The following is a 141,278-nucleotide window of genomic DNA, read 5'->3' as shown; positions in this document are numbered from 1 at the left end:
TTATACAGGCCCCCGAGCAAATCGGTGAGAAATTCAGCTGCTTTACTTTAAAAATGGCCCATTTGGAAAATAACTACAATTTCTACAAGTAGCTCATCAAAACCCTTCAGAAAACTGCGTCTTTTAGTAACAGATATTTACATTCAGCAAAAAATGGGGCCTTGCTTCTCATCCGCTTCACTATGGTGTCTTTGGCTTTATCGTAGTCAGCCACTGTGTTGAGTTAAAACACTCTCACTGTTGATTTTCTGATTTCCCAAACTTTTTCTCTGAAAGTCTGAAGGAAGAGTTCCATAGACGAGGTCTGAAATGTGCCACTTAACTGATTTACAGAAGTCACAAAGTAATTATTATTTTCACTTCTGCATTTGAACTCCAGTCATTCCGACTCTTCCCTTCAGACCCGGCGTGCGCTCCGAACTCTTCTGCACTCAGTAGTCGTGCACGGCTCTCTTCACACTCTCCACTCGGTCTGGATCTTAGCGGGTGAAGTGACTGCCGACCGTCTTTGGCAGCACTGAGCTCCGTTTGTGCGTCCACTGAAAGAGAGTTTGTTTTCATAATCGCTGCCAAATCACTGATGTCACGGGTTACTTTTAAGAGGCCGTTTCACGCTCCGCTCCGCCGGGCTCGGGCAGTTACTGCAGAAATCACGACTTTCCTGTCTTTATTGTCCTCGGCAGGGATGTTAAGATCATGAGCTGTGAGCTGTGTCATCTATTGCTCACGGCGAGTAATTCCCAAACTCTGCCTCTGCCAGGTTTGGCGAGTGGTGATTTATTACAAAAGCGTTGGGGGTGGCGGCTCAACACGCCCGCCCCGCTTGTGTCCAAAATCCTTACGTTTCACCCCCCCCCCCCGAGAAATTTACGTAACCTGACCGTTGATGCTGGATCAGTACTTTTTATTTTTAGAATGTTGAATGAAAATGAGCCCGAGGCCAAGCTTAGACCCACACACACACACACACACACACACACACACACACACACACACACACACACACACACACACACACACACACTACGATTTCTCAAGTAACACATTCTGAACCCAGACTATTCATTTAATGTTAATTCAATAAACTGGGTCTGTGACAATACACTGCAGTAATGAGTCATATCTGGTCCTGTTGTGGAGGGTCGCTGAGAAGAGCGCAGCCCCGCTGAGAGGGGAAAATATTAATCGCTGTTTCTTTAAGACCGCGCTCGCTCGCTCACTCGCTCGCCCCGGCTGCACGCTGATGGAAAAAGAAGAAAAACAAAACCGGAATTCTGGAGCTGCAACGCCGGGCCCACTCTCTTCCTTCCTGTCTGGGGCCCGTGGACGCACACACACACACACACACACACACACACACACACACAGAAACAGCTCCCTTTACTATGGGCCTCAACCAGACGGTCTGCCAGGAGCACTAGCGGAGGAGAGGAGGGGCTTAAAGAGTGTGTGTATGTGTATGTGTATGTGTATGTGTGTGTGTGTGTGTGTGTGTGTGTGCGCACGTTTTAGTTACATTGTGGGTACCTACGACATTATGAAATCGCTCTTTTAAAACTGAAAGCAAGTTTTAAGTTCAAGACTCACAACAGTAGTTTGTGTTTGAATGTCTCCAGGAAATCAAAGAAACATCCTCTGAAGTTCCGAGGATCAGATTTAGTTTCTTAGTTTCTTTGTTCGTGTGTGGCTGAACCTCGTCCGAGGCTGTGTGAAGGCGACAGCCTGGGTTGGATTCATTGTTTTAATAGTTCTTTCAAGTGTCTTCACTGTTACACCATTTTTAAGAAAGATATTTCCCTTGACGCTTAAAAAATTCTGAAATCCTCATGCTCAAATTGTTAAATTCAGGAAATAACACTGAGATAAATCCGCTATGGAAGTGATTTCCAGCTTCCATCTTTGTTGGTTTTAGGGTAAGACCACATTAATTCTGTCCTTTGTTTGGCTGAGGCTCCTCTGTTGACACAGCCCAGCATCTGGCACAAAGCTGGACCTGGTTCTTCTTTTGTCGCAGCGCTCCGTAACATTGTCTGCCGGGGTCTTACGTTGGACAATCAGGTCTGCGAGTGCATTCCTGTCAGCTGACTTCATTTCTATAAGCCGAGCTTCTGCCTGACAGATCCCGCTGCGAAGGCAGCCAAATCTTTTATCTTCCAGCTCACGGATCAGGTTTGATCGCACCTGAAGTCACAAACGTTCCCCAAACAGGCCGTTCATTCTGAGGTCTGGGACCGCATTGTGATGCTGGAGGGAACGTAGGAGGAGGTGCTCACAAGTGTGTGTGTGTGTTTGTAAAAAACGGGGAGAATAAATGGACGAGTGTGTCTCTGTAATATGTAGCCCATGTGTGGTCATGAGTGTGTGTAGGAGGGGGTTGGGAATCCTATGAGGAGAACATCTGGAGATATTTTTCCTGGTGTTCTGTGGTTGCCGCCGCTGTTTGCCTGTGTGTGTGTGTGTGTGTGTGTGTGTGTGTGTGTGTGTGTGTGTGTGTGTGTGTTTTAGTGCTTTATTGGTTCAGTGTGTCAGGTCCATGCAGTCTCCTTCTCCTCTTGTTCTGTTCATTTCCTTCGACATTTTGTTTTACTCGATACCTTGCGCCCTCTCTGCTGCCCGCCACTTTTCCAGACTGTCTTTAGTGTCTTGTTGACGTTCAGTCGGTCCTCGATTTGGGCCAAAACTCTCAAATAGTCGTTTCATCGACGTGGTGGTCACTGCCTAATGAGCTGTCAGGGAACTGGAGGTTTGGTGGTTGTAGGAAATAAATGAGAGGCGTCGTGAGGATCCGGGTTGTGCAGGAGAGTCGTGAGAAGTGAAATGAGCCAGCTCGCTGGAAACTGTAGGATGTGATGTACAGAAGTTTCCAGTGAGTCACGGTGAAGTCAGGTGCAGTCTGAAGTTTTAACAGGCCCGGCGAGAGGCTCATAAACCCAGACGGAGCGGCACGCAGAGCGGCCGACCAAGCAACGGCCACGCTGTGTGTGAACGGTAATAAACACAGGAGAAGAGAGATAATGTCATTTTGGCTTAAAAACAAGAGCTAATCAGCGTTTGACATTTTCAAAGAGTCTGAGGTGGGTTTGAAAAGCTCATGCGCTTCTGTCCAACCTCGATTGTTCAGATGAAAAATTAATGAAGCTAATGTGCCGGGCCAGTTTTGTAGTCAGTCAGCGACCAACAAATGCATGTAAATTGATTTGAAGCTAATTATTCCCCACTTTGAAGAAGTGATTGAATCAGTGGTCAGTCATGGTTTCCAGCTGAGGCAGATAACCTGATTTACAGATCGCTTTCACAGATATCGCAGTCAACAGTCATCTTTAGGAACAAAGACATTAACACACCGAATCCACCAGACATTACTCACTTCTGACCGTTTCTTTGTTCTGCTGTACATAGACGCTGCTAATGACCCTCTTTGTTACAGAAAGCAGCCTCTACATTTAAAAAGTTTGCCCTGTCTGACAAGCTCTGAGAAGAGAACCCAGCCTTTTCCTTACGTTTTAATAATAATCTGATCAAATCCTTCCATGCAGGGTGATCCGCGGATGGCCTTGTACTTTGGATGTTTTGTTTGCACTGGGATTGTGCCTCCGTCTCGTGCTGATGCTGTGTTGTTGTTGACTTGTTTGTCTTGGCGAAGCTGGATGGACCGCTGGACTGAAGTGCCCTGATTGGAATCAATAATGCTGGGTGAGTTCAGACTTATTCCTCCATTGGTTTTTGGATTGTTGCAGGAAGTAAACTCAGAGAAGTTTGTGATATTTCGGCACATTGTAAAATCTTTCAAATGGCAGATTTTGATTGTGATTTGAAAATACAGCTTCTGGCTGGAAACACATGACCACAGACTCATGATTCCCTCGTCCTCTCTGCTCAGCCTCCAATGAGTCCAAACTTTAGGCTGGGTCACTTAGAACAATCCACAAGTGTTTGAGTAAAAACCCACACATGCATAATGTACTTATGTTACGCAATTGTTGGTAAATGTCTTTTTAACACAGAATAGGCCTCAAAAACCACAAGTGTATTTCCCCTGCTGTATATTGTTGTGTAGAATAAAATGAAAATCCCCTGTGACCCTAAGCTGAATAAAGACACGTACAATACAGCCTTGAACACAAAGTTTATGGGATATCTCATCAAAAGCTGAAACATTTTTGAATTTGTATTCCTAATGCGAAAAAAGTAACTTCTCTTTGGGTTTTAGAGCTTCTTCCTTGAAAATGTTTCATTTTCTATATGAATTTACAATGAATTGTGGTCTGATCTACAGCAAGAGGAGTTGCCAAATAGTGATCTGATCACGTATTGGCAATTAAAGGGATTAACAATATTGTTTTTTTCTTTTCAATCCGCTGTGGAAAATCCACCGTTGTGAGAGGAAGAAAGAGCAGAAAGAAAGAGGGAGTGTGTCTGTCTGTGGTTTTAATTAACTAACATGAATGAATGAATGAAGCATGGATGTAAACCCTTTTGAGGCTAAATGCAGCTCAGAGAGCAACGCGTGGCTTTTCCATGTGAGACGCCTGACGCCACGACCACCACCACGTTTTCACGAAAATACTTCATACTATCAATATATTGAAAAATCTCTGTCCTAATGATGAGTCCGAGGCACAGAGTTGAGGCTCAGTGAGCAGTTTACTGCAATATTTAAATCAAAGCTCAAAGTAAAATTCAGATTTTTCAAATCTCTATTTTTGGGGTGAAGTAATGTCAGCGATGGCAGCAGAAGGACAGATTCACCTGCAACCTGTTGCTGTGGCGAAACACGCCTTTCACAAAAGGAAAAACTGAAATCTCACGAAGAATCCAGTCCAAACCGCAGTAAACAAAAATAGCCTCAGTTCAGTCTCTTTCAGCAGCAATGTGCTGCTGATCAGACGTAGAATAACTCAGGAGAAGCTTTGGCTCGTGACTCTGACAGCACTCTGTGATTGTAGAAGTGGATAAGATCACATTTATGAGCAGTGATTTCACAAATCTTGAAAATTCTAAAAGTTTCACTCATGATGTAGATTTTAGAGGCAAAAATTATCCATGTTTTCATTTTAAAAAAAAATACAAAAAAGAGCAGCAGCACTTATCGTGTGTGTATTGTGGTGATTTGTTCCCCTCTATGCTGATGAGCTGTTTTAATATGAAGCTGATATATTTGACGTCTCCTGGATATTGGAGTCGGTAAAAAGGAAATGACACAGCTCTGATCTGGTCAATAGATCTGGGAAGCTCCGGTTTCAACCATCACCCAGAGCAGGGTTTGATCCTGGGACGGGAAACGTTCACATGTGGTTGCTCTTCACCTGGTGAACAGTTTCCTGGGAGGAACATGATCAAGTGTCCAGACTGCAGCGAGCGATCGTCAAACATCTGCTGAAGCCATGAAGCTCTCCCTCTGCCCACATCAGCCTGACGTCAGGATGGGCCGGCTGCTCGTCGTTTTTACACGCAACGCTTTACTGTTGCTTTGCGGCGCGTTTAACGTGCGTATAACTCTATAAATGTCCTCCAGTAGCTGTGTGAAAATGGCGCTGTTGGCTTTTTGGGTGTTTTTCCCCCGAACAGACTCTGTTCACCCGTTAATGCTGAAACCTGGTGAAGTCAGTACAGGTGTTCAGGTTTGACAGAAACCCTTCACAGCGGCGAGCCTCAGTCCTGCCAGCTCTTCTCTGACCGCCGCTGAATTTTGGCAAAACTCCCGTGTGCCTCATTTCCTGCTTCACCTCGCCTCCCCGTCTCCCTCACCCCCGCGCTGCCTCCCACTTCTTTCCCGCTCTGAGACTGAGCCGCGCTTGACGGCAGCGGCTGAGGTTTTGGCGCGTTGCTCCTCCGGCCCACGCCTCGGCTCCCGCTCCAAAACCATCTTTTTCCATTCGATCCCGGTGGGAGCGAGTGGATGCAGGGAGAGACGCTCGGCTTTCTTCTGCTGTACGACCAAAGGCTTTTAATTTCGTGGGTTGAACGAGGGGAGAAAAAAAAAAAGGAGTTTCTGTTCATCTAGAAGGCATCTAGAAAGCTGGTCTGCTATCGTCAGTCTAAATCCGGGCTTGTGTCAGCAAACACATACTGAACATCTGCTGCTCTGCAAAGATTTTTGATCTCCTCTCGTCTATATTTGGACTCCCAGTGTGGGACGCCTGCTTCTTCAGTATGCTTTACATCCTGGCTATTTGGTATCTGTACCCAAACCTACACGAGTTGCTGCGATGTCAAGAATGATTTTCTCATTTTTTTAAAAAGGCGTAAAATAATACAGACATATTTCCCATCTTTTGTGTCGTATTGATGGCAAAAATAGCTAAAAATCATAAATTGCATGACTATGACTAATTTTAGGCTAAGTTCTAGTTTATGCAGCTTCAGTAGGATAAAAATATTCTTACACGAGGTTTCGGTTTGAGTAGTGTGGCTTTAAAATGTTGAAGGTAAATCACACTTGACCTGCCGTGCTATACCACACCACTAACACAAATGACTTTTTTTTTAAAAAAAAAAAGCACTAACTCTCACATGCTTCAGGCTGTGTAAACGTGTTCTGAAAGTTTCAAATTGATGACCTACTTATGCAGCAGGCCAACCCATAAAACAAACCAGGCGATAAGAGAGAGAAGACCCAGCCCCTCCTCAAAGCCTCGTCTCGCCTTGACCTCACCTGAAACCCCGGAGCCCAGTGCGTAGCGCCGCTCCGGATTCATGCGGCCCCAGGTGAACGTATGAGCTCGGTTATTCTACGATTCTGCAGCTGCAGTTCGACGCCCATAAACGTCTCATTCAGGTATTCGAGTTCCGCCCTGATATTGTTCACCGATCAGAACGCTGTGGCAAATGCAACGTTTAAACGTCGTATAGGAAACACACCAGAGAAAACAGAAGACCTGGGCAAACCTTTCCACTTGTTTTAGAATTCAGAAGAATGAATGTTGTATTTATGTTAATGGCAGCTGTCCCTGTTCAAATCCACAGCTCAGCTTTAGTGCAATGTGGGCGGATGTATTAAACATTTTTTTGTCAATCAATTTTTCATAGACGCTGCAAAACCCGCCATAAAACTTTCATTTTATTTTTAAGATTTTCTGCTGTTTCTTTCAGCATTTCCTGCTTTCACATGCTAGGGGATTAATTTCTTTCCATCTCCTCAAATAAAAAAACGCCATGTTTATGGAACATGAAATATGGAAAACTTCGGTTGCGTTTTGGGTGTTCGTTTACACGAGAACTAGAGAAACAACTTCCACTTCTGAAAAAATGAACTTGGTCAAATTTGGTTCATGAGGGACAAAAAAAAAGCCTTTTCAGAGTTTTTATTGCAGAACTTTTCTTTACAGTTCGGATGAAACATGGTGGACAGTGCACTGAGAACACGTCTAACAAAAACCTGATCATTTTTCTGTTTTTATGACTGAGGAGGGGAAAAAACCAGCTGCTGTTCGTATCAGTTCAAAGGGTTCATCTGTTCACATCAAAATAACGTTACAGCTGATGTGAAGCTGATTTTCGCCTCAGGTCTTTGGAGGAGTGAGACCTCCTTTAACCTCTGCAGCCACGCAGACTGGAGCCTCGCTCGGTTCCGCCCCTCCTCCCACACCGCGGTGTCCGCGTTACACAAACCCAAATGAATACACACTTCTTTACGTGCAGATCCAGACTTCTGTTTTGTTTACTTGTAGTTGAAAAACACTCGTAAGACTTTTCAGGCTTCACTTTTCGATTTTAGGCCATCAGTAATGGTGGCAAAGTGTTCGTCACGCAACGTGTGCCAGCTCAGACTCAGACTTGCTGACCGGCGACTTTTCACACCAACAAACGAGCGTTGACCTAAATCTTTTATTCTGTTTACTTAACGGGGAACAATTACGCGTCATTTATGTTTTCTTTGCTGTAATTTACGATGCTGCTGGTGGACCGGTGTTGTGTTTCTCGCTGGTCTGGAGCACGGCGAGCTGAATCGCAGCAGGGGGAAAGTGAGACTCTGAAGGAGATAGCTTGTTATCCCGGCGTTTAGCCACCTTTGACCGCTGGCACCGTTTCCCTTTATGGCCCTGTCTCTTAGCTGTCATAGTGATATAATGGGGTGAGGCTGAAGGTGTGTGTGTGTAAGATGGGAGTTGAGGACTGGGTTAATACACGATGACTCACCGCGGTGCGTTTACAGTCCCGACTGTGTGTCGGTCCCCTGTGTTTGCTGTGCAGCTTCATTAGATAAAGTCGGCCTACAGACGCTGAGAAAAGCATAAATGTTCATGTAAAACGAACCACTGCTGCTCCGGTGCTGTGAAGAAACACGTACTGAAACTGGGAACTACACCAGTGTGTTTGGTGGAGCCGGTCCAAACCTGGAGAGAGCAGAGGGATGTTCATGACTCACACTGAGAGGAAACTTCTTCTGCTCGCTTTTTACCTTTTACTCATCAGCGAGGAGGCTTTTCATACACTGAGGAGGGCCTGAAGAGCCATGTGTAGCAAAAAGAGTTTTTAAATTCATTTTACACTCATGGGTTTTTCGTTTTACAACAACAAGATTTTTAAGTTTACATGTTCTCCCTGTGCCAAAAACAAGTGTGTTTGTGTCTGTGAAAGACTGAGCGCCTCTCCGGGTTGTGACCAGGATCACCTTCAGCCCAGCGCAGCCCTGACGTCGTGATGGACAGGACAGGACGAGTGTGTGTGTGAGCCCAACACGCCGCTATAGATCTGCACCCAGCCAACACACACACACACACACACACACACCTTATATAATAAAAGCCTGTATTTATTTTGGTCTCTCACATCCCCTCTGCTCCTCGCTCGAGAATCTAGAAGCACTTTAACGCCTAAACAGTGGCGACTTTCTCAATAAAACTGTTTTTTTTTTAACTGAAATTTGAATTAATAGGAAGTTTTGGATGGTAGATCAAGGGGTCATTAGCAGTCATAAACACTCAAGGGGAAGTCATTCATTGTTTCCTGTTTCTCCCATAATCTAACTGCCACTTTAGGAGTTATCGCTCAGTCCGTTCATCTTTAAAAAAGCCTTCAGTCATCTTTGTCTCCAGATGTTCTGCATTTTTCATGTGTGGCAGGCAGCCTCTTCGTGGTCTTCTCTTTCTAGTTTGGTCATTAATAATGAAAGGAACTGAGCTTTTTCTCTGTGGGTCAGAGTTCGCAGTGTAAGCACGTGTCTGCAGCTCTTTGATAGCCCGGCTCAGATGGTATAGAAAATGTTCTCTTGAAGACACACACACACTTGAATACACTTGTTTTCTTGAAAAATTCATTGCACCCATAACTCTCACACATCAGCCAAGCATATCAGCTGAACAGCGGTCTTTCTTTTGCGTGTGTCAACACCGAACTGTCCAATCCCACACATGGTTTTGGCTCTGCTGACAGAATCGGTTATATGAAGATGTTTTGTCCCAAAAAAAAAAAAAGAGACTTTTCCAGTATGTGAGCCATCTCAGGTTGTCTTGTTGTGCGGCTCACTCACAAGCTTCACACTTCATCAGAACCTGTAAAAATGTTCAGCTGTGACGACGACTCCCTCCACCGCACGGCAAAAAAATGAGAAAAGCGCCCATCACATGTTTCAGGGTCACCCTGTCCCAGAAACGGTAAAATCACTGATAGGTTTGACATCCAAATGTATTTTATTAATATTATTTAACTGTAAAAAGAGTCAAAACTGATGCAAACTTCAACTGGAACCAAAATGAATCAAGCATCAGTTCTGACACTGGTTTCCTGTGCATTACACAGTAGTTTAAAGGTCACTTTTAAGGCATGCAGTGTGGGATTGTCTCTATTTCTGACCTTCTGACCCTGAAAGAGTGGAGTATGTGCTCCGTTGGGAGGTTTTTATTAATAATTCCAGTGGAGAGTGCTCTTTTGCAGTTTGCTCTCCAACCTCACAACCTATTTTTTAACGATACGGTTAGTGACTCCCTCCGTGTTGGATAGATCTCGGTAAAACATACGTCCGATGTCAAATTTTTATGCGTATGGCATATCTGAGTGTTTTCATGGCAAATTGATACAGTGAGGGGTCGGCATAGTGGTTTAGTGGTGAACACACACTCGCCTGACAATGATCTGGGCTTGCAAGGCTCTTTCTCCGTGGACTGGATGAATGAAAGGATAAAACAGCTTACAAAAACCTTCACTGTTGAAAAATGTCAACTTTGGATTAAAAATATTGACTGTAAATAATAAAAGTAAATTATCTAGTTTAGGATGTAAATAATAATTCACACAGTAATTTATACTGGTTTAAAAGACAATTTAGCAAATCTAAGGAAAAAAAGATCCAGTTCTCCTGAAAGCTAACTGGAAGCTTCAACAGTATTTCCAAAGCCTTCTGTTGTCTTGTTGATTCAGATACTTCTCCCGATCGGATGAGGAGTTTTCCGGAGTGTTTTCATGTGTACGGCACACACAGAGAAGCTTTGCTGCATTCACATGCACGGTTTCTTAAAGTTTACAGGACCGAACCACATTGTACCGCCTGAACCCTCCTGCGAGGCTGGACTCACGCCAAGCGGGACTTTATGGCTGGAAGCGGCGTATCGCAGTGTTTATCACACTTTGTGTCGTAATGCTTAACGGCTGTAGATCCACAGGCAATAAAAACTTTTTTAAAAAATGACCGGTCCACGTCTGAGTCCGACGGGGAGTTCACAGATATTTGAGAGGTTTTTTTTTAAAAAAAAAAAAAAGAAAACACATGAAGCTGGTTGTCTGTAAATCAGACATGATATCTTGATTCATTTTCCAGCTGCCAGTTTTCCTCCTGTGTTTGACACGCGGTGAGTTCAGGGGCAAAGGAAGCAGCGGAGGAAATGCCAGCGTCGGCGTGGGAGAGGGGAGGCCTCCTCGCTCGCTCACTGAGGTGAGTGGGTTTAAACCGCAGTCTGACTCCGAGAAACCTCAGACACACACCGGAGGCAGCGCTCAGCGCCAAGGCGGTCCCGAAGATCCCCGGTTTACAACATCATCATCATCATCCTCATCATCATCGTGTTTCTGCATCACAGGTCAAGAGATAAAAAAATGTTATTTAGTGGAAGATTTTATCACTTTTATCACAGTTCCTATCAGGACGAGGCGCTGCAGTGAAGATGATCGATATCTACAAACGTTTTTTTATGACCGAGCACCAGTTAGACTGTAAACATGATTATTTTATTTAAGAACATATGACTCACGTCGACTCTTGTATTTAGGATCTGTTGCTTCAATTAGGAGGGAGAGAAGATGCGTTGTTACTATACAGCGTTTTATAATGTTGAAGATGGATGTGTGAAATTGTCTTTTTTTCTTGAGCTTCACTCGTATTGATCATGATCCTTCCTTCGTTTGTGTGCCTGTCTGTCTCTGTCTCGTGATTTATTATGTCGGTATTCTCTCTATCTGGCTGTTTCCACATGTAAACCCACCTCATCAGTGAGGACAGATGTTAGCTCACCTCTGGGGACAAGCGAGGCTTTTACTGTCGCTTGTTTCCACAGGTGGTGAAGGAAGCCAAATTCTTTACATAAACAGATGCAAAAATTGTGAAAGGTCAAACTGAGTCAAGGTCAGGTTCTGAAGTCAGTCCAGTACATCGTTATTCATAAAACACTTTCAAAGAGCCAAACGTTTGAACACAGAAGTGAACTCAAGTACAAAAGTCTTGTTTTTTTTAGGGAATCTCCAGCTTTTGATACGTTGAGCATAGATCTGACCTGAGTTAGGCAGCTTGACTTTGAGGTTCTTATTCAGGGTGAGCCCCCCCCCCCCCGCGGCAGTAGGAATCGAACAGGTGAACTTCCTGTCATGGGCTCACGTCCCCAACCTTGAAGTGTCCAATCAAAAAGCCAAAGTTAATTTTTAACTGTACCGATACACACAATAAAACTTTGACTCGTTGCTATTGACGCTGGAGGACAGGTAATAACCAAGCTGGACAACTCCCAGACTGTAATAAATGTCACGAGGAAAACAGAGTGATACATCAGGTGAGCAGCTGCCAATAAATACAGGATTACCAACGATTACCGACTACAGAAAGTCAACAAGTATCTAAGAATGCAAGTTTTTGAACGGTGGAAAACCAGACGGGCTGGATAATACCCATCCAGGCTCAGGGTGAACATGCAGACTCCGGACCAAAACAAGCCCCACCCCAACCTGAACCTGAACCCATGACTCCATTGCTAAGTTGGATGAATCAGCATAGAAGAAGGAGGATGGACGGACTTCTGTCGATGATACGATAAACTCTGCTTCTCCTTAACGTTCCGCTGAGTTCAGGCGTTTTCTCAGTTGTAAATGACCCTGACGCGGTTCTCATACAGTGTGAAATGCTTTCAGACTAACCAGTAGACCAAATGCAGGAAGTTAACTCTCTTACCACAGAAGCACGTCGCAATCTTTGGCTCTCCACTGCCTTGCTGCTGTGTTGTTTTTTTGTATGTGGTTTTGTTTTGTTTTGGTGATGTGAGGTGAATAAGGCCCAGCTGACCCCGTTCACCACCCAATCGAACCAAGTCCTGGTGGAAAAACTCCCCAAACGACCAGAACCAACAGGGCACTGATCTAAAAGGGAGCAAAGACGATTCTTTCATTTCCAAACACTGCAGCCCTAATGTCAGATGCAAGGGAAGAGTGATGCAGCAGCAGTTTCTCCAGACAGATTTACGCTCCTCTTGAATTGTGGAAGGTGCATCCCTTTCTTCCTGTTCTTCAGCCGTTTTGTTCCTCTAAGTCCCAGCTAAGACAACACTTCGCCCTCCAAACATCATCACCTAATGCGATTTATCTTTGTCCCTGTGTTTCAGCTGTTGTGTGAATTTCTTTGGTGCGTGTTTTCTCCATTTAGAGAAAAGCTCTTCGCACAAGAGGAAGTTCGAGTCCAGCGCTGGATTTGCAGAAGGAACTGAGCGCTCATCTCAACGCTGCTCTTTGGAAAATTACATTACCATACAAGAATATAGACTTAAAATGGAATTAAGGGCTCTCCAGTCTGGCACAGAAAGTGAGCGACGGATTCCTCTGTGTCAACGGAGAATAGATTTATACTGCATACGGTGCTGGTTTGCTTTTAAACCGGTTACTTGATCATCGCTCTCCTTTGTGTGCCTCCTCTTCTCAGTTCATGTCAATGTTTCCAGAAAAAAAAATTAATCTGATTAAATCCTTTAAGAACAGCGGTGTGACGAGCGCAATCTTCTCCAAATCTTGGCATGTTGACACAGACCGGAGGTATTGTGAAACAGGAAGTGTGTGTGCATCGACTGTGAAAACGCTCCCGTGCTTTTCAGAGCGGCAGATGAAAGGGCTGTCGATACATGCATGAGCAAGACGTTTCCCAACGCAGAGCAGAGCAGAGCAGAGCTTCCACCCTGCGAGACGACCAGATCCTCGACTGAACTTATCAGTCCTAATGCGGAACTTACTCTGTTCGGTACTTTTACTTGAAAAAAAAAGTACAAAGACCTGTAATCGTCTCTGTCAGCTTCTCACCAAGAACTCTGAGTCACTCGTGGCTGTCATTTAAATACATTGGGAAAAACAAAACAAAATGAGAGAGATATCTTGAATTTCTCATCACAAATCACAATCTGATGACAGCTGTTTGGATTTGCTGCGATGGCGTCATGTCAGTTCGGTTTTATTTAGATTATTTGGATTGTTCCATCCTGGATTTCCACGTAGGCGTGGAGGAGAGAGAGCCCGGACCGCAGCACACACTTCATGTTCACAGCATTTACTGATCACATAGAAGCAGAGATCGGCGTGAACGTTTTCTAAACGGGCTGCTCTAAGTTTAGACCTGCTGTCTCAAAGGTGACGAGTCCTGCAGTTAAACTGAAACTGACATTTATTATTTTCCCAGCCTTGGAAATGAGGGTGGAGAAAGCTTGTCGGAGGGTCCAAACTGTGTTTTTATTTATTTATTGATACTGTTTTGTTTTGTTCATTCTTACTCTTCCTCAAAATGCGACATTTGACTTCTTCTTTTTCTGCTGTCAACAATCACATTAGTTTGGAAATGCCCCTTTGGTTCCCTTTAACATCGACTTCTTCATTGCGTTCACGGTATTGAGCCATTCCGCAGAATCCAAGCTGTTCAAAATAGGAACAACACTAATTTACACACGTTTTTGAAAGAGAATTTTTAGTCATCATTCATGTATTTTTTTTTTTTTTAAGAGAAAATCGAACAGAAACCTCCTCAAAGTGAAACTCCATAAGTCCGTCCTCTTGCTCACATTACTGTCAGGTTTGAGTTGTACTTCCTTTTTCTAATACAATGATGGGTGGCCACTTTATCCTGTCTGTAAATATCTTGTGTTTTCCTCTGAGATAAAAACGCTGAAACCAGATTCTTTCTGTTTGCTGATCCAGTCTTTACTTTTTTTTGTATCACTATTGACTGTAAAATCACATCCTCCAAATAATTCAATGATGTAAAGGTAAATATTTATGCAGCTCAGTAACATTTTCTTGATTTTAAGATTATGAACTAAGATTTTTTTAAACAGCTTTTTGCCTATTTTAGGTGAGTAAACCTAAAAAGTACATTTTAACATACTGTAGTATCAAGAAGCGAAGTGTTTCCATGTGTAAGTTTCATTAGGAAGATTTCAGTGATTGGTGAGGATTTCTTATTTGAAGGGAGATGTTTAGATTTTTGTGTCTTCACTGATACGTTCCAGATGTTTCCCAGGAATATGAAAGCAGATTATTGATGGGTGTGTCTGTGTGTCAGTGGAGGCTTTTCACTCTTTCAGTCTTCTTGTTGTTATAGATATGTTGACTTTTTAGTGACTGATAAAAGTGGAAATTAGTGAAAGAAACCGGCTGGAAAGTTTGAAGAGACTGAATTGTCACTGTGATCAGATGTCGTTTGGATTCACAGAGCGGGGACGAACTTTTCCGGTCAAATCTTTCAGGCTGGGAAAAGATCAGCAGCTCGGAAACGGACCATGTGATAGAAATGCAGAACAACTGAGTGATTATAGTCATGATAAAGGAGGCGAGTTTCAGGTTGTTCGGAAGGAAACTGAAAGTGTTCAGGTGAGTTTTGATGATATGAGGAAGAGTCTTCTCTCTCCTCACACACACTTGTGTTGAATTCCTCACTCAAACTTCAAACTCTGAGAGTAATGTTCACATTTATTAAAAATAAATAGATAAACGGCAATATGTTTGTTTACTATTGGCAAGCAGCAGTTTCCAGACCAACACACACACACAGAGTTACACAGTGTGGCTACACACTCGGTCAGAGAGCCTGTTGTTGTCCATGAAGGGAGTGGAAACACAAGAGCCCTAAAGTTTGTGCGAGTGTGTGTGTGTGTGTGTGTGTGTGTACTAGTGTGTGAGTGTGTGTTTGTGTTTTGCTGGTGAGTGAGTGTTTGTGTGTAAGTCACTGGGGGGGATAGAGAGCCATTGTCTGCAGCTGGTGCATCCCCCACCCCTCCTCTCTGCAGCTGTGAGGAAATCAAACGCTCCTCTTTTCCCCTCTGTCACAACCTGCTGACGCCTTATTAGGTCATTCATGGTGAGACGTGGAGATGGTGTGTTCGGTGCAGCAGGTACAGCCGCCGAGAGGGTCCAGACGGACCAGCATCCCCCCCCGTGAACCCGCCTCACACTGTCACACACACACACACACACACACACACACACACACACACACACACACAGCAGAGGCGTGTGAGGTGTCCTGTGTCCTGCCCGACACGGCACCCACCGTCGAGGCAAGGCGGCGGGGGATCGAACCGCTTTCTCACTTCACGGTGATACGATCGAGAAAGAGTTCAAAAAACTGGCAGAAGTCACAACTGTGGGCCCCTGAGCATGACCTTTGACCCCTCAGAGCCCTGTGATGCAGCTGCCTGCCACATCCGAGATGTAGGATGGGTTAAGGTGGAAAATTAGATTAGTTTGCAGTGTAAATCAATCAATAGATTTACTTCATTCAAATAAATGCATCTTGGTTCACATATCAAAGTGACACATAGTTACATGGATGTCCAGTTCAGAACATTCAATGCTTATTGTGCACCACCACTAAACCATGCCACCCTTAAATTAAAAAAAAAAATCACAAAAATAGATTTTTGCATGCAAACTTTTAAATAACATTTAAAGAAAGTTTCTGTATCTTTTAAAGGGCACAATCTAAAAGTCGTGCCCTTGTTCCTTTAACTGGACTTAATAGTTTTGAATCTTTGGCTCCTTATTTTCATTTTTTTTTTTTTGCATATAAATGGTATTTATATAGAATATGTAGACTATACTACTATCATTTAACAAAGATCGTCAGTAGGGATGCACAGATACCAATTTTTAAAAGTATATGAGTACTTACATTCCAATGCTGAGTATCAAAACTTATTAAATGCCACAAAATAGAATTTATACTCTATGCAAATTATACATAACTGCTATGTATCCTGTGTTAACTTCAGAGGGACTCTGCTTGCTTTGAGCAGCACACCTGCTCCAGCTCGCTCTTAATAAGTGTATCAGTCGGACTTTAATCATATTTAGCATGTAGCATCACTGGTGTGTGAGCTATGAGACTCTAGCATGTAGCAAGCCTTGGCATATCCCTATCTTCAGCCATTTGCACGTGTTAACTGTTCTTCCTGCTGCTTCTTTCAGTGACGCAATACACCACCTTGTGGTACAAACTGGTATTGCTAAGACTGAACAGGCAGGGGTAAGTTGGAAAACTTCCTGAGTTCAGTCAGTTAGCATGTTGTGAATATTATTTGGGGTTACAATTAGTGTGTATTTTATATAGTATGTGGTTTCGGAAACATGTCTTATGAGTTTAATTGATTCAGTCAATTAAAATATGTTACATCATTAAAAGTTTTATGAAAGCATTTAATATTTTACCTTCTGGTACTTACTCTTTAAAAAAAATCTGACTTTCTTAGCAGAAATGTATGAAGCAATCCCTTTAAAAAAATCAGACTTTTCTTAGCAGAAATGAAAATGAAACAATCCCAAAGGAAAAAGCTCTGAAAATCTAAAAAAATCCTCTATTTTTCAAAAATATTTTTGTGCAAAGATGTTGAAAAATGCCCTGGCTGTTTGTCAAATCCAATAAAATGTCTTAAGTGAGACATTCATATGTATATTTTCTTTCTTAAATCCATTTCTATATTCTCGTGCAGCAGCGCGCAGTATCTATGAATGGACGTCGTGCGGCTCGTGCGCGCGCTCTGCGCTCTGCGCCTTTAAATCCGCGCTCCTCCCTCTCCTCGGTGACGACCCGCAGAGCCTCTTTAACGCGTCCAGTGGAAATGACAAACCAGAGGCGCTCCGCGGGCCAGCATGTCCAATAAACACAGCAGCCGTGGGGCCGGAGCATCCGCGGCGCGTCCCTGAACCCGCACCCTCCCGAGACCCCCCCCGGGGCCCGCGTCGCCGCGCGCCTCAAAACTTGGAGCGCGTCTCCCCGAGCGGACGTCGATGGACTGTAGGGAAAGCCGCACTTCTGCTGTGGGGCTGCGGGAAGGAGGGGAAGAGGGCTCTGCATGTTCAAGTTTCCTGCTCCGGGCACAGGGGATCCGCTGCGCGCGCGTTGGATGTGTGGAAGTGTGCGTCGGGTGCGCAGGAACAGCAGCAGCAGCAGGAGCAGCGGCGGCGGCGGAGGTGCTGGTGGAGGAGGAGGAGGAGGAGGTGATGGTGGAGGAGGAGGTGGTGGTGGCCGCAGGAAGGGAAGTTTAGCGCTGTGATTTTTTTTTTTTTCTTTTTTTCTTTTTGGGCTCTATTTTGCTGTTTTCATGTCACAGCAGGGGACAGGTGGATTAAAAGGTTTCCCCGATGAGAATTAATCATCCGTGGGGAGGCTCCGTGATCGTGACTATGATGATGATGTCGAGTAAGAGCGTGGAGTGGCTGCAGGAGGAGCTGGAGTCCGGGGCCAGCTCCCTGCTCCTGCTGGACTGCAGACCGCACGAGCTGTACGAGTCCTCGCACATCGAGTCGGCCATCAACCTGGCCATCCCGGGCCTCATGCTCCGGAGGCTGAAGAAGGGAAACCTCCCCATCCGCTCCATCATCCCCAACAACGAGGACAAGGAGAAATTCGTCAAGCGCTGCAAGACGGACGTGGTGGTCCTGTACGACGAGGCGACCCCCGAGAGGCAGGAGTCCGGGATGGGGAGCTCCGTGCTGGGGCTGCTCCTGCAGAAGCTCCGGGACGACGGCTGCAAGGCTTTTTATCTGGAGGGTGAGACCCGCGTCCGGCTTTCTACGTTCTCATCATGCGCCTTTTTTTTTTTTTTGTTCCAAATCCCACAACAGTTTGAATGTGATCCGCCACATTCACTGCATGTTTTTTAATCCCTGCTCACGATTCCGGTAGTTTTAATAAATAATGCATCTTTACTGGAGTCACAAATGTCACACCTCTCCTGTTAGAAGCCCATGAAACATTAATACATCAATAAAGTGCGCGCGGGGGTAATTAGGGGTCACCGAGTGGCGCCACCTCAAATAAATCCAGCTGTTATCATCTGTCCACTAAACTTTGTTATTTATCATCGGAAATCACAACAGTTTGGGCTGTAACATCAGACAGAGTGTAGTCAATAAGTAACTAATGTCCGGAGGTGAGAGATTAGAGTCTTTTAGCGCATAAATCAGAATGAAGCCACGTGAGCCCGCTTTGCTTCAGACTCACTGGAGCTGGGTTTATATTGAATGTTTTCAATTAAAATGCTGCAAAAATGGCCCCGCCATGTTGTGTTCCTTCAAGAAAAGACTGGCTTTTTTTTCTTCCTTTTTTTTCATGAATGAACCGGAGAAGCGAGGAGCCGACGACGCGCGCGCAATAATCCCCCAGCTCGTTAATAAAAGCGCAGTTTCTCTTCAAAGCTGGCGCAAATGTACATAAGCTGGATTCCAGTGATGGGCTGATGCTGGTTTGTTTAGTATTTCCGTGATTAGAGCCGCTTGACGGGAGAAGCGGAGCTGCCATTCACAAAAAGTCCGCTGCGCCGCGCGCTGTTGTGGCGGAGCGCGGCGCGGCGCCTGTCCGGATCCTCCGCAGGGCGCAGCTTTTCTCAATGGACCACATCTGTCCAGCCCGCGTGCAGGCTCAGGCCTGCGTGAATATCACAGCACTGTGCTCATATCTGGCTCATCGGCATGTCATGATGGCTCCCATTGAGAAAAATATCACAGTTCTCTATACTTTTTTTTTTTCATTTTTCCGCAATTTTCAATTGTGAATAATCTAGTCGTTCTGTTAATTCATCACTGCATCAAGTTAATGTATTGCAGAGGATGATTTTATTTGCACGTACCTGGTAAAAAATAAATAGGTCAAACATGAAAACAAACAATAAATCATTTGCGGGGATACTTAGAGGTCACAGTGTGGTCACCTCAAATAAATCCAGCTGCTTTCATCTGTATGTAACTGTTTTTCTTCCTTCAGCAACTAAAAAAAACCTTAAATTGAAATATTAATGACACCCATTGTGTAGTCATGTAAAATCACTCATTGGGTGTTTTTTCATCCCTCACATGGAAAAAGTACACACAAAGTGAACGTATTTAATGACTTTTATCTGCTAATTCTTCCCTAATAATCAACTTATATGTGCTAAAAAAAAAAAAGAAGCATCATTATTGTAATGGATTTATAGAGATAAATATACTAGGTCTGTGCGTGTTTGTTGTGAACAGGTTTGCACCATTTTTGCACCATTTCCAACTGTAAACCGTTGCATAATGATCTAATAATACTCATTATGGATTCATACATCAAGATAAATGTGCTATAGAGTGTTTCAAAAGTGATTCTACGTCTCTCTGGTGAATAATTTTGCCTAAAATGTAAAATCTTGACCTAAATCATCCACTGTAACATTGTCCAACACTTGAATTGCTGTTTTTCAAAAATACTGAGCAACTGTATGAATGACACAATCCTGAAGGTTATTTTCTTGGCGTTTATGTTTTTTAATCAGGCAGTGTTGACATTTAGCTGCCATTTTGTAGATGTCACAGAATTACACCCCTCGCCACAAGTCTCGTTTCTGTTTCAAACTCTGTAATAATCCTCATCCAGACACAGGCGGCACGGTGGCGCAGTGGTTTGTGCCGTCGACACACAGTGAGAATATCTGAGTCTCGGTTTAAAAGCTCCTTTTGGGGATTCTTCTTGTTTTCCAGGGGGCTTTAACAAGTTCCAGTCTGAGTACCCCGAGCACTGCGAGACCAATCTGGACTGCTCGTGTCCCAGCAGCTCGCCGCCGACCTCCGTCCTCGGCCTCGGGGGACTCCGCATCAGCTCCGACTGCTCGGACGGGGAGTCGGACCGCGAGCCGGGCAGCGCCACCGAGTCGGAGGGCAGCCCGCTGCCCAGCAACCAGCCGGCGTTCCCCGTGCAGATCCTGCCGTACCTCTACCTGGGCTGTGCCAAAGACTCCGCCAACCTGGACGTGCTCAGCAAGTACAACATCAAGTACATCCTCAACGTGACGCCCAACCTGCCCAACATGTTCGAGCACGAGGGGGACTTCAAGTACAAACAGATTCCCATCTCCGACCACTGGAGCCAGAACCTCTCGCAGTTTTTCCCCGAGGCCATCTCATTCATCGGTGAGTGTGAGCGGAGATCGCTACCCCAGACCTCGCTCTTCAAAAGGCTAGTTTCTGTTCGAACAAAGATTTTGGTAGAGAGCTGGCTTTTCTCTCCAGTTGTTTCCATATCCTCCTGGACTGGGTCGTTTTTAGAGTTGCAGTCGCCTGATCCCTCATATGAATGAGCTGTTTGTTTCATTACAAAAGCAAACAGCTCCCACTAGTGGTTCAGCACCAAAACTACACTGTTTCTGTGTAAACAGACATCATTTTCAGAAAGTTGCCGTGTAAACGTGAAACTTTTCTGTAAGAAAACAAAAAAAACCAAAAGCGTTATCACTTGAAACGTCGTCGTGTCGACTGATCCTGAAGAGGAAGAAAAAGAAAATCAGCTCTTGTTGACTTTTGTTCTTCTGCTTGTCAGTTTTGTTCTCGCATTCATGTGAAGTTTGCAGCGAATGCAGTGAAAGTCGGTTCTTCTGTGTGTGTGTGTGTGTGTGTGTGTGTGTGTGTGTGTGTGTGTGTGTGTGTGTTTCACACACAGTCAGTGACGATGTGAGGCCTTTAAATCTCAGTTTTTCACTCTGACTGATGAAGCAGGAATTCGGAGCCTTGTTTTGTGTTTAGCCACGAGGAGAGACCCTTTGAGACACTCAGGATGTAAGAATTCCAGCCCTCGTCTCGCCTCTCGTCCGCTCCGAGTGTTTCCCGTCCTTCCTCCCGACTTCATTCCTGGAGAATGAGTGAATTCCCTCTCCGACGACTCTCTGCCAGAGTCTTCATGTAAACTGCTCAGACGGCCGATGTTTCGATAGTAGTGCTCCTGCCTAGGTGGGAGGAAGCGTGACACATGCCAGAGCCAGAGGTCGTGGCAGATTTGGGTCAGGCCGATGTTAAATGGCGCTGCCTGGCTGGCTGGAGCGTGTGGGGGGGGGATTACATCACTTCTTTTGGGGTAATTACGGGTAAAGGAGATGCAGATGTGCTGCTGAAAGTTGCAATTCCTTAAATAGCTGAAAGTCAGTGCTGGAGCATGCGGCGAGAGGCCGTGATTTGATTTTCTCTGGCACTTTAACGACTTGATAAATGGAGGGCTGTTGCAGTACGATGTGTTGAAGTGATGTAACGCCGCTCGGATCTGCTCACCGCCGGTTACTCCTCCGACTCCTGAGTCTGATCCGGGTCTCCGGCTCGTCTTTTTTTTTTTACCGTGGAAAGTCAGCACACATCACATATAAATTTAATTTGGCAGCCTGAGCTCGTGAGCCAACTGACCCCAATCCTACAACAAGAGAGGGAAGGAGCGAGAGGGAGGAGGGGATGAAAGAGAGGGAGACAAGAAAGGAAGGAAAGAAGCACTTAACTCTGGCTCTAATGGCCTGCAGAGATGCAAGTGCAAAGGCTGGAAACCGATAGGTGGATGGATGGAGCTGCTTAATAATGTAACATGTTTTTTTTTCTTCTTCCTATTGAGGCTTTTTCTGCAGATGCAGAGCTAGAAAGCAGAATGACACTCAACCTTCTCCTGTCATTGACAAAAATGTCACTGCAGTTTGAAAATGTCATTGAATTCCTGGAAGAAAACGTCTTGTTCTTTCTTTAAATTAACATTTGGAGCTGATTCATCTCAGTGTGATTGATCTGTGAAGAAGGCAGGCAGCATTTAATGAATCTAATTATCCACACTGATCAAATATGTGCGTGCTTCATCATAATTCAGGAACAATTCAGACAAGAAAGACTCTGAATGCATAAAATAAAAGTTTAATGCATGAAATTATATCACAGAAGTTCTGAAAATTGAGCACATTATGATCATATCTTGGATGAGAAAATGAAATAGAATAAAATAAACCCATTCTAAAATAGCTGCAGAGCAAACTGACTAAAATACAACATTTCAACTCCTTCATTTAACCAGATGTGATTATACTTCAAATTATTGACGGTTAAAGTCTTTAAAATGTTAGGTTTTTTTCAGCTTTAAATTTAAAATTTTCAGAAAAAAGTCCTCCGTGGTCACTGTTTCACTAAGCTTGTGTCTCCCGATGGGGAAACACCTCATGAATCCTGAACCGAGACCCAAGCAGCTCACACGGCGCTCCACTGTGAGAAACATTAGCTCGGTAGCGCCGCTCCGCTCCCTGATATGAGTGGTTTTCTGCGTCACTTGACATTCTCCTCCATTACTGCGACTTTCAATGATACTCCAAATACGCCGCGATTGATTTCCTAACAGTACGTTTGAGGATTCCAGTCATTTGAAATCTATTATCCTTGGAAATGGCAGCTTTAGCAGCACCTCAGGAACTGGCTTCTGGAGCCAATTAGCAGTGGCAGCGGATCACCTGCAGTTAAATTGGATTTTAAATTAATCTCACTCCAGAGATTCAATTTACACATTTGCATATAAATGTTGGTCAAAACGCCGATTGGAACTGAACTTCTTTTATTATTTTCTCCCTCTGGTTCATTCATAATATGAAGCTAAATAGTACCAGGCATTAAAAAAAAACAATTAATGATAAAATACAGCCTTCCTGAATGACTGCCATGTGTTTCCTTCCGCCCCAGACGAGGCCCGCTCCCAGAAGTGCGGCATCCTGGTGCACTGCCTGGCCGGCATCAGCCGCTCCGTCACCGTCACCGTGGCCTACCTGATGCAGAAGCTCAACCTGTCGCTCAACGACGCCTACGACTTCGTCAAGCGGAAAAAGTCCAACATCTCCCCGAACTTCAACTTCATGGGCCAGCTGCTGGACTTCGAGCGGACGCTGGGCCTCAACAGCCCCTGCGACAACCACTCCGCCTCGCCCACGCACGACCAGCTCTTCTTCACCACGCCCACCAATCACAACGTGTTCCAGCTGGACACGCTGGAGTCCACATGAGGGCGGGGCGGCGGGAACCAACGGCCGCGCCGGTGGAGAGCGGCCGCTTTTTAGTGAATGTTTGGGCCTCTTGGGGCTCGACGCCGGAGAGCCCGGCCGCGGAGCAGCCGCCGTGCGGCGGCGAGGCTCAGAGAAGCCACGGTTAAAGAGGACAGGGAGATTTTTTTTTTTTTTTCTTTTTTTGTTTTTTCGACCCAGAGAGGCGTGACTGTGTGTTTACAAAGGCTTCCTCCTCAGCGTTGATTTGAACTGAGGACGGGATAAACCCTGATCGCTTGTCTGGTTAGGCGAGAACAAGGGAGGCTGGAGTGAGGGACTGACGGCTCGCAGCGGGACGCGCCGCTTCGTACGAAGAGAGGAAGACGCAACGCGGCGGCTGGAGGAGGCGACAGCTTCCTCTCTGTCTTTCTGCCTCGGCTCTCCAGCTGAGCGGACTGGTGCCAAGTGGAGAATCTGGGATTTACTCGTAGGAAATCTCGCTCTACTGAATGTAGAGTTTTTCAAAACCAAGGAATTTACACACACACACACACACACACACACACACACACATAAACAAAGTATGTATGTTTGTACCGTATGTATGTTAACGTACATTGCAGAAAATGTATGGGCAGTCCTTAAGGAATTCAGTATGTCTTTATGCATTTTTGTATATTTTTATGTACATTTACGCACAGATCTATACCTTATATGAATATAAACACATAGAAAATCTTATCTTTGTCCAAAACAACAGAGTAATTCAATCCAATAATGGCTTAAGAGATTGTAAACCTAAAGAAGGGGAATGGGTGTGGAGAGCGTTGTCTTTTTCTTTTCCTCTTCGGTTCTGTTTTCCTGTGGGTCCGTAGTGACCTAATGCGGTTTGCACAGTGGTGGAGCCATCGACTTGTTGGCACTTGGAGCCTGTCGCTGGAAGCAGGCGGATAAAGAGACATTGAGAGCGGAGGAGGCCAGTCCCAGGCTGCGACGAGTCCTGACAGCTGCACGGCGCGGTGGGGAGGGAGCAGGAACTGGTTACCCCCCCCCCCCAACCCACCCCACCCACCCCATCCCTCCCTCCACAACCCCCATCCAGAGCACCGGTTCAGGGTTCAGCCAGCCGGGGGGTGGGTGGGAGGGGACCGAGGAGTCAGTCGACCTGTGACCGAGCGGTTCTCGGTTCCCGGTTCCGTCTTCTCTCCCGTTATGACTGTTGATCCAGTTACTGTTTCCACCAGCTCCTCTCGCCCGTTTCATTTCAGTTAGGAACTGAGCGCCGCCAGTACTCTGTGCTTGAACCGGTTCCCTAACAGGTTTGGCGGCAGGTTCACACCGGTTAGTGCGAAGGCAGCGTCACCACATGTGAGTGTGCATGGATGAACGAATGAACGAGTGAATGACTCATACAAGGAGAGACAGTGAGCGCGACTCTTCAGGCAGCTTATCTTAGTAGCCACGGGCTCATAGGAACCTCAGCCTTCTGAAAACCGGCACTGCAGGCTCGTCTCAAAGCCCTCCTGAGTCCATTTCTCTCAGCGTTTCTGAGAAAGACGCCTGGAAGCAGAAGGGCCGAGTGGCCGAGCTACCCGGACCCAGTGCCGGGAGCCTGACGGCGTCACTCAGATCCCCTCCTGCATCAGAACGCTGACAGAAATGGTTTCCCGGGGTCTCGGCGGGACTTCTCCGTGCGATTGTGGCGTTGTGCGCTGGGACTGGCCTCAGCTTCAGACTGCTCTTACCGATCTGCAGCGGTGGAAACAGACGGTCTCCAAATCACCCATTTCATCAAAGAAAGCTTTGTAGGAGTCCATTCACCCTTAAGCCTTGGGTATATTATATGAAAGTTATATTAAATACAAATGAATATATATAGATATTTATATGATAGAGTGACTAGTAAAACAGATCTATATTATTTTGTATACCTGAGCATGCTGTGGTGCTGTATGCTCTCTAACAGTAGACGTAACCACGGGTTGGATGTTGCTTTAACCGGAGGAACGACAAAACAAACGAGGACCGTTTTTTTAACTGCTGTTGCCGCCGTCACGGCGCACAGCGTGTGGCCGAGGCGTTTTCTGAGACAGCGTCCACATCTGTAGCACTTATACCAAAAAGAGATTCAATGCGCTTTGAAAAAAAAAAAAAATATAAAAGAATCATCTGGAAGACAAATGAGAAAACCCCCCCACGGCGGTTTGAAGAGTTTTTCCTCCCAATTAGAGAAGTGGAGCTGGGTCCACGAACGCATCGGGCCTCATGGGAAAAAAAACAAAAAAGAGACATTTTCATTTTCTTCCTCTTTGCGCGAACATACTGAAAATGACTGATGAATACAAACCATCTGTTCTCCGGGTCGTATAATCCTGAAATCCACACCTCGGAGTCGTCACACCAAGCCACTTCCAGGTTTCAGACACGAAAAAAGAAAAGGAAGAGAGAAAAAAGTGAACATCAAACTGCAGAATTAAGGAGACAAAACACAGAAGCAGACTTTCTGCTGCAGCATCAGATGCCAGGAAACGTGTTTTCAAGGTGAGGCGGAGACAAACGAGCCGGCAGCGCTGTGCTACAGGTGGTGTTTTCTCAGTGCCAGGTGTGAGGGAGGATATATTTAACTCCGCGGTGACCCCGGCGCCAAGACGCTGAGGCAGCTGCTGGGAGGAAACCGAAGTCCTGCCGTCAGACGTTTCACAAACCTGGAGGTCGAGGCGTCCGTTACGCCGGTGTGGGGACTCCGATGACACAGCCGGACTGCAATCACACGGATAATCTCCAGATTTATGGAGGATTATGACTGTTTTTTGGAGAGAAAAAAATATTTCTATTAAGTTTTAAATAAACTGAAGTTTCTTAATTTCAACTAAATTAAAGTAAATTTTAGGTTTCTCATTCTAATTGTTCAGATGCACCTGATATATTTGTGGCTCTCTTAAATTCCTGCAGTGCACATCTGTTAGTTTATTTTCTACATTCATCATTACAACTCTGGACCAAACCTTTTAAAAAAAACCCTTTCGAGTTTAACCAAATCCTTTTTTTTTTTTTTTTTTGCACGAGGCTCGATGTTCCCAGCCAGATATTTAGGCCTTTGAAGCAGAGATCTGGACGAGGTCTGCACAGAAACAAAGAAGCGGGTTTCAGAGGGCACAGCAGTAGGATCTGATGAGCGTTGGTTTTTAGCTGGCCTTATATAATCTTTCTAACTTGTTTCTAATGCTGACTGTTCAATACTCTTTGTATCTCACTTTAGGGAAGAAAAAAAAAACAACATTGTGTGGGGAAAATAAATGTTTGTTATCTGTTATTTGAATAAGAAGACGGCGAGGACGGACAGCGAGCTGTCGGTCCACCGTCAACGGGTCAACATGAGGTCGTCTTTGTTACTCTGCAATATATCAAAACACCTTTTCTGCAGTATTTGTAGATGGAAGACCTCAGAGTTTTAAATTCTTCTTCTTTTGTACTATATCTACTCTGTATGATTATACAAGATCCAGCTCGGTTATGGCTTAAGGACTGAAGTAACGTTTCACCTGGGTGTCCCAAAAACGTAGGGCTGGAGAGCCCAGAACCAACTGAGAACACACACACACACACACACACACACAGCCAGGGCTGTGGTTCAGCATGCCAGTTATATCTCACAATAGACAATTCCACCACCCCGGCTTAAATAATTACAAAAGTATTTTTCCGTCTTGTTTTGATATAATGTGCTCTATGCTATTCCTGTGGCCTTTAAATATGAATATATATCTCAGTATATATATATATAGATGTGATGAATTTATATGCAAAAGTTCCTCTCCTTTTACAGCATCAAAGATAAAAACAATACCGCCGTGCTTGAACGGATTTTTCCTAGTCTGGAGTCAAATCCCACTTCACAATAAGAACCGCCCATCGGGGGACTCGGCCGTCACTCAGCACCCTAGGATTGAAATATATTTCAGTACGGAGCTTTTCTATTGAAAACAAACAAACGGAAAGAACGAATACGGTTGATTTCAAGCTGCTTTCTCGTGTTTTTTTTTTTTTCTTTCTTTTTTTTGTGTCTTTGTAACAATGAAAGAGAAATCAAGTGGTTTTCTCTGTTTGTAAATTTGCCAGATCACGGGAACGGCCGTTTCTGTGTCCTTAAACTTGTAGCTACATCTCGGTAAGAATGTGCTCGGTGGGGGAAGGACGACGGAGCAGAGAGGCGAGGGGGGGAGGGGGGGGGGGAAGGTTTTCAGCCTGAACACACAAAGTGAAAGGAAAAAAAAAAAGTGAATGATTTTAAAAATGTTACCTCAGTGAGGAATTTTTCAGGGATTTTTTTGACAATGCATCTCGCATCGTGTTACAGCTTCAAAGTCACGTTAAATAGCTGTTTTGTATCGTGCTGTAAACAGTTTTTAAAAAAAAGACAAAAAAAGATGCAATCTGTCTGTGTATAGAAGCAAAAGGGGGGCATGTTAACGGGGCAGTTTCACCTTTCTGTCTACTGAAGGAAATATGATCCACCCTGTGTATTGTACAGTATCTGGAAACAACACAAGACATGTTTATACCGCAAATAAATATTGAGATATTTTTTTCTTTAACATGTTTCCTCTCTTTTTTTTTTCACTCCAGAAACACCGTGAGTAGAATGCCTTGATGTGGATTTGTAGTTCCTACAGTGAGAGCAGCACTGTGGAGTTTGCATGTTCTGCCAGTGCCTTTCTTCGGGAAAAGAAGTTCGTGTGATATTTTCAAGAGAAAGTCTAAAAATGTTTCTTGCATTTTTGGTGATCTGTTTACACGGCAACGGTGGTCAAAGTCACAGAAAACTTTTTTGAAAACGCTCAGGCTCCATCTGAGTGTCGACTGCTGCACACGTTTGTTCAGGTTTTGTAAAAGATTTTTTTAAACTTTTCTTTTTAAAAGAGCTTGAGTCTGATCCTAAATTCTCTTCTGGGGGATTGAGACATTGGCTTTGCTTCATGTTTTTTTGTGTGATTCCGACTCTGCCTCTTGTTCCAGGCTGCTTGACCCCCCCCCCCCCCCCCCCCCCCCCCCCAGGCCATTCAAACACCAGACTGAGGTCTAGATAAAGTGTAGAATTCTCACCAAAATCTTTGCACAAGACAGTAGGAATTGAAAACATAATTATATAAGCTTCATAATTTCCTGCATTTTTTTCTCTATGAACAGCTACATCGGTTTACGCCTCCATGTCCCTATAAATAACTGAATTGTGTGGTTTTCTTAACTGTCAAATATTTTTTTCTGTTAAAGATTCATAAGAATGATTTTAGTATCATGGCGTTTCTACAAAAATCAATATTTAGCCTGTGGGTGACTTCCGTGATTGCATAAATGTCTTTTAAACGGTGTAAAACAGATCATATCAGAGTTTTCAGTGGATGAAAGTTGCCGTTAGTTTCTCTTTCTGTATTTCTGAATCAGACGAAAGTCTCTGACAAACACACTGATAAACATCTGAAGCAGGGCTGCGGTTCAAGATCACACTGCGTCAACTGCCCTTGTTTTTTTTTTTTTTTGGTTTTCGCCTTGCTTATGATTTCATTACACACACAGACACACACACACAGACACACGTCTGATCAGTGTTGCTTTCTGGGGCCTCATAATTCTTTATTCTATCTTTCACAAACTTCAGCTTTCCTCCCAACGCGACATATTGACCCTCCACTGCTCAAAGTGTCATTCTGAGACGCCCTCGGCGCGGAGCATCTCAGAGGCAGCAGAACGACTCGCAGGGCCGTTCTTGTTTTCCCTTTGCTGTGGTTTCCACGGTTTTTTTCAGAAGCAGCGCGCCTCATTGCTCAATGTGAAACTTCACCACTTCCCCTCTCGGATGCTCCTGAAGTGTGTTGAAAACAAAACGCCTGTGTTCAACACGGGAGCTGAGACGCACACGGCCCACCGCAGCCGCTTTGATCGCCGTCCGGGGTCGAGAAGAAACCCACACCTTCAGATCCATTCAGAAACTGCTCGTTTCAGGCGCCATGTGAAGCCAGCCGTTGCGTGACATTTCTGAGCGTGTCAACGTTTCTCATGCTAAATGATAACTTATTTCCCTGCGTCACCTCTCCCGGCCGTTCAGTGTTGCCATATTAAAGATGGCCGTGCGTGGAGGAGAAGACGGGGAGGAAGTGAGGTCTTTCAAAACAGCACAGTGAGCCAGATACTATAAATATCTCCGTCTTCTTCTCTGGCTCCGTCCACGCCGCTTCGCCTTTGTTTTCACGACGGTTTCCTCCGACGCCGCCTCGTCCACCTCGTGGTGTAATTCACACAGGATATTGCAGCAGCGGTGGAGGTGAGACCAAGGAAATGAAGGCCCCGCCCCGCTCGGGGATCGAGGCTGCCCGATGATCACTGTCTGGTATCCTGGCAACGCCGTGGCGGGATTTCCCATCATCATCATCATCATCATCATCATCATCATCATCATCATCATCATCACCACTGTGACAGTTCATGTAACAGGAAATGATTCCAGCTCGAGGGTGAAGTAATCAAGGTCCCGATTACACAACTTGAAACAAACGTTTTCTGTTCACACAACGTTTTGAAAACGGCGCCAGCTCACACGGCGACGGCTGAAACGCTGGAGAAGAAGATGTAGTCATAGCGTGCGTGGCCATGAGGCTGCTGACTACGCAGAAAGTTGAGTTTTCGTTGATTCCGAGCACCATCGTCATGGAAACAGACGTCCAAAATGCTACAAAACTTTTGAGTTTTCAACTGGAATCTAGAATTGGACATGGCAATCTAGAAAAAAAGACAAAGTTTCCTCATGAGAAATCTTAAGGCAACTCTTTGGACATCAGTGTGAAAGTTTGTGAGTATGATCGTTTGCATTTGTTGTTTTTAATCCTTTTTGTCTAAATGAACTGTAAAAGGAAATTAATAAGAAAAAACACCATGTAACACATTTAACCTGTAAATATCATTTCATCTTTTCATCCTTTCATACCAGTGAATACAGTATAGGAGTGGAAGGATCCAGGATGCATCACACCTTAAGCCTGCAGCAGCTACATGTCTCCAGCTTATAAAGCTGTGGTGCAGAAAATGACTTTTTGAAATGTCTGTATATGTGGCTGCAAACTGGATCCCTGCTGGCAGGAGGATGTAGGAACTGGAGTTTTACAGGTAGCAGAATGCATGAGGGAGAGAGAGAGAGAGAGAGAGAGAGAGAGAGAGAGAGAGAGAGAGAGAGAGAGAGAGAGAGAGAGAGAGGCATTCAGACACCAAACGGTATCAAAGAGGTGTTTTTCTTAAAGATATGTCTGACTTCGGGTTACAGTACATTGTGCGACCTGATTCAGAAAGCTTGAGCCAAGGGCATAAATAGAAAGCACTGACATTTAAAAAAAAAAAAAAAAAAAAATCTCAATCCTCTTTATCTGTTCATGGATCTCCAGCTGAGAAGCAGCTTGTTTGCGGCACACCGGAGGTAAACAGCAGGAGCAGCGACTGATAGTGAAACTGGCTGACTCGTGTCTGGGCGAATGAAGGGTCGCGGCAGGAAGATTCAAGATTAGAACAGGAACATATCAGCTGCTACAACGGTCTGCTAAAAACCTTAATTTTCCAAATGAAAGCAAAATAAAGAGGAAATGCGACACTGGAGCTGCGGCTGCTCTGACTTATTCCTGATCTGACTCCTCCATCTTCTTTTAACGAGGCTCTCGGCGTCTCCTCCGTCTGACTGACGTGGAAATAAATTACATCTGCCACCGTGGTGACAGTGACATATGAGGAGATACAGGTCCTGAGACTTCACCGCCATCCCACGGCTGCTCCCCCCTTTAATGGGCTCCAGTAATTACAGTAAATAGCTGCTATGGCGGCTGCTGCTGCTGCGGTACTTAAGCCGGTATACTGTCCTCCCACTGTTAGTGGAGCTGTACTGATGCACTGGACGCTCTCAGCTGCCTTTCACTGTTACATAAAACACACACACACACAGAGCAGCTCTCTTTACTGTAACGCACCGCTTCAAGAGCACAATGAGAGGGGGTTTTTGGAGGGGAGGCTTGGATGAGAGGAGCGACGTTCATGTTTCATCATGTCGAAGCAGCTGTGAAATGGAAAGTTGGAAGCAGAAGCAGGAAAAAGTCTAGACTGACATACTCCTGAAAACGTTCCTCCACATATTGTGAAAGGTAACGATGCTGCTGAACTGGACAAGCGCAGCAGAGGAACCGTCTCCAGCAGGACAGTTTCAGCTGAGAGAGACATAATCAGTTTCCTAATCAACATTTATGTGACTGAACTTTACCTGAGCAGTGCCTGAAAAAAAAAAATCCATCTTTTATTTTGAAACGGCAAAATAATTTGTAACTAATGGCAACACAAAATACAGTTGCACTAAGAGCCTTTATTGAATCCTGTTTTAGAGTCTGCTACGCGGCAAAACTTCCATTTGATTTCACGGTCAGTTTACATGACGAAGATGCTAAAAGAGCCACTGAAAATGGACAATTCTGAGAATGGTTCTCAAGGTGTAACTGCTCAAAAACACGTTGGGCTCTGTCGTCGTGTAAACAACTGAAAACGACACTTTCTGGAAACTTTCCGACACACAACACATGAGAACCATGGCTGTAGTAAAAAAGCTCTTCTGCACATGCTCAGTAGGTGGATCATGTTTGCCTCCCATGTTTGATTCACTTGAGTGAGAGAGATGAGGGAGAGAACCAGTTTTGAGGAGTTTCGTCTCGGCTGCTGTGGATCTGCCTCCTGTGTGCAGAAACACCGTGACCGGTCTTAAACATCAGACATACTGAACACGCTCAGAAGGATCCTCCTGTAGCTCAGCACTGCTGTGAAGGACTGAAATTGAGTTTAATCCTGCTCAGGAGCAACATGTTCCATGGTTTAAGTTCCTGTTCCTGCATCAGTTGAATGTTTGTATTTCTCAACATGTTTTTCCTGGTGATGGTGATGCAGCGTGTGTTGTCCCTTAACTCCGTCTGTTCTCCACACACGACTCCACCTTCGATGTCAGGGAATTAATCGAGAGATCGTCTTCTTCATAACTGCACAATGTACCTTTACCTTTCCCATGAATGCCAACTGCTACTTCAAAAATAAACATTTCAGAGTTAATTAATCAGGTCTGCAATAGTAATAACCTTTAAAAATCAAACTTTTTTCTTTGTTGTGGTGCAGAGTATATAGTATGTGATCAAAATGGGTCGATTTTTGCAAAGCCAAATAGTTTTACTACAGAAAATGAATACAGTCTCAATGTAAAGCCAATTTTAATGAAATCTTCTGTTGCAAAATACAATGAAATGTCCAAAAATCTCCTCCTACAATGTTACATTATGCATATTTTTCCAAACTCACCCTGAAAGCATGACTTTGAGCAATGAGTTAGCTAGCTTTCACACATATGAAATGATAAAAATACATATAAAACAATGCTTGCTTCTTCAACGGGGCTTTCCGTGCACCACCTAAATGCATGATGGGACAGTATGTATATATAGATATGAATTTTAAATTCTCCATAACGAAGCTTTTGAAGAAAAGCGTCTGTGAGCTTGATAAGGTGTCCTCTTTCCTCAGTGGGTCTCGCCCAACAGCTGGTGAATACACACCTCTCCAGGTCACCTGAAGCCGAACACACACCTGAGCAAAGTCTGCTCGCCGCTGACGTCACCTGGTTCGAGCCCGAACCCCGACGCCACGTGGAACGTTTTAACCGAGGCCAGCGAGCGGTTTGAGACGCCAGACCAGCTGTGTTTGTCCTCTTTATCACCCGGACTGAGGGCGTCCGATGTGTGAATGTGTGAATTAATGTGTGAACGTGTGCATGGGCGGCCGCATGTGCCCGAGCGAATGTTTGACTTTGACCCTGTCCTGACTGAGCAAACACACTCAGAGCCGGTCTTATCAGCCTGACCCCGGTGGCATTGCCCAAGAGGCCGCGGAGTGTGTTTGTTCAGTCACCGTAATGTTACATTTATTCTGATCAGTGTCTGAAATGTTCATCAAACGGAGCTTTGACAGATGTTCTTCTCGGTGTGGTTGGTTGTTTAAGCCTTTTCCGATGTATTTGCTGAATATCTGGAGCCAGAAACTCCTTCCTGAGTTCAGCTGTGAGTCAGAGTGAAGTTTGGTGATGAAGATGAAAGACGTCTTATCCTCTCCGTCTCTCGTCTCTTCGGTCTCAGTGAATTATCTCCTAATCCTCTTCCATTCCAGTTTCTTTGTTTCTTTCTCAGGTTCTGTCACCTCCGCCTCTCGTCCTGTTCTCCCCTCTCGCCTCCGCCTCTCCTCCACCCTCCTCCTCCTCCTCCTCCTGCTGTAACATGACTTATGAGGGTCAGGCGCTCGGCAGACTGACAGGGAACGACACACATCCGCTCGTAAGTTAAAGAGTAACAGCAGCAGGTGATTACAGCTCGACGTGACCACAGTCCAGACTGCACACACACACACACACACGCACACACGCACACAAGCACAGAGTATTTTAGGAGGGAGATAAGCATCGGGCGTATAGTGTGTTAGTTTGTTCCGGTGAAGAAATCTAAATCACATGTTATCTCGTGTCTCTTAAAGGCTGTAATTTGTCCCATTTCACTTTATGTGAATCAATAAAACCTGGAACAGAAAGCTGAATGAGACAAATCGACCCTGATGTCCTGTCCAAGACAGTTTGTCTGAGCGTTTCTTCAAACATTCAACACAGGATATCGGTGTCTTTCACTAGTTTTTCACAACGAGTTGGACGTTTGCCAAACTAATGATGCTTTTTGTCTCATTTTCACAAACTTTTGTGAAACTAGTTGGAACAAACGCCTCAGTACTTATTCCAAACACTGCAGCAGTTGAAAAAAAAAAAAGATTTTTCAGGTTTCTGTCCGTGGCACTGCATTCAGCATCATGATGAGTTTTTAGGCATCAGTTAACACCACATTTAATTTTTGCCTCATTTAAATCCTGTAATTTTGTTTCTTCGGAGGGACTGAAATGTGGTTTAAAATCATCTTGAATTTGATCAGCATGTCGTGCAGGTTTGTGCTCCAGGCCTCGTCTTCTCTGCTGCAGTGATTCTTCCAGGACTCTGTGACTCCCTCCTTGATTGCACCCATTTAAAACATCTTTTCAGAAGATTGACCAGAAGAAACAAAACACAGATTCACACATCTGAATGGTTCTAGAACACCCAGTGTCTTCCACTTACAACTCAATGAAATCTGAGATGTAAAATAAGAGTTGAAGTCAGAAAGGGTTTGACTAAGTTAAATGAAACAAACTTCTAGTTAAATATATAAATTATCGATCATTTTTGTTGCACAGTGATCTTAACCGTCTGTAAACGTCCACAGTGCTACTAAAGTCTCACTTTATGTTTTCATGTGTAATTGGAGTTGAGTTGAACTGATAACATGCAGATTTTTGAACATAACCCTCGTGGAAGGAGTTTGCATGTTCTCCCTTTACGTGCGTATGATTGCTTGATTCCCTGGACTGGTGATCTGTACACTGCCTTCCTCCAGTCAGGAGGACTGCCTCCTGAAAATCCTGAACTGGATCATGACAAATTAAACATGCATGTGACCCAACTCACCGCTGGACATTCATACTTGTCCTCTGCATCAGTCACATCTAAGATATCCAGTCATTTTTCAGCGCACAGGTAATATGCACCCATAAAATAATCAGCGATCAGACATGATCTGCTCTCTGGCATTCATGAAAGATGAATGAAGCGCCGCGGAGCGCTCCCCAGGGTCGGGTTAGCAGGGCATTAGCAGGTCGACTCCTCCGAATGGGCCAAACGTCAGAGGAGCGCCGTACCGGCTGCTCCGGTCGGATGAGACGGGCACCGGACTCACATCTGCCTCATACAATGGGTTTAATTCTCATGACTTCCTTTGTTTCAGATCACGGTTTTGACTCGCAGCACTTATTGCTGCGTCAATGTATTCATATGCTGAATATAGTTTGAAAATGTTCTGGCATTATTCTCTGAAGTTGATATTTTGTAACTGTAGTGACACGACGGGAGTCTGTCAGTGCGACACTTCCCGCTGAGTGGCGTCTTCGGCGGCGCCTGCTGCCCTCCGCGTTGTGTCGTCTGGTGAAGACCTGGGCTCTGAATTATTGATACATGCTGCTGTTGCTGGCACCAGTAAGAGGAGTCGCTTCTACACTTCTGCAACAGATTGGTACTTTTGCACTTGTGGTTCCCTCGTCCTGGATCGGATGGCTGTTCTGATTGAAATTCTTGGGCGGATTCCCGGATCACAGTCGAACAGGAAAAAACTAAACGCGTTATTTTACAGTTTTATAAAAAGGATCTGTAAAACAGCTAGTCTTGATTTTTAAGTCTGAATTTGTGAGAAAAAGGATGAGTTTTGTGTCCTGCTCACGGCCTCAATGAAGTGCATAATGTGCACACACACACACACACACACACACACACACACTGTGTGGGATTGACTGCAGTGCTGCTCATGTTCAGAGAAATAATAGCAAATACAACTTCACAGTTTGCTTGTTTTTTTTTTATAATTCTTGAAAACCCAGCTGAGTTTTGATGAGTTGAGACTTTAACACATTGATGTTCTTCTGATAACGATTAATTTAACTTCCGCTCCCACATGATTAGTGCACAAAACCTGTGAGGACACTCGGCCCCCCGGGTCGAGAGAAAGGGAAGTGGAGATAAAAAAATTTTTTTCCTTTTTTTTTTTTTTTTTTTAGGGCTGATCCATTTGATGATAACAGAGATCTCCTTGACTGTTACCATGGCAACCACGAACAGGAAGGAAGTGGAAATGTTGCCGAGCTCAGCGGGACCGCCGACAGAAACCAGAAGGAGTAATTACCGCTTGTGCAAGACTCGGCGTGCGCGTGCATGCACGTGCGTGTGCGTGCACGTGCATGTGCGTGCACTCCCATACTGAGAACACACTGTTGAACATGAGGTTTATTCTCATGTCCTCAGAGTCTCAGTTCAGTTGACATTATGGAGTTGTGAGTTTGCCGCTCAGCCTCCGGTGCAGACGGCAGCGTCTTGACCCAGATAAAGAGCCAGTGGAGTCGAGCGGGACTGACTCTTTGTGTTGAAAAGCTATATTGACTTTTAAAGGAGATGAAACCGACCTGATTGGCTCCAGAGAGAGAGAGAGAGAGAGAGAGAGAGAGATAGGGACGAGTTACGACAGGATAGACGGTCGTGAAGGGAGGAGCAGCAGGAAAATGCATAATCTCATAAAGACGGCCAGGACATCATGTGCACTCACATCCTTCCAACCTCTTTACTGCTCGATACAAGTCGTCAGGGTCTGCAGGGGACTGGAGCCGAAAGCAGGACAAACAGACGTGATTCAAGGTTTCTAAATTTCAAGTTCAGTCGATAAAAATCTTCTTTAATGAACCTTCGTGTTGCGAGGTAACAAATGTTGGCTCTGCTAGCAAAAATGGACAATCACAAACAGATTTTGACCATTTTAATTGTTTTATATTGTTCATGAATGTAAAATACACTATTAAATTTGGCTGAACCCATATTGTTATTGTAGTGTATTGTTGTTATTATTATTATTATTATTTGAATTCTGGGAGTTGTCCTTTCAGCTCAGATCGGTGTGTGAGCTCAGGAAAGACACCGGGTTCACATCTCGTCTCCAGAAGAATCGGAACACACGTGGAGCAGTAAAACATGAAAGCTTCATGAGAATTATAGAACTATTAGCAGCAGCAGCAGGTTGTGGTCTTTCCACCGTGCTCTGGACCGGAGCCAGAGTCTTATCTGACCCCGTCAGATTATCCATCAGCTTGTGCAAACCCCCGCTGGCCGAGCCGCACTGTGATCAGCCCGAATCAAACCAAATGAGACGCTGCGCACCAAACCGTGCCTTGATTACAAAACGGACCAGCGAGGTGCTGGAGTGATTCGGGCTCCTTTTGAAGTGAAAATCCTGCCGGATGAGTGTTGAGGAAGAAAATAAACCCCTGCTTGGTCCAGAGGAAGGATCTGTGATCGGTGACTGTAGACAATGTGTCTTTCAGTCTTAAGGCGCCATTCGATGTCTCTTTACTGTATTTCAGGGAGGCTGCAGAGTGGTGTACTGTCCTGAAATATCCACAAAATATTCTCTCTCACTTCCGCCATGAGTCCACGAGCTTAATAAATGTACCTTTTTATGGAGCACTTGGTCGGATCCATTGAGTCTTGGCAGTAAGAATCACCCAGAGTTCAGCTGGCTCCGCCGCTGTAAGTTCACTGGGTTAAACAGAGTTCACGCCACGAACCGGAGGATCGCTCTCTGTGCGAGTAAAGCTGGAAGAAACTGCTCTTTAATCCTCTAATAAGTACTCCTCTCTGGTGTGCTGAATCCAGGAAAGCATCTCTCTCCTGGTCTAAATTTACTGCTTCCTCCCTCTGTTCCTCCTGTTAAAGCTCGATCTACACTGACTTGCGTTACATAATGCAAAAGGATTCCCTGCAGATGGGATTTTAATCACACACACGAATGTAAAGAATGCATATCAGTCCGACGCCGACTAATTATTCTGATCTTTCATATCACTGAGCTCCTGTGACTCTGTCTACTTAAGCTGAAGTCGCTTCCAGGGAGCCTAACTTTCACATCAGTGGAATTAATTTGCATCCCTAAAGTTTAGATCACGTCTTTTCTTTAAAATCTGCTTTGGCGAGAAACAAACTGTTCCACAGGAGTGAGGAAAACCTGGTTCCTGTGGCTGGAGCGTGATTCAGATGCCTTCGGATGAGGCTTTAACTGGCACAGACGCTGACAGAAAGCCTGACCTCCGGAGCTGCACCCTTCAGAAAACACTCACTGAAGGCTGTTTATTCATAGAGCCGTTTTAAAATAGCAGCTCCCATGAAAAGAAAGAAAGTATTGCATAACGCCGCTCTTTCAGTTCCACTCTCTAGAATATGTAGATCGCTGATGAAAACACAACCAGCGACGCTTTCTAATCCTGCCCGGCGACATGCGCTCCATGTGCACGTACGTATGTTTCTGTGTTTCTGATGATGTGAAGCTTCTAATACATTCAATGAGAAACTACACTGAGGATGAGAAGCTTTATTACGCTCGATGAAGAAGTTAAAGTCCCCATCCATAAGGCAGTGCTCTGAATAAAAATGCTTTGTTTTTACATTTTCATCTCAGAAATGTTTTGAGTTTACACGATGTTTATGAAAAGTTGTATTCCCAGCGGCTCCGAGCTGTGTCGCATGCGGGAGATACTCATCCAACTGGGCCGCGCTGTGTCAATTAAAATTATGTCCAAAACGAGAAACATTAAAACTACTTGGAAGTGTGAATCTCAAAACCACAAAGGCATGGAGCTCATAGCAGTGTTTGGTTCTTTGCTGCAAGTCAAATCAGAATCATAATACTCAACAACATTACTGCTTGTTGCATATTTATTTAATATCCTGCACTCGGTACTTGGAGGGGTCAAGTTACCATACAGGACCACATACAGTTTGTTTTTCTTTTTTCCCTGCAAACAAACCATCATGAGATTGCAACAGTGAAAGAAGACTTCACCTTAGGGATAGAAACAGATTTTACACTGGGATGAGCTGAATTATGAACATTTTTCAAAGAGATCTTTAGATAATTTGTTCTTATATAAGTTGTGAAATACATATATTGGTGTGTTTTTGCTCCTTCCAATAGTTTTTTTTAATCACGTATAGATAAGGTTTTGTTGACTTCAAATAATCAAAATGTTTAAAAAAAAAAAGAAATGAAATGAAGAGTAGCTCTTGAAATGTTCCTGAATAACAGAAATGTATCAAAATTCTCCATTTCCTAAAATTCCACCGAGTGTCCTGTAAAGAGTTAAAGATCCCTTTGTGACGTAGATCCTCTGATTCTCCTTTTTCTTGTTTCATTAAAACCTGGGCCCCGGACCGGACCGTACCGGACCGTACCGGACCGGACCGGAGCGCAGTCAGACCGGCGCTCCAGACGTGTCGGCGTCTGCAGCTGCGGCCACTGGAGCGGGCTTCAGCGGTGAACCTGGCTGTGACGGGAAGTCGTAGGCGTCCAGAGCCCGGAGACAGCTGGCGTTGTTGCCGTCCCGTTCTTTAACTGTTAATCCACATCTGCGCAAACAGCGCTCCGTTTTTCTGGATGCAGAGAACTGAACGGCTCAGATGCTTTGGAGCCGCCGATTTCATTAATGAGCGGCGATCATTTCGAATTCCCTTCCTGTCTTATCAAACTCTGCCTTTGTTGTTGCGACCAGGCAAACGTGCGCCGGCTGCATGTCAAGTGCTTTATTATTGAGGCGCACACGCCTTTCTGAATCGACGGGGATAAGAGCTCTCTGGTGGCTGCAAAATAATCATGAATGTTCTTTCCACATTGTAATCTCATTATGTGCTCACAGGGTGTTCTCGTTTCATTCAAACACCCCTAATTGTCTCTGCGGCTAATTCATCCCATGTCTCTTTTCGTTACACAGCTTCTTCTTTTTTTTTTTAAATGTTCGTTTCTCTTTCTTTTTTTTCCCTCCGCCTCGTCTCAGCCTCGTCTTTTCTTCCATCCGTCTCAGCTCATTAGTGTCCATTATCTGTAGGGAGAGCGGAGGATGCAGCGGATGTCAACGAGTCATTTCCTGCAGGAGACACAGGACACCCTATGCATGTGCGTGTGCATGCATGTATGTGTGTGTGTGTGTTTGTTTGTGTGTGTGTGTGAGAGCCAGTTTGTGTGTTTGTGTGTCTGTCGGGGCCGCTAATGAGCTACAAATCCTCCGGTCATGTTGCGGCCCGAGCTCGGTGTCAGTGCTGCTTATTGGCGAACATGAATCTGGACTTTACGAGTGCGGCAGCCGAGACATGAACACACACACACACACACACACACACACACACACACACACACACACACACACACACACACACTCGCCCGTGCACTCACTCACAGATTAGTTTCTATCATCACACTAAGTGGAATCCCTTTAAGCAGAAGAGGGATTCCTGCGCTATAAGTAATAGCTCAGTAAATCAGGCCTGCTAAATATAGCCGGACACAGATACGGACAGTGGAAGCCTGTTTTTACATCATAATGGAGTGAAATGATGATTAGATGAAGTCAAACCATCCGGATCAAACATCCCTGAGTCTTAAAGGTTGGAAAGTGATGGTGTTGTAATGAGGAGGAGGGCTGTGCTCCCTGTTCTCTCCCAGCAGGCAGCACGTCCCTGCTAATGAAGCACTCCTTCATCTGGCCTCTCACAGTCGTTTACAGGATCAAAAAATAATTAAAGTCATCAAAACGTGACACTCAATGATCTTTTGCTGCTGTAATTTGGTCTTTTTTGGTGGAAAATCACTGAAACTTTCCTCTCTGCTGACCTCCGGACACCCATTGAACTGAAAGGCATCGATTCATCCCTAATGGGGGAAAAGACTAAATAGGAAACTTTGCAGTAATCATTAGCTCTGGTGATCGCATTAAGATCGAGATCCAACTGTCAACCCGCTCCTTTACATTTCCCTCCTGCTTCTCATCCACCGAACTGACACTTTGCTAGCCTGCTTGCTCACAATCACAACATCATGCAGATAAAGTCTGAGCGAGGCTCAGACTGAGATGGACACTCATGCATGTGTGTGTGTGTGTGTGTGTGTATGTGTGTGTGGTTTCATTCAAAAACAGACAGCAGCTAACACCAGTGGCCTGGCATGCTAACTGCATCATTTTCACTTGAAACATTGTTGTATAAATAGGCTTAAATTTTTATTTTTCATGCTCTTTTTCAAGTGTTTCAGGAAGCAGTGAGAGACTGAAACATCTGTCATCATTACAGGAAACGCAGGTCAGTTAAACTGATACGAGAGTGATTCACTGAGCTCCGGGGCGTTCGGATCCAGTGAGGTTTGTCAGTACATTCATCAAGAAAACCAATAAACATGCCGCATGTAGTCTGTGTCAGGAAAGAAACAAAATCATTGATCAGTGTTTGATAACAGTTCATCCGTTCTTTGTAACTTGAGACGTACAGTGGCGGCGTTACACACTCAGGCTAGTTTGGTATCGTATATTGGCTCTTTATATTCACAATTTGTTTTACTAAGCAATGTTCAGAGTATCCTATAATATATCAACTACGTATATACTATCAATCCTAATTGAAACCAAATTAAATCAACAATGTAACATTTCTTATTTTTTCCCCCACAGCAAATGAGCTTATTTCACAGGAAGCTGAACATGTAAGTAAATAAGAGGAAACATAGCATGTAGCTGTGAATGTGCAAAGCTGCTACTTTTCTCACATATTTAAACACCTGTTAAATGAATAAGATTTCATTTAGAAAAAAAAAGTTAAACCCCGCAAAGCCATGAGACTGAGGCGGCGTCTCGGCGCTACCCGCTCGCTCTCTCAGCTAACAAGCTGCACACACAGTCACACATGAGCTCCCTCAACTGGAAATTGATCATTATGGGAAGGTTTTCCAACAGAAGGCAGCAGATGAAGAGGGGAGGATGCGCACAAGAAAAAACCATATCATATTTATGATTCCCTAGTTTCTCGTTGCCTCCTGAATCCTGACACTTCTGTTTTCAAATTCAAAATCTATTACTTTGAATTCAATTTCCAGCTTGACATTTCTGTGCAAATGTTTGCAAAGCTGAGCATAGCAGGATTTCAACCGAATTATGAAGTTTATCTTGAATTGTTTTGTTCTAAAGAACATTGCGTGAGAAAAAAAAAGGAGTTTGATTTTCTTTCAGACTCTAAAAGCGTATTTATGGCTTATTTCATTTTTTTTGGCCATTGGAGGCCTTTAGCATTGATTTTGCTCTTGGTTTGTGCCTCCATGTGTGCAGCAGCGTGTGGCCTCTGCGCTCCTCGTGTTGTTTACCGAGCTGACAGTGCTGACTGTGTCCGTCCGTCTCGCTCTGACTAATTCTGACTGTGGGAAAGTCTCGGCCCGTCCTTGGCCCAGCGCGACGGATTCCGCCATGTGATCGGAGGCGACAGATTCTCCGCATATCAGACGACTCGGGTGTCCACGTCCACTTCCTGCCCTCCGGGGCGCACACACAACATGCGTGCACAAACACATGCGCCGACACCCACACCCCGGCGAGCGTCCAGGCTGCCTTCCCGTGTCCCTGAGCCCGGGGCGGGCGCCGGCGGCGGGCGGCCCGCTGCAGCTCCACGCAGCTGCCGGCCGGCTCAGGTTGCAGGAATCAGCCTGAAAATAGATGCCTTGACCGTTAACATGCTAACCACAGAGCTTCCTGTCAAAGAAACGAAAGAGGCATTGGGTTGCAGACAGGGCAGAGGGCAGGATGCGTCACACACTTCATGGCCAAACATGAAGCAAAACCTTTCAAGAGGTTCATTAAACAAGACTTCACATGTTTACACATATCTTATGACAATCACTATTCAATCAATATCAGTTATAAATATTTGATAGCTTCTGCATTCTGAGCCATCCAGTCCTCTTCCGCAGCGTTTGACCCTGTTTAGAGTCAGCAGGTACGCCCTGGACAGGTGGGACAGTCATATAACTCATGGTTATCGATGTTAAACTGAACTGCTGCCGGTGCGTTTGACCTCCTTAACCTGGAAAAACATTGTTTAACTCCTGTCAGTTCAACAATTTGATGCTTTTAAATATGAAAAGCTGTGAAAAAAATTTGTACGGGTAAAGTATTCTATATAGACGGAGAGACATAGATAGATTTAGTTTTTATAAATACATCTGTTACTGTAAATATTTAATATTACATGTCTATTAATGTACGGTATGTTGGCGTCTGCAGGGATGTAATGCTGTTTCGACCTGCTGAAACAAAGCAATTACCTGTAAAGGATCAATAAAGTTCGATTTGATTTATGCCCAATAGCATAGAGCGAACTCAGCGAGACATGTATGTGATTTAAAATAAAAACAAGAAGCTGGAAATGGTGAAATATACGTTATTTTGGAGAAACGACATATCCTCAGATAACACTGGAGTGTGGTATTTCCATAAGTGTCCTATAAAATCCCATAGAAGTGGAAAGAAGAACTTCCTATAGCGATGCCTGTGTCCTATATTTCTATATGAAAACCTGAAAGAACGACTCTTCTTCATCCTGTTCATCCACTTGGTCGAGCAGATTTTGAGTCATTGTTTGTCCCTTCAGAAAAAATGGTGGCATTTCACTCAGCCTCTCTGAGCCATCTGTACCTCTCAGTTGGTATGACGAGAAAAAAAATCTGGTGGTTTATTTCTTCATTGTTGCAACGACAAACAGAAATCATTTGCTGTCATTTCATTTGCTTTCGTCGCTCTGAGCTGCTTTTTTCCCGTCGAGGGGGACAAAAGATGAAGGGACGAGTTAAACGGGAAGCAGGATGGCACAATTATCCTGCAACTGCGGCAGAAAAAAAGCTCTCTGTGTGACCTCGAGGTGAATCATTGTCTCTATTTCAGCATCTTCGGTGCTTATCTGACGCCAGCTGATCTCACCTGACTGTGAGTAAAGTCACAAGTCCATCACAGGGCAAACGCAGAGAGCCAGAACCTCACTCTCACATCTGCAGCTCGCCCTCCAAGTCCCTGGATGAAATCCACTTTAAGCATATCTTTTTGTACGGTAGGAGAAAACTGGTTAAAAAAAAAATTATAAAAAATAAAGATCTAAGGTGTACAGGATGCAAATTCAATGAGACTACTGGACAGAAAACCCGGACTTGAACTGTGAATGTTCTCACAATCAGGTGAGAAAAGCGAAAGGTGACAGCATGATTAAAGAGTTCGAGCGAAAACTTGGAAACATGAAGTCAAACCTCTGTGTCTGGGATCATTTAATGCACAGAAGGAGTTCAAAGTGATACATTCTGACCTTTGACCTCTGGGTGTGTGACTCTTTCACGGCGGAGTCGATCATGTGAACGTTCGGAGTCGCTTCGCCGAGACTCTGCAGTCACACATATGGCTCAAACACGAGGTCGCAGTGACGTTGAACTTTGACCTTTGCCTTTTAAAACCCAATTCAGTCATTCCTGATTGAGGGCAAAGCCAGTGGGAAAAGGGTAAACATTCACTGAAGTGTTTTCAGTGCAGAAAGAGTAAAGAAGGTGTTCAGGATGTGGATGTACTCAGAGATATTCCACCTCCAGCGTTCACAGAAAACAGAATAACGTTGATCTTTTGAATCATTTTGGAACTTCCTGGGTAGTCCTAAGAAAGAAACGAAAAGTCTATTTACCATTTAAAGTTGACTAATTGAATTCAACCAGCTAAATGATTTCACTGTTTAACTAACATATTGTGCCAAAGTATCTCCAACAGCTCTTTGGATATCTGAAATAACTTTTCTTCTTCTTCTTCTTCTTCTTCTTCTTTTTTTTTGTGTATTTCCTCCAATGGAAAGAAAAATGTGTTCTGTCCTGAGCATATTTCTACAAGTACACCAAAAAATTAGAAGCGAAAAGCGAATTGTCACTCTAATTGAATTGAAAGGAAGTTCCACGTGTTTTAGGTTTATTCCCAGCAGACTGACATTTACACAAGACCCCAAACAGTTATGACATGCGATTATTGAATATTGGAGACTGGAAAGGATTAATAAGTTTTTCTTTTTTCTTCTCCTTTAAAGATATTTTAAAAAACAGATAGATAGATAGATAGATAGATAGATAGATAGATAGATAGCACGCACACACACACAGGTACACACAGACATTCTGGGTTTTCTTTTTTTGCAGTGGAGACAACATGTGTGACTGTGTTTCACATTTCACAATTAACTGCTTCAGCATTTTTCTTTAAACGTTCCCGCAAGTCACAAAGCAGGGCGTAAGTTGCAGAAGTCAGCTGTGAGTCGGTTGATTCAGAGACGAACATGAGTAACGTTTGAGTCAGTGTGACCGGAGTGATTAGAAGTCTGGGGCTCAATGGAAAAGAGGCTGTTATCTGGTGAGTAGGTGTTCATCAGGCCTATTTCTGGTTGGAGTGTCGACAGACGAGCTCAAGTGTTTCCTCTGTTTTGTCATGCACACGCACGCACACACACACACACACACACACACACACGCACACACAGAGATGAGCGTGTGTGGTCACACGGGTGTGTGAAGGCCCTCGATGAGATTGACCCAGACGTGCACACATGCAGAAGTACACACACAAAAACACAAATGAAATCTTCACGAATCAGCACTCAGTCTGGGTGAAGTGGCACAGCGCGCACACATACACACACACACACACACACACACACACACACACACACAAATATAGCGCTCAATATTCTGTCGCCCTGTATCTATGGCAACTGGTTCCCGGCAATTACCGGCGTGGCGAAGTGTGAGTGTGTTTATGTGACTCGGAGTGCCTCTCTGCGCGTACACACACGTGTTTGTGTACATAAACATGTGCTTGTGTGTTTTGGGGTCTGCACACGTGCGGATGTGTGGCGTCTGTCGTCTCACTGATCTTCTCTCTCTGAGTGGATCCAAAAGGATGTTTCACCGGATTCTCCTTTGAACTGGTGTTGATGTGAGCAGAGGAGGATTTGCAGGATCGACTTTCTCCTCACAGCTCATGTCGTTATTCAAGCCTCTGCTCGGCTTCTGAACCCCGGAAACCTTTTGACTTTTTGCTTCTTATTCTAGTACCTGAGAAGATTTTTCTTCTTCTTTATTTTTTTTTTACTTGAATCACAGTGAGATGATCTGATGAATACGCCTCAGCTGAGGGTCAACATTATGCTCCCCAGGACTCCTTCGATAAATTACTTATTTTTGAGAAGAAATTGTGATTGAGAAGTGATAAGCCGAGGGAAGGAATGAAGTTACTCACAGTAAAAACCTCTACCCAGCTGGATCCTTCGAGCTGTTGGCCACAGTATCCTTTGAACCTGCTGCTGGAATGTTTCCAGCTGTGTGCTTCGCAGTGATTGGTTGATGCGCCACAGAATCTACGAAGTTTTCTCACTTTTCAGATGCTTACAAGAGCTTCGAGATGGCCAGCCTGGACGTCGCAGGATGAGCCCCTTGGCTCGGTGTCTCTGGATGTAAAGAAATCCGCCTTCATTAGGTCCGTTTCAAAAGGGGAGAGAGAAACGGAGACAGCAGGGAACATGAAGTCCTGTTGCTATGGTTACCATAATGACATCCCATCATCCTCAGTCGTGTCTCTCCTTTTGTGCTAATTAACAGCTGCGCAAAGTATAACATTTACTGAAATACTTTATTTTCCATAAAACTTTTGCACACATGAGAGGAGGGAGAAGCTATAGCAGAAGTAAACATCAACATCCCATGAATTACAAATATATGAAGAAGATTATTATAGCGGTTCATCTGGGATTATTTCTAAACTTCTCAAATTGTTTTAATTCATGATTAAAAAAAAGTTTCAACATATCCAGTACTGACATAAAAATTATTTTTACTTGTCTAAAAACCATCAACAGAAATCTGCTTTTCCTCTTTTTAGCTTCTCATTGGAGCTGGAAAAAAAGCATTATTTATATTATTTATACATGTTATGACAGATTCATTTATCCTGTGAGAGCAGATGTGCAGTGTCATAACAGAAACTACGTTTCTGCCCCAACATCTGGCCTTACGCTCAGCAGCACCTCCTATCTGTGAGCTGCTTATTTGTGTTGAACTGTCGCCATTCTGGAGATTTGTTAAACAAAATACTCAGATTTGACAAAAAAAAATCCGCTTCTTCTTTTCAGTTGAAGTACAGATAGTTTTGTGAACTTTCGTGATGCACAATGCCTCTTTGAGAGCATGGAAGTAACTTTATGTGGTGGGTTGGACGATCTGCTTTGTTCTTTGGTTGGCTGGTTGAAAACACATTTTTACGTCATGTGACAAACTCATTTTTCCATATATTTTTATCACTAGTGTCGAATACTGTGATATCGGTTTCCATGTTGTGACCTGAATGAGTCTTTGTGACAAGTCATAGAAAATCAGAAGTTAAAAAATGTTTTATAAGTTAGTTTATCTATTCATTTATATTTTGGTGGAATCGACCTGTTTTCTTCGTAAACCTCGTCTCGACCAATCTGAATGCTTTCAGGTGAGACAGACTTTTGTTGTGTCGGCATAAGTTTTGCTGAGTCTGCGTTTCTCTGTCTGAACCTCTCATCTCACTCTCGGGGTAAACAGCAGTTCGGATGTGCCTGGATCATTAAAGTTAATAAAGGTGAGCGTGTCGGGTGACCACGGGTTCTCCCCGCCTCATTAATTGTTCATGGGAGACTAATTCACCTCCAGACAGCAGGAACACTAACTAACCTCAGCCGTCTTCCTCTCCCCGCTCACACACACACTCTCCCTTTCTCTCTCTGCGGCTGTGCGTCCGTCTCGCATGTCGACAGGAGGCTGTGTGTGTGAGGCTTCTGCACGGTGTGTGTTATCTTCTCGCGAAGTGACCTCTAGACGTGACCGGATGTTTTGGTCTGGAGGTCGGCTGCCTGAGGAGGAGGACGTCTCCTGTTTGTCACCTGAGAGGTCGGCTTTAACTGAGCAGGGGCCCGGCGCTGTGTTCATCCCCGACATGTTTCCATTTGGAAAAGATTCAACAAAATATCTTTTAAAACTCTCAAACTGGAAAAAAAAGTTGGTGACAAAATTAACAAGAAACGATGACAATTTGTTTCAGCTCTTGAAATTTTTTCAATTTATATGTGAGAAATTAAAGTTCCTTTAAGTGGAAATCTCAACTGAAATGTAGGGAAATGAACTTCCATATTCTTTCCAGTCTATATGTACACAAAGTATTCTTTGCTATTACTTTGTGTGCGTGTGTGTGTAATAAATCATATAGAAATCCTCAAACTATTCAATTCACCGATCAACCAGGAGAAACACAGGTAGACACACACACACACACAACACAGAATTCCTTCCTGACACAGCTGTGACCTGCAGTCTGTATCTTGAGTTTTGCACAGCTGCAGCATTTGAAAAGTCGCTGTTTGTTTCAGATTTTAAAAGCTGTTCTTTAGGCTACGACCGCCAGTATCATGCAGTGTTGAGGCGGCAGGTGTGTGTGTGAATGGGTGAGTGTGACTCACAGCGTGAAGTGCGTGTTAGCGATGCCAAACCTTAGCAGGGGGAATCTTGACCAGCAGCAAGCGGAACACAGGCTGGAGAGCGCTGCGTAGCCAGTACAGAGAGGAGACGGTTTTTTTGCTTGTTTCCCGGGCCACAGCCAGTTCGTTCTGAGGTGGAGCATTCCCGGTGCTCACCGACGCCTCTCTGCTTTGAGTGCCATCTACTGGTACAGAGTTGTATACTCAGAAAAGATTAATTAGATGTTAATAAAGTTCACTAACCTGGCAAAAGCCATATTGACTTGTGCAGCAACGAATTGCTTCTCATGTCAATCTGGGATTTCACTCAGCAAATCCGTTCGGGGAAGGATGGACTTGCTGTGGAACTCTTTGCGTTCATTCTCGCTGTATTTGTTCACACACACCACAAGAATCCATCATGCACCGCTCGCATTCATGCGCTTGTACTCGAATTTTTGTCCTGCGGTCCTATCGTGCGTCGTTTAGGGTTGTTTACGTCCACTGTTTTCGCTAGTCATGCTAATATTATTAGCAGTCCGTCACTTCCTGCTTTCGTCAAAGCTTCATGTCCCGCCCTAAACGACGCGTGATTGGTCCGAAGGAAAACAAACCGAGCCTGAGCGCATTAGCGCGAGCGGTGCACAATGGATTCTCGTGGTGTGTGTGTGAACAAATACCGCGAGAATTCAGCTTGCCGGCAAGGTTCAAAGTTCACAGTAATATCTAAAAAATGAAGAAATAAGGGGGATGTTATTTCAGAAAACTGAATGTAGTTTTTTTTTCCAACTCACTACACAGAACACACAGTATCAGTGAAGGCCATTTACATAAGAACTCATTCAGATGAAGCTCAACAATGCTGTGGTCGCATTTTTCAGAGCTGCAGTGTTTGAAATCTATTTCTGCTGCTGCAGGTTTTATAACGGGGAAACATAACTGCCTCCTCTGCTACTGTACACATAATACATTATTAGAAAAACAAGGTTGTTTGACTTCATGGGTTTTGCAGAGCTGTAGCATTTTGAAAGTATAGTATGACTTCCACAACTACACACACACTGCAGGTAACACATGAGGAGTGTGTGAACGGCTGAATGTGACAAACAACGAAAAGTGATTTTAGGCCCCTTTTCAAGTCAAAATAGATTGTTTCAACAATTTTTACTGTACAAAAGTTTCACTTCTCCATGGCGACGCTTTCAAGACAGGAAGGTAGAACCGCTGAAAATGATGAAGTGAGCAGGTAGAGCCACTAGTAGGTTCTGTTGGTTGGTTTTCTAATGAAACCACACACACACACACACACACACACACACACACACACACACACACACACACACACACACACACACACACACACGTATGCAGAGAACATTAACAATGGCAGTCATAGGAGAGTTCTTTTTTTTTTTTTTAAGTTGTTGTTTCCATAAATCTACATTTTCAGCGTCTCCTTCCACGGTTGTCAGATAAACAGACACCTAAGGAACTGCAAAAGTTTTGCATTTTTACTTGAAAACATGTAAACTGGGTCTCAGACAGCCCAAGCAGTGAAAATGAGAAGTATTTAAGTGAACCATTCCATTTACGGGACAGGCCATTTAGAAGCAGTTCAAAGCTCAGTGTGTTGACCTACAGAGTTTGGCTCCTCGACTTCTGCACAGCAGCGGCGTTTCAAACGGTTTGCTGTTGTTGACAAACACCTCGCCCGGCTTCAAGGTGCCCCGGCCAGTAACATCAGAGCAGAGCGAAGCCTGGCAGAGGGACGGATGAGCGGGCGACATTAATGATTCATGGCCGGGGTCTGGTTCTCATCGGTTCCTGGCAGAGCGCCTGACGTCCCTCCAGACGGGCTGAGAGCTGATGTCATGCTTTAGCGTATCGATTAAACTCTTCACTCTAACGCATCGGTCCGGTCTGACTCTCTCCTCCTCCTTTGTTCCCTGGGCTTTCACCTCCCTCTGCTCCACTCCGGCTCCCCCAGGCTGACCTCATCTGCTCCATAATCAGAAACCAGATGTGGCCGCTAAAACAATAAAGCTCCCATCGGCGGAGTCATAAAGCACATCATAATCAGATGCTCCGAGCCAGGATCAATAGTTTCCAGTTAGACCCACTACCCTAGAAGGCTGTTTTGGATGCTGCAGTGAGATGCAGAGGAGGGGGGGGCCGCGCTGATTGATGGGGGGGGCGGGAGTTGGGTTACAGCTAAAGTGCACCGGAGAATCGATGGTTTGTGGAGGCCTCGGCACGCTGCCGTCCCGCGGGATGTGAAGCACACGGGCCTCGCTGGAAAACAGCCCCGGCAAAACCGACGGCTCATGTTTCACTTTCAAAAAGCATCGAATGCCTCATTTGACGTACGGCAGCGTCGGATGAAGGCGATCACATCATGATCTGAGCACAAAGCTCTCAAAGGTGTGAGAAAGTGTCAAAAATAAATTCTGTCAAAATGAAACAAACTTAAAACTTGTGTCTTTTTGGATGTGGTTTTTAAATTATTTTATATTTTACTTACTGAAGCTATTTCTGTACCATTGATTGAAAGAGAAATTATCTCAGCCATAAAATAATGTGTCCTTGGTTAAAGATGAATATTGCTTTGTTATAGAGACTAAGCTGAATTTATTTTGCATGCAGAGAAGTCACGCTTTCAATATATTTACATAAAGGTATCTTAAATAGAAACTTTGAGTATCCTTCAAGTATCTTGAAGCCAGGTCAATAAGATCATGGCTGGTTAAATATACCTAAAAATAAATGTGAAATGACAAATAAAAGCCTTGGAAAGTTGAAAAAAGTGCAGTCAAAAATAAAATATATTAATCACACAGGTTCTTCTACAAATATGTTACTTTATATTTAGTCCGTTCCATTTTTTTCCTCATTATCTCATAGAGACAAAAACAAATGAAACACACTTATATTCTTAACTGTAGGTATTTTAGAGGCTTTCAGAAAGACCTTTTGCTCCTCATCCTCTTTCTTACTGCTGCTGCTGCAGTCTGAACAACCATCACACACACTCCACAGACCGCCGTGTTTCATTTGGGATTTGGACACAGCCGGCAATTCTGCAACACCACTACTGCCTGCTCGGGTACACACACACACACACACACACACACACACACACACACACACACACACACACACACACACACACACACACACACATACACATAGTGATTGCCCCGTATTTGGCTTGCTGAACTGCAGTGTCGAGCTCCATTCATAGTTAATCAATGAAGAGGAAATGTTGATCCTGGATTCTAATTATCCTTTGCATTGGCCCCTCTCCTGCTTCCATGTAACATCAACCCTGTTTCCTGACTGCTTTGCGTGCTTCGCTCATATTTTTGTCTTCCAAATATCTTTCACACCTCCTCTCTTCATCTCTGCCAACTCGGCTTTTCTGCCTCTTTTTCCTGTCCCGTTCTGTTCTCTCCATCCCAGACGTGGTTTTAGCTGAATGACAACAGTAGCGAGCTGCTGAATGAAAGAGATTTGCTAAAACACCATCATATCTGCTCTCTCTCTCTCTCTCTCTCTCTCTCTCTCTCTCTCTCTCTCTCCCTCTCTCAGACACACACAAAACACACACCCATATATCCATACAGCCCTCAGTAATCTGCAAGGCTGGATCAAAGCAGGCTTTAATTCCGCTGCACTCAAGACGTGCGCACACATATGTGAGCACTCTCACTCAGTGTGCTGAGAGCTGTTCATTCATTAATGGAGTCACATGCTGCACATCTCAGCCTCACACACCACTAGCCTTTAGTCATGGGGAGAGAGGAAGGGCAGGCTCGCGTGCACGCTCGTCTTTGTGCACTCTCAATATGTTGCTTTTTTTTCTGGTACATGCACATGATCTTGTTTGTTTGTGTGGCTGCAGTGTTTGATGCGTGTTTACACTCATGCACACAGAGGTGCATCACCGAATGCATGACTGCGTGTGTAAATGTGCGTGCATGCTGCTGTGCATTCGTGGTCCATGCAGTTGCTCTGTGCTGCCTGCCTGCCTGCTCAGATCTGCCGTCACATGGCCTCTGCTGAGGATGGCACGAGGCAGAGGCAGCGCAGAGGCAAAGCATCGCGTCTCCCATTTTCAGGGATTTCTTCAGTTCCCTGCTTACATTCTGCAGGTGAGAGAAGCGTCCGTGTGAGGAATAGCCTCTCATTCATTACATCATTTCCTGCTGAAGTGAGATTTTGGTATTATTGTATTAATTAAAACAGAGCCCAAAAAAATCCAAAAGGCTTTTTTTTTTGTGTTTCTTCGCAGGATTTCTGATCATCCCCATAAACCCCTGATGATGAAATGACTCCCGCCTGCATCACCCCCGTTTGCTGCCGTTCCCTGCAGGACAGTCAGACACATGCAGCCCTCATGCTGTGGCGAGCTGCCTCATGTTGGATGAAAACGTTATGGATCGGGTCCCTGTTTTCCCACATAGTTTGTGTTGTCTCCCGTAGCAGCAGATACAAACCAGATGCTGGAATGTCTCGATTTCCCAGAAACGGTGACAGATTTGGATCAGATGCAGCCAGTGTTGTAAGGGGAAGTTATTTATGTTTGAAATTACATTTCTATAGCTGGGGATTATTAGGGTATATAAATGCTTTAGTGTAAACAACTCCTGCTGTTTGGCCTGTTTAATGGGGGGCTGTGTGTGTGCACTGCAGCACATGGGAAATCCAGTTATCACAGTTTAATGGGGAGAAATGATTAAATTATTGAAAGACAATCCTGGAGATAAGAGCGCCAGAGCCCTTTTCTTCAGATGACTTCATAGAAAGCAGAGGACCCCCTCACTCATATCTGATTTGCCAATTACAGTTAAACCACCTGTTATAATGTGGTTTTTTCGATGCTTATTTAATTTTGACCACCTCAGAGCAGACAAGTCCTTGTTAGTGCCCATCCTCTGGTTCTTACTGTATATCAAATGCAGTTCTTTTATTACCATGGGTTTTTTAATGTATCAGGGGCAAATTTTGACAGTAATTTGGATAAATGTATTTGAAGCATTACATTTAAGGAGTTGTTGTCATTTGTTAGTTACTGAAAATGGGATTATGGGTGCAATTATCTAAACAATTAAAGATATTATTTTGTGAATGAAATAATGCACAGGGTTGCACAGCAGTCATACAGCAACCTGCCGCTAGTTGGAGCTACAAAGACACCAGACAACGAGTTGATCAGCAGCAAACAGTCGGTCAAAAGTTTGGCAACTCTTATCTGATGTTACTGCCTCTAAGAGAAGGATGCCCACAAATAATCTAGTTAATCTAGTGAGTTTATACCTATTCTGACCCCGTTCTGCTGATCACTTCCTGCTCAGTAGTGTGGGGTGGCCATGTTTTCTCTGTGGGTTCCAGGATAACACTTGTCTTGTCACACAGTCCTTTGGTTTCCTGAGCGTGTATCCGATCCACCTCTGCTTCCTTCCTCTGTGGATTAGGTGTGCCATTCCTTCCAGGGTTGATAAGCTCTCATAGATCTTCATGACGGATTACCAAAGGCCATCAGATGCCAAGGATGGAAAGCAGCCATGGGTTCACAAACGCCTGGAGCCGGTCTGATGTTCCAGGTCTCAGCATCAGAGAGTGAGACAGCACTGATTGATCTTCAGTAATATATATAACTTTTGCACTGCAGCGATGCACTGCTGTGTAAATGCTGCTTTGCTGGGGGTGCCAGCCACTCAGGCCAGTTTGATATCATTTACCCAGAGACACTGAGATCCCACAGTCTGCATGTTCTCCCTGTGTGTGCACTGGTTTTCTGGTTTTCTGTCTCTCTGTGGTGTCGTTCACACATCAACATTTCAAGTGAAAATACAGAATTCTTGCATTATTGTTTCAGAAACAATTTGCATTTAGGCAGCACAACATATTTAACAGGACATGGAATGCAGATATGTTGAGTTTGCAGAACAGGCATGGGGGCAATTTGTTTGACTGACATTTCATCCATCTTTTGCAATATGGATAAAATTAGGATATATTGAGGAAATTCAGAAAGATCCAAGTTCTTTCACATGCATTTAAACAAGCGCATTCATCCTCAAAGATGATAATTATGCTACAAGCTGTTTAGCATATTATTTCGTGTTCTTGTTGGATTATCAAGTGTAATTTTGCATGTATGACGGCATCAATGTTAATTAAAAGCTTGCAGAAAAACGAAGCTGCTGATGAAGAGGGAAGATTTCCCGGCTGAACCGAGCGCCGCCTCAGCGCTGAAAATCTCCGAGCAGTTCGTGCAGCTCCCTCTACCAACGTGTTTAATCAACACCTTCAACTCGCAGTGAACTGTGTATGTGTGATTAAGATGAGAGACCTACTTTTTCCCCATCAAGCAGACAGCAGCGGGGCTCCAGCTGTAAGCACCACTCTCGCTCTGCATCGAGTGTGTGCGTCTGTGTGTGTGTGTGTGTGCGCGTCGGCATGTACCAAGAGCCGCCGAAGAGCCTCCACTGTAATTACACACACACTGACAGCAGATTAATTCCTGGTATGAAATGGAACAGAGAGACGAATGGGGAGAAACGGGTGGAAAATGAAGAGACCGGCCGGAAAGGAGCGTCACAACAAGGCAGGGCGCTGCAGGGGGTTTATAAAACAAACGATTAAACACAGGTCATCCACATATAGGGAGCATCGACACCATGTGGCTTCCACAACAATGAGCAGTTAGCAAAACCTTCCCTTCACAGACATCCTGCGGCTTTCCTTTTGTCTACAAATAGTTTTTTTCAAGGATGTTTTTCATCAGCGCTTTGCCATTTTGTTTGTGCCAGCATGAGCTGCAATGACAGAACTGATCACAGGACACATTTCTGTCTGTGAAAGAAGAAGAAGAAGAAGAAGAAGAAGAAGAAGAAGAAGAAGAAGAAGAAGAAGAAGAAGAAGGAGAAAACAAGTCGATGGAAATTCAGATTTCAAACCAATAACAAAAAAAAAAAAAAGAGGTTTTTTTCATTTGTTATTTCCAAAACATAAATAATGGTTCTTAATATTATTCCAGCTGCTTCATAATGATCCTCTTGGTCAGTTCTCTAAAGAGAAAAGAATGCCTCATTAGGACTGTTATGATAAACTTTAATTCTGGATCTTTGGCCATGTGATGGTTGTTAATGATGAGTTTACTGCTCTCAGTTTATTTTTTGAGACTCCAAAGGAAAATAGAAGACGTGTCTTATTGTTCCCTGAGGTGAAGTTATGCTGAGGAGGACCAGCAGGTTACAGGTTTAAAGTCCATAAAGACCGCGGTTTTCAGGCTTTCCAGAGTTAAACTCCTTGATTAACAGAATATTTAAACAGAGTTTCAAGTGAGGAGCAGACTTGTCCGATCCTACTGACTGATTTACAATTTGGTTTTTGAGAACAAATATCTTTTGTTGGTTTGATTTTGGCTGAAATGAAAAGATAACTTAGTGTGTGTGTTTGTGGTGGGCTGCTGGCTCCACTTTCAGACCATAAAGATCTTAAATCCTCACTGTAACAGAATAACTTCTTATTTCTCAGTTTTGTTTTCATCTTTATTTTTTTAACATGAATAATGTCTTTTGGACATTGATCATTTTACAGGTAATGAAGCAATCTGGATAAATTCTGAGTGTGTTTGAACAAATTAATAAGAGCACGCTTTAATCTGCAGGTCGTCTGAGAAAACATCTTAAAACAGCAAATGCACAGTAAAACCGAGAAGTGAGACCAGCGTGTGATTATATTCAAGCTTCAAAGAAAAAGAGTTGGATGATAATTAGCTCAAACCTGGACAAAACAACACTGTGGAAAGAAATGACTCAATCTTCTGAGAAGCCGGTTCGGCTCAGAGATGTTCCTTTTTTCTTTTACGACACTGTATCTATACACTGCAGATCAAAAATACCCGTGACGCATCACATCAGTCCTGTTAATGTCCTCACTTAATCCAGGAAGACGCTAATATCAAGTTGGGCATTCAAAGTAACAGCAGAGTGTCATTTTGTTCTTAAGGCTGCATTCAGCCCATTTTGATCCTGATCGGGCCGAACCAGCGAAGACGTCACAGAATATAACCCCAAAATGCTCACAGCTCATAATGTTTTCCCTTGTTTTTGTAATAGTTCAAGTTTCGTCTGTTGTGTTTGTTTTGAGATGCGATCTCTGTCTCGCTTCATCTTCAGTTCACCTATGGCAGAGTCTGGCCTTATGAGTTCTCTCCTGAGTCAAACCCAACAGTTTTAATGCAAAGAATGAAAAGTACAAGCTTAACAAAGTCAGATCTAATGCACATTTTATCAAAGCTATAAGATAAGTTTAAGTTCAGCTGGTTCATTTGAATATATTGCAACATGCAGAGTAGATCTGACGAGTATTTAATTTTCTTCCTTCCAGATCATGAATCTGAACCCTGCCTCCTCTAGGTTAAGACTTCACCTGATCTATCATCATGGAAGATTACACCAAACCTAATGATAGATAACATTCATTCATCCATCCATCCATCTTCCACCGATTATCTGGGACCCCTAACTAGACGATAACAGAAGTGACTGATGGCACAAGACTGAACGTGTCTTCTCTGACCCACCGACTGACACCAGGCAACACCTGAAAGACCTGGACAGAGACCCTGAGGAGGACGGGCAAGCCTCACAGGAGGTTGGATAAGCCGTTGTGTAGATTGGGTTGTAATATCCAGTGAGGCCTGATCACCCTGCTGGTTATCACAATCCTGGCCATCACACTAACTTTGGGGTGGGAGGTGCAGAGGCATGAGAGGAGAATACCAAACAAATAAAATGTGACATTATAGCGTTTGGAGCCTGAATAATCTAAGTGGAGACTAGTTTGAACACTGGATCCTGTATTGGCTGAGAAAGGTGGTGGAGCAGCATGTTTTGAACAGTCTGCTGCTCATGTTTCCCAAACAACTCGGCTCCTGATGAGTTTCTCCCAAAGGCCTTCGAAGGTCTGAGCTCAGAGTCAGAGGCATTGGCTGAACACTCTGGTGTTAATAATTCTCCAACGGAAGGAGCAGAAAACCTTTGGGAAGTAGAAATCATATATTCTCCCTCTGTTGGAGCCGCTCACTGCAGTCACAGTGGTGGAGACTCCCTGCAGGTGGCGCTGCATCCCTCATGTCAGAGCACTCTGCAATGAGCAATGATGACAAGGATTTATAGATTGATCAGAAAGAATGGAATGATTGCCACAAATAATGATAACATTAAAATCAGTTATTTTGGATACTTGTAATGAGTGGAAAGATGGCCATCATGAACATTAATATAAGTTGTCTTTTAGATTTTCATAGTTACATTAGAAGAATGCTCGCTGGTTGTTTTGTTTTCTTTTACACACACACACTGATACAAGCACACTGCAATGAAGAACGCTTGCTATTGTTGTTTGATTTCCGTTTTCCCCACCCAGATTTACACACGCGACTGGCAATGAAGAACGCCTACTGCTATTACTTGCATTTTCAACATGCTTACACATAGTGGCCTATGCCGTGGGACCGGTGAAGGATCCTGTCTGAGATCGGAATGTACCGAGAGGGGGCCGTACTACGTCACTGAGGATTGATAACTGGCTAGTTTATCTACCTTCGCTGGCTCTCGGAGGAGGCGGACACTTTTTTCTATCACTCCCTGTTTGCTTCTCCCTCCCTGTTGTCTTTGCCTGCTGCACTCTTGTCTCGTCTGTTTGACTGGAGCAATCACTTGCCTTGGTTTTTCGAACAAACCAAAATAGCAACCATGAAATTGATCGGCTGGTCTCTCGACGCAATTGATACGCACAGGAGCGGGGGATCCTGCCTGGCCGGACGGGACTCGGCATGCTGGGTATGTGATGGACGCCCGGGAGAAGTGGAGGAGTGTCACATGCCTGGCACCCCTGTCCGTTATGGACATTGTGGATGTGTACATTGTCGAATTTCTGATGATCGGCCTGCTGCTGATTGGCTTGTGCTGCGGCCTGATCCTCTGGAGGATTAAGAAGACCGCCACCACAACAGACGTCCAAGGGAGGACGGTCTTTTCAAATCAACAGGCAAAAGCTGACGCTGACCGTTGGTGCAAACTCTTTCGAAAGGTGGACAATTTGGGTTATGGACGATTGAGACGCAAGTCAGATGTTACCATCACTGAGAGGGTTAAACTTCAGCTTCTGTCTGAAAAGTGGCGATCCGAGCAAAGGAAGGTCAAACGGCTCTTTCCACACCAAAACAAGATACCTTCTGATTGTGTCTGGCACCCCTGGGAGACTAAACATCCCCCTGAAGATTCAAGGATGGATTGATTGCTATCTATTTTCCCTTCTCTCACTCCCAGCAAACCAAGATCACCTTTGGACTGCTTCGTTCATGGCCGTCCTGGCATCTACCATCTGAATTGGAGCGCAAAGGGGAGACGGGCCAAACCACACACACGTACATGGACTGATGAACTGAAATGCCACATACACAACACACACGGCCGACTCCACCCGGTTCTTTGATTCTATGCTTGGTATAAAAAAATGCCAAAACTGACTTTGTGCATGCACAACTGCAAAACTGAGAAAAAGAAAAGTGTGATTGTAGGAACCCTGCGGACCTGGAAACCCTGTGTTGTTATATCATGGATCAAAACCCAGTATTCTGGAACCAGAGTTCTGCTGCTGGAGTGATTCTCCTCCTTCCTCTCAGCTCAGTGCTCCACTGTGCACAGTGTGCATGCACAACGCACATCCCAGAGCAGGCTGAGGGGGACTGTGGAGCTTAAAAAAGAAGACAAAACTGCAAGATAAAGGAACTTTTCCTCAAGTGAAGAAAGTCCCTAATAACCTTCAGATTCTAAAGAAACTGGTTGAGTGTAGATTCTAATTTCTGATTAGAAGCTAGTAAATGATCATACATTTTTCTTTTTTAACTATTTTATTGTTCCAGCACATCAAAAATCAAAGAGGGACACACGCACACACACACACACACACACACACACACACACACACACACAGACAACACACACACACACACTCTGTTAAATGTTAAAACTTTCCCATCAAACTGACCTGCTCCATTGTGATTTCTTGACATGACAACATATTGCTGCCACCATTCATCTTGTCAAATCTCCAGAGACCATTTAGAAAGTGTGAAGCAGCGGCGGACGTGATTAGCCACAGCGAGAAGTGTCTGGAGCTCTGAGCAGAAAGACCCAGAGGATGAGGCTGTTTAGCAGCTTCTTCTTTACACGGAAGAGTTCGGGGAGCCTGCCAGGCCGTGAATTGCTGCTAAAGCTACTTCCACGGTGATGGATCAGTTGCTGCGTTTATTTTTATCTCATCACCGTTGCGTAATTGTACGTAAGCAGGCAACCTCTCCCATCGAATATTTGCAAGCACACGTTATTAACAGTGTGGAAATGCGATGCTACGTGTATTTTAATCACAGTAAAGTGTCAGGAGGATAAGTTAGAAATAACTCCAGACCTACAGTACAGGTGACAAAAGGAAGTCATTACGTAGGAAAAGTAGCAAGTGATTGACTGAATCAGTGCAGCAAGTGGGTGAAAAAAGATTACATTTACAGAAAGTTATACGCAAATTATATATCTAAAGCACAGACTCAGTTCAACTAAACACTGCTACTATATGGAATGTGTGCTTTAATTTTTTATTCTTTTATCCTTATTATGAAGAATGTTGTTTTCATGGAGAAAAGGTGCTAAAACATTCAACTGCTCTGTTTGTGACGAATAAAAAAACTTGACTATTGTTTCAATTGGGAAATCTGAAATATAGTAATTTTAGATGCACCAAAGTTCATAAACAGTAGAAGACAGATGATGGATTGTTGAATGTTTTGGATCTTTTCAAAGGAATGGACTATGTCAATATGTCGCTGTGTTTCTTAAACTTCCCTCCCAGGCTTTACTTTAAATATCGTAAATCGATACTTCATCTCAAGCCTTAGTTTAATTTCTGCAACACTGCTATTCATAGCAGTTTCTCTTCTGTAGCAATACTGCACATAATTTAAATATAAAACACGTTTATTGAATTCCCATCTCTTTGGTATCAGATCTAAGTGAATGGAATGAAAGTTTCTGCAGGATTTTTTGGGATTTAACATCCAACCAGCGTCTCCTGCCACCACCTCTACCTCCACTGCTCCGTCCCTCCATTCCTCTGCAGTAAAAAGACGATGACGGGAACTATGAGAGGACGGTAGAGCAGACCCTGAGGCAGCACCAGAAAAAGAGGAAGAAGAGAGGAATTAAAGGAGAATCGGCTGCAGGAAACACAGATTGAAACCCATCTTGGTGCTTTGGGTTCCTCTGTCCATCAGAAGCCTCGGGGTTATGTTTGATCAGGCCATGCCTGTGGAAGCTCTCTCTCTTCAGCTGACCAAGAACTGCTTCTAATCACCTGAGAAAAATCTCTAAAGTCAGAAAAATGTTGTCAAAATCTGACCTTGAACTGATCATTCATGCTTTTATTTCATCCTAGTTGGACTACTGTAACTGTCTTTTCACTTGTTTTAACATGACTGTTCTTAAAAACCTCTGAACGGTTCAAATCTCTGCAGCAAGACTATCACCTGGGAACATGAAGGACACACATTACCCCACTCTGTCCAGTCTTCACTGGCTTCTTTTTATGTCTGCGACTGACTTTAAAATCTTCGTTATGACTTTCCGAGCATTGCATGGCGAGCCCCCCCAGTACATTACGGTCTTTTTGTGCCTGACCCCCTTCAGTCTTCAAGCCAGAAACTCCTGAAGGTCCCAAAGACATGGTTTAAAACCCGGGGAGACCGATTCAGGCTGTTGCCCTCAGACTCTGGAACCACTTTCCCCTGTCGCTCCGTATGGCCGAGTCTGTGGACTCTTTCAAAAAGGACTTTTAAGTCCTTTTCAGGTAGGCTTTTAGCTGAATTTTTCACCGGATAAATCTGTGATATGTTTAACTATATGTATTGTATTTTACCTTGCTCTGTACAGCACTTTGTGATTTAAAGTGCTGTATAAATAAACTTTACTTTCTCACTTGAGTCCATTTCCTCCAGGCATTTTGGGTCACATGCTCACATGTGCCACGCCCTAAGCACAAGTGTGAACAGGCACCAAAGCACTTTCACGCAGACTGCTTCCTGAGGTGGTCTGGGACCCATCTGACCACGGAGGATTTGTAAGTGTGAACAGGCCCTGTTTGTTAGAGACAGCAGAGCTCAACAACACAGCCGGAAGATCTCCACACGTCGAGGTGTTGCAGTGTTCATCATTTAAACTCAGCTTGTCAACTTACATTTTAAACGGCTGCAGACGGCACAGGATGTGCTCCTCTGTTGTGACTAATCTCTTCAATATGAATGTGCAGCGCGATCAGTCAATCACTGTCGTCCGCGGGGCTCAACCAGACAGATCAGACACGTCTTCACTCACGACGCTGTGTGTTTACGAGTCACATGAAGTACAGCGGTTAATGTTTGATTCAAATCCTGAGTTTTCTCAGCACATTTACAAATTGTCGTGTCAAATGGACTGAAACGATCCAAACACACCCCCTCAGTGTTTTCTTTCCACAGTGGCTCATTTTCACATCTCAGATCTCCTCAGTGTAATTCAGTAGAAAAGCCTAATGGCAGAGATACAAAACTTTCTTCCCTCTCTCCCTCTCTCTCTCTCTCACTCTCTCTCGAAGGACAATCGTGAGTCGTGCCTCTTTGTGAGGCTCTTCTCTTCACGCTGAGACAGAAAGCAGGTCAGAGTGAGACTGACTGTCCCTGAGACACATATTGTATAACAGGCTACCCAACAACACTGTGTTCAAAAATACCCATTGCCGTGCTGCAGTTCGTCCAAGTGAGTGTGTGTGCGTAGGTGTGTTGTGAAAACACATATATGTGTGTGTGTTTTCATATGTGTGTGTGTGTGTGTGTGTGTGTGTACAGTGTGCTGCAATGAATGTGTGCAGTGTGCAAACAGGAACGAGTGTTGCAGTGAGTCACCAGGAGGAGATTAATAGTTAAGGTTGGCTCAGGTTTTTCGCTGTTATTTAACCATTTTACTACTTTACATTTATCTGCTTATCTGAAAAAATCATCAAGCATCACTTAAAAATGGGAGCCTATTGACTCACTGCTGTGACTGAACCAGTCACTTCAGGTTCCTCGAGTTCGTCCTGAATGTGAAACTTGACGGGGTCAACAGGTCGGTTTCCTGTGTCTTAAATCAGCTGTGAGTTCCACTAAAATCAATTATCTATCATCTAATTGGTTCGTCATGTCTTGGTTACCTTGTTAGGCTTCATTATCTATGAAAACATTGGTTTTAATATTTTTGATGTGGACCTCTGGGCCTTTCTTTGTCGTGAAATGAATCTCAGAAGAGTCATCAATACATGAAAGGTGTCATCTGAGTATTGCTGACAGGGTATTAGAACACATTTCTCCAATAAATTGAAGCAATCAAGCAAATCTAACTAGTGCAACAACATGAATGTGTCTGTGTGATGAGACGCATGTGTAGCAAAAGTCACACTTAGTGTGTTCTTTGCAGATATATTTCTTGCAGTTGAAACACATTTGTCAGTCTGTCTTTACTGCTTTGTTCAGACCTGACATCTTTTAGTTCAGAATCAGATGGTTTGACTCATCAATATGACTTTTTCTTTTTCTCCCCTCAGAAACCTGCTCGTCGATACTGTCATGTCCTCTTTCTCATTTTTACCAAAATTACTACCCAGAACTGGGCCCACTGTGAACCTTCTCATTTCTCCAGGCTGAAAACTGAACTCAAGTGACCAACTTTTTACTGAATTGACCTCACATATCTGGACATGGAAAGTGTTTTGTTTGTTTTTGTGCAGGGCAAAACAAGACGAAATGAGAATCCCCTAAATCCCACATGATTTGGAGAGGAGCTTTTTTTCTTTTCAAGTCAAACATCACATCTTCACATCAGTGAAAGCAGGGGAATATAATGTTTGAGTTGCACCTATACTACTGTAACTGTATATACAAGATATTTTTATGAACTGAATGTGTGAACTTACGGAACTATTCAGACAAATCATGTCTTTCAATACACAACATATAAACATATATGGTTGGCTTTCAAAATAATGAGGTTTTTTTTTTTAATTCTGACATATTAAGCAATGTAGATATTACAGGTGATCACTGACAATGTTTTACATTCCATTTATTTGTTCAGTCTTGAAGAAAAAAATCCTAATACGTACACTTTCCTTCAACAAAATGTCATTTTAACAATTGTCTATGTGTTTGAACGTACAGCTGACAGAAAGCTTTGGCCCTTCAGCCTTTGAAGTCTTTTTAGTAACGAGTGCCAGAGGAAATAATACAAACACCTCGCCGAAGCAGTGGAAAAAGTGTGGGACCGGCGGATCCAGCAGGGCGCTCCTTGATGTCTCGGCTGGCTCGCCAAGATGAGGGTGTCTATTGATGTGAGGACCCGAAACACCTCGTGACCTTCAGCTCATCACTGATGAAGTTGTACCACCTGGTGTTTCAAGTCCCGGCCAGAAATAGCAGGTAGTAAAGTGAAATCCTTCAGGTGAAGAAGAAAGACGAGGGGAAAGAGCTGCTGCTAGGCAGAGGGCTCATATCACCTTAAACTGCCAAAAATAAATTGGTTTCGAGCCTCCGCTGAGTTTCCAATAATGAGACAGTGTCTGATAGCCTGACATTGACAAGAAGCTCCAGCAGAAAAGCCTCTGCCCTGAGCTGTCTCCATCAAAATAACAGTGAACATGATTCCCAGGAGCAGGGTTGCGAATGAATTAGTGCTGTTTTGTGTGCTGTAACGGTGTAATGGAGTTCAGGGTGAACCAAGGAACAGACACTGAATCCAATGTAACCACATTTACTGGCTCTCGTAATTTTCCAGAAGAGGACTTTTGATTTGGTTTGAGTGCAGAACATGGACTCCTGAGACTGGTACCTTATAGAAATTAATACAAGGAGGAAATAAAAATACACGTCACATTTTCCAAAGTTCATCATTGATTCTCAATGTGTCTGAGTGCAAATGATTAATTTGAAAATATCAAAAATCATCAAAACAGTACAAACCCATTAAGCAATTTGTGAAACATGAAATTTATATTCAAAATATTTTCTGATGGCATAAGTGGGAGATGAAGAGACACTTCACCTTGGTATGATGAGTCTGAGGTCCTGTTATCATTAAAAATTTCATAAATAATCCTCATATTTGGGATAAACTTCTCTTTTTAGAACAATTCATGGTTGACCAGGTAATCCTAAACTACTGTATGTTCATGTTGGTCAAATTCATGATACTATTTGGAAATTTCTCACATGGTCTTACACACAAAGTTTTTCATTTATGCATATTTCCCAATGAAATTATCAACTAACATGTCTGCTAAGACTTGACAGGTATTTTGTTTTGAATATTTTATTTCTAATAATATATATGCAAGCAAAATTGAGAAATTTACTTGAAAATATTAATTAAGCATGAAGATAGCTTAATGACAGATTAAATATTTTCAAGATTTTGCATGTTTTTATGTTTCCTTTCATGTCATTTTCACCTTGTACCTGTCCTTACTGTTAGATTTCTGTCAGGTTTGTGTGTTGTACATCATCTGTCACACATTATTGGACTATCATAATGTCGTAACTAACGTCTGTATCAGTCAGATACCCAGATACACGGTTTAATATAGACTGATGTATGATAATGAATTATTTTTTGGAAATAATATTCAGCATTCAAATCGATGGGAAGATGTAAGGAGAAAGTGAATGACTCATGCTTTCTCCTTGGTGCCTCTGTTCTCTCGCTCCTGTCATCCCAGCAGTGCTTCTCTCACTGATGCTTAGTGACATCTGGCCCTCATTCAAGTCACCATACATTCATTCATCCCCCTCCCACGGACCAATGGCAAAGCTTGATCCCTGCAAGGACCGCCCACCCCGCGTCTCCGTCTCCGCACACACCAATGCCCTGGCCCCGATTCCCCTCCTCCGCCTTCTCATTCGTTCATCTTGCCTTTCATTCTCATATACATATCTCCGTCCTTCAGCCACAATGAATGAAGTCGGTGCAGAAAACCAAAGGAGCATTCAGAGGCAGCATGAGGAGAACCATGAATAAACAGAGAGTGGAAAGGAGGCGAGCACGTGTGAGGAATAACCCATCAGGGGAATGGGGAAAGTCCAGCAGCATGTCTGCATCGTAGCATGATATTGATGGATATTCAGAATTTAACAGAAATGCTCACATATGTGAGGATATAGAGCATGAGAAGCCAGTTTTAAGAAGCAAAACTGACAGTGAAAAAAATTAGTATTTGATGAAAATGAATTTAAAAAATGATATGTGGAGATTATTATTCATGTAACTCAATCTAAAAAACATCTGAGTAGCTTGTTTATGGACACTGATTTAGTGTTGAACCAACGAGATGAAGAGACGTCATTCGTCAAAGTCACAGATGTCAGGGTCAACAGACGCATGTACTGATCTATACCGCTGAACTAACTGAACACGGTGAATATCGGCTGGGATGTCCCGATGACCCAGTGAGTAAAGACCCGTCTCATTAAATCACAGCATTACCAGCTGGCTCCAGCTCATGTGCTGCTGTTTGTTTCCACCAGACATCACAAATTTAAAATTCTAAACTTCACTAAAGAGTTGTGCGCGTTATAAAAGAAAAAAAAGGGGGATTAAACATGAATATTTCCAGCACACTTGTGGAAGTTGATAAGCTTCCTTTATTGTCATAGTTAAAGGCATATTCGAGAATTCTCCGCCTGTTTCGAACAACATGGCCGATGTGCCATTTTTGGAGCACTGCGCAGCTCCCTCCGCATGAGGACTGTGGGGAGCGCGCATGTCAGTTTGTTTACATCCGCGCAGCTGGAGCATCGTCTTTCCGCATAGGATTAAAACACATTTGTAATCATGTCGGACTCTTCTTCCAATCATACATAAGAGTACGATCCGTAAAGTAGTGTCTTACGTGTTTATGCAACAGACACATTAGAATGGGATAATCAGTGTGTTACCTGTCCAGCAGAAACTTCCCCACGTCGTGATCAGTCCTAAATCCCTTTTGTGCTTTGAAAGTCCGCCACCTCGTTAAGCAATCGCCAAGTAAAACACCCGTTTTGCCCTTCTTTTCTATGGCTTTTCTTCTATCCTCTGCGATCTCAAACAATGTTCTTTTTTTGTGGCTAGCCATCTTCGGAGGCGTTCGCGGGAGGAGCAAGCCGCTTCTGCAATGGTCGCTCCCGCTGCATGTCACTTCCTAAACAATGCTCTACGCATGCGCGGCTCAAAACCAGAGCGCGCACAGAGGCAGCGACTCGACATGATATGTCATCACGTAACCACGTTCCCACCTTGACTGGCATTATGACTGCCCAATTAGGATTTGGAACCATACAATTCTGATTGGTTCTAAGGATCCTCCAGTATACATTTAAAAACAATGAAATTGCAAGTTCAGTCCATTTATGTGCTACAAATAAATATATAAAGAGGCAGGAAATGTAAAAGAGAATGATATAATTCATGAAAACTGTACATATGTCACAGTATAAATATATAAAATGAGGTATAGAACGTGTAAAAGAGAACCATGAAATGCCTAAAAAACACACTCAGAATATAAAATACACACTCAAACATCATGCAGCAGTCAGTTACTTCACTTTTCAATTCTGTCTTTAATGAGTTGTTTAATCTTCTTATGACCCTGAGTTAAAAACTTATATATAAAAATAATAATCACCAGTTACAGGCCATTAGAAGCCTGCTATATCGGCTTTTGTTGGCCTTATTTCACATTATAAATATTATTTCTTTATTCTATTCATTTCCACTGACACATGTGACACTTAACGGATCTTCTGCTCTGTTTGGATTATCCTGTCTATAAAAACCTCTAAATTCCAGAGACGTAATAAGCAGCTTCTTTCATGTGTTGAGGTGAAGTGGGTCCCGGGGGGGGGGGGGGGGGGGGGGGGGGACTTTGTACTGCTCATAGAAGAGATTTCCTCTTACAGATGAAAAGGAAATGAAAGTGGGTGGAGAGCATTGCAAAGAGAGAGAGAGAGAGAGAGAGAGAGAGAGAGAGAGAGAGAGAGAGAGAGAGAGAGAGAGAGAGAGTTAGAGACAAACGGAAAGAGAGAAAATTAAAGTAAGATGAAAAAGAAAAGCTGTCGAGGTTTTGAATGACAGAGAAGCTAAGAACAGAGAGCCAAACTAAGGGCAAAAAAACAGCAGGATGGAGTTTGGACAGCGATATTGGTGAGGAAAATATCCAGACATTCCCACTCATCAATATTGAGGTTACCCTGAAGATGAACTTGTAGTCTGGTTTACACACTCCACTTATTATTTCTCAGTCATCCAACCTCTCAAAGACATTCTGGGCGAATACATTAATGAAATAAAAGATCCAGCTGATCGTCCTGATGAAATGGAATTTGCATGTTCTCCCTGTCCATCTTTGTGTTCACTCCAGATATTGCAGTTACCTCCTACGATCATTAAACATGGGTTTGAGCACAGGAGAGCAGAGTTTCAACATGGAGGATATACAAGCACGTTTGTGACTCAGGTTTGTTACAATTTATTGAGACAAGCGATGGTCTTACTATCCAATCGGCTTGGCCTAATATTGAGCTCATTCTGGTCCTGCTGCCTTCACCTGTCCTAAACTCACCAGGGAACGACTGCAGCACTCTGCAAACATTCAGTTTGAAGAATCAGATCAACATGATTTAATTTCTAGCATCAGCTTGTTTCTTATTCAGTTTTCAGCCCATTCACAGCCTGACAACTGTACTTTGAATCCAGTGGACTAAATACATCTTCAACTTCTAACAGCTTAATTAACTTTAATTCATCAATTAATTCGTGGTGTATTACTGATAAATTATGGTGACTGTGAACTAGGTTAAGTTGCCTCTGCTGTTTTAACATGATGAACTACATGCATCTTATTAGATAAAACCTGTTTCATATTGCATAAGATCGGTGTAAAATCATCCAGTTTGAAAGCACTTGTGATTAGTGCTGTCACATAATTGTGATTAACAGACTAAGAGTCACAGCTACACTGACAGGTACAGTGAAAGAGCTTAGCAGCAGCATGTAATATCTGCTGCTCTCGGACTGAAAACGATTAAGTAACTGCAGACCTGGTGGCCCTGCAGGCTCATGTTAGGAGGGATTTATTGGACAGCTCCTCTGAAGATGCCATCTATCTGCAAAACCGTAATTGGACTGCATAGACTGTAGCAAAGCGATGCTAAACGGTCCTTCTCCTTTCCTCTCCACTCATCCATCAGCCCTGAGAGATTAGCGTGTGGAGATCCTGCATCTAAAACACAAGAATCCACAACAAGAACATGCAAACTCCTCAAGAGAAAGCCTGAAAGCACGGGAGAATACGACACATCTCCAAGCCCCATTGAACGGATCAGATTTTACAGGGCTGCGAATTTGTGAAAGGAATCAGGGAAACGCTACAGCACACTGCTTAATAAACAATCATAGATCGACCTGCGTCGCATTTATTGTCTTCATATTTGAACCTCAGCTGGTTTCAATAAGAATCTCAGTTAAGGTTTAATATCTCATATTACTTCACATAGCAGGAAGGCCTTCTTCTGTAGGCACATTAGTGGTGGGTGTATTGAAATGATGTGTATGCATATGCAGTCTGTGTGGGTACACAGCTGAGAACCACACTGCTCCAGAGGGCTATATGTATTAGAAATACATCAGAAATATTACTCCATTTAAACCAGTTCTTTGTTTGTTTTCATTATTATCAATGTCGCCACTGTTTTTTTTAAACCACTTACAGGGAAATAATTTTTTTTTTGCTATAAAACTATAAAACATGCAAAGAAACCCCACACCTGCACGCCAAAAACAGCATGCTATAAACATTAAAAATTCGTAAGGACAGACCAACAAGTTGGATTCCAGGAGAATCTGGACACTCTGGAAGCAGCCGTTTTTGTTCTTATCCATCTATTAGTATATGTGCAAAGAAATGTCTCCTGATATGCATTCACAGTCGCAGCGTTCTCGTCGTCTACTCAGAGAGGAAGCCAGAGCCTCATTGCAATGTTGCGTTTTCCTCCATTTACTTAATTACAGAGTATTTCCAAAAAGTTCCACCTTAGCAGCTGTTGTCGTGTAAGGAAAAAATATCGGGATCATACATGTGGTAATAAGATTACGTTCATCGACGTGTTACTCTGATTTAATCCATTTTTTAAGTCCCCTCAAATAATTCAGTGTGCAATGAAGAAATGTGGAATTTATTTAGATTCTCAGTGAAGCACGTGGAAGTATCTCTCCTCTTTAATACAGATTTCAAAATGATAATACAGAGGAAGATACTCATGGAAATGTGCTCATTTCACAGCAGTAACTCGCCGCGGCGCCGAAATTACCATGTGTGAGAGATATCAGAGGAAATGGAAACCGGTACACTCGTGACCACCAACAGATCAAGGAGAAAATATTAAAATAACACATGTACCCGGAGCCGCCATCGACTGAGCCGAGCTGAGTGCTGCAGAGCGGAGCGCAGAGACTCGTATGATCAAACAGGGGTCTAAATATAGGATGCTGCTGCATGATTTCTTCTGCTTGAGCAGGGATTCACCCAACCTCAGCTGAGACAGCGAGAGGAGTGGAGAAGGAAGAGGAGAGGAAGAAGTTACCACCCTCTCAGAAAAAGCCTTTGATTGTGCGAGTGTGTGATTAATTGTGTGTGTTTGTGTGTATCTGGGGGAGATGTGAGCTCAGTCACATGGCTGTGCATCCATCAGAGCACCGGGGAGAGGGGCCTGCAGCTCCATAATCTCTGTAGATCTGTCTATAAAACACGCTCAATGCTTTACAATCTGTCCATCATCGAACCCCGCTGTGGGTTGTAGTAATCAGTTTCTGCTGCAGGTCTGTCAGGCTGACATCTCACACACCCTCCAGCTCACTTCATTCAGATTCAGACTCTTTGTGTGGTTTTGAATCTGTTTCTCTTGGTTCCTTCTATTACAGTGTTATAAATCAGTGCCGTCAAACGATCCCTTTTCCATTTAAACATTAGCATAAATGAGATTTCATAGCTTTAACCCTTCATGAGGAAACATTTCTGCATTTTGCCGTTTATGTCAGCGTTCAAACCTACAGCCGTTACACCGAGTAAGTCACTTTCCGTCTCCTTTATTGAAACCAGCACGTGATATCGAAGGATGACAGCTCTGAGGAGAAATCCACTGAATGTTTTAGGAAGCATTAGCATTAGGTTTGATCAGTTTTAGGAGTGGTGTATGTGTATATAAACAGCCTAAGATGTTTTTTGAAGTCTGAAAAGCAAAAATATAAGTATTGCCATGAATGGCATAAAAAGTGTTCATACCTATGAAATAGCACATTGCACTCTGAGGGCACTTTTATAAGACTCTTAGATATATCAGTTGAACAAATTAATAGACTTTAATCCATGTTCTATTATTTCATTGTATCTTATTACATTTGTCTGTCACCTAGTTAAAACATGTTGTATAAAGAAAGGTTGTTTATTTCAGTTACACCAGAAATTATTAACACTTTGCAAAAAATTATGATTGAAAGTGTTTGAGATTTAGGACTTTCAGTTGAGTTGGAACGTGATAAATCAAAGGTCTAAAGGTGTAATAAGTAAAAGATTTTTCTCGCAGTACCTGTTTTTTGCTCTTTAGGCTGTGGTATTGAGACATCAAAGTTTTTGGTCTGCACTGTTTCAGAAAAGTTCCACCTTGCGTTTTCAGTGACTTTGAGCACTGTTGTCATCTAAACGTTCTAAAACTCAACAAATGTTTTCCATTTTCACATTGTTGAACAAACAGCCTAACTTCGACAGCACACTGTCAGTTTTCACTGAATGAATTCAGCAATAGTAACGACCTGTACAGCATTTATGTACAGTGCTACTGACTTCAGGTAATCAATAAAGAAAATCAAGTCTGTTCCAACAGCAGTTATGTGCATTAAGAAAGCTCAGTATTGGCAAATGTTGTCACACATTTTACATCCTTGGGAATCAGTTATTGCTGGTGTCACTTCATTCATTGCGTGCAATAATATTTCTATAGGTTGTAGCAGCATTCAAGCTGAGAGTTTACTCCATTAAAAATATTTATTGCACTGTGATTGTTTGAATTCAGTGTGAAACCTCTCAGTCTACAGACAACCTGCTTCTTCTCTCATCAGTTCAAGACAGAAACGATGAATAGAAAGTCGACGCACAGCAGCTCTAGTGGTCAGAAAGTAAATTCACACATTCCGGAGTTGCAATTGCTGTTTTCCCACATTCCAGCAATTTTTTTTTTTTTTTTTTTTTACTTTATTTGACATTTCTACAATTTGCATTCTGTATCTTTGATGCCATACATGATGGTAATTGTTTTACTCATCTAGATTATTTAGATTATGAAAACTTAATAAAGTAGTTAATAGTTTATTTTAATAAAGTCAATTTATGCACATGTATGATTTTTTTAATCCCTCTGTTGTAGAATTTTGTGAGGCAGAGCCAAAGATGAGATGTCAAGGTTGCTACGCTGTACAAGGTTTTTTTTTAGGATTACAATACAGACAAGTCAGCTGACTGAGAGTAAGACTAACATTCTCGCACATCTCCAACTTTATCTGCCACTGAATTAGTCAGCCCAGTTTAAATCGTTAGAAAAATTGTCTCTTCATCACATTTTGCTCCAGAGAGACGAAGTAGTCATCTTCACCGGTTCATGGAGACGCCACAGTGAGAACGATGGCATCAAACCCGATTTATAAAGGCTGCAGTAACATGAATATTCAACCTGCTTGTTTTCCTGAATGGATTCAGAGAAAAATAGAACTCTGAAACAGTCACGACTCAATGTTTTTCATTTCAAAGATTTTTTTTTTTTTTCCCCCCCAATCTCTGTCCAAACAACTGAAGTTAAGAGGCTAACACCACCACCCTGCTGAGGTATTAAGAGGACATAATATGGAATATAACAACACAAGAACCCTTTTCAGGCTACTGAAAAACCACAAACCTCGTTCAATAATTAGAAGAGGTTGCTGGTAATAAGCTGGTTAAATGGATTGTGGTTTTGTTTGGTCTTTTGTGCGTGGGGAGCACAGAGAGGCACAACAAGCGAGAGGTAAAGGGTACTCGAAAAACAAAAATAATTGCTTGTATTCACAAAGCCTCATTGTGTGGCTGAAATGAATAGCGATGGTAGTTTATAGACTTTCAGTGAATCACAGCCTCTTTTAAGTCAATGTGCAGCGCCTCATCACACACTGTATGTCATTTCTCTGTCATGTTTTTAGACAGCATGAAAAAAACATGAGTACATCGTTATGTAGAAAGTGTTGTCTAATCCAAAGCAACAAGAAAGTATAAAAGAGCCTTGTAAAATCTTCTAAAATTCAATGCTGTCGTTATTATTTCATGCTAAATTTTTGTGCATACTGAATGTGTTTCCCAGCCAACATTAGAGCGTTCGGCCATTGCGGGTTTAACATCTACTGAGAAATAGATCCTTTGTCGGTTTGTCCTCTCGTCCCATAATGGCCACATACCAAATACCCGTGTGGGCTTCATGCATGTACTACACCTGGTGTTTGTTTGTTGGGCCCTACCAGAGTTACATGCACAAGGCCCACCTCAAACCTATCTCTAAGTTTTATGCAGGCACCACATGGGGGCAATTTGGCCAGAAATATCATCTGCATGTGGGTTTGTCCTTGATTTTCATAATGGCTCCATACCAAATACCCATGTGCTCTCAATACAGTATTTATTTACTCAACCCGTGTGGGTTTTCCTGTCTGAGCCCTTGCAAAAATGTTCCAATATTGACCTACCGGTAACTATGAGGAGGTCCACACAGGTGGAACTACATGGAGCCCTCTCTGTTTGCCCATTAAGGACCCATGTGGGTTGGTCATTTTTAGAATAAAATAGAAATCCTTTATCAATCTCACAGTCATATTCTTTCAAAGCACTGCGCCACACAGAATGGAATAAGCTGAATAAATTGAAAAGAAAGTAAAACATCAAATTAAAAAGGATGACAATTAAATAAGACATAATATTAAATATTAATGGTACAGGATTTACAGTGACTCGTATAAGCACAGAAAGGATGAAGCTAACAGATAAAAAGAACAAACACTATTTACAAAGAGTCTTTGACTCTGTGTTGCATTTTGTTGGTACGAGTCTGTTGCTGAAGTTGGTCTTCCTACTCACCAGGAAATCATGGAGGGGTTAGAGACAATATTCAGGATGGACTTCGGGCTCTTTGTTCCTCCTCAGATGATGGTCCACCAACACCTCCTTGGTCTTCGTGACACTGAGCTGCAGACAGACCTGCTCACGCCAAGTGACAACGCTATCCACTGTCGTCCAATACTCATTTTCAGCCCATACCCAATTGGTACTCAAGTAATCCAACTATAAACCATGTGGAGTCCACAGATGTGTGTTGGCTGGTTTATGGTGCACATTATTGCAATTTAATACTCTTTGTTTATACTTATAGTTATGATAGAGAAGGAATATCAACTCAGTCCATCAGTCAGCACACAGGCTCATCTAACTTGTCTTTAATGACTGAAGTTTGGTGAAAAAGCTGGGTCTTATTATTGGGAAAATAAATAAGGAAAATGAGTTTAGGGGCGGAAAAAAAATTGGCCGCTTGAGAAAAGTCAGAATTTTGTTGTGGTTTAGAGCGACACCATGTGGCCGCTTCTCATGGTTGTACCAGAATCCACCAGCAGGGCGGCAGTGTCGGCGAATAATCCCTTTATTCTTCTTCTACGCTACGCAGCTTATTCTTCCTCTTCCGGTTGTCGTCTGTTCGTGTGGCAGGTATCCCTTCTCCCCATGTTTACTAGCTGTTTTAATCTTCATCAATCCGCTTGTGTTTCACATGCAATCACATAAACCTAGACTGGCTTTGATACGGACGCTTGTTGACTGTATATTTTTGTCATTATGGCTTAGATGAGGCTCTTAATAAAGAAGATGAGACACAATTGAGCAGGGCTAACACTAATGCTAATGTAGCTTCACTCGTCCGCTTCACACCAGACGGCATGTCTTGATTCCCGTTAATTTAGTTATAATTCTCTTGCAGTCTAGTGTTTTGAATTATATGACTGCCAACACTGAAACGTGGTAGTACTTTTAGAAAATCCATTTGTTTACGTTTTCCAGCCGGCTAGCAGCTCAGACCTTGCTTCTCTTTACGAACCGCTTCTGTCCTGTCTTTTCTCAGATTAACCTCCTTAAAGATGGCAAAGTCAAAGAACCACACAACTCACAACCAATGTAAGTACAAGTCCTGAATTCTAAGAAACGTGAACAGTATAAACGGTGGGAGTGCTATTAGCATTAGACTCATAAACTCGTAAAAAGTTATTGAAAACTGTTAAGGTTGCAGAAGCCTTCTGCCAAAATTAATGCTATGCTGTTTGTTCTTATCCTAAAAATGTTAAAATGAAACTGTGCCTAAGTTCTTAATTACTGATATAAAGTCATGTTTAATCCACCTCACCTGATCAGTGACACTGGATTAAACACTGGCCTTTACTAGTATTTGACACAGTCCTGAAACCCACACACTGCTTGTGTTCTGTGGTTTAGGGGCTTTGCAGCCTGCAAATATTTTGAGGGTGTAAGTATAAAATAAACTTGACTGGGTAAGGAGCAATGAAGCTGCTTCAAAGACCAAAGCTGTTTTTATATTTAAAGTGGCCAAGATCTGTCACACAATACTGAAGGTGTTCAGTGAGTCTGTGGCGATGAGTGCTTTCATTCTTCTATGCTTAAACTGGTCATCGCTTAACCCTGTGCATATCAATATCTAGTATTTATTTTGCCTGTTGCAACACTGCAAAGAAATTCCCTCCGGTGTTTCTATTTTATCTTTCAAGAACAAGGTTATTGGCGATGTTTTAACTGTGTCTTCTTTTAACAGCTCGCAAAGCCCACAGAAACGGCATCAAAAAGCCCAGGACTTATCGCTGCGAGTCACTGAAAGGGGTGAGTAAAGTTAAAATCATGGTTATCTTGCATTAAAGATGTGCGTTTCTTAATATGAAGCAGCTTGGAGATAGAGCTCTGAGATAATGTGGTGTTGGCATTCGTGTTAAAACCCCTTTATGTTCATTTTCTTGTAATTCATCCTTCCTGCCTCTGAAATGGTTACTTGTTGGAGTTGTTGTCTCAGCATCTTGTTTTTCAAAATGAAAGACTTTATAATGTAACGCATGTGTTTTTGAAGGAGAAATCTTGAATCTAAGTTGTGTCTTGTCAAGATTGAAAGTAATGCCTCAAGCAAATTAACATTCCTGCAGCAGTACAGTGGTGAGAGACAGTGATAGCACACGGTTAAATGTTTGCTTACTAAGTAAATCATAATGCAGAAGATGTAGGTAGCTGAACTTATTAAAGTTATGCTGTGCAGTATTTGAAAGTGTGATGTATTGCAGAGCCCCAGTCAAGGAGAGTGTTCTGCAGCGCCAGACAAGAAACTGAACAGTGTTAATTTATTGGAGCTTCATGATATGTTTGGATACACCTGAACCCCTTGATCCCTTGTTTGTGGGTCGTCCTGTTTGTTGCTCTATAGTGAGAAATTTTAGTCACTTTTAAATCTTAACTGTAGTTGAAATGGCTGTACAAGATGTTTTTGACCAAACAGTTCTCTTCACAAGTCGATACTATTATAATGCAAATGTTGCCTTGTTAACGGGTTAAATTTAACAATTGATTTTTATGTAAGGTATAAAGACTACAAAGATGGCTACTTCTGTTTTCTGGTGAACATTTGAAGAGCTAAGACTAATTGTGGAGTGAACTGGTTTGTCAAGATGTCGTATTTGTTGCCTAAGTTTAGACCACTGTCAAGGTTTTATCGTTGATGTACTCTCTTCATCAGATGGAGCTGTCTGGAGCTTAGTTACATCACATGAAATGAAATCATTGTTGCTCCAACATGTTTGCCTTGAAACACTGTTTTCCTCTGTCTGCTCACTCAGTTCATTTCTTCTCTCTTTGCAGGTTGACCCCAAGTTCCTGAGGAACATGCGTTTCGCTAAGAAACACAACAAGAGGGGCATGAAGGCAGCAGCGAAGGCAAAGGCGGCGGCGGCGGCCGCAGCACCGGCACCAGCGCCCGCGGAGAAATAAGCCACTCTCCTGTCACCTTTGTAATGTCAACGTTCCAGACTGCCACCATCATCACAATAAAGCAATGCTTTATTAACAAATCAACATCAGTTTGTACTGTTTTTATATCTGCTTCTCTCTGTTTTGTTCATTTGAAATTAGCATTACTGTTTATGAATCTGAATGAACACAAGTAAAAAATTAAAGTCAGGTAAGTTTGACTAATTTCCTCTCAGGAGCTGAGAAGAAATGTGTTGATGCAAAGTCTTAGCATTGTTATAAAATGAAAAAGGAAACAAGTACAAATTGGAATATGCTTCGAACTGATGCCATACTCCAGTCTACAAGAACAAGGTTTACTTGATTTCTTGTGGATTTTTTTTCCAGTGTCTTAGTTTTGATTGATTTCTTTTTCTCCATGACTGCTTGAAGTGCTGTGACAGAATTTCAAAAATCAGTTTTTTTTTGTTTTTTTTTTGTGTGTTTGGTGCAGCACATTTAAGATTTAATGAATGGGCATGAAAACAAAAGCAATAGGATGCCGCAATCAAAACACGACAGTATAAAAGCATGTATTGATGTTTTTTGTAAGTGATGTTGCATCACAGCCCCTGTACAATAAACTCCTTACATTTGTCAAAATTTACATTTGTTGATTAGCCTGCTGGAGGAAGGAGGCAAATGTAAAAATTATTGATATTCCTGCTTGAAAAAATGTCCTAAGGCCTTAGTAGCAGTCTGTAAGAAGAAGAATCAAAATAATAGCTTCAGAAAAACATTTTGGAACCTCTACTTTGTATTGTATAATACTGAACTATACTGAACAGATATAATAAAAACACATTTGCTTAGAGACAACAGTAGACCTCAAAATTTAAATTCTTTTTCATCAGCCCCCAGAGACTTAAAAATTAGTAAGAGAATATTTTTTTTTTTTTTTTTTTTTTTTAATGGTACTTTGATTTAGATGCAATAACATTTGAAAGATAAGTGATAAATTTCCACATACAAAATAGTTAACTCATAATGAATAGATATCTTTGGTGGCTTCATATTCCGAAGCTTCATCTTTCTGGGACTTCTCATAATTTCTGGCTCCTTCTGTCAAACCCTTCATCCAAAATGCTTTCTGAACTGCAACATTAACTCAGCCATATTTGTGATCCGCTGCAAGTGCTCATCCATTAGTTAAAACTTTCACAATTTTTTTAACATAGTTTTGCTTGAAATCATTGTGAAATTTTTAGTGCTGGGCAACGATTAAATTTCTTAATTGCGATTAATCTCATAGTTTTTCTGCGATTAATTGCATTATGCACATAAAACAATAATGAATTCAAAAGTACTCTGTAATGATCATCCTGCCCCCAGTCAGGGACAGGGACTTTGTTTTTTTGCAAGAATTTTGCAAATAGCAAAATTTAACAATAATAATTTTACAATTTATCAAATATGATTTATAGTAACTTAAAAACGTAAAATGCCAAGTCTTTACCAAGATTGCCACCCCTGACCCCCCCAACACACACCCACACACACCAGCAAGGGCAGAGCAGAGGAAAAACGAAGTTTGTTATGAGCACACACTTCCTCAAACTTCATTCTATTTCTGACCTTCAGACAGAGAAGGCAGAATAAATTCAGTCAAGCTGAATTGTGCCTCGTTAAGACAGATTGTGTGTTGACGGGAAATTTACTTTATTTTGAGTGTTTTCAGCTCCTGAAGACTGCCCAGCGGGCGGAAACGATCTGCCGGCAAAAAGCGCGATTTAAGTTTCACTATTGTTTTTGTCATATTTGCGCCCCTCATTTCAGTTTGTGCCTTACACCAGCCTTATCCTTGTGATTTTTCTGATAATTCGGCTGAGTTCAATATGGCAAATAATGAGGAATGGACCGTGTTTCACCGCAGAAAGCGCAGCAGATGTGTGTGCGTTTTTGACGCTCAGCTGGAGCACAATGTGTGTGTGTGTGGGGAGCGTTAACGCCTAATGAAAATATTTGTCAGCGTTAAGGAAGCAGTGCGTTTAACGTGCCCAGCCCTAGAATTTTTTTTAATTTCATTACAATTTGTGTACAGATGAACTGTTTGTTTTTGTAGGATTTGGTCATTTGTTTCAGTTTCTCCGCAATTTCGAGCCTCTCATCCTACTATATTTTTAAATACATATCCATATATCTCAGGATTGGATCTCCACCGTCTCCTTCACGTGTGCTTTATGTTGAAGCTGCAGATGAGCTGTGCGTCATGACGTCACGTCCGCTGACGCCGTGACACACGCTTGCATCATTCCTGCGTGCCGCCGGGTGCAGACAGCCATGTGAGTATCTCCACTTAAACTCTATATTTTTTCGTAAAAAACAAAACATTTCAATACGACCACGCTTTTCTTCACAGCTTTTATTGTGCGAATGTCTGAACCTTTTAATAGACTATACTGTGAGTTAACTCACAGAAGCAGCTAGCTTAGCTTACCTAGCTAACAACAAGGAGGCGTCATTCATGTTAGAAAAGTGATTTTGTAAATCTTCCGTATGACTTCAGATAAAGTTTCTCATTGTTCTCGGTTGTTGTCACAACACGTAAGATTTGTTTTAATTCGCTTTTCTTTCACTCTGTTGACTAACTCCCAACAGGCTTTTTGTTTTAATTTGACAGGCCAACTAATAACACGTGAATCGATTAATTCAAGACAAATACCTTCACTTGATCATAGCTTTGTTTCAATGGTGCCAAACATAATGCCCGTGGACCAAAACTGGCCAGTAAGAATCTCCAGTCCGGCTCGAAAAATGACCAGCAGATTGTTAAACAAATTCAAGGAAAGCATTGACGGTTAAGGTTAAGGATGTGAGCAGAGATGTCAATGGTTCTTCAAGGAAACACCGCATTAAATATGCGCATGACATACCAGCCATCATATGGAATGGGAGCCAATTTCAGTCATTAAAAATGAAGTCTAACAAATAAAATTGAGTTGATATGAATCTATCTAACCTCGAACCATGCTGCCAGGGTGTTTATTAGAAGATTCATAATTTTTAGAGATATTTCACTGTGTTTTGAATCAGCAGGTTTCTGTAAAATTGACTTTATGTTGAAATTGCAGTCATTTTCCACAATAATTGTTTGGTTTTATGAAAATATAGACATTTTCATTACATACACTCTATGTCACAGCAAATAAAAGCTTGAAAGTTTAAGTTTAAAGGTTATAATGGCACTATTTTACCGGTCTGGTCCACTCAATATGAAATTGGACTGTATGTCATGTGTTTGACACTCATGCTTTACCCTAACATTACAAAGGTATTGTTCTTTAAAGCTAGGGTAGACGATGTTGTCCAAAAGCAATTTTTGTCATACTGAGTGAAATGCTCCTTCCCCCCTGGGAGAAGTCAATACATTATGTGGACGGAAAAAATCTGACAACTGTAGCGGCCAGAGGACAGTAAAAACTCCGACCAATCGTAAGGCGCGGACCGCTCTTAAGGAACCAATCAAATCCCTTCGCCATTCTACCAGCCTCCTGCGCGTGCATTTCAATGGCGTGTACTGGCCCTGGTTCAGTGCGCGCGCGCGTTGCCAAGGTGCTCGCGGCTCGCGTGAAAAATAGAACGGAGCGGGCGCTGCGCTCCTATGCGCGTTGTGTGTGGTCAGTCAGAAAGGTTAATAACACTGGAGGTGATCACAAACTCCGTGCGCGTGGCGCTTCCGCGTCCAGTGTGTTCTGTCCCAACGGGAGCTCCTCCAATGGGGTGGGAGCTGGGCGGAGCCTTGGGGAGATGCTACATTCGTGCTACATGCTAGTTTTCCAAGATCGCCGACCCTAGCTTTAAGTTCATCCTGACATAATACACTATAACAACAACTTCAACTGTTTTTCTTTTGTTTAATTTAAAATAAGTAGAATAACATTCTGAAAATGTTCACATTTATTGAACCATGTTCTTGCAAAGAACAGCATGATGTTTTTTAAGCTAAAAAAGTGCAATTTCAGTGATGCTCGGCATCTTTTACCCATCTGCATTACAGCTTTCAATGAATCTTCAAAGGCACAAAACATCTCCTCAGGTGTCTGGAACTGAACAATTTAATGTTTTGTTATGTACTTAGGTTGTGATTGAGTGTGACTTCTCTCTTCTGGAGTGTTTTGGGTTCAACTTTTGTTTCATGTCCTCACAGTCAAAATGGTGGAGCCGGTTCCAGAGTCTGTCAACTTTCCTTTGGAGGAGGAGAAGATCCTGAACCTGTGGGACGTGAAGGACTGCTTCCAGGAGTGCCTCAAACAGTCCAAGAACAGACCCAGGTAAATCCACTTGTGCTATTATATGCATGCATTGGTTCAAAGCAGAAAGTAATCATCTGAATGCTGGGAGTGGATAAAGATAATTGGAATTCATTCCATCAGTCAATTGCCAAGGAAAATATCTGCATTTCCTGGTTAGCCAGTGTTACTTTAGCCTCAGGTGACTATCTGTCTGTGAATGATGCCCTGTGATGGTGAAATGTTGAAACCTGTTCTCTGTGCAACGTTGTTCTGATCAGTTAATAATGCATCTATTGAAGGCCAAGGTGTGGTGTAAAGTTTCCCAAATCTGCTTGTGGTTTTGGTTGAGTGAGCAGTGAGCACATCAGTTGTTCCTTCAAAATCCAGGAATGAGTGAGGATGTTCACTGTTCTCAACACTTGAAATGATGCCACATGCATTTGCGGAAATATGTGAGACGTGTACGAGTTTTCAAACAGCTTTGTTGTGATTTTTGTTTTGTGGATTAGATAATTGAAATCAGACTAAATGAGAAATTTTGACAATCTATGTATTAAATAAACAGGACCAGGTCACATGAAGCTTTTTGGCATTGACAGAAAAAAATTTGGGCAAATTTTTCATGAGTGCAACCCACACTCCGCTGCTCATCCCACAAATACATGTTCCTTTCAAACCACTGTGGAACCAATCAAGAGGACATCAGCAGGCTGTTCCGTGGTATAATAATTATCACCAAGAAACATTATTGCAACAAATAGAGAATCTACACACTTACCACAGGGTTTTATCCACAAAGCTCCCATGCAAGGTGACTGCAACCTCTTCATCTTCAATTGTCCCACCAGGTACACCTTCTACGATGGCCCTCCCTTTGCCACCGGTTTACCTCATTACGGTCACATCCTGGCCGGGACCATCAAGGATATTGTGACTCGCTTTGCCCACCAGAGCGGCTTCCACGTGGACCGCCGCTTCGGCTGGGATTGCCACGGCCTGCCTGTGGTAATGATTTCTCTCACTATTAACCACAAGATCTGCTCAAATCTGTAAAATCTGTGGCTTAGCTTTGTGTCCCATGTCCGCGGTGCTTTTGTAGGAGTACGAGATCGATAAGACTTTGGGGATCAAAGGACCTGAAGACGTGGCTAAGATGGGCATTGCTGAGTACAACAAGCAGTGCAGGAACATCGTCATGAGATACTCCAATGAGTGGGAGGTGAGCACGGATTAGTTTGGATGATAAACAAGAAAGATGTAACACAAAGTGGCTTCTGACTATTTCAAGACAGACTATTATTACTCAATTGGTCGTACATTGATTCAGCATAATAAAATATGTTTATACTGTGTTGGGAAACATCACGGAAAGTCTTAAAAATTCAGTGCTTGTGTTGATTCTGTTAGGTGTGGATGTCTGACACTTTCGAGTTGTGAAAAAGACATACCTGAAATGATAATGAAACTCTGTGACTGCAGAGATTGTTTATGCCTTTTAAGAATGGTATTTGTTCTCTGTTCAATTCAGACTTCAGTGAAACGAATGGGCCGCTGGATTGACTTCAAAAATGACTACAAGACTCTTTACCCGTGGTTCATGGAGACCGTCTGGTATGGACTTCTTTCACTGACAGGATTAAAATGTCCACTTTGTAAAGTAGTAATGTCATTTTAAACCAAAATTATCTTCACACTTCTGGTGAAAGCACCTTTTGACCCAAATGATTCCCTCCTTTCCTCTGGCCCTGCACACACCCACTATAATAGATTGTAAAAGTCTTCTGGCTAAAAGTATCTGTCTCTCTTGTCCAGTTCACTTCGCCTCTGTTACACACAGTGATGTTGTCAGCTGTATTTGACAGACAACTGGAGTGCAGAAGTTACTGCTGGTGATTAAAATTCATCTAACTTTTCTCCTCCAGAGAACAAGGCAAAGTTAATGTTTGAGCTTAATTTTATACAGGAAAGGTTGACTTATAATTCTGGTTTGATGAACTCCAGCATATTTTTGTCAATTGAAATTCAGCTACATTATCCAGACATAGCTGTAGTTTGAAGCTTTTTGTGTATTTGAACACACTTACCCTGAGGTGTGCATTTCTTTTTGAGGAAAAAATGATTTTTTTTTTGCTTTTTGTCGTGGTTAATATAGAGTTGTAATCATGCACATGGCTGTTCTTGCACTGTTAATGTGGAACAGGCATCATAACCTCTGCTTGTCGGTGAAGAATCTGCCTTGTCTTAAAAGGAAGCTGCACTTCTTGCAGCTTTTTAAGACTTTTAAACTCAAAACTGAATAAGAGGTTATGAAGTCTCTCTATTTAAAAAGAATTGATGAATTCTTTCAGTGGTGACCTGAAGCATCTTAAAAACTTCCATCACATCACACACCTCAAGAAAAGAGGATATGTGGAAAACACCCATGCGTAGACTTTGAGTAGAGATACATGAATAATGTTGTACTTTTCTTAATGGGAATTTCCTTCTGGTCACTGCAGCAGATGCTCTTTTTCCTGTAACTCACTGTATAAATGAATCTCCTTCCTCCTATGTACCTTTTATCTTCTCTTCACACACGATCAAACCATCCCAACCTCGTCTTTGCCCCCTCTCTAATGTACTCATTCTCAATCTTGTCCCTTCTGGTCTCTTCCATCAAATTCTGATTCTCACTTTAGTGGCTAAGTGATTTGCCAACAGCAGAAAATCAAGAAATCCTGCTGCTTTTTCCTCACTTTAGTGTTTCTTAAACTCCTTTCTGACTGTTATCCTCAAGAAGAAATGACTGGCAGCCAGATTTTAAAATGCCATTTGCATGATTATTAAGTGTGCACTGCCATAATCTGTTGCCCCTTTCAGCAAATTGCCCGTTCATTTTGACCCGATGGCAAAGTAATTATGTCTATCTTTGACATAAATTAGCAGCCTGGACAGTTTTTGAGAAAAACCTGCCAGCAGTCTTGTAAGGTTGGAGCAGGGAACATTTAACATGCACAAATGTCAGAATTGAAGAGGACCGAATTAAGTCAAAGGCTGCAGCAGGGTAGAACATAAGATTAAATGCTGATAGAAATGCACGTCTGTGCGTGCCACTCTTCTGCTCTGATAGACCTCATCAACCTGATAAACCGGAAAACACAATGACAGAAACAACTCGAGGTTCCTTATCTGTACGGCGTTGATTCCATTTATTCAAGATGTGATTTATGGTCATTCAGACACGTTGAATGCAAACTGAATTCTTAATCCATCATCCAGCAGTGTGTGCATTTTCATGAAGAACTTTCATGTATGTATGTATTGACAGTAATTTAAATTTCATGTAACAATACTATTTGATATATATTGATCTACAAGTGAGCTGGATTCCTGGTCCTCCATGCTTCACTGTATCCACATATGAATTGTCACGTTGTGTAGTTTTTCAGATTGGCAGTCAAGAGCAGCAGACAGCAGGATCTTTGAGCTCTTTAGGAAGAATGTGCTAAAAGTTTTTTTGGCTTTCTGTCCACATACAGAAGCATATCAAGTGCTAATATGGTAAGATGGATGAAACCTGTTTGGACTGTGGAAGGAAGCCATAGTGTTGAGTGACATGAGACACACTCACGGGATTCGAGAGTCACCATTTGATCTGAATCGCATGTTTCTTTTGTAGTGTGGGAGGAAACCAGACCACTCACAGAAGACTCATGCAGGGAGAAGTACGCCTTACTGACATGTTTTCTTTTCCAGGTGGGTGTTTAAACAACTGTACGACAAGGGTTTGGTGTACCGAGGTGTTAAAGTCATGCCCTACTCCACCGCCTGCAACACCCCCCTCTCCAACTTTGAGTCCAACCAGAACTACAAGGTTAGTGGCATCACGCAGCAGCATCAGTGGCTGTGTCACATGTGGATGAAGTTTTAAAGCGACGTTAACCGAGACGGTGCATTTGGTGTTGTGTCTGCAGGACGTTCAGGATCCCTCCGTGATCGTCAACTTCCCCCTGATTGAGAACGAGCAGATCTCGTTGATTGCCTGGACGACCACGCCGTGGACGCTGCCGAGCAACCTGGCCCTCTGTGTCAACCCCGAGTTACTGTATGTCAAGGTCAAAGGTGAGGAGAAACAGAGCAAACTGCTCATGTGAAGGACCTCTGATGTGTTCCTCGTGTTCTTCTAGTCGGCATAATTTGAGGTCATTATCAAAAACACTCTTGTTGCCGTCCTCGGTACTTTTTTACTTAACAGCAACATAAAGGAAGTAACTAAACCAACACACATCCTGCTGACGGGCTTTTTTCCTGTGGTGGATTACGTGAATTACCAGCACAGGTAGTTTTGTTGAACAACGCTGCTTAAATGCTGAAGCCCGAGGCAAAAGGTTTGTGATGGGAGCTCTCCTGTCTCTGATGGGTTCAGTGTTTTGGACCGTGGTATCAGCTGATGGATGTTTTTGTTTTTCCTCGAATCAGAAAGTACAAACAAGAAGATATTAGCAGAGATGGAGTGCTCTCTGGGTAAATTTCACCAAGAGAAAAGGATTTTTTTTCACCATAATATGTTGGTGGGCTTTTTATTTTTTGACTCTAAATGAGATTGTTTTCTGTTGTTTGCACATCATAAGGGAAAAGGAAAGGATTTTTCTATAACCAAGCAGATGCTGGACAGCAAGATGTTCATTGAATGGAGGAATCCTGTCAGGTTAAATTAGCTTTGCTCACGTATTCATGTTCATACATTTCCCAGAAAACTACACAGCGAAGTCAAACATTTGGTGCTGACCAAAATGTTTATAGTGAGTTCGTCCATCCAACTTTTTCCACTCATGTTGCCATGGCAACAGGTTAGGTGTGTAAACATCATGATGGTTCAGGAGTCGAATACAGAACAAGCTGAACTCATTTCTCACCCAGTCGGATGAAAGGATATTAACCTGTCAATAGCAGCAACTCTAAATGTTTTACCTTAAGAAAATACATCCATCCTGAATACAGTTTTTAAACCTGAAAAATGTCAGTTTGTATTATCATCTGTGAAAGTATTACTCTTCAAACCGATGCTTGCAAACGCCTGTTGTTTCTTAGAACACAGGATGTCTGCAGGCTTGGAGATTCATGTAATTCCAGACTCAGCATCACGTTGTGGCTGTGATGCTAACGCTGATGTATCTGGATTTCTCTGCTGTATCACTGATATCTTGTCAGGTGTAAGGATTGCATGTTTGTTCCAGTGAATTTACTGTCTGACTGCTGTAGTCATAGCTGCAGTGTTTACCTACAGCATATGTAATCGGATTCTGAGTGAAAGTATTCAGAATTTTAATGATACCAAAAGTTCTTGTTGTCACTTTTTAGAGTTTTTTTCTCGAGTGTCTCCAATCATCGATTATCCAGCTTTATCCAGACTGAGATCCTGGTGTTGTTACCTCTTCTAACACAAAGTGAACGTCAACATAGCGCCTGCTCTAGTTGCTCGTCTATTGCAGGACCAACAAAACACACATTAATAAAAAATCTGAAAATATTTACAGAATGAAATAATGATGTAACTCTTAGCTACAGCTCTTGGGTGATTAGACTGCATTAGCTTCAGCAAAGTGTGCATGCTGAAGTGACACGTGTATTACTAAATTAGAGTGATGAGATGCCCTGGTGAGATAAACCATCTTTATTAATAATCCGTATCGAACTTGAGGGGTGACATACAGCTGCAGTCCCAGCTGAGCCAGACCAGTAAACTAACCTCACACAACCTTCAGTTACTCAAAGTTTAGTGCATGAAAAGGTTCAGGATGTACAGTACATCCTGAAATTATTCACATTTAAAACACTTTCAATGAAATATCAGGTTTTTCGCATTGTGCTGCGGTTTGGATGCTAAATGCACCAGTCTGGTCACTGATCGTCCTCCAGAAGCACTGCAGCCATCTGCCGCTCAGTAAGTCATGTGTCGTGACCTCCACTCTCACTGAAACAATGTGACCCCCCCTCAGTAGACAGATTAGGAAGAGGAGTTATGGAGATAGAGCACTTGATGTCTTTTTTTATTAGCTTTACATTTTGCAGAGTCATCTTACGGTCTGGACTGAACCCTCTTGTGAGTATTTTTGACTCTCACGATATTAATAAGCAATTAAATGTGTCTTTTTGTAGGTTTGACTTTTTCAAACATTTATAGATTTTCATAGAGTGAAAAATATCTAAACTTTGTCCTGTAATGGGCAGATTTACATACTTGAGGCCGTACAAACAAGCAGCAATGTTGAATTCTTACTCTGTCTTAATTTTGTCTTGTATTGCTTGTGGCTTTCATTACATCTGCAAGTTAATGAACCTTCTTGCATATAATTTCTACATATTTTTCAATGATAATGCCTGTTTTTGCTATAACTGGCAGTGTTACACAGCTCTGTGCGCCTGTTTCAGAACATCGGTGTGAGGATCAAGCCTAAAAATGTGCACAGACCTCAAAATCAGGTCGCTTAAAAAAAGCATTGTCCTTGTTCAAATATAAAAAAGTAATACTCCAGAGAGGTGGCTACTGTTTTTCTGTTGCCCTCCTGCTGTAGTTTTTGGTTCCCTTTGAGAGGAACTGGTGGGCTTTTAAAAGGATGACCTAGATTTTTTTGCAGGCTGTTGTACTGCGGCTCATCCAGCAGGGGGCACTGTGGAAGCACTGTCCTTCATCCTGACTGCACCGCCTGTGCTGTGCTGCATGGGAGACCGCCTCAGAATACCAATGAACGCTCTCTTTCTTTTTTTTTTTCTGTGTCAGCTCTCTCTCGCTCTCTCTCTCTCTCATTCCATCTTCCCAATTTTTCCCCTTCATTTCCTTATCGCTCCCTCCGTCTTCACGTCCACCTGTTTTCGTCCTTCATTGTTCTTATGTTCTCCGGCTCTGCCTCTCCTGACGTCTGGATCTTTTCCTCTCTGTTTTTTGAGTTGAGGGCTGTCAGGAGCGCCGGGTCTGAACTGTGCAGTCATTTGTCACACCACTGAGGGGAAGAAACATCTTTTATTGATGCTGCTGCCCCCCTTCCTCCTCCTCCCCCTCCTCCTCCTCTTCTTCGCTCTTTTTGTGTCTCACCGTCTCGGGCCATTTGGTTTTTGCCCTCTTTACAACTGTTGTCCCTGCTGTTCTCGCTGTTTCCTCTTTTTGTTTTTCCTAAAATCTCCCTTTGGCCTTATTTTTTTTTCTTCTCCCCCATGTGGGCTCAGTTTCCTGAAATGTCAGGCAGCCGCATGCACGAAGTGGCAAACGCTGAGCGTGTTCTGCTCAGCTGCTGGTTAAGTAGTTACAATAGCTGCATCATGATAGGAGGACGCCGTCCTCGCTCTGAATATACGGCTGCTGACAGTATTAACGCGAAGCATCGTGGCTTTAAGGTGCTTGAATTCGACCCACGTGTAACGAGCAGTTGTTTATCAAACATGAAATTCAGGTCAATAAACATAAATCATCCTGCAGGGGCTATTAGGATGACAGACTTTGAAAAATAACCACAGACCCCCCCCTTGTTTAAAAAAAGAACCAAATCATATCAGTCATTTTGGTTTCATTACATCAACCACCAGGTTGAAGCGGTATGTGGAAAACATTAAAGATAAAAACAGAAGCAACCACTACATGTTTTTACTTTGTCTTCACCCTTTTCAGTGTCATTTTTCTGTTTTCCAACCATGGGATTGTTCTTGCTTCAGTTATATCAGAGAAGTGTCTCATGCGTGAAGCTTTTGAGTATTTTTTTCATTCTGCTTGTTGTCATGGAGACAACAACAATCAGCGTAATAAATTATTTCTGTCTGCCTCTTGTTGGACTGCAGTGAAGTATTTTTTTTTTTTTAAAGCTCTTTTCATTTGATCAAATAATTGCGGTGTCTATTAAATAGCCTGGGAAACAGGCCAATGTTTTCAGATCTTGAATTTAGTCCCGTATCACATTTTTACTCGGGGGATCAAAAACGCTCATCTTTATGTTCCAATATAATGTTACGGATATATTTATAATTAAGACTCTAAACTTATGTTGTATCTGTTCATATGGTTGTCTGCATCACACACTGATGCTTCTGAAAATGCGGTGAGGCTTGTGTCAAACTACAAGGTCTTGATGCTGGATGCAAGGGATCCCAGAGATGTCAGAAAAAAAAAAAATGCTTCTCTAACAGTTTTACCGAGCAGGATCAACTGCGGGGATTCAGTTCAACCCAGAATATGATTGTTTAATTTTTTTATTCTTTTAAACTGCGGCTTATATAAAGATGCCCTCATTTCAGAACAGTTCCGTCAAAGATGAAGACGCAGCCTGCAGCCAGACTTGTTCTCCAAGGGTTTTCAGTTTGACCCACAGCAAGACCTTGCAAGCTGTAAAAATGATTACAAAAAAAAAAAAAAAAAGTAAAGGGACATTAAGCGCTGTTTTATTAAAGAAATGAACTGCTGTTCCAAATTTGTCCACTGTGGGTTTTAAATCAGAGGTCATAATGTAACACTGAGACTCGGAGCCGGACAGCAGATGGCAACACTGCTCGTAGCCTGGAGGTGTGTAATACTGCAGTGGAAAGTGTCTCACTCACTGCTGGAAAGATCAAATTAGCACCAAAACAAAGCCACGAGGGCCAGTTTATGAAGACATGCAGAAATCCTGTGTTCTGAAGGAGTGGCAGACTTTTTACCCCCCATCACCCTGAACAAACCCCTACTGAAATATCAGGCTCTTAGATTTTGTATTTAAGTGAGATTCTAAATCTGAAACGGTTGCAGAAATACTTAATTCCTAACATTTTTGGTCGCACTTATGTCCCCATATTACAGGATTTACCTATCTCAGCCATCCTCCAGTTACTTATTATCTTCATCATAAACTGGACATGAAAATGTAAATAAGTTGATAAATAACTTGCTTTTCTCTGTCCTTCTCTCAGATAACAGCACAGACAAGATGTACATCATGATGGAGGCCAGACTGGGAGCTCTGTTCAAGTCCGAGAGCGAATACACCGTCCTGGACAAGTGAGTACAGAATAATATATCATTGAATGAAGAGGCTGCCAAGGCACTGAGGCACTCCAGCTCTCCTCCGGACTACAATAGGATGGATTGTCTGAAAATATATGGACTATTTAACACAGTGAGGCAACATCACAGACCTGCTTCATTATGGTGAACTCATCAGAATCCTGACAGAGGAAGCACAAAATCCTGCACACACTTGACAGCAGGAGATTTCCAGAACTTTTTTTATGATTATTTGGGCAACATGACCATGCATTGTTTTAGTGGCCACGTTTATTCTGACAAACTGGACTTCAAGTACAGTATATTTTCATTAGAGCTCTAATTTCCTCTAAGATTTAAAAGTCAAAAGCGCGGATTGCCAGGTTTTGCTTGTAAACCATAGTTAAATCAAGGCTGACATAATCTTTGAGAAACTCCTATTTCCCTTTTGAATCCCATATTCCCAAATTGTTGGGCAATATGTCAAAGGAGACAGGATGCTGATATTTGCAAAATTCCATTATCCATATTATATGTTGAAAATGAAACGCATCATTCGAAGAGAAATTTTCGGATTTTTAATTGGACAGCGACACTGCTAATGCTCCAAAGTTAATACTATAACAGTGACTTACCAAAATGATAGGAGGAGCTTTATGCTTCCAATTGGCTCAGTTCTCAATCATGCAGTAACATGACTGTCTAGAACAGGGTTGTGAAACATAAGACCTGTGGACCAAAACTGGCCCACAAGGGGCTCCAGTCTGGCCAACAAACCCACCAAGCAAATTGGAAAATATACATACTATGAAAGAAAGAAAATAGCATTTGCCTCAAAGACATGCTTTCAGGGTGAGTTTTTGTGCAAACACTAAAAACAATGCAATTTTTTTGGGATGTTTGACTTTTTTTTTTGCATTATAAATTTGACTTAATGTTGACACCGCAGTAATTTTTGGAACTGATTGTTCAAACTTGGGGGAAAAAATATACACTTTTTAAAAAAAAAACCCTATTCGGCGCTACAACAAGGAGAAACCTGAGAAACCTTACAGTTTAAATTCAAAAGGTCATTATGGAACTATTTTACCGATGCGGCCCTCTCAAGGGGAAATTGAGCTGTTTGTGGCTCCTGGAGCAATATGAGTTTCACCCCTGGTTTAGCAGTATTGTAGAGAAGCCGGGATTCTTCACATCCTCAGGTGGCACTGAATTCAAAACAGGCTTCATTTTGTAATGGAAACTACCGGAGGGACTTCTGGGAATCTCTGTTGACCTGTAACAATTCTTTTGAGACCAATGGCTGCCAAGAAATTCAAAATGAGCTAGTTTAATGAATTGTTTAAGTCTCCTTTCAGCATCCTTTATGTTGTCTACTGGGAATAAAATCAGTTCCTGTGAGCATTCCAGTTCGCTACATCATGTGTTTATTTGCGTTTCACACACTGTCCCAGCCTTTATGGATCTCGGCCTGTAACTGTAGGTGTGATTTAACACAATGATAGATGCTCTCAATAAATTGTATTTGCATTTGGAACGTTGCAACTTAAAAGCTGCGCGTGCCAAACTCCCATTTTACATTTACCGTGAGAGGTTCTCTCATGGATCACATCACTGACAGCAGAATTAGCTGAGATTTATTTTACCCACCGAGTGTTTTTCTATGCAGTGGCGAGGAAATTTAATGTATCAGCTCAGTGGATGATGCTGGAGCGATGGAGAGAGTGTGGCAGGAAAATGACTCGAGGTGAGATGAGAAAAACAGCCGAGTGAACAGTGGCTACGGCACCTGACGGAGCACACCTCCAGGAGTGATTTATCCCCGCTCATCCCACATATTGGACAAATTAACTGGCAGAGAGGAAGCCCTGGTGAAAAATGTTGCAGCCCGGAAAGAGCCTCTCCTTCTCCCACAAGGACACGGCCGCCGAACAGCGGCAGGCTGCAGACGTCTTCATTTCAAAACCGCTGAATCACGATGGACTCGGCTGTCAGAACATACATGACACCTGAGATCAGAGACGCCGTTTTTGACCTTCCTGAGCTAAAGCATGTTTAATGGAGGCTGTTTGAAGAGAAGTTACATAGAAGTTGCGGTCAAAAGTTTACATATGCTTGTGAAGAACAGAATGTCATGGCTTAAGTGTGCTGGCTTTCTGTTGTTTCTTCAGAATTGGTCACATGTTCTCAGTGGGGTTTAAATCAGGACTAAATGCTTCATACGTACAGATGATTGTTTGTGCTGTTACTCTTGGGACCTGCAGCTGCTTTGAAATGGCTCCAAGTGACCTGACTGACTTCTCCAAGTCAATGATTGGGTTTTTCAGATCCGTGCTGAGCTTCTTTGACTTTCCCATTGTAGCGCTTATGGGCGATTTCTAGGTAATGTGCTGTATTAAGCTGGCCTTAAGGAAGTCACCATCTGTAGTCACTCATAATCACTCACAGGAAGTTAACAGGCAATAGTATGACGCTTGATACAACTTTCTAAGTCACCAAAATTGCTAATTCATGTTGCTGTATGTATAGTTTTGACCCAGCAGATAATAAAGTCATAAAAGAACCAAACTTCATTAATCTTTTTTTTTAATTGTGTGTGTGACAGAGAAGTATCTGATCCAATCATCAGAGAAAAATCTGAGTTGTCGAAATAACTGGAAACTCAAGAGAGCCATGACATTCTGTTCTTTACAAGTGTGTGTTAGCTTTTGACCACAACAGTACATTGGAGCAGCTTTGCTGACTTTCTAAATGAGAAGAGAATTTACACATCTGTAGAAATAGAATTAAATGTTTTATATGAAATATTTACAGTTTGCTTGGTGGAGCTTCTTTTGGCCAGTGTGACGCCTGTATGTTATACATATAAGCTCATAAGATTATCCAACTTATAGTTTTTGAAGGAAGCGTTGTTCATTTGTCCTTTACGGCCTCGTCTTCCTTTATTTTATTTGCTGTCAGAAAGTGTCCGATATATTTTGTTCTTATTTTGCCTCTGAATAAAAGTAGAATGAAACTTTTGTTCTTTTTATTTTGACAACCAGTGAAAGTCAGGACAGAGAAAGTCTTCAAATCACTGTTGACTTCAGAGTGTCGTTACATAAAGCTGAAGCTCACTTTAGAAAAGAAAAAGTGGCTTCATTGAGCAAATCGGTGCTGTTGTCTCGTTCAGCTTCTTTCTTCCCTCATTTGGATTTTTTTTGGGGTAAAAGTAAAACGAAGTTTCAGGAAGAAACTAATTAAGGCTTTGGTATTAAAGAGTGACAGTGCACAGTATTTTTTATTTTTTTTTTTGCACAGTATTGATGAAGTACCTCTGCCTTCATATCGCAACAGACTGAACTGGGATAAATGATGCTTCCATCCTTTGTGCTTTTATGCTCTGCACATTCAATATGTACAAAAACTGCAGTTAATCATGATTTTTTTCCAAAAACCTGTGTAATTTACAAGATAACTTTTGTTGTTAAGCTTATTAACATCATTATGGATTGACAACATTAAGAAAAAAACGAAGCTTTGTTGAAGCGTGTGTAAATTATGGACAAGAGAAAGAACACTTTTATTTGGAAGAACCAATTTCAAAGAATTGAAATCCTCTATGAAGTTTTTGTACTTGTATGGTATTTCATAATATTGAATGTAAAAGATTTTTCAATTGAAGGTGAATCAGTCACTGAAACAACGCTCTTTTTTTTTTTCTTTTTTTTTTTTTTTTTTAAGATTTCCTGGCAAGGTCCTGAAAGGGAAGAAGTACAAGCCTCTCTTCCAGTACTTTGTCAAGGTTCGTTCACTCTATTTTTGTTCTTTATTCTGTTCTATTTGTTCACATATTGTCACAGAGTAAAGAAGAGACATACATCTGATTTTAACTACCTGTCTGGACACTGTGTTAACATTTCAGTGTCTCTGACTCTGCTTTACTGTCTGGCCGTACTTCTGATTCTTCTGTTTCCTTCAGTTGGGGGAGAAAGGAGCCTTCCAGGTGGTGGTGGATAACTACGTCAAGGAGGAGGAGGGCACAGGAGTCGTCCACCAGGCACCGTACTTTGGAGCTGTAAGTGTGATCGTTCCTGATTCTCACTCCTCGTTCCGTCTAATATTTTGACTTCTGGTGTAAAGTTCATAATCTACATGATGAGAAACATAAAGCAAGACGCCACAAATACAAACTTGTTTTTGGAGTTGATTGAATGCACAGCCTCATCGATTACTCCACATGCTTTAATGCTCAGTTACCATGAAAACAGCTGTCTGGTTGACACGTTATTTAACCAATTGCATAACTCTTCAGTCTGTCCTGAACCAATAATATCCATCAAATAGAAATGACACACACACACACACACACACACACACACACACACACTTCTCCAAACCGAACCGGCCTCAGCCTGAGCTCAGACACTGATAGTGATGTCGCAGATAAGTAGCCAATCAAATCAGTTGTCACGGCAACATGAGGCCGAAGTGGATAGCATCTAAATTGACTTCATTGAATGGATGCTTCAGATATTGCCAGTGTCTTCTCTTTCTTCTGATAGAAATGTGGCGTAGCGTTGCTGGAAGGAGAAACTATAGTTTTGAGGAGACGGTGGAAGTAATAACAAGAAGAGATCGTTTATGAAAAACATGCACATTTTCATTTTTTTAATATCAAATTTAAAGTGTTACTCGCTAAGACTTTATTGTACAGCAGCATTTGATTTCCCAGTCCATCCCTCCATGCACAGCAATATGATGAAATTTTACATTCTCAGAGCGGATTAAAAAAGGAAAGTTAGATTTGTTTGTGCTCCAACTTTCAGAACTACAGATTTATTGGTTACAATAAATAACCTCAGATTAAAAATTCATAAAAGCGATACTGGGTTTGTTGTTGGTGCTGCTGCTGCTGTTTGTCCTGATCTACTCCGTGTCTTTTATGTGGCTCCACCTGCTCCCTATCATCCTGCTCACTTCACACACTCACCCACTGTAATGACAGTGTTTATAATGAACTGTCGTCTCTATGGAGTACATTCAGAATAAAACAGGGTCAAGTTTAGGCGCTCTGAATTCATCACTCATCCATCGGCTGTTTTCTTTGCCTCGGCGTTGTGTAGAAGCTAACTGAGGAATGAAGCCGATCCCAGCTGACACTGCGTAGAAAGACAGGGGCATGACAGGGAACAGGGATACGTCGCCAGTTTATCTCAGGACTCAAAATACAACCATTAAACTTTACACATTAAAAAAACAAAACCAAAAAAAACTTATTATATTTGGGAAAACTGCAATGTTTGCCCAGTTTTCCTCTTGACAGCCTGTTGTTGATCTGTGCAGTGAACTCCCTGAACAATCACCATTATACTATTTCCACTTCAGATTTTCAGATGTTGGTTCAAACCGATGAGGATGTCGTTTGCATTTCACTTCATTGGCTACTGACAATATTCAAATTGTGAATACATAAGTTTGATAAGTTTCTGACAGCATTATGCATCAAACATCTGTCTTCTATTCCGATTTATCCATCGGAGGTCAATGGCTGGATCGGTTCCAGCTGACTGTGATTGCAGGATACACTGTGATGTGGAGAGCACCAGTCCAATCACAGAGCAATCACACACACACACACACACTCACAAAAAAAAACAATTACTCTTAACCTCCAGTGCATGTTTTAGGACTATAGATTATTTTGTGGAAGCTTGTCTTTCTTGCGTTTGCAGATGGATGTTATTGTTATTGCCACATTCAACACGTTTTGCATACTTATGTTTTCTTTGACTTACTTCCTGTCCTGTGTAATATCTTTTGCAGACAAATAGATTAATGCTGTGAGATTGTTTAAATAATGATAATAAATCACTCATTTAAATCCTGAATGACAGAAACTTACATTAAAGCTTCAATTTTCTTTGGTAAGTTGCAAAGGAATTTGTTGTCTGGAAAACCAGGAGCCTTTAAATTTTAAACTGGATTTGTCTTTTCTCTTATTTAGTCTTCACTTTTGTGTCTCATGTCTTCTCCCCTCATTGTTCTGTGTGTATTCTTAGTGAACTTCTTGTTATGAAGTATTTGCACTTCAAAGGCCAGTGGCCGGTGCAGTGCTGCTGCTATCAGAGCTACTGGGTCAGTGCTAATAAGTGAGAGGCCCTGGTGCAGGGCAGATGGATGCCCCTGTGGCCGTGTCCAGCTGTGAATGCACACAGTCTTTCTCTGTCTGGGCTTCTTCCTCTTCAGCCCTCTCTGCTGATTTCCCAGCCCTTCAGTCCCCGCAGGGTTCTGAACTCAACTCCTCACAACAGTATTGTTATGACATTTAAATTTAAATGTTTTTTAATTTGTTTATTTTAATTAAACATATCTCATGTTTAGTAGTCGCATTGATCGGGTCAGTGCTGAAGTCTGAAATATGGCTGTTTGTGTTCTGGGATATACAGTGAGAGGAAAAGGATTGCCAAATGACATTTTTCAAATTTTATTTTGTTGCGACCAGACGTGAAATGACCTCCTGAGTCATCCATCTTCCATCCCGACAGGCTGTTTGAATACAAATTACACGTACAGTTGGACGGTGCTCAGGTCTTTCATGCACAGCTGCCACATGCCAGTAGTGCTTGTTTCCACGCTGCAAAAAGTGTCCTGCTCAACGAGGAATTTAATATGGAGTCATAACATATCTTTAACCGGTGGAGCTCCCAATCAGAGGGAGCCGGTTTCAGATATAGTTCACGGGTCACTGGAAATACACAAGTCTGAAATAAAGTCTTCCATGTTATCATCAGGAAAAAAGAGTCTCTTAATGGACATTTTAAGTATATTCCTTTGTTGCTGTGGACACGTTCAAGAAAATAAGGCAGCTCTCGGGTGGATGATCAGAAGGATTGTGGATCAGACAGACTGTAAACAGTTCTCCTCTCTCTCCGCAGGATGATTACAGGGTGTGCGCTGAATACAACATCATCCAGAGGGACCAGGCTCCTATCTGCCCTGTGGACGCCTCGGGCTGCTTCACTTCAGAGGTCACTGACTTTGCGGGACAGTATGTCAAAGTGAGTGACACATCATGCATTTACATGTAGATTGGGTTAGCAGACGTTCCAGGCCTTCCACCCCCGGTAAGAGCCACTGGTATGATCCACAGGATAAATGCATCAAAAATATTGATAGCTGGTTTAATTTGGAATTCCATTTTATGCCTTCTGGGGATTCATCCCATGGCTGCTCTACATTTCCCCTGTTTGTGTCGTGAGATTGATCTTTCCATATGTATATTGGATGAGAAAGGGCCTCCATTCTTTGCTGGGCGGATGATTTATTTAAGTTGGGTTAAATCTTTTTATGCTAACAGTTCAAAATAGTAATTTGGGTTCATGAAATCTGCATCACAAAGCCGTGTATGAAAATCTGCTGCCAAAGCAGATTGTAATTGTTTGCACTGGATACCTTCCGCTCATCCGTCACACCCAATTTCATAAGCATCCTAAGTGGATGGTGAGCTAAATATAGCAGCCATACATGATTTGATCACTATTTCACGTCATAGTGCGAAGGCCAGGGAGTGGACGTGACCTGCCTGGCCGCTAACAGTACAGCGTTAGCTAATAAAGAGCATGCAGCCACAGTTCTCTGAAAGTCTGTCATAATCCACTTTTGAATTGTGTCAAAGCCTGGTGCGAGTTTCAAGGCTGTCTGAGACATTCTTTATAGCCGTATAAAACCGCAGAGTTGATCACATGAAGCGTCAGTTGCAGAGTGGGCTACACGAGAGGCCGAGCGAGCGAGCGAGCGAGCAGTCGTTTCTCTTCCCCCCCGTGAACTGAAAAACAAACCCAGTATTTCACACAACATGAGGGCTTCATCTTATAACCAGAAGAGCCTGCAAGTCAGCGGCCGGGTGAGAGTGCAGAGCCCGTCGCCCTCCCGGTGCCGCGGATCCTCCTACGACAGCCGAGGGCGCGCCGGCTTCCGCGGGACGGCCATCGAGTTGGGCACGGAGATACACCAGCACCATGCCAACGAGAAGGAGGAGATGCAGGAGCTCAACGTCAAGTTCGCCGGATACATCGAGAAGGTCCAGACGCTGGAGCAGAGGAACGCCGCTCTTCGGGCTCAGCTGGCCGAGCTGCAGGGTCGCTACAAGGGCGGCCCCACCGGCATCGGAGAAGAATACGAGCTCAAGTTCAAAGAGATCCGGGATCTGATTGAAGCCCTGACAAACGAGAAGGGAGCGGCCGACATCGAGCGTGGCTACATCGAAGAGGAGGTGGAAGTGTGGAGGCTAAAGCTGGAGGAGGAGATGGCGCTCAAAGAGGAGGCAGAGATGATCCTGAGGGAGTTTCGTCAGGACGTCGACAACGCCACGCTGCAGAAGGCTGAGCTGGAGAAGCGCATCGAGCAGCTGGTGGCCGAGATCGAGTTCCTCAAGAAACTGCACGACGAAGAGGTGGCCGACCTCGTGAAGCAAATCGAGGATTCAAAGATTACCGCCGAGCTGGATGGAGATCGTCCCGACTTGGCGGCGTACCTGCGCAACATGCGCGCGGAGATCGAGTCTGTGGCGGCGCGCAACGTCCAGGAAGCCGAGAAGTGGTACAAGACCAAGTTCGACACGCTGAAAGAGCACGCCGGTAAACACGAAGAAGCAATGAAGACCATGAAAGGGGAGATCACCACCTTCCAAACCCAGGTCACGGAGCTGCAGAACCAGATCGACGGCATGAGGGCTCGCAACGCCGGCCTGGAGCAGCAGCTGGACGACATGGAGACGGCCCACATGGAGAAAGTGGCCAACCTCGAGGGCATCATCGCTCAGCTGGAGACCCAGCTCTGTGACACCAAACTGGAGATGACCAAGTATCTCCAAGACTACCAGGAACTGCTGCACATTAAGCTCAAGCTGGATGCAGAGATTGCGACCTACAGGAAGCTGCTGGAGGGGGAGGAGAGCCGGCTTGGAATTGCCAAAGAGGCCTAAATTTCTTGGAAGAAATGGCCACAAAGAAGACCTGCAGAGCACGGAGGACTGGAGAGGATTGGCTCACTCCAGCTGAAAGTGTTTCCTTGTTCCTTATTCCCACCAGCTGGTACTGTTTGAGAGCTTTTACTACCATTGTCAGCCTGACACTAATGTTTTCAGTGCAGATAATCAATATTTTAATTGATATATTTTCTTGTCAAACAACAAATGAGACCAAAACTGTGAAAAGTAAACATTTGTTTGCAGATTTCAGTTTTTTCTTAAAAAAAAAAAAGGCCCATAATTGACTTCTTGCTAGGTGTTACATTCTACTGTTAATATACATTTTTTTCCTAATTTGTATTCGGATTTTACATGACGATTAAAGAATTGAGATTTAACAACTGAACCATTTGAGGCCAGCCTTCTCTAAGGTTTTGGATACTCAGTGCTGCAGACAAATTTCTCTTGCTATCAAAGATTTATTAAGGTTTCATGCCCAGCTTTCCTCACCCCAATCATTCATCTTGCCACATCTGACCCCATTATCCTTTTGCATGTGGTCGCTTGCCAGCCCTCTCCAGTCATCCTTCCTGCATATTTTGACATTACTCGCTAAAACAACCTTCTCTCCTTCCTTTTCATTACCTCTCCCTACCTCCGGTACCCCTCCCACCCTTGTTGTTTTGGCAGGCCTCATTTCTCCTTGTTCCTTCTCTTCCCTTTACTCTTTCTCCTGCAGTGCACCTGCTAAATTTACCCTCCCTCTTTTCCTGCCAAGTCAGCCTCACCATTATACCTCTGTCACTTCCCTTTGCCATGGTTTCTCCATTTTTCGGCATTACTCCCGTCCTTCATCCCGCTGCTTTAACAACGAAACACTCGACGCAAATGAAGCAGAACATATAGCCTTAGTGTGACCACTGGTCGTTACGGTTCTCCCACTTTATTCAAGACGTTTTGACAAGATGCAACTGTGGACCGTTTACACTAATGTCGACCAACTGTTGAATAAAGATTCAAGTGAGTGCAAATAAAATATTGAAGTGGTTATTTTTTTCTTTCATCAGAAAACAATTTCAGTATTTTTTCCCTTGTCTGACTGCATTGTGGAATAAAAAGGATTGGTGAACTTGCTGTATTGTAACTTGCAGGCTGAGTTTGATAGTTTAGCTGGGAAAACTTCAGATGGTTAAACATGTTTTGGAACTCTAACTCTGTTGATTAGCTTAAACCTCGCTGCAAAGAGAGAGCACACAAGTGTGAATAATTTTGCAGCATATCAAGTGACCCTCATTCATACTCAATTGGCCAGCTGGTGAAACGGTCTCGTTCAGGCAGATCTCCCAATGAGTCTTCATATCACAGGTGTATCTCCATGTTTTAATGAGCCTGGGTCAGGGCAAAACAAAATGTACTCCCGCATGAAAAAGTCAAAAGAAAACAATTCCTATCTCCACAAAGAGGTCACGACCAACCGCCTGCCACGCACTTCGCTGCAGACTCATATTTATGAGCTTCCTGTGAATTGCACAGTGGGATTGGTTTGAGGCAGATGAAAGAGTGTGTGTGATAAGGCGCAGGGCTGATTGTGTATTAGATTGTTCGCAATAAACAATGAGCTGCATGACAAGACACACAATTTTCTGTTTGGTGATATTTATCTCCGCTGTATGAGCCCTCTTTGACCTTGACAGCAAATCGACCCCTATTTCCCCTTCATGGGAGCAGAGCACCAGGGTTTTGGACTCTTCTTTAATACAGGGGTGCCAAACCTGCAACAAAACCGGCCGTCGAGTTTAGGAGATCACCTTTTAAAATAAGCTCATTATTGAGTTAATACCCAGTCAAAATTTCTGATATGAGCAACGACGACTCCCAATTTTTGAAGTTACTATTGCACAGTCTTAGGCCCAGTTTGCACCATTTTCATGTGAAATGAGGAAAATTTTGTAGCGTTTTTTGGATCTTGTTTATGCATCAATGTGGTAACCTGGCAAAAGCCATACTGACATGTGCAACAACGAATTGCTTCACATGTCTGTCTGGGATTTCACTCGGCAAATCCGTTCGGGGAAGGAGGGACTTGCTGTAGAACTCTTTGCGTTCATTGGACGGAAGGAGACAGTGCGCCCGCCTAACCATGTTTGGTTTCAGCTAATCACCGCAAAGAAAAAAATGACGTCGACAGCATGCACCCAGCAAGTGAATATCAACAATCAAGCCCACAGTGGATAGAAAGTGAGATTCGTGACAAGATGTCGAGTGATTTTTGCCGTTGATGTAGTGAAAATCTGCGCTAGTCATGCTAATGTTATTAGCTGTCCGTCGTCCAACGCATCACAACTCAACACTGAGACCCGGCAGGTCAGGGATGCAGGAGGTAAAGTGAGCTGAGTGGACTCAACATCAAGCTTATTCTGAAGGATTGATGAAATCAGTGACTTCTATGTTCACTGAAATTGCATTTTTTTCCCCTATTGAACTTATTTTTTTTAAGTTCTCAACTTGTTCAGCTTCTTTTAAGATGTTTAATTAATTTAATGTGATTATTGTTTTAGCATACACTTTGCACTAAAGCTGAGGAAACATTTGGATTCATCCTTTTCTAAAGGTTATTCAGTCGTAATTTCACTATTCTGACCCATGGAATACCCTCTGAAATAAAATGGGTTTGAGGCGCGCTCTAGTAGAAGTTTATTTTACCTCATGTTGAAAATATGTCGAGATCATTTTTTGGCTGCAGCCATGTCTGAGAAAAACAACCAAGAAATGACTAAAGTCGACTTGCTGTGTAAACAACCTGTAATAATTAGCCGAATGACTGTACACATAAACAAGGGTGTTATGTAACTAATGAAAGCCACAGTTTTGTGTTGGAATAAAAAACATAGTTCAACTCGATGCATCTTAATGATATCCCTGTCGACTGTGCTGCAATTAAACTGTTTCATTCTGAAGAAACATTGGGTGGAGTGAGATAAAGTTTCTCATTAAGGCGTTAAATACTGCTGACATTTTATGGAACAAGGTTTTGTTCTCATTACTGTTTAAAACAAAGTATTGAAAGTGAGAATTGTTAAAACAGGTTAGTCCCCCAGTATGTGGCTCTCATTGAAATATCACTCGATTGAGACTTTATAAAAACGTTATTTTTGCTGTTTACTGACATTTTAAAGTGAGTCTGTGTAAACCTCTGTTTGGATTGAACCTTCCCCTGGCCTACTTTTGGCACCAATGCCTTATTTTTGACACCTCTGTTTTAAAGCATCTGAAAACGGTATTGTTCAGGTCTTATCTCACATGGAGACATTGTGGTGTTGTTCAGCTGACACTTGTTGGTTTTCGATGCATTTGTGTGAACCTTTTTCTTTCTTCAGTATCGTCTCTACATGATCCTGAGGTTTAATCCATAATTTCACTGGTTTACATTTTTTTTTTTTTTTGGGCATTGACTTATACACCAGCGTTTCTTCCTGTTGTGTGACTGCCATTGCTGCCACAGCAAGTTTCCTCATGCAGGATCAACTCTTTGTGTGATTTTACAGGACGCTGACAAGAACATCATCAAGTGGCTGAAGGAAAACGGTCGTCTAATCAATGCCAGCACCTTCAAACACAACTACCCCTTCTGCTGGAGGTGAGACTCCTTCACAGTTCATGCTGCTGTTGCCTTTGTGCTATGTGGAGATCTGGATATGAACCGACGTTTTAAAGTCTTTGCAAGGAATCCCGCATCTCACTGTAACTGTCAGCCTCATGCAAACACACAAAGCAAAAATGTTTCAGTAGACTAAATCCCTCTCTGACTTGGATCGTCTCCAGTCTGACCCGAGTAGGATTAATTAACCTCTGTGAATATACAGAGACGTTCTCTCTCAGCCTCTGATGGGCACAGACTGGTAAGGTCGAAAAATAAATCTGCATCATCAACCAATGCAATGATGGATCAAGCATTTTATATTGATTTAAATGTATATGTTAAGGTAGATATCAGGGCGGTGCCCTGCCTACGGTGTTCACACCTTCCTTTGGTCAGGTTTGCGTTCACACTGCATTGACTCTGCTTTTAAAAGCAGGCCAAACTGCCCGGACAACGTCACGCATTACAACAGCTGCTCGTTTTGGCTCGCCATTGCCAAAAACAAACGCTGACCAGAGAGGACGAAAAGAAACATTTAGACAATTTTCTCCAAATTGAATCACTGTTTAGTTGTTTTTGGTTTTGTTTACCATTAAGATATGGTGACTCTGAACTCCCTCCCACATTAATTTTGGAAATAGGCTCTCAGGCCACAAACAGATACAGGCGTGTCCAGAAGTGGGCCGCAGACCAACAGTTTCCCAGGTTACCTGGAGTGGGTCCAAGCACAGTACATTCAGCAGAATGCCAGAAAATCTTGTGGAAAATGTTCATTTCATCAACACTTTGTTTCAACATCTTGTGTCTCGGGTATTTTTTGTTAAATAAAAGAATATTGTTGTATACACCAAAAATTCCAATTTGCCGTTTCTGTGTTTTCTTTCAAATCAGTGAATTGCATCCTGATGAATGGTTTAATGTGCGCCCGTATTTCCAGGTCTGACACTCCTCTGATCTACAAAGCCGTCCCCAGCTGGTTTGTCCGAGTGGAGCACATGGTGCAGAAACTGCTGGACAACAACGGGAAGTGCTACTGGTGAGCCGCCGTCCGAACCGCGCCATGCATTCCCAGCTCCAGGTCGCCACCAGCGCATTTCAGTCTTAAATACACGGAGCAGGGACAGGCAGCAGATGCAGTCCCAAAACAATTACCGCCGTGGGTCTGCGCTACTACATCAAGTTGTTGGCCCGTCTCTGTTGGTCAGCTTTCATTTTAAACGGCGGGGTGGTGGAATTTAACTGCATGTTGGCCACAGTGACTTCTTTATGTTTCATTACGCGGGGTTAAAATCCTCATCAAGGCCTTTTGTTATTACGCCAGTGGGAGCGGCGTTTTATGGAAAACATTAGCATGATGCTAATTGTAAAGGCGGAACATGGAAGGGAAAAAGTAAGCGTCAGCATGATGGCCTTGCTAAGTGGTATTACCCCTGGTGCTCCCACTGCTCTTTTCCGAGCCACAGTAGCTGCCTCTGGTAATGGGACTGTCAAACGGAGATGAATGACTCGCCGCTAGGAAGGTGAAGACACACAGACACGCTCCGCTCGTACAGTGAGACCAACACAATGCACACACTGCAATCCCTATCTGAGACACAATATTACAGTGGTGGAGACACTCTGTGGCTTATTAGGTACACCGAGGTAAAATTCATGAGGTTATTCATCCCTTTGCTATTACAATCAGTGGACAACACTGTAGATGTGATCACTGTGATTTATCGCAGGTTTTCTTATTTAGATTTCATCTGAATGTGCCTTAAAGGGAAGGGAAGCTCTGAAAAGTCAAACATTGTGTTTAGATACTTTACAGCTCATTAAAATTCAATTTGCATGATTGACAGTGTATACAAGTGTTTAAGCTAATGTGTATTTCAGTAATGAATGATGCTTTATATATTATAAGGCAACTTCTTTATACAAGGTTAATTGTTGGAAAAGGCTTATTTGGCACAACAACCTTGCTTTTATTAGAATTAGAATCTTATAAAAATAAGAGAAGACAATACATGAAATTAAGAGGGTGACATTTTTCAATATTCATAAGCACACATGAAAGGCAATAACACATCAACAGCTCAACTTTGCAGAATATTTCTGGTGTTTCCTGATAACAGTGTTGCTTTTGAACAATTTACCAATAATCTCCAACACCTGCAGTCGGCTTCTCCTCCCTCTGAGGCAATCACATGAATTTGATCACAGTTTCTCTTACATATCTATATCTCTGTTATGTATGTAAACAACATAGCCTTGTCTGTTTAGACCAATGTGGTTACAGTTATTGTTTACTGAGTGTGACAGAAAACTCAACCAGCTATCTGATCATACATTTTTGCTATTTAAAAGCTAAAAAGACAAAGCATATAATGAATTCTCCACTCATGCACTTATATATTTCCTTTGTTAAATTCCTAAGCACAGCTCTGCTTCTCATCCATTACTAATTATGTGACTTTGTTGAAAGAGGGCTTTTTTTATATTTAGACCCCACTTTCATACTTGAGCCGCAATATGTGAAAAATAGTCAGTGAGATGCTTTTAAAGTTGAGTAAGTCTGTGTGACGGTGCCATTAGTTGATGAGTGACTTGTGAAACGTATTCTCCAAGTGATTTGTTCACCTTGTCTCCCTGGACTTAAACGCTGCCGTGCAGACTCGGGCTGAGTGTCTGCTGAGGGAGTTGTGTCTGATTTCTCCAGATGCCTGTCTGTCAGAATAAATTAGCCACTGATTTAATGAGTGCTCAAAGGGCAGCTGGTGTCTTCTGAGGCTCTGGCTGGGAAGCTCCGGCACACTCATCGCATTTTTCATGCAATATTTCCGAGTAACATTAAATAATGAATAATAAATCGCATTACTGGTCAACTAATTCATAAATTCCACATTTTTCTCTTTTATGTCTTGTAGTTTCAAGCATCACCATCTCGGGTGAAGCCTTTTTTCTCGCCACTTGAAGTTCTTAGTATTATTTGACTTTGAAATAGAAGCAGATAGATTAGACTTTTCATTTCTCGCCAGTGAGTATATGTCATCTTGGATTACTGCCATGGCCCAAATGATTTTATCAACTGTAGCTGGATAACTTTCACTCCAGTACCTCCAGCTTCCCTTTTTCATCTGATTCTGAGATACCTGTAAAAGTGCATAGGATTCTTAATATACAGGACACGTGGTTGGTAAATGTTAAACATGTGAAGCTGGTATTTATTCCTGCAATCAACTGTGTGTTAGTGGCAACGACTTGATATCTAGGAAGAAAAAGATGAAGAGCAGGTGTTTGTGTTATCTGATTTCTAACAGGAATCACTTGGCCACATTAGGTTTGGCTGGGCTGATAGCTTTTAGCATCTAACACTCGTTTCCTCACAGTGAGGAGATGAAGATCACAAAATATGCTGCTGAGATTGTAAAACCACATTTAAATCAAGTTTCAATTTGAAGGACAGATTTAGTTTTTATCTCTGAAGTGTAAACAGGAAGTGGTGGTATTTTGATTATTGCTGCATGAGCTGTGATCACCCATGTCAACTGCTTTATGCATAATGCTCCTCCTCATGAGCGTTTGCTCTGGAGCTGCATTATAGCACAGGAACATGAATAACGCCATAACGATATGATAAAAGCAGTGGTGTAGTGTTCCCTGGAGGTGTACTCTTTATGTTTCTCCTAAAGCAGTGTGCATTCATGGTATTGCTGCAGTTCCCCTGGACCGCACCACGAGGTGTAGCGATTTTAATATACAAGAGTAATATGTGGTTTCTCCAAATAACAGTGCTCTTTCTCTTGTCTCTAATTTCCATCAGCTGTTCTTTTTATCTAGTTTTTATTCCCTGTTCCATGTACACATGCAGCTTGAATTTAAATATGTTTTATTTCTTAATATTGCAACTTTTTCATATTCATTCGTATTGTTTTTTTTCCATTATTAAAATTCTGCCGCTTTAAATGTACAGAGTGTGAATGCACAATGCAATTCATCGCAATTCAGTCACATTTCGCAATATCTATATTGACCATATTGATATCCCAATAACCATAAACTTGCGATATATTACGCAGCCTTCAGTGCTAGTTTTTTTATCTTATGTTTTTTTTTTTTTTTACTTTTTGCAGTAGCTGAAACCACTGATCTTCAGTTTACACCTCAACAGGTAGACGAGTGAAAGCCTGATCTGTCTGGTTACAGACTCGTTTGATCCATTACACTTTGTCCTTGAACGTGGTCTGTCTTTCGCTATCGCTCCATTTCACCCTGATTTTTCTGCCTTCATTACCGTTTCCCCCATCGTGCGCGCCCGGTTCCCTCTGGAGTTCGTCCCTTTGTCGTGAGCTTGAACGTGTCCCAGCGGTCTTCGACCTAAAACGGGAACCTGCTCATGGTAAATGTTCTGTGTGTCCCCAGCACCCGAACGCACTCTTTAAATTCTACATTTAGCATCAACAGAGAGGAGGAGGTTACGTGGGAGGAAAGCTGGTGAAGAGCTGCAGTAGAAGGAGGGGGCAAAAAAATCATTAAATTGATATATTAGGGGCCTAAATAGAAATGCCTCCTACAAATGGGAATTGATGAAGTCTTTGCTTAGCGCGTGGATCTCGACGACGATTTATACCCCCCGTCCTTTCACGGTTCTCCAGAGCAACATAACTTGGCACGGCAAGACACTGGGACGGGAAAAAAATGAGAGGAAGAGATTGTGAGATAAAGGATTAAAGCTCGAAATACCAGGCAGGAGTGGAAAAGTGAACAGAGAGGAGCTACAAAGGAGGAAAAAAGATGCCTCGCAGAGGATCTTAACCTTTGCTGTTGAGCTCTACACTGGGAGCATTTCAAGTTTCTTTTTATGGCTACGACCAGGGAGATGGCTGAAAACAAGACAACTCTATTAGAGGATATGATCAATAAAATCTCTGGTGAGAAAAATAAATATACAGCAATTTTAGAGTTTCACAAGTCGGCTAAAGAAGAAAAAGTGCAAACTGGATGCGAAATTTCCAGTTCTGAAACAGAGAAAAGCATTTCATGCGGCATATAGGAGGTTTCGCCAAATACTGTGACACAAAATAAGAGTGGGTGCAAAAAAAACCTCAACTTTAATATGTTCATAATGATGACTGCTTATATAGATACTCAGCGTCAGAGAGACAGTACATTCGTGATTTCCTCCTTTGGCTTTATTTCTTTGAAGTGAGTCTTGTATGTTTGCGTGCAGGTTTGTGATTATTTTTCCTTATGAAGGTAAATTTTATTTGGCTGTCAGGTTAATCGATTGATTAATTTCTTCTCCATTGGTCTTCCTGGCAGCTTTAGCCTGTTGTGTCGATACTGGTTCCTAAAAGTTCTGACTTTCCACATACTTTTCTTGCCAATGTAATTCTCATTTTTATTTAGTAAGGTTTTGATTTTTAATGATCCCTGCAGTAAAACCCAGGTCGATTTCTCCACCTATCGTTTTCCAATGATCCATGTCAGTGAATAGTTCCTGAGGAAATAATGGGCTCTCAAAATAATGTAACTCGCCTGAACATACAGCATTATAACAGCAACTTAAATTCATTCTAAAAAGGTGCAGCAAGTGGGAACATGGAGAAAAAAATCTCAATTATGGAGAAAACACATGAACTAGATGTAGCAGGGTGATATTGAAACAAAAATATGGCCTGTACCATAATAATTACGCTGTAATATTAAGTATTCTCTCAGTTTCATTGTCCAAAAATGTTTGCGTGTGCAATCCCACAAACACAATAAACATGATAGGATATGAAGCAGGAAACTGTTGCTTTTTGACAATATAACAATATATTATTTATACAAGCATAAAAGTATCTTACTATGTCATAGCGTCACCTGGACTCTCGATGTGTCAGAAGTTTCACCTCACCAGAAATGCTTATTCATTCATGACGAACCAACACAATTACAGAGTTGTGTGGATTACTGGGAATTAGCAGTAAGTAAGTACTAAAGTTTGTTTCTGTGACCAGAAGTAAACTCAAATATTAGCCACTGGGATTAAGTGCTGATGTGAGCTCCGGTCGCCGCTGGGCAGAGCAGAGCTGTGTGCAGCGTTGAGGCTGCCGGTGAAACTCGGTCGCTCGTCTGCCCAAAGGCCTGTTGCTCTAACTCCCACCCAGTGACTGCGACTGTTGTTTTATTTTGGATGAGTTTGCATTGTTTTCTTTGACCAGTATCTTGAAACCTGTGGCAAACCCTCATCTCGTTATGAAGACTGAGACGTGATAAATGATCTGGATTCTAATGGAGCACAAAGTAGACGGAGGCTGCTTCATCTTTATTAGGCCATTTTTCCACTTAACGTCAATTTAAAGCGAAAAAGTTTTCTCTGGTTTTATTATGAATATGAATCACATCGTCTGTGTCCGCAGGGTTCCAGAGTTTGTTCGTGAGAAGCGTTTCGGGAACTGGCTGAGAGACGCTCGCGACTGGGCCGTTTCCAGGAACCGCTACTGGGGGACGCCGATCCCCCTCTGGGTCAGCGACGACTTCGAGGAGGTGAGCAAAACGCAAACACGGCAATCTGCAGTTGTTGTTGGTGTCGCGGTCTGAGACTGTTTGTTGTGTGATGGTTGCATTTTCAGTTCATTCCAGGCTAAGCTAAAGAAGACGCTGCTGAAAAGTTGAACTCTGTAACTCACTTTTTTCTATTTGTCATAGAAACTTTTTTTTTTTTTGAGGCTGTTTTGTGTCTTTCCAGAAAGAAGATTGCTCTGCTGCAACAGCACAGAAATCCAGCTTCTCATAAATCCGCCGTGTGGAGGGAAAAAAAAAAAAGAAAAGAAAAAAGTCTTGCTGACCTCTTTTTGACACTGGCGTAATTTAGCATATCTGGCCGCGCTGCGTTTGTGCGGAGGCTTGTGTAGGAGAGACTTCTCGACATGGCAGAGTGAGGTGGCCGTGGTGTCAAACCAGGAAGTGTAGCGTGACTCCGTACTGCAGCCGGCCGGCTCCCCTCAGGCGCCATTATAGAGTGCGCCCATAAACTCAACACATGAATGATTCATTAATGTTAACCACAAATAAACTCGTGTGTGTGTGTGTGTGTGTGTGTGTGTGTGTGTGTGTGTGTGTGTGTGTGTCCCTCCTTCACACCGATTAAGACAACTTCAAAGGTCCATGAGACAAACAGCTGTTGGGGTGAAAGGAAAGAAGACAGAAAATAAAGGAGGCGGGGGGTAAATTATCCAGCGGATGAAATGAGGAAGTGAACGGCATGAGATGGGTGAAAAATGAGAGTTGAATAGAGGGGGAGGAATGAATACAGAAAGTGGGAAAATGAGCCAAACCGTGAATGTCCATTTTGTTCTGGGTGTTTGTTGCCAGACGGGCTGACTGTGTGCAGCAGGCTGAACTGAGCAGACATGTCAGAATTGGGTTGTTTGAGCGTTAGGAAAAATGAAGCTTTGGTCCTGGAGCAGAAAGAGGGACAGCCAGCGACCTGCTTGCTGGAAATAGCATTGTGACTGTTTCCAGAACACTTGCACTCCCTGGTGCCTCCCTCACATTCCCCTCAGTGACGATCCGCGCACCCAAAGCCGAAGCCGCGAAGCGAGCATCTGTCTGTGTTTCTTCTTATTTGTGCTCCGTCTCTCGATCTTTCCTCGGCTCCGTGTGCACGTTTGATTTGCTGTGTCTTTGTTTTGTAAATGGCGGTGGCGTACCGGGGCTGTATCTGGGCCATGTTACCTGGCGTGTGGTGAAACTAGAGCACAGCCTACAGGTTAACTCTCCAAGGAGGCCAGATAGCACACTTTGCCATTCTTTGGAAGGCTAGAGAAGTGAGCCTCCTTCTGAGCATTGTGTCTAATGTTGGGATAAATCTGAACCTCTCAACCTCATTCGGTTTCATCTCGCTCATTTCTCTTCTAGATCGGTGCCAAACGTTTGATGGGAGAAATATGGAGTATTTTTCGCCTCAGAAACCTTTATTTTCTCTTCCTGTAACACAGTCAAATGTCGAATGAGTCACTCTGCACTCGAGGACGTTCACCATCTGCGTTCAATAGGAAAAGCTCCACGTTGCGTCTTCTCTGCACCAACACAGCATCACCTCTCCTCATGAATATGAGCTCTGAGGATCGGCTCGAGCTGGTGGGGGTGTGTAACTCTCACTGCTGCTCTACAGTAGCCAGTGCAGTTTGCTGCTGAAAATGCTGTTTTATTATTAAACGACGCCTCACCTCCACTTTCAATATTCTTTTCCCCCCATTAAATATTGAAATATGTTGAATCAGATGAAGCTGGGACATCTGTTTCAAAGCCCCCTTTCAAACAAGGTGTGTAGTCAAGAATAAAGAACTATGGACATTATTAGGGTTTTTTTTTTCTCAAAGCTAATGTTTTTCCAATTTTAATGGCAGAAGCATCACGTGCGCAGACTTCACTTTGCTTCAGAAACCTGCTGCAGACATTTACACATTGGTAAAGGAGAAATTATTTCGTATTCAAGTTGAAAGACAGAAGCATGCAGACTACAGCGCAGTATGAATGCTAAATGATGCAAATGTTGTTGCAGGCCTGAACGATTTTAACAGAAAGCACAACGGAAATGCAAATGTATCAAAACTCCTTGCTTTGTTTACGAGAGTGAAAGTACCGATTCAGCCACTTTACCCATTAAAAGTAAAAAACTTAATGTCCTCAAGTGCAGTCGTAAAAATCACGGTTTAGCTCTGCTGCCACAAAAAATCTCTTAAAAGCGTCTTTAACCTTCGTTAGAGTTTTGTTGGACTCTAAATGGCTGTGAAACCAGCGTGTGGAAATGCATGGAACCACTTGTTTCTTTAGACCAGAACTTTTGCCGTCTGCTGCTGACGATGCCAAAAACATTCATCCTCATCATAAGAAGATATGTTGTGAGAAATAAATGTTTCTCCGTCACATCTGTGGAACTGGAAGAAGTGAACGCTCGTGTGAACCTCTGAATGGGACTGTTGACTCAAGGCGTCGTGTGTTTGTGTGTGTTTGCTGCCAGGTGGTGTGTGTGGGGTCCATGGCGGAGCTGGAGGAGCTGAGCGGAGTCAAAGTAACTGATCTGCATCGGGAAAGGTGAGTCACCGATCGGCCGCCCAGATTAGCGTCCGCCCAGCCGAACGTGACGGCGGGATGCCCTCCGCTTCGCGGCCTGTTTGTGTTACAGGAGTCGACACGTTGTGATACATTTTTGATATACCGTCTGGCCCCGTATGCGCGCCGGCGCACGGGTTTCACTTTAAATCCACGCTGGTTTCATCTTAATGTGAGCCGCCGGCCTGAACCAGACGGCCGCCGCGGGACACAGATCACGTTACTCTTCCGCCTTTCATCACCTAATTGCCTTTAATCACTTCCATGGAGCTGGCCATCTTTAATTGATGCACGAGGAAGAGGTTGATTTCTCCTGCATTTGGTTTTTACACTTCGTCTTGAGCATTTTAGAAAAGAAGTACGTTTCCTGCAAGTTCCACATTTGTTAGATTAATGAAGATGTTACATAAGAGACGCATGGCTGAATTGGTGGAAGGCATTCAGCACTGCTTCGTCTAAGTTGCACAAACAAATGAGGGCTGAGTTGACCGATTAAGCTTCATTATATTGTTTTGTCAGTAGCTGTGGTTACATAGACCATGAGCAATCTCATTAAATCCCAATCTGATTAAAATTGTGTAATGTAAACACTTTTATCTGATTGGATTGACTTTATCCCATTGATCTGATCGCAGTCTATGTAAATGACACATTGATTTGTTTATTTTCCCCATAACCTGTACTATTTGATTGGTTAACAGATAGAGGAAAAAAAAGTAATAAAGTTCTTGACGAGATAGAAAAGTTGTATCACTTGCAGTTGGCAGGCTGTAGTCAGTAGAAATGATAAGTTCTGAAGAGGAAGGCTCTAAAGGTAATGGCTCTGCCAGCATGTTCTAACATTGTGGATAAATCTTTTGCATAACAACCTGCAAAAATGACTCATTAAACTACTCAAAATGCACTCAGCCGTTCACTTCTTTTGGGGGAAAAGTCCTGCTGAACACTCCTCATTCATTTTGCCTCCAACAGGCCTCTTAAGAGAAGCAGAATGCAAAATTTCAGGCTGCAAAACTAAATCTCTCACCTTGCTGTGGGTATTTTGTTCTGTGGTTATATTGAAGTTCCCTATGAAAGGATCTCCAATGCAGAGATTTACAGTATTTCTTTTATTTATTTGCCAATTGGCTCACTTGAATACATTGTAGTTACGAGCGTTCTCGGGTTTTCTCACTTCTCTGCAGCAACACTGATTTGCTTCCAAAACTGCTTCTGAGCGACTCGGTAAATATAGTAAATTTTTCCATATCCTCGTGTCTGACACTCGTAACCCGAAGCAATAACCCGAGCTCAGTGGGTGTCAGCTCAACACGACACTGTTCCTCCTCTGAAAACTTATTTTCAGCACTGAAAGATTATAAAGTTCTGGACGGCGGCCCAAATGCCGGAGAGGTCCCCCCACAACACCAATAAAGCCTCAAATAAAGGTTTGATTTTCCCACTTTTCTCACCAGTTTGTTTCTCTCCTTCTCTCTCGCTGTCTCCGCAGCATCGACAACCTGACAATCCCGTCTCGGTGCGGTAAGGGCGTGCTGCGGAGGGTCACCGAGGTGTTCGACTGCTGGTTCGAGAGCGGCAGCATGCCCTACGCCCAGGTCCACTACCCCTTTGAAAACAGGAAGGAGTTCGAGGACACCTTCCCGGCAGATTTCATCGCCGAGGGCATCGACCAGACCAGAGGATGGTAAAGAGGGGAAGATGGAGTGGATGGATGAAAGGGCGACAAACCGAGACTCTGTACACTGAGTCCATAAGGGGAAATGATGAGATAAGAGCATGAATCAGTAGAATGAAGACAGTGTGATGTCTTCCTTAAAGATTAAAAACTATGAAATATCACTTGAAACTGAAGTTATATCCTTTCAGTCTTCCAGCCCCGTCGTTAATCCGCCGCTGTGTGTCGTCTCTCTGCAGGTTCTACACCCTGCTGGTCCTCTCCACGGCGCTGTTCGGCAAGCCGCCCTTCAAGAATGTCATCGTGAACGGACTGGTGCTCGCCAGGTCAGTTTATTGGCCGGAGAAGCCGCTCTTCTCCTCTTCCTAAAAACTAGAATTGTCAAATCCAGAGAAAACATCACACACTTTCCAACCCTGTCAGCCTCAGGTCCTTTCAGTCCTGTTGAAGATGGGGATGAAGCACAAACGTGCAGTTTCAGGACGAAGAGGCCCATTTGTTAGTGCGCGCGGGACCGTTTTCTGCTTCAGAATTGTACACAAAGGAGTATTTATGACTGCAGGATGGTGTTTGTGAGATTGTTTCACAAATAAACTCCAGTTCTCCTGCTCAAAGTAATGATTGAACACATATGCCTGGAAAGAATGGAGGTTTGTGGCTCAGGAGGATCGCAGTTGGAATCCTTGTAACTGTATTTTTCAATTTCATGCATTGAAGGTGCCGATTTCTGCCAAACCTGCCACCTTTTGATGGTTTCCCCCCCCCCCCCTCCTCTTTGCAGTTGATCAAGTTTGTTTCTCCTCTTTTTGCTGAAGTTTTCTTCCCCTGTACTCACCTGCTCACTCAGCTCCTCCTAATCTTCCTGCTAATCAGTGTTTAATGCGTGCTGTAATGTTTTGGCCCTCGGAGCGGCTCCACCGCAGAGCTGCTTGTCCTCAGCCGCGGGGTCTGAATGCAGCTCTGCGCTCACAGGCCTGCTGACCTGGAAGGGCTCCACTAATTTGAATACCAAGTGGACGTTTTCCAACATGCATGCTTGTGCACGCACGCACGCTTGTGTGTGTGTGTTTGTGTTAATGCCTTTGCTTGTCTCCTTCCCGCAGCGATGGACAGAAGATGAGCAAGCGCAAGAAGAACTACCCGGACCCGACGCTGATCGTGCAGAACTATGGCGCCGATGCCCTCAGGTCAGCTCCGAGCTTGAACGGGAGCGAGCGTGTGTGTGTCTGAAGTGCTCGTGTGCGAAACTCACCTTATGTTATCAGCTAAATCACTATCTACAATTAAAAAGGAAGCGTCCCAGTCCTGCATACAGTGCGTGCACGCACACATGCACATGCATGCACGTGTCCTTTATTTACTCAGTCTCTCCTTTGCCCTGAGCAGTGAGAGTGCTAAAGCCATATGGCCTGATGAATAAACCACTATGCAGTTGCACCATATGCTCACATATACGCTCATGAAGAGTGCGCCGCTGGGATAAAGAGAAAAAAGGGGACAATCTATTTCTACTCAAATCCCCTGGTTTCTATTTTCTGGCTTTAAACTTTGTGTACGTTGAATTTTGAAGCAAAAACTGTCAAATAGAAAGTGGAGCGAGTGAAATCCTGAGTGTCGTTGTTTTGTAGACAACTGACAGCTGACTGTCTTCATCTTCGATCGTCGTGTCTATTCTGCATTTTAGTTCAAATGTATCTCAGCATTGCTGCGATAAAAATTATTCATGTCCTGTTGCGTGAAGTTGCATCAGGCCTTTATGCTCTCCGAATCAGAAAACCTTTACGAGCCATCGCTCTGCTCATGAAAGACTGTTAGGATTTGTTATGTGAATATTGAGATTTTTTTTTTTTAATCCAGCCACCCATGTATTTATCTTTTATACCAGATTTTTTTAAACTTTTGGAGTTGGAGTGTGTTGCAGCCAACACTGGGTAAAGAGCAGAGTGCATCTCCAAGTCAACACAAAAAGAACTGAGAGAAAATATCACTCGCATCAAGCAGTTCAGAAAACCTAACAAGCATGTCTTTAGATTGAGGGGGGAAGCTCAAGTTCTAGAGTGTAACTGATGCGTGATGTTGCTGTAACTGTTTGGTTTTATAAAAATCAAGAAATGTTCATGCCTCACTACAAAGAAAAATTTTTAAAGTGTAAATTTAAAGGCTATTAAAGTTTTCCACCTGTCCAGCTCAAGATGAGAATTAAAATGTGTTTGACTCCCGTCCTCTAAGCTAAACAGTCTCCTCACTGTGACGCAAGAACGTTAACTAATGCTGAAATCGCTGCGTCTCCAGATTGAAAGTATCGGCTGTTTGTTCTCTGTAAGACAATAGAATCACTTCACATTTTGTCTTGTTTTTAATGGCAACTTTCCAAGTTTCAGACGGATTTTTCTCGTTTGGGTTTCATCATCTGCATGAACAGTGAATGTCAAAAGCTGCTTTGGGCCTTCGGGGACGAATAGAAACATTTGTACACAACTATGTGGTTTTCCTTCTTCCTTCTTACAAAGTGGAACTCAATGAGGCGTTTCAGAGGGCTTTCACATCCAAACCACAGTGAGCTACAATTAAAACGCAAAAAAAAAAAAACACACAACTGATTTACCACTGTTTAGTTTTTTTTTTTTTTTCTTTTAATGATGCCAGTTTACAGTATCTTTGTTCTTTCTTCACCCTGAATTGGATCAAGTGAGATAGAAGATAAGTTGTCTGGACGCGCACGTAGACTCTCATCATCCATGTAATGGATATTTCTAATATTTAAGAACTCACTTCGTCGGCTCCAGCCACCCGCGACCCCGAAAGGGAGCAGCGGCAGAAAATGAATGATTGAATGAAGAACTCACTTCGCTCACAGAACGTAACTTTTTACGAATAATGACAACTGAGGTAAATATTTGATTTCCAATCATGTCGACAGACAAAGTAAAGTAATTCTGCAGATACTTATTGACCTTGTTTAATGATTTAGCTTGGTTTCATAAAACCTGACCTCTGTTCCTTCAGCGTTGTCTCAACTTGTAACTCTGTTTTGTCCGTAAATCCATCAACCTCGCTGATTTCTCCTCCTTTATCTCCATGTTTATCCACGTTATGCCAGGCACAGGCAGCCCGTCCTCCTGTTTGTGGCCCGTTAGCCGACAGATAACGGTGTTAGCAAGCGCTTATTAACTTAATGTGAACCAGAAACCAATTTAAATTACTACAAGGTAATAGCGAATGTAAATAATAAATAATAGCCTTTCCTACATGCTGAGCCACACTTTGACCCAATAGAGAGGTCAGTCACATGTTTGTGTTGCTCACAAAGAGGGAAGTTGTTCATCCCAGGTTTATGCCCTCAGCCTTTCGTGATCATTAACTCTTCTCTGTGCCTCTGCAGGCTGTACCTCATCAACTCTCCTGTCGTGAGAGCGGAGAACCTGCGTTTCAAGGAGGAAGGAGTGCGAGACGTGCTGAAGGACGTCTTCTTGCCGTGGTACAACGCCTATCGCTTCCTGGTGCAGAACGTGCAGAGGTTACAGAAGGTATGTTTCCCAAGAACAGAACATCAAAATCACTGCTGATGTCTTCCTCTGTTATTTCTGCGGTCGTTCTAACACAGTTTCATCATGGAGCCATTTCTCCTAATCTTGTCCCTTTAATAATGTTCATTGAGTAGACATAATTGCTGCAGAGTCTCCGCTGTTGTAAACGTGTCATTAGTTAACATCAAGCACTGCAAACTTTGATCCTGCACACTGGATGATTGGATTGCCTTTTATTTGTGTGTGCGTTACGCATTAGGATAAAGAACATTGAGTGGCAGGTTATGGCACAGGCCCACCGAGCTGCTGCCTGCACACGTAAATCTAAAAAATAAATGAGAATGTTTCCTTAGCGAGCTGCAGATTCACCTCGAAGGACAGCTCCTGAGTTATTGTTCATGCTCAGTCTCACACCTGCCAACCTGTGCAGGAGTAGCAGCAGCGGTCCGGACCTGCAGATGCAGGCCTGTCAGCGGCCAAATGTAACTTCATTTCCAGAAAACTGACTAAGAAAAATGCGAATGCGCGCACATTTCCATTCATTGTTGCTGCAACGAGGTTGGCGCGTTGAGATTACCAGTCGTGACGCTAATGTTTCTGTCAAGAGCCTCATTTTCAGAGCTCTCGTGGTTCAAAGTTTGCAGCGTGGAGCTGACTGAATAGAAAGAGCACGAGCCAAACAAAGAGGCAGATAAAATTCATGGGGCGTCTGGACAGACGCCAAATATCGGGACCTTTATGGTTTACATCAGCAAGTCATTGAAGCTTGAACTGGAGACTTGGCGAGGCCGCCCACTCCGAAGGTCAAGAACCAGAGGCGCTTTTATAGTTTTTTGATCAAAGAATCACTCGTTAAACACTAACGGTTCTAAACACATGCTCTACACTTCAAATGAATCCTGCACTTCTAAGGATTTTGACCAATTTCAGGCCTTTTTTTCCCCAGATGAAATTCTGCACTTTTTTATGAGAAGCCTTTAGGTCACCTCCTCATAAACTAAAAACATTCAAAAATCTGTGAAATTGCCTTAAATTCAAATTTAGATGATATCAATATGGATACTACTGGTTTACCTGGTTTCTCTTTTTCTCTGCAGAAACTGTCATAAGCTTCGTTTTTGGAGGCGTCAGATGAAATAGAGAAGAGTAAGATGTTGAATTTGAAGAAGTGTTTCTTTTCTGACTGCATTTTTGTGTGTGCCTGTTGTGTGTATCCACGTTAGGAGGAGGACATTCAGTTCTTGTACAATGAAAGCACTGCGAAGCAGAGTGACAACATCATGGACAAGTGGATTCAGTCCTTCACGCAGTCGCTCATCCAGTTCTTCAAGGCTGAGATGGATGGTGAGACAGAGACGTCACTGTTTCCATCACTTCATGTCACACTCGCTGCTCAGAAACTCACTCCAGCTCCCTCCCACTAAGGCAGACGTACCGAACCCCTGAACCGGCTCTTTAGCATGAAAACGTTTGGGTTTGTGACTTTAGTTTTAACTTACTTTAAAAAAAACAAAACAAAATAAAAAAAAAAGGAATTTCTGGGCTGCTTTAAAAGAAGGCAAAAATAGACAGTATACTGACTTCCCCACCACACCACTGCTTAGAATATATAAACCAAATGAGACCAGTTTCTGTATACATTCATATCCCGGGCCTAATGTTGGCGCGGATCCCGTCTCCCTCGCCGTCTGCGGCAGTCGTCGCGTCACGCTCCGGCTCCTTGCTGCCGTCCAAACCATTTCGAATGCAGCATTTTAAAGCCTTTGAACGGCTTGTTAGAAACAACGTCCAGCTCCCGTTATTCCCCCGGTATGTTTTCTAAATCTCGTGACGCGTGACCGGCTCAGTCCGGTGTGTGTGGGTCCAGCACGTTCCTCTGCTTTCTGAGGCTCAGTGCTGTTGATAAGCAGAACTCGGCATGAAACTGGGAGCTGAATGTAAAACAAACTGGCGTGTTTCTTGCATTTGGTCCATGACGATATGTTTCCACAACACTAGTCACTGTTGGCCATTACAAAGAACCCTGTGCGGCTCAAAATATATTGTAACATGCATTTCATTTGTGAAATACTGACTGGACGTTGTGTATTCTGCGGTCGCAGCGTACAGACTCTACACTGTCGTGCCTCGCCTGGTCAAGTTTGTGGACATGCTCACCAACTGGTACGTCAGGACCAACCGAAGACGCTTAAAGGTGAGATCGCAGCTCGTCTGATTGGAAAAGCATGAAACTTACACGTTTAGGTTACATTTTACATTTTTGGTTACGTTTTTTGTGTTTACATGACAACATTGCATAAACCCACTAATATGCAACTTATTGTGCAAGTTTGTGAAAACCGATTCCAAAGGTGGAACTTGCCAAAAACAATTTGACAAGTAGTTGTACAAAAGCAGCCAATAGCACCCACTAGTGGCTCAACATACTAATTCCACTGTTTTCAGTGTAAACTCAAAGCTTTTCTGACATTAAAATGCAAATATGATACGTTCAGTTGAAACATTGTCCTGGAAACGGTCATTGATTGTCAGGATTCTCCATTATTTTTATCTTGCTTCGTGTCCTCTATCGGTTTATGTTGCTCTCGGTTGGTATTTGGAAATTTCTATGCATATTTTTCTGTTTTTGCTGATCCATGGAGAGATAAGTAGTAATGAGGTGTGTGTGTTTGTGCGTGTGTGTGTGTGTGTGTGTGTTTGTGCGTGTGTGTGTACTTTGCAGGGTGAGAGTGGCACTGAGGACTGCCTGTGGGCGCTGGAAACCCTCTTCAGTGTTCTGTTCTCCATGTGCAGGCTGATGGTGAGTCACTGGGTTTGTGCGTGTGTGAGAAAGAGATTGTGGGGAAAATTTCTTATGTTGAGGTTTTATCTTTTTTTCTTTTTTTTTTTTTAAGATTTAGTGTTTGTAAGAAACAAAGATGTGACAGTGGTTTGGGAGAGATGTGTTTGTGTGCCTGCATAATGAATAATGCATTATCAGCAATAGGAGTTTTTATTTATAACAGAATTAATACATTTACGTGTGAGGCTCCGAGCCAGTGAGCCCAACCCAGATCAATACGGATCAGATGTGAGCTATTAAAATTAATTGGTTGCGGTTGAAATAAATGGAAGAGAATCGCATTAGAAGTAAAACCCCACAATGGCATAACTCTGTTTGAACTTTTGTTGCGTTTAAGAGGGAAAAAAACTGCAGGAAAAGATTAAAAAATATGCAGTTCTGGCTTAAAGACTTTTAAATCGAATAAATGTAAATGAACCACAGCGCCGAGCATTTGATAATTATCCTCCCTTTTTATTTCCTCTTATGTTTGTTTCCTTTTTTCCTCCCCGCTCTGTCCCTTCAGGCTCCCTTCACACCCTTCATTACCGAGATGATGTACCAGAATCTGCGTCACCTGGTTGACCCCGCGTCTCTGGAAGAGAAGGACACCAGCAGCATCCACTACCTCATGCTGCCTCAAGTCAGGTGGGGAGAGGACAGTCGGTGGACCTGCAGCGTCTGTCGTGTCTCTCCGATACGACGGGCGCCTCCTCTCGGCTCGGCTCAGCCTTTTGGAGATTTTCAGCGCACGTGCTCCGCTCGCTACTTTACTGTCTGAATTCACTCTGGGTTCTCTCGTCGGCGTCATCTGCTGCTATTTTTAGCAAGCAGAGCTCCAATGAAATAACCATTTAGTACCTTAGCAACACATGCAGCCAAAATTTGAACATAGCGGGGAAGCAAAATGGATTACTGAGCTGTTGCCGTTCCAAAGAGGGCAGTCACTTGAAGGTGTAGACCCAAAAAGAGCAACGCGAACAGCGAATGGCCGATTCAGTCTGCAAATTAGAGCTAAAAGTGTCTTTTCCAAAGACTACAAAACATTCAATCGTAACAGGAAGTGATTGATAATGGAGTGGCATAAAAAAATCCTTTCAAAATGTATTGAGTGCAGTCTTCAATGTTAAAATACAGAAAATGAAACCCTTTTTTGCCAGTTTCGTGCAGTTTGCTTATAAAGCAATAGGTGTCGTGGATGTGATAGCCATTATATTAATCTGTTGACAAAACACGCCCTGCACCTCTCTCTCTATCTTAGTTGTAAAAAATTTTTACTGTTATATGACATTATTGGCAGCTATTGGTTGTTACGAGCCTGTGTACAGGATTTTAAAAATGTGATAACTGTAAGTAATCAGATCATTTTGATAGTCAGACCCGACAGGTTTACAAGCACTTGGGAAGGGCGGTGAATAAACAATGCTGGTTTTCATAATTCACTCCATTACTGAATTGCTTTTGCACACAAACGTAAAGATGGAACTACTTGCGGTTTTGGTGAACATGGCATTAGTGTGAGATTGGTTATCATTCAATTTAACTTGAACTCCACCGCATCTCTCCAGAAGTGTCTGTTCATCCATTTTTTGGCTATTCTTCTAACTTCTCGTCTGAAATATACACGTTATGCTGTTTTCATGACCACATGACTGACCTGAAAACCCCAGACATCAGACAGTAATCAGATTTGAAGTGTGCATGCAACGAGACTGACTCGCAGCTCTCAAAATCAGCCTCCATCTAATAAATGTGGGTTTTTTTGACATTGGTTTTCTACCAAGAGACTTCAGCTTGCAGCTTGAAGTGACCAGTCTTGCCACTTTGCGCCCTGCAGCAGACACAGCAGCCCCGGCTTGAGCGGCTTATTTCCTCACAGGATCTCCACCTCTTATCTGGAGCCCGATCAGGTTCAGCCGGAGTGCAAGGCCTCGCCTTACCCCAATCGTAACACTCTCTCAACTCCTCCGAGTAGACGCTTTTGAAGCTGGAGAGTCCGCAGCAGCTTCGGGATCTCTGACTTCACAACTGCCTCTTTTCTCCTTTTTTTTTTTTTAAATTTCTTTTCCCCTGAACCGCTCTGTCTCTTAATCCCTGCTGTTCCTCGCCTTCATCTTCCTCTCTGCTGTCTGCTCTGTGTTTCTCCCTCCTCATTGTTCTTACTCTATCAGCCACCTCTTGAATGTAATTCAGGAAATGGTCTTCATTTCCATTTCAATCATTGTTATAGGTTTCACATTCCTGGCGATGGTGGCTGATGATATGCTCTGGTTGTCAAATACAATCCATGGCTTTTTGTTTCTGATTTAGATTGCTGGTGCAAACATTTTAAAACACCTTCTGTTTTTTTTTTTTTTTTTTTTTTTTTTTCAAATTGTTGATTATTTTTTGTGGAATCCTTAAGCGTCATTTAGGAAATGGCCAATTAATATTCCAGATGGTGCTTTTCTCTTTTGGCCAGCATTTTGTTTGATGGCTGATCACTTTTGCAATCCCTGAAAAATATTTCAAATTACTCAAGCTTAATTGCATCATTCATTGCGATACAAAAAAAAAAAGTTGAGACATGATTAAATGTCCATTTGGGTTAGCATCAGGAGTGTGCGTAATGGTTTGTGTAATCTCCCCTGTTGCTGATGCAGCCCAGAGTGTGGCTGCTTTATTAGCTGCGTGTCCTTCCTGCTGTCCAAACGGGACGACTTCACCCTCCTCCCAAAGGTCAGCCACCAATCAGGCCCCGGGAGCAGCCGCTCCTCAATCACCTCATTAAATGATTGGCTGTCCCCCGTGTTCCTCCTGTCTTATTTACTCCAGTGTTGTGCGTTCACGGCATGAGCAGAATGTGTGTGTGTGCGCGCGCCTGCAGACAGTTACACTGCCATTATGCCTGATTATCGGTGGCTGTGCGGCTTTAATTTGAATTCAGGGGTGGAAGTCTCAGTGCAGCTTATTAGTGGATGTTCCTGCACTAAAACGAGTTGGACTGATTCTTCTGAACTCTGTCTTTATTTATATATTTGTGGTCCAGACCTTGGCACGCTCTTATTATCCGTTTTTTTTTCCCAGTAGATGACCCGTTTTAATTTCATTGCTTACTGAGAAATATCCACCTCACTGTGAAATTGCATCAGATTTTAGAGGACAATTATCTCAAAAGTATGTTTTTTTTTTTTTTTTTTTTTTTAGTCCAGAAAGGGACTGAAGTAATAATGCTCCCTTCCAAAAAGCAACCAACCATAGCGTAGGGAGCTACAGTGGATGAGATATTCACTCCGAGCGATGGTCTTAATTTCTTCCCCCGTACGTGTGTCTTGCAGGGAGCGTCTGATTGACAAGCGCATTGAGAGAGCCGTCTCTCAGATGCAGTCGGTGATCGAGCTGGGCCGAGTGATCCGAGACAGGAAGACCCTGCCTGTCAAGGTATTTCACCAACTTTACACCATCGTTTCAAACGCCACAGTCATCACAGCGGCAAAATAACGCAAGAGGAAGTGCCGGACCACAAAATGACAACATTAGAATTTATAAATAAATGAAACTCTAAATCTGATTTAAGGCAACAAAGTATTGAGATATCATTAAAACGAACTATGATTCACAACACATGACAAATATAAAATTTGAATAAAAGAACTGTAAATTATGCAAATATATTACAATTAATCAGAGCTGACAGGCCAGTTTTGATACGTTTGACATCCCTGGCCTTAACTCGACATCTAAAATGCAAAATCAAACATAGTCGTTTAAAATGCGTCTTAACCCCAAATGTTTTGCGGATTTTGTTTAATGTGGTGCGCTGTTTGTTTGCTTTGTGTCTCAGTACCCTTTGAAGGAAGTGGTTGTAATCCATCAGGACCCAGAGGCCTTGAAAGACATCCAGTCCCTGCAGAAATACATCCTGGAAGTAAGTCAAGTGACTGCTGCTTCTTTTATACACATGAGAAAAGGCAGAAAATGGGTTTTCTATTTGTGAGCTTTGTGTGGTCTCGAAGTCGTCTCGGCGAGGTGATTAATCGGACCTACTTGAAAAAGAAGAACATTCAGTTTTCTTCCCATTTTTATTAGTGCTTTCCTGGAATCTGTTTTGGTTTTGTGTGCTTTGATAAGCACCATAGATCACAACAGTAGAAACACGTAGAGACACAAAGCTGCTTCTCTACACTGACTGGCTCTGATGGTGGGCCGATATCTGAAGTTGTCATCAGGATTTCTTCTTTGCTCCTGTCTCCTTAGCTTGGAGAAAAATGAATTTCACGTAGCATCTCACCATTTCCACAAGCAGAACTCATCAAATCCAGTGCTGATCTGAGCACAGCTGTTTTGATCTGCGGTGTTTATTACCGCAGCGACGGCGGCGTGCATCGTCTTTCAGTAAACGTCCTGCATGCGGGCTGCGATACGGTCTTCATTTTCTCCCTGCACGTGTTGTAGTATTCCTGCTTGATGGGTTTTCATGCGAAGAAAGAATGCAGTATCCGTATTATCGGATTCAATGGAAATTCTGTGATGCACCTCACTGAAATGCGACGCTGGTGCAGCTCCGAGACAACAAGTGCCGAAGAGGCCGACATAACTTTAAAGTGAACGTGGTGGAAGCCCTTCTGCTGCCCACTTCCACCGGATCCCTCAAGCTTTATCTTAGTTAAAGCCACTTCTTATCTACCATTGCGTTTCATTTCTGGTGAAGGAAACGTTTAACCTTGCCAGCCTCTAGCCTCCCTGCAGTAAACAGGCTTTATTTGATCAGAATTGAGAGCAGTTAAGTCTCTGCGGGTCCTGCAGGGAAGAGGAGGAATCTCCCATCTCTGTGTGTGTGAAGTCGCTTCGCTTTAGCTTTAGCATTAGATCTGCACTCGTGCTTTACCTACACCTTTACTCCCATTTTTATTCCTCTGTGCATTTATCAATTATTACCAAAAATGGCCATTTTCACTTGAATTCAGCTAAGTTTATTGCCCCTTGAAGATCCTGTCTGGAAACATTTTTTACACAAACAGTCCATCTTTAAACCCAGTTGATCAATCCGTCAGTGCTTCCCGCTCGGTACTGTACCTGCTCACACAGACAGAGATGGACGACGGATTCTGTGTCCGCGCTCAGAATATTAACGATGCTACGAGACAGCGACTGTACTCTGTCTGAGGCGACGCGTGTGACTATTTTTCATCCCCCAGGAGCTTAATGTGCGACAGTTGACACTTTCAACGGACAAGGACAAGTACGGCATCCGCCTGAGAGCTGAGCCAGACCACATGGTGCTGGGCAAGAGACTAAAGGGGGCCTTCAAAGCTGTCACTGCCTCCATCAAGGAGCTGAGCAGCGAGCAGCTCGAGGCCTTCCAGAAGACAGGTAATTACTGCCTGCCGAAAAGTTCACCCACTCCTCAGTGCAAATCTTAAAATCACACAGCACTCAGCTTTGTAAATACACATTAACACACTTGTTTTCCACTCATGCTCTCCTTATATTGTTTTCTACGTCAGTCAGTGTAAACAATCAACACTTCTTCAAGGGCGTTCAGTTTATTCTGAGAATGCAACGCCTTGTGAAACTATAATCAGAGATCAAAACTGCGCAAGGTATCTCGTCTCTCCGATCGCAGAGAGACGAGGAGAGCCCCGGTAGTCTCTGGGGAGGGAAGCAGCCGAGGTCAGCCAGGCTGTGGGAACCCAGCGCTTCCAATCACTTGGCTGTTTGAAGTCCAGCCAGTCGGAGGGGAGAAGGAGGATGAGTGATGGAGGGAGAGAGATTGATGTGGTGAAGGAGGTCAGGAATGTGCACAGTAGCTCAAATTCACAGTTTACAGGATTGAAATCGGAAGGCAGATGTGACGTCTGACTGTATTTGACCCATTTTAACGAGTTGAGAAAAGCAACGCAGCAATCTTTTTTAAGATTTTAGTGGCAAATGGGACGTAAGATAATGATCAATTAGGCGTAAACTGCCGACTCGAAAGGGAATGTTGTGTAGAAATCTGTTCATTGAGGAAAAGATAACAGTTTAAATTCACTATTGACCTTTTTGAGCAATTTCTCCACCGCAGTTTGTTCCAGTTTAGACTCTGAGGAAAGACAGCGATTCCTCACCTCTACCTCTGATCCCATTATTTTGATGAGGGTGATGTGAAAGGATGGGGACGACTGCGGAGACGCGGGGAGGGACACTGCAAATCAAAGTGTGGAAATCTCTGATTAGAGTGAAACTGAGTGACTGCTTCACCCAGCCTCCGGCTGTGCAGAACCGAAGAGGACAGGAGAACATGGTCATGGTTTTTAGGCAGAACACAGACATGGGTAATTGCTGCCACAGGCGGAATGGAGATATGAACCTGAATAGATTGAGTTTGCTCTATTGTTTTAGATCTTAGACGTGGCTAGAAAGACAGCGGTCGGAGGAATCCTTAAAGCGTGAGCAAATAGGAACCCAGACTCCAGTTATTTCTCCGAACCGCCGCTCGCATGCAAGTTGCAATTGCATTGAGAGCACTTCATTCTCTGTGCTTGTAATTGAACCCTTTTCTCGAAGCTTTCTCAGGAGATAAACCCTGCTGTATAATGACTAATTCCAAACAATCAATTGGCACTTCATTCAAACTTAATTAGTAGGATGATGGAGAACTGAATAGTTTATCGTCACATTTTCACCAGGCTCTGCAGCCGGCATTGATCCAATCCTAACAGGCCTCAGTAAGCATGATGCACGCCTGTTAATCCACTTTTTAAGGATCCACTTTCTTTTTCCTCCATGTTCAGAGGTTTTTCTTAGAAATGCATAAGTCTACAGATGCAGACGGCCAAACAACATATATACCAACTTTGTAGTAATAAGGTATGTATAGCCATAACCTTTTGTCTTTAAATCTAAGGATCCATTGTTGTGGACGGCCACGAGCTTCACGAGGAGGACCTGAGGCTGATGTACACCTTCGACCAGAGCTCTGGCTCAGCTGCGCAGTACGAAGCACACTCCGATGCTCAGGTAGAGTTTTTCAATTCTTCCCTGAGATACTTCAAGACACCATAGTGGCCTTCTGCAGGGAAGCATTCCAGTCGTAAAAGACATGCCTTTGCTTCGATGTTGAATCAGAAGATGGCTGCAGAACATGTTTTCATTGTATTAATCAATGAATTCTTCATGTTGGTGCAAAATTTTTGCCCCCAAGCCCAGAATCCAGCTGGGGATGTTCTTGTTAGACAACGAGTGAAGCCGCTGTAGCTATAACTGATTGAAAGATGGTGCTTCATACTGATTATTCTTTTCAATTATAACTGTTTTTGATACTTAAACTGTGCAAAACCTGAAAAAAAAAAGCTGGTATTTGTAAAAACTGCAGTCCTGTATCTGCATTGCCAGAATATATTACGGCTCAATGTATCACATTTACTATTTTGTTAATCCTTCTCCTCAATTTTTTCACTTATTGCCACATACATCTCTTTTTAATGTCAAGTCAACCGGACTGGTAAAAGCAGTGTTATAATAAAGTTCAGATTTAAACTTTTTTGTTGTGGTGGTGCAGAGCACACAGGATGAAAATATCTCTATTTCACAAAACAAAACTATTGCAACAGAAAATAACTACAATCTCAGTATGAAGCCAATTTTAATGAAACATTTGGTGCAGAAATATCCCAAAAACTTTTTGTTACGTTAGGCATGTTTTACTCATGACAACATGAGTTTGATCAAAGAGGAAGCTGCTGGATTTCATCACTGCAGCACCGATTTCTCAGCTCTGGTCTGTGTCGTATCTGCTACTCGTAAGAAATTTGTTAAAAAATCAATGATTTCTTTGAAAGTTTTTCATTTTGCTTGATGGATTGGCAGACCGGATTAGCGTTTTCCCTAGGCCACTTTTGGCTCACGGACCTTACGTTTGACACACCTACAGTTAAACATTGCAGAGCCCGTTAGTTTAACTGTGAGTACAGCAGTGATTCCTGAAATCTTTCCAAGATGATTCTAAATAATCTCTTTAATTCCTCCTCACTATAAAATATTGTTTATTCCCTGAACATATAGGAACGTTCAAAAGGCACAGACACCCCTCTTCCTCTCCTCCTCTCCTCTCTTCATCCCCTCATCGCTAGATTACCTGCTGTCGTCGGGTAGATTGAGCTGCAAAGTGTAACGTAACTGGATCAAGAGAATCATGCGAGTGCTGCTCTGCTGCTGCTGCTGCCGCGTACTGTAAATACATTTATGTGTCTTTACTGCGAGCGTGATGTATGAAATCATTTCACGGCTAAGTGGAAACCGGCGTGTCTGCGTTTCCCACAGGCCCTCTCTAATCAGTGCTCCTCCAACCGTGCACACACCACACGGCTGCACCTTAATACCAGTTTACTGAGCTGACTTTTTAATTCTCGCTTGCTCGCTCCGACTCCCCAGCTCCCATCTGTCTGCCTCTCTGTTGTCTCGCTCTCTCTCTCTCTCTCATATCGGGCTCCTCTGTTGCTTTTGTGTGCTTCCTCCGTCACCCTGTCATCTCTTTCCCTCCGTCTTCCCGTGGTAAAGTGTTGGAGGCTGGCAGCTGCTCTGCACGACACAATATGGCTCTCGTTTTACTTTTAATGATGGGAGCAGACGAGAGCGCCGGCGCTTCCTTCAGGTCCTCGAATAATGCCTGTTTGGCTGCGACTCGACGATAGATTGAAGTCATTTTGTGCGTCTGAGGCTCTTCCTCCTCCGCACAGCTCCACGTAAAGTCACTGTTGTTGGACCTCTAATGCCAAGAAGCAGTTTTTAGCAGCAGACTACCAGAGTTTGGCTCGGATACTAAAGTAAACCTGTGATATCAGTCGGTGAATATCACGTTACGTTGCTCACGTCGTGTGAAATTCTGTCTCCCTCTGCCACTGTTCTGCTTATTGATTATGACTGTAATTACCGGCCGTACGCGATCGGGCTTTACAATCCCACGCCCACATCGAAATGTTCATGTTAAAGTAACAGATCATTAAATCAACTCCGTCTGAGAAGTCAACAGGCCTCATTTTGAAAAACTTACAGTGATTGATTCGCTCATTTACATTACATCATATATTTTGAAGCTGAGTCCCTGACGTGGTGAGTTGTTACTGGGATGGTGAGTGAAGTCTAACAACGCTGGCTGTTAATGAAGTCACTGAAAAACTGCAGGAAATCAGCAAAGGTTGGAAATAACAGTAATTTTATGAAAACACAAAGCTTCACGACACTGAGCTTCTCCACTCAAATCAACAATTTCAAGTATAAAACCCTCATAAATTTCATAGATGTGTGAGAAGCAGAGACTTAAGACAGCTTCTCTTTTCGTACCTCTGTCACTTCAACAAACTCGCTGAGTCGGTGGAAATTCTTCATTTCACTGGAGAACATCGTGGTACTGTTGTACTGCGTTATATACGACAAAAACAAAAACAAAAAATGTTTGTTCTTGTAATGACAAAGATATTTCAGTTGTAAATAAGAAATATCTGTCAATGTTAATTTTGTCTAATTGTTGTTCACTTTTTCTGATGTTACTCTGAATACAATGTGGACCATGAAAGTTCATGTTTCTGTTGAAGGCAAAAAAAGACAATCAAATCAAATCTGAAATTTTGTTGTTTTCCTATAATTTGAAATTAACTTTAAGGGAAAAAAAATGTAAAAACTTTTGAAATCAGTACATTCCTTTTTTCGATTTCCAGACTGCTGCATCCCATCTTAATGTGAATTCCACCGTTTGTCTCAATCTTTTTTAATGGGTTTTGTTTTCTGTGGAGGCTTTTCTATTTAAGATACAGTCTCATAAAACCTAATTACATCAATTTAATTTATGTTTGGACACATCATGAATGTCCATCAAAAGCGTGAGTATATCGGTTTATGAGCCGAAGCGTCACATCAGTCCTTCACTGAAGTATTGTGTGTTTTATCGACGTGTGTGTTGTGGTTCAGGTCCTGGTGCTGCTGGACGTCTCCCCGGACCAGTCCATGGTGGACGAGGGCGTCGCCAGAGAAGTCATCAACCGCATCCAGAAACTACGCAAGAAGGTGAGGCAGGTCATTATTTCAGGATTACTACGAGGCGACTCTGGAAGCTGGACTGACACATAACACACCAGCACTGAATTCTGCAATCCAGTGTTTAATAAGCAGAAAGTGACGTCGCTGAAATGCCGCTCGGCGAGCAGAGCGTGCCACCGAGGGGCCGCGCCGGGAGTTTCTTCTCTAGCTGGATGCTTTTGACCTCTTGAACTATTTATTAATAAGACCTCCAGCTTATTTTTTCCCAACTTTTCATTGATTGATATGCCCTACAGTGCAGACCAGGAATATCAAACTCTTTTTATCTCAGAGGCCACATAAAGTCCATTCAGATGGAAAATGATGGCATGATAACCTATAAATGATGATGCCTTTTCAGGAAAAAAAAATGCTTTAAACAAAACCTGTCATTGCATTGGAAAACATGTAACCTGAATTTAGTTTAGTCAGCTGTTCCCTTTGTGCAAATGTCACTTTTCAGTCTTCACTATTTAGACGTGATTTCCAGGTTCTCCACCTAAAGTGACTGAAGAGATTCCTCCATTTCTACAAATGTTGTGGGTGTGGAGGGTGTGTGTGTGTGTGTGTGTGTTCGTTGGGATAAGAAGGAAACCAGTCCTGCTAAACAGCGACGGAGGAGATTCAACTTGTGCAGTTCTTCTGATGGAGCTTTATTGCATTGTAAACGTGTTTATTGAGACAACAGTGGGAAGGAGGCGAGCGCTTGTAGCTGGATCCAAGACAACAGAGGTGCTCGAGTCCTTCCTGTATTTGAAGCACAGTGGAGAGAAGTAAAGAAAGAGTCACGCTGCAACTGCAGAGTTTTTCTTTTAATGTAGCAGGTGGAATGCAACACAAAAAGTAGTCATCCTCATCCATCTTCCTCACTGTTTATCCAGAAACTCTCAGCACTGGAAGATGGCGGGAATGTGGACTGAGCAGGGTTGAAAATGTGTGTATTAGTGACGGCAGTATTTTCATTCATTTTTTAAACTCTGAACAGATTAGAAGCCGTCCAGCAGTCATCCAGTCACATATTAATGCAGACCCCACCCCCAGAGGTCATGAACCCTTTGACCCGGGATCTAATGGTGGAACCTGCTTCCAGCGGTCCGAACGCACAGAGTCCCTGTGGAGGAAGCTCGTGTGTGTGGAAAGTTGTGGCCCCTCGGAGAGTGAGCACAGAAACTTTGATTTCTTTTGTTTCCTTATGTTTTTCCTCACCCCCTTCCTCTTTATGTCCCGTGCTATTGTCGGGGCCGCGCTGAAATCTTTCCACTGCAGCGTCACAGTTAGAGGTTTCTCCATCATAAGGCAGGCTTAATGGAAGCTTAATTACAGTCTGGCCCCTTTCAGATTCTAATGTTGGAGCTTTGAAGTGGTCTGGGGAGTAAAGACGGATTAGCCAACAGCCCCTTGTTTTTACAAGCAACAAACAGTTTTTTCCATCCTCCCCCTATAGCGGTGGTGTGCACTGGCTCCCAGCCAGGCTAAATTCCTCCAGTTATTTCAAACTGAGATCTGTCAGGAATTTTCCACCCTGCGGATGGGAATTAATTTTCAACAACTCTCCTACATGTTGGGTAGTAGTTTGTGGGTGTGTGCACGTGTTATCGCTGCCTGCGTGGGATAGCAAGGTTGAGAATCAAGGGTCAGCCTTTCCTTTTTTTTCTCTCTCTCTGTAGCATTATCTTGCACACACACGCACACACACACACACACACAAACGGCACGTATGAGCCCCATCAAGTTGGGGTCAGTACCTTGACTTGGAAAAGCCCATAAACCTTCCTGCATTGATTGACTTCTCCTCTGTATCTAGCCAGCGTTACTCCTCTGCCCTTGAGCCACACACTGCAATTGGGGTGCGTTTGTGAGCAAGTGCATGTAATACACAGTCAATACGTGTGTGTGTGTGCGGCTGTGCACAGCTGCACACTGCAGATTAGAATGAAATCAATGTGTTTGAATGTGTCAAGGTTAGTGGACGAAGCGCGATGCCAAAAAAAATGGGCTCGCATTCAGCGGGAATGGTTCTGTTCTTTTCCTCCTTTATTTGTTCTGATACTTTTTTTTTTTTTTTTTTTTTTTTTTTTGCTTTTTAATCTTGATCCTCTGTCTGTGCTTCTGTTTTGCTCATCCAAAGCCTCTTCTCATAGTTACTCTTGAAGAAGAAACAGAAAAGAATGAACTGTTTATCTCAGTATGAACCCATCAGTGTAGTGTAAGTTTAATTTTTGGTGTCCTCCAGCTTTAGAAAAGATTTTATGAAGTAATTATTCCCACAGAACGCTGCATTTGATGTCTGATTTCATGAAACGCTCTGCCGATCTCGCCGTCTCTCGTCTCAGGGGCACTTGGTGCCGTCGGATGAGATAACGGTGTACTACCGCTGTCAGCCAGAGGGGGAGTACCTGGACTCTGTGATCCAGGCTCACAAGGACTTCATCCTGGCGACCACCAAGGCTCCTCTTCTGCCCTTCCCCGTTCCAAAGAGCGCCAGCACCATCATCGAGGAGAAGACTCAGGTAAGGAGGGACTGATGCAGGCTGCGGCGCTGTCATGTGACTCAGGAAGGTTGTTGATCAATATATCGCTCTAACGCAGTTCTTAGTTTTCCCTTTGAATTCATGACTTGTCTCTTGTCTTTTTTCTCATTGTTGCTGCAGCTGAAGGCCTCAGACTTGGAGCTGACCATTGTTAAAGGATCTTCGGCTCCTCTGGCTCCGCTGAACGGACCTGCCTGCTCCTACGTCAACGTCAGGGTGAAGGTCAACAACAAGCAGCAAGGTAGAACACGAGAAGAGGAACCGTCAATATGACGCTGTTTTAGATCTGTGTTTGCACCTCGTATCATTCTGATTAGTTCCAGTAACAATAGTGAATAGTAACTGTGCTGACATGAACCCAACCTGATTGTACGTTGTTTTAGTCCTGATTCCCAAATGTGTGAGTGGTGTCGTTTCAATTTTCTGAAATTCATTTAAAGTCTCAATTTCTCTACAGCAGTCTGAGCTGAGCCGAGATTTTTATTTAACTGTTAAAGAATATGCCAAACTGCCCTTTTTAAGGAAACCTGTTTTTTTTACTGAGAAAAGTTGTGAAGTTATTCATTGATGAACCAGAATCAAGATGATTCATTAAAAATCTGTAGTTCAGGTTAGCGCTTAGTCGAATGATTCACATGCTGAGAATTAATTCCCAAATGATAATCAGAAAAATGTATCTTCTTTAACAGGGTTTGGAGGTGATTGACATGTGTTCCTGGTTCAAACGTCCAGCGAGGATTCAGTTTTAGCTGCAGTTATTCTTTTAGTTGTATTAAATTGGTGAAACGTGCAATCCGCTTACAGCCAGCACCGGCTGGCTTCTTGCAACTTTTTTAAACATCTTTAATATATTTAAAAATTGTCCGAATTTTGGGAAAGCAGCATTCTTCTGTCCTGTTGATCCACATGAAGACACGTACTTATTCAGAGTTTCCCCCAACAACAGCGTGTTTATGCTGCTGCCTGGAATTGCTGGGATTTACCTCAGGAAGCGTTGGGCTCTACCGACGGTAACGTTTTGCCGGTTTCCTCCGCAGAGGGCGTGGTGCTGCTGGAGAACCCCAGAGGGGACAACAGGGCCGACTTTGACAAGCTGAAGAAAGCGTGCAGCAGCATCTTTGGAACCAACGACACCCAGCTCAGATTCTTCAGCGGCGCCACCGGTGAGGCCGGCCGCCATGCTTCAGAGGATCCTCCCGGATTCTAATTATCGTCCCAGTAGAGACGCCGCTTTTTTTATTTATCTGTTCAAACTGCAGAATTGCAGCATGAGATAAAAAAGTTTTTAGTCAAGTAAAAGTAAAAATAAAAGGATCATGAACAACCATGAATAATTAGGTGAAGGTGAATAGGCTTCACCTTTATTCTTTGCATTAAAAGCCAGTTTGCAGCTTATGTCTACATTCATACGTCGTATCGTAAACTGTAAAATACAAAGGCACACCGTTTCTCTGCCGTCCTTGTAAAGTAATCCCAAACTTCATCCGTGTTTTTATCATTTCTAGAGCTGACCGGCAAGGCCGACCTTCACAGTCTGAGCGGTAAAACTCTGTCGGTGACTTCAGGGTCGCCCTCTCTAAGCCCCGCCCCCACCACCGACGCCCTCCTGTGTCCTTACATCAACCTGATGCTCTGCAACGCACAGCCGGCTGGTGAGGAGGACACACACACACACACACACACACACACACACACACACCCACCCAGGCAGTCTCACTGGTAACATTTGGATGTTGTTTACTGATAGATTCAATCAATCACTGCTTGCTGGTTTGAGCTTTCTGATCTTTTGTCTTCTCACTGAATTATCTCTGAGAGCCTGCATATAAACCTACTTTATATTAAAATGTGAGAATATTAACATTGAGGATGTGTGATAATAATGTTATTTCAAAGAACAAACGTCAAACCATGAAGATATTAACTTAAGTATTTGTATTTATTGTCGGTCATATTGCGATCCTGATGTTAAACATCAGGATCATATGTTCATCTAGCTTCTCTTACTGCACCAGGCAGGAGAAAAAAGAAAAGGTTTCCTTTGTTTCTAAACACTTTTAAAATGGCCTGATTTTAAAGATGCTCATCCGGGTTTCATCAGTGTTCTGCTGTAACAGATGGATTCCTAAATCTATCCGAACCATTCATCTGGCTGATATACATGTCGAGTATTTGTAATGTTTCACCTTGAGCATTTCCTGTCCTCATTATGTGAAAAGTCCAGCTTTCTTTTTGCGCAGAAGGAAACTGGCTGTAATCCACCTTGATCCTTTAAGTCATTCATTCTCGGTTCGCCTCACCTCGTTACGTCTGTGTTTACCAACTGATCAGCAGCTCCTCTGTCTCTCCGTCCTGCAAACAACACAGTTGCTTCCGGGCTCATGCAGGGAGTTTAACAGCTGGCTGCGTCTCGTCTCGCCTCTCTCTCTTTCCGTCTCGCAGAGTGCCAGGCCGGAGAGGTGGCCACCCTCCTGCTGGCCAACCCGGCGGGCCAGAACGCACTGGACCGCTCCGGGCTGCTCTCCGAGGCCGCCAAGGTGTTCGGCCTCCGCGGCAGGCGGCTCCGGCTCTACCTGGACCAGGACCTGACTCAGGGTAAGAGGGGGAAGAGGATCAGGCTCAGAGCGAAGCGGGCTTGATGGGTTTTACCTCCTTCGGTTGAGTGTAGGTTGGGATTTCCAGACATTATGTTTTAATCCCTGATGAAAGATGCTTCATCTCAGCCCGAAGCGCTTCATATCTCACTGTGCTCAAACTACAGTGAGAGGAAACACACTCATTTACACAAGTAAAAGCTGCTTTCAGCTCATCAGTTTTGGAAAATAACCAACATCTGGGAAGTCATCCACAGAAAGTGGATTCTGATGAATTAAATGCTCTAAATCTCTCTACTCCAGTCAGCATGCAGCTTCAGTCCCATCTTTCTTCTAACCTGAGATTTAGCTGTTCGAAGTCAGCGTCATTTAAAGAGTCAGTTTTCTCATGCTCATTTTCAGGGTTTTTAATCATCTCACACGATCATTTTGCCCTTTTGTTAGAAAGGCACCATTTCAGCTCCTGTCTTTGTGATGGGAAGTGTTGAGAAAAAACTGTAAATCATCTTTATAAAGCTAATTTCATCTGTTTTAAATCTTTTGAATATTTACATAAAACATACAAACTGAAAAGGAGTAGGAGGAACAGCTTATTAAATCACACTCTTTTTTCTCCAAATGTAACGCTAAATGGTAGCTTATTGTTCACATTATTCAAAGAAACATATTGTTTTTAACAGTATATAGCCTTTATGTGCACATTTCCACTGTATGTGTGAAGAAGCTTAAAATGACTCAAATGTTTCGACCCTTTTTAATACGAGTGTCAAACACCGAAGTCCTCTGCATGAGTTACTTGTACAGATTTGCATAAAAGTGTCCTAAAGTAGTTCTCTGCTTCCTCTTAAATGAATAAAACGAGGCTCCCCGAAGTTTCAGTTCTGGGAGTTTTAATAGCCGCAGTGCTCCGAATGCGATTTAACACCAGCGATCTGTTGTATCTGTGTTTTCCAGAGTTGCCCGCTGATTCATCAGTAAAGTCTCTCGACACCAAAACGCTGTTTGTGAGAGTTTCTCCCACCACAGCCGAAGCCTAAGCCCCACAGCACGGGATCGTTTGTGTCCAACGCGTCACCCTCTGTCACTTTTTTACCATCCTGCACCCCAGCGATGAACTCTCAGTGTCCGGCGTGTAAAGAAGCTTCTCTCGGGGATTTCCTGGTTTTCTGACCGTTAACGTTTCAGAGGTTAATGCAGGACTTTTGGAGGAAGATTTCAGCCTACATGTCAAAGGTCAAACAAGCTGTCCTGTCGTATTCAGACCGATTCCTTCCTCTGTGCTTCATGACAGTTACTGTACGTGTGTGTGTGTGTGTGTGTGTGTTGTTGGGGTGTATTCTGTGTGAACTGAGCGGTTTGACGGTTTGCACCGAGCCGACGGCGCGGAGTAGCTGTTTCTGAAAACTGGCAACAGAACAAACACAAAGGTTCATTCAGCGACTCTTGGAAATGAAGATTCTAGGAAACGGTGTAACTCGATTAACTGTCAGTATCACCAGCTTTTCTTTATTACGACAATGGTGGGAGCTCCTTCCCTTCAAGGATTATTTGAGGTAAGATTAGTCCAGAGTAATTATTGCTTTGGCTCATAATTGGAGAAGCCATTTGGCCCATTGTGCTCATACCACCATTTTGAATTTAACAGATAAACCTATTGTGCTCATTGCATTGGAAATCCTTTGACAATAGAAAAGGCATTTAAAAGGTGAAATGGATTTTTGGGCTGTTGTACCTTTGGGACGAAGGGGCTCTGCAATAAAAAAGAAAAAGAGCAACATAATGGGATGATGTGCTATTTTAAGTGACAAGCTGAATAAATCAGAGGTGACTAAATGTTTTGGTTTTCTGTTTTTGTTTCTTCAAACATTTGCTTGTCAGGAGGAGACAGGGTTACCTTCTGAAGCAGGACGGTCGAATAAAGCTTTCAAAGACAAACACCTTACCTCCCACAAACAATTTCAGGGTCAGCAAATAATCCCAAACATGTTTTTGGACCATGAGAGGAAGCTGGAGTTTAAAAAAAAACAAAAAAAACACATTTGCACAGGGAGAACATGCAAACCAGACAACATGACATGTCTTGTTGTTTTGTCAGTCGTAATACTTTCTCATCCAAGAAAATTTCCATTGTAAGTGATGTTTTTTGTTGTTGTAATTTTTGCACCTCAGCCGGTTCATTGTGGAGAGCAAGTAAACCAGATGAAAGACACATTTGCTTACATTTGATACATTCACTTCAGTTTTGGTTAGAACAGGGATGTCGAGCATGAGGCCCATGACCCAAAGCTGGCTCGCAAAATAACCTAGCCAATGGAAAATATATATATATATTTTTAACAAATGTTTTCGGAGTAACTATAATGTGTTAGACTCCTCTGTATTATGCTGAATAATTGTTTCATTCTCTCATCTATTGTTTTCTATAAAGGGGAAACATTTGCTGCAGATCAAACATCATCTCCATTTTCAACCAATTTCCAGATTGTTTTCACAGGTTATGTGAAAAAAGGGAAGTCATTTCAGCCACATTAGAACCTCATTTCGGATGTAAATTATCTGCAATTAAATCAAATTTCTCACTCTTCTGACACGTTCTTGTCGGATTGAATCATTCTGATGTTTTTGTGGCTCGGATGGAGCCGAACATTTTGAAACAACCTGCTTTGTCTTTGCCAAACAATCCTGAAAGGACACATCCTGTATGAAAATGAGGATTTAATGGAGATCTCCTGTTTACTGTTGTCATGTTGGTTTCTGGCAAAACCTTGAAACCGTGATGTCTCTGTAGGTTTGAGGTTTGAGTAACGAGGAGAGAGCGCCTGCAGCTGACCCAGCCACTTCCTGTCCGAGGACGGACGCAGTCGTCTGCTGCAGCCTCTATTTGTATTGTGAGAAAGTCTCAGCCCGAGTCCCTAATCACCAGTCAGACAGGGACACTGTAAATGATGTGTCACCTTCAATTTGAAATTCAGATTCCTCTCTTTATAAAATGGACAGTGCATATTAATGAGAATATACGTGTAAATATGCAAGAGGAGAGCCAGAGCTAATTTCCATCTCCAGTCCCTCGGCAGGCCGGTGGCAGCCACACCAAAACCACCCTGCACCGCATCAATAACGGTAACAGCAGGAGGAGATTAAAGTGCAAAATAATCAGAGGAAATATTATTAAAGGAAATATTGTTGATTTCAGAGCAGAGAAGGGACCATAGCAACCAGAATCTAAGATGGTGAAGAGCATCGCTTAATTTAATAAAATGCATTAATTAGACTGCACGGTGCCCACATGTTGGTGTTCCTCTTCACTTTAATGCTTGGTGAAAGGCTCTTGCTGCGTCTGTTCAGCACTGAAAGAGGCGTGTGTGTGTGTGTGTCAAAAGTCTTGCAGCAGCTTTTCATATGTCATCAGGGGTCAAGTTGTGCAAATTTGAACAAATCTGTTTCGAGCCGTGAAGCAATTACCGTATTGGCCCGAATATAAGACGATGTTTTTTTTTTTTTTTCAGAAATTGCATCCTCAAAAGTGGGGTCGTGTTATAATCGCGGACTTACGGTAGATGGTCAATACGCATCCGCGCCGCTAGATGGAGCCAAAGTATCACTGAGCAGAGAGCGAGTGGAGCGATGAAATGAGATCAAATGATCTGATGAAAAATGGCGGATCATCTGGAGCAAAGGGTCTTCAGCGCTGGACAACTGAGCAAACAACAGAGGCGAAGTTATGATACCAACTTTAAACTGATGGTGATCAACGCAGCAGAATCATCAAACAACTGCCAAGCCGCCAGGAGATCTGGTGTAGCAGAGCCTCGTTCGATATTGGAGAGGACAGAAAAAACGTCTACAGAATGCTAACGCTATGAGAAAAGCTTTCCGTGGTCCCAAGAGCGACGCTTCAGAGAGACTGAGAGAAGGGTGAGTGAATACGTCTCTGAAAGACGGAATGCCCACCACCATATATATGTATATATATATATATATATATATATATATATATATATATATATATCATGAAATGTTATCTCAGTTGTGAGTTTTTGAATAATTGTATAATAAAAACTTGTTTCATGAGTGACCTTATTATCGTCAACATTTTTTTTTTTTCACAAAATGATCTTTGAAAAATAGGGGTCGTGTTATAATCGGAGTCGTCTTATATTCGGGCCAATACGGTAATATGAAAATATACGAGAATTGGATTATGACAGTTTGTGATGTTAATGCATTTTGAAATAACAGTGCTCTTTCTCTTCTTGGACACACGTTTTGAAAGCGAATGCAGCTGCAGGACTGGTGTTACTTTACTTTGAAAATCACATTTCCCCCCAGCAGCACAGAACCAGACTCAGGAGGCTTTCTGCTGTTCGGTCGGGGTTTGGGGACACGCAGACTGTTGGGAGGGATTCAAACTGTGGCTCAGGCCGGGCGTAGGGACACTAGATTTTTGTGCCTCTGGCTTCTGATCTGTTCCCACCAGCTATGAACTGAAGTGGAGGTGATGCGGTGAAATCCAGTAAGACTCCATCGCACACATACTGTACCTTCACAGGTCACAAGTCTGGGCTCTTCTTCAAAAAAACAAAACAAAACAAAAAACACAACCACATAAACAAGTGAGTTTCTGTCACTTGTGACTTTTCATGTTTGAACTTGTGAGAAGATCACGTATCACAGAAGAAGCTCGGTGCAGTAAAGATCTTCCAGACGTCCAAACCTTCAGCAGCTGAGCTAGAAAACGTTCCAGTCTGAACTGAAGCTTCTTCAAAAGGGAAAGATTTAATCCTGATCCTAAAAGTAGAAGAAAACAAAAGTTAAAACCTCAAATCCCAACCTTTAGTGATTATTATTGACTGTAACAGCTACAAAATACAGTAAAAATACAGCTGTGGTTTTCATGATGCCTGTTATTGCTGCATTGTTTGCTGGAACGGACCTCCCAGTGGTCCAGCTCCACCCCGCTGGCTGCAGGTTTGCCCCACTTTCTTTTTACATTCCTGTGATGGAACTTTTCTGTGGAGGATTTTATACACCAGGATAAAGTCTACTTCTTTAGTCATGTTGCTTTTTAGCTCAATAAATGTTGTTTTCCTTAAAATCCTGATGATGTTTTTACTTGTATGTTGCTTCAACCATACTGAAATACAGCTTGAGTGGCCTGCGCTGCAACTGAAATTCGGCAAAGCTAATGAAATTCTGAGTTTCCAATCACTATAGAAACACCTTGAGATTAAAATATACAGCACCTGTTCAGGTTTGATACCTTATGGCTTTACACAGACTAATCTCAGACAGATTGAAGACGTCAGAAAGTTAATACGGCCCCTCGGGATTGGGTGTAGAGCGTTATTCCCTAATAATGTGTGTGTGTGTGACCTTGAGGTCCGGCTTGGCGGTTGAGGATTAAACGCGTTGAGGTGCGGCGGCTTTCATGGGAATGTTTAAAGAGTACTGACATCCGTGGGCATGGTGTTAATCTGTGCCTGTGAAAGCAGTGACTCCACACAGTTTTCAAAGGAAATGGTGAGAAATACATACATGTACCGATGAGTGTGTGAGAGTGTGTGATTAATGAGCGGCCCAGGACAGGAAGTGGTTTGTGGGCAGTTGAGGTGTAATACTCAGCTGCAGAAAGTCTTATCCTAATCATCTTTGCAGCACCATACCATAAATTCTCTGCTAATTTGCATCCAAATTAAATGCATGAATGCTCTATTAATCTTCCTGCAGTAGTTCTCATATGTGTACGTACGTCTCATATATATGAGAGCTCGTTAGACTGTATGCTGAGCAGCAGTGATCTGGAAGGTACCGCCACAGCAACGGTTTTTCTATCAGTGTTTAGAGCTGGACAACTTTAGCACAATCTCTCTCTGGTCCATGTCAAAATGGACACTAATTGTAATATTGCGTCCAACATATTACTGCAAGTTTAACCAGAGGTGGACATCAGCACATGGAGCTGACCGGGCAACTTTTGGCAAATATCAATTTTATACTAAGTGATAGGGGAAAAGTGTAAAATAAGTTCCTTATTGCTGAAGTCAAAGCGTATCCATGCTGTACCGTGTACATCAGCTCATACTTCTTCATTGCAGTACTTTCCACCTGTGACTGAAGCATTTCTGTGTCAGTCAGAATGATGGTTCTCGTCCTGGCCCCCCTCCTGGGCAGAGCAGCGAGCATCTCCACTGGTTAAATATTAAGCACACAGCTCTGCCTCATCCTCCTCTCATCCATCTCGTTCCCATCTGCTCCCGCTGCTCCCTTTTGTGCCTCGGCACACCCCGGCCGGGGTGAAGGAGCAGGTCGGCGACCCATCTGCCGATCGGCATCGCACACATTCAATATGCAGCACGGGAGAGGCGGACATGACACCTGCCACCAAACTTTAATGACT

The 141,278-nt window shown here is 42.9% G+C and overlaps 3 protein-coding genes and 1 pseudogene across 3 annotated transcripts; all 4 read left to right on the top strand.

Annotated features, from left to right (window-relative positions):
* The first annotated feature begins 17,754 nt into the window (after positions 1 to 17,754).
* On the top strand, positions 17,755 to 26,723 carry LOC115388844 (dual specificity protein phosphatase 7-like). The gene is made up of 3 exons (XM_030092133.1): positions 17,755 to 18,220; positions 20,173 to 20,601; positions 23,158 to 26,723. The coding sequence occupies exons 1-3, from the start codon at positions 17,812 to 17,814 to the stop codon at positions 23,472 to 23,474; spliced, it is 1,155 nt and encodes a 384-aa protein (XP_029947993.1). The 5' UTR covers positions 17,755 to 17,811; the 3' UTR covers positions 23,475 to 26,723.
* Positions 26,724 to 74,432: 47,709 nt separating this feature from the next.
* Positions 74,433 to 76,872, top strand: LOC115388672 (60S ribosomal protein L29-like). Its single transcript, XM_030091902.1, has 4 exons — positions 74,433 to 74,463; positions 74,873 to 74,925; positions 75,575 to 75,639; positions 76,660 to 76,872. The coding sequence occupies exons 2-4, from the start codon at positions 74,889 to 74,891 to the stop codon at positions 76,786 to 76,788; spliced, it is 231 nt and encodes a 76-aa protein (XP_029947762.1). The 5' UTR covers positions 74,433 to 74,463; positions 74,873 to 74,888; the 3' UTR covers positions 76,789 to 76,872.
* A 2,170-nt stretch (positions 76,873 to 79,042) lies between these two features.
* On the top strand, positions 79,043 to 136,653 carry LOC115388796 (isoleucine--tRNA ligase, cytoplasmic-like). Its single transcript, XM_030092071.1, has 34 exons — positions 79,043 to 79,088; positions 80,954 to 81,077; positions 81,887 to 82,043; positions 82,138 to 82,257; positions 82,567 to 82,649; positions 84,774 to 84,891; positions 84,992 to 85,139; positions 89,949 to 90,036; positions 93,745 to 93,805; positions 93,983 to 94,078; positions 96,939 to 97,061; positions 102,517 to 102,608; positions 103,549 to 103,647; positions 109,001 to 109,127; positions 111,607 to 111,680; positions 113,188 to 113,382; positions 113,613 to 113,699; positions 114,477 to 114,560; positions 116,756 to 116,900; positions 118,124 to 118,244; positions 119,003 to 119,094; positions 119,623 to 119,700; positions 120,248 to 120,369; positions 123,039 to 123,141; positions 123,545 to 123,628; positions 124,899 to 125,073; positions 126,590 to 126,702; positions 129,649 to 129,744; positions 132,090 to 132,266; positions 132,408 to 132,528; positions 133,325 to 133,450; positions 133,793 to 133,939; positions 134,730 to 134,882; positions 135,836 to 136,653. The coding sequence occupies exons 2-34, from the start codon at positions 80,959 to 80,961 to the stop codon at positions 135,916 to 135,918; spliced, it is 3,807 nt and encodes a 1,268-aa protein (XP_029947931.1). The 5' UTR covers positions 79,043 to 79,088; positions 80,954 to 80,958; the 3' UTR covers positions 135,919 to 136,653.
* On the top strand, positions 97,737 to 99,385 carry LOC115388797 (vimentin pseudogene; annotated as a pseudogene).
* Positions 136,654 to 141,278: the final 4,625 nt, after the last annotated feature.

This window comes from Salarias fasciatus, chromosome 5 (assembly GCF_902148845.1).
Source record: "Salarias fasciatus chromosome 5, fSalaFa1.1, whole genome shotgun sequence".
NCBI lineage: Eukaryota > Metazoa > Chordata > Actinopteri > Blenniiformes > Blenniidae > Salarias > Salarias fasciatus.
This window is presented reverse-complemented; position numbering and strand designations above follow the sequence as displayed.

What these genes read in the sequence shown, in the direction of transcription:
- LOC115388672 (XM_030091902.1), top strand. Translation starts at nt 74,889, where the DNA reads ATGGCAAAGTCAAAGAACCACACAACTCACAACCAAT. An exon ending in CCACACAACTCACAACCAAT is followed by an intron (nt 74,926 to 75,574) that starts GTAAGTACAAGT and finishes TTCTTTTAACAG; the next exon opens with CTCGCAAAGCCCACAGAAAC. An exon ending in GCTGCGAGTCACTGAAAGGG is followed by an intron (nt 75,640 to 76,659) that starts GTGAGTAAAGTT and finishes CTCTCTTTGCAG; the next exon opens with GTTGACCCCAAGTTCCTGAG.
- LOC115388844 (XM_030092133.1), top strand. Translation starts at nt 17,812, where the DNA reads ATGAGAATTAATCATCCGTGGGGAGGCTCCGTGATCGTGACTATGATG. An exon ending in CAAGGCTTTTTATCTGGAGG is followed by an intron (nt 18,221 to 20,172) that starts GTGAGACCCGCG and finishes CTTGTTTTCCAG; the next exon opens with GGGGCTTTAACAAGTTCCAG. An exon ending in CGAGGCCATCTCATTCATCG is followed by an intron (nt 20,602 to 23,157) that starts GTGAGTGTGAGC and finishes CTTCCGCCCCAG; the next exon opens with ACGAGGCCCGCTCCCAGAAG.
- LOC115388796 (XM_030092071.1), top strand. Translation starts at nt 80,959, where the DNA reads ATGGTGGAGCCGGTTCCAGAGTCTGTCAACTTTCCTTTGGAGGAGGAG. An exon ending in TGGTTCATGGAGACCGTCTG is followed by an intron (nt 82,650 to 84,773) that starts GTATGGACTTCT and finishes TTTCTTTTCCAG; the next exon opens with GTGGGTGTTTAAACAACTGT. An exon ending in GAATACACCGTCCTGGACAA is followed by an intron (nt 90,037 to 93,744) that starts GTGAGTACAGAA and finishes TTTTTTTTTAAG; the next exon opens with ATTTCCTGGCAAGGTCCTGA.